General features: G+C 37.5%; 1 protein-coding gene and 2 pseudogenes across 1 annotated transcript; all 3 read left to right on the top strand.

Annotated features, from left to right (window-relative positions):
- The first annotated feature begins 37,495 nt into the window (after positions 1–37,495).
- Positions 37,496–85,799, top strand: LOC100807479 (uncharacterized; annotated as a pseudogene).
- Positions 85,800–109,972: 24,173 nt separating this feature from the next.
- On the top strand, positions 109,973–112,065 carry LOC100806947 (F-box/FBD/LRR-repeat protein At1g13570). Its single transcript, XM_003517855.5, has 4 exons — positions 109,973–110,320; positions 110,476–111,301; positions 111,415–111,573; positions 111,733–112,065. Exons 2-4 carry the CDS (start codon positions 110,489–110,491, stop codon positions 112,024–112,026), a joined length of 1,266 nt encoding a protein of 421 aa, XP_003517903.1. The 5' UTR covers positions 109,973–110,320; positions 110,476–110,488; the 3' UTR covers positions 112,027–112,065.
- A 21,404-nt stretch (positions 112,066–133,469) lies between these two features.
- Positions 133,470–134,346, top strand: LOC106799500 (guanylate kinase 3, chloroplastic-like; annotated as a pseudogene).
- Positions 134,347–144,179: the final 9,833 nt, after the last annotated feature.

Below are 144,179 nucleotides of genomic sequence, written 5' to 3'. Positions count from 1 at the left end.
AAGACAATACTTCAAGATTACAAGTCACAACATCAAGATGATCACTAGAATATTAGGAAGGGAATTCCTAATTGAATTAGCAAAGGTTTGGCCAAGTGATTTATATTAAAAAGTGTTTCTCAAAGGTTTTACTCTCTGGTAATCGATTACCAGAGGATGTAATCGATTACCAGTGGCCAAATACGTTTTATAACAGCTACAAAAATTTGAATTCGAAATTTTAGACTGTGTAATCGATTACACAATTTTGGTAATCGATTACCAGCAGTTAGTAAACGTTTTAATTCAAATTTTAAAAGCTGTAATCGATTACACAATTACTGTAATCGATTACCAGACAGGATTTTCAGAAAAATAATTTCAAGAGTCACAACTTTTCAAAGGCTTTACTCATGACCACCAATGGTCTATATATATGTGACTTAAACACGAAATTGCTCAGAGATTTTCAGAACAACAAAGTGTTTATCCTCTCAAAGAGCAAATTCATTTTATCCTCTTAAGAATTCCTTGGCCAATTCAATTGCAATTCATTAAGGAATTATTTGAGTGCTCAATCTGTAAAATCCATCTCTTTCTAGAGAGATTTGTTCTTCTTCTTCTTCTCATTCTCTAAGGGATTAAGAGACTGTGAGTCTCTTGTTGTAAAGGATCTCTAAACACAAAGGAAGGATTGTCCTTGTGTGTTTAGAACTTGTAAAAGGAATTTACAAGATAGTGGAACTCTCAAGCGGGTTGCTTGGGGACTGGACGTAGGCACAAGGGTGTGGCCGAACCAGTATAAAACTGAGTTTGCATTTTCTCTTCCCTTAATCTCCTTTATTTATTATTGCTTTATATTCATATTCAAATTGTTTCATTTAAATTAATATTTAAGAAGATTGTCATTAAGGGAATTCATAACTTGAGTAAAAAGTGAAATAGATTTTTAATTAGGGGAAACAGTTTGGAATATCTTAATTCAACCCCCCCCCCTTCTTAAGATATCTGAGGCCACTTTTCTAACAAGTGGTATCAGAGCTTCATTCTTGTACAAAGTTTAGAAGCTTCAAGAAAAAGATGGCCTCAGCAAATTCCTTATTTCCAGAAGGGAATTCTATCAATAGACCTCCAATCTTTAATGGAGAGGGTTACCACTACTGGAAAACCCGAATGCAAATTTTTATCGAGGCAATAGATCTAAATATCTGGGAAGCCATAGAAATAGGGCCTTATATACCCACCACAGTAGAAAGAGTTTCAATAGATGGTAGTTCATCAAGTGAAAGCATAACCATAGAAAAACCTAGAGATAGATGGTCTGAAGAGGATAGAAAACGAGTACAATACAACCTAAAAGCCAAAAACATAATAACATCTGCCCTAGGAATGGATGAATATTTCAGGGTTTCAAATTGTAAGAGTGCTAAGGAAATGTGGGACACTCTTCGATTAACACATGAAGGAACTACAGATGTTAAAAGATCTAGGATAAATGCACTAACTCATGAGTATGAATTATTTAGAATGAATGCAAATGAAAATATTCAGAGTATGCAAAAGAGATTTACACATATAGTAAATCATCTAGCAGCCTTAGGCAAAGAATTTCAAAATGAAGATCTTATAAACAAGGCGCTAAGATGTTTAAGTAGAGAATGGCAACCCAAAGTAACGGCTATTTCTGAATCAAGAGATATGTCTAACATGTCTCTTGCCACTTTATTTGGTAAGTTGCAGGAACACGAGATGGAACTATTGAGATTGCACCAAAATGAAGAAAATGACAAGAAAAAGAAAGGAATTGCTCTTAAAGCATCATCCTCAATTCAAGAAGAAAGTGATCAGGATAATGATCCAGATGATGATGATGATCTAAGTCTCTTTGTAAAAAGATTCAACAAGTTTCTTAAAGTAAGAGGAAATCAGAGGCGACCAAATTTTAAATCAAAGAGAAGGACAGAAAATTCATCCTCTACTCTAAAATGCTTTGAATGCAATCAACCTGGACATCTGAGGGTTGATTGTCCCATCTTCAAGAAAAAGATGGAAAAATCTGAAAAGAAAAATCATAGTGAGAAGAAACTAAAGAAAGCATACATCACATGGGATGAAAATGATTTGGAATCCTCTAAAGATTCTGAAAATGAAGAGATAAATCCTTGCCTTATGGCCAAAAGTTACGAAAGTGATGAAGAGGTAACATCTTCAAACAACTTATCTATTTCTTTTGATGAATTGCAAGATGCATTTGCTGATTTGCATAAAGAATCAATTAAACTTGCAAAATTAGTTTCATCATCAAAGAAAACAATTTCAAATTTAGAAAATGAAATTTCGAAATTAAACAAAGAATTAGATCTTCTTAGAAATGAAGTCTCAATCTCTAAAACAAATGAAAAAGTTAATATCTCCACTATTAATGACAAGAAAATAACAGATTCTTGTAGTTGTTGTGATAAATATGTAAAAGAAATTAAAGAGTTAAAAAATTCACTTGCAAAATTTTCATATAGTAGAAATAATTTAGATGTTATATTAAGTAAACAAAGATATGTGTCTAATAAAAATGGACTAGGGTATAAATCTGAAAAACTAAAAAAGGTTCATAAAAACTTTTTCACTTCCACACAAAAATGTAATTCTAATTCTATCACTTGTTTTTACTGTGGAAGAAGAGGACATGGCATATCAACTTGCTACTTCAAGAAAAATTATAGTAACATTAAAATGATATGGGTCCCAAAAGGATCCTCAGTTTATACTAACATGCAAGGACCCAATAAAATTTGGGTACCTAAGTCAAAAACTTGATTATGCAGGTATCTTTGAGAAAGAAGTGGTACATAGATAGCGGATGCTCAAAACATATGACTGGAGATGCATCAAATTTTACACATATATCTCCAAAGAAAAGCGGGCATGTAACATATGGTGACAACAACAAAGGTAGAATTCTTGGAGTGGGTAAAATAGGTACAAATTCTTCAAAATCCATTGAAAATGTTCTACTTGTTGAAGGCCTTAAGCACAGCCTGCTAAGCGTTAGTCAACTATGTGACAAAGGCTATCTAGTATCATTTGATTCTCAGAAATGTCTTATAGAACATAAGCATGACATTAATATAAAGCATGTAGGACATAGAGTCAATAATGTTTACATGATAGACTTAACCATAAAACAAGAAAACAATCATTGCTTTCTTAGTAAAGATGATGATCCATGGTTATGGCATAAAAGAATTGCTCACATAAACATGGATCACTTAAATAAATTAATTTCAAAAGATTTAGTAGTTGGTTTGCCTAAATTGAAATTTGAAAAAGATAAACTATGCGATGCATGTCAAAAGGGCAAACAAACAAGAGTCTCATTCAAATCTAAAAATGTTGTTTCAACCACTCGACCATTACAGTTATTGCATATGGATCTATTTGGTCCATCTAGAACCATGAGTTTTGGAGGAAATTACTATGCTTTAGTTATAGTTGATGATTTCTCTAGATATACTTGGACATTATTTATTACACATAAAAGTGATTCATTCCAAGCATTTAGGAAACTTGCTAAAGTCATAAAAAACAAGAAAAATCTCAAGATTGCATCCATTAGAAGTGATCATGGGGGTGAATTTGAAAATAAAGATTTTGAATTATTTTGTGATGAACATGGTATTGAACATAATTTTTCTGCACCAAGAACCCCTCAACAAAATGGAGTTGTTGAGAGGAAAAATAGGTCATTGGAAGAAATTGCAAGAACTTTATTAAATGATACTTCTCTTCCAAAGTATTTTTGGGCTGAAGCTGTCAATACTGCATGTTACATCATGAATAGAGCCTTGATAAGACCTATTTTAACGAAAACCCCATATGAGTTATTTAATGATAGAAAACCTAATATTTCTCATCTACATGTTTTTGGTTGCAAGTGCTTTGTACTTAATAATGGTAAAGATAATCTAGGAAAATTCGATGCAAAATCTGATGAAGGCATTTTTCTTGGATATTCATTACAAAGCAAAGCATATAGAATATATAATAAGAGAGCTATGAATATAGAGGAATCCATTCATGTTACCTTTGATGAATCTAATGCTATATTGTCAAGAAAGAATATGCTAGATGACATTGCAGATTCTTTAGAACATATGAACATTCATGAACAAGATTCCAAAGGAAATGACAAAGGAAACAATGAAGATCCTCCAGAAGAAGTCAAATCCAATGATGCACTCCCAAGAGAATGGAAAACTTCAAGAGATCATCCCCTCGACAACATTATTGGTGATATCTCAAAAGGGGTAACAACTAGACACTCTCTTAAAGATTTATGTAATAATATGGCTTTTGTATCCATGATTGAACCTAAAAATATAAAAGAAGCCATAATAGATGATAATTGGATCATTGCCATGCAAGAAGAATTAAACCAATTTGAAAGAAATAATGTGTGGAAATTAGTAGAAAAACCTGAAAATTATCCTATCATAGGAACAAAATGGGTTTTTAGAAATAAATTAGATGAACATGGTATAATTATTAGAAATAAAGCCAGGTTAGTAGCAAAAGGGTATAATCAAGAAGAAGGAATAGACTATGAAGAAACATATGCTCCTGTTGCAAGATTAGAAGCCATTAGAATGCTATTGGCATATGCATCCATAATGAATTTTAAACTTTATCAAATGGATGTTAAGAGTGCCTTTCTAAATGGCTTAATTCAAGAAGAGGTATATGTTGAACAACCCCCTGGTTTTGAAATTCCTGATAAACCAAACCATGTTTATAAATTACAAAAGGCTCTTTATGGTTTGAAACAAGCCCCTAGGGCATGGTATGAACGATTAAGCAATTTTCTTCTAAAAAAAGATTTCTCCAGAGGTAAAGTGGATACCACATTGTTCATAAAGAGAAAGCATAATGATATTTTGTTGGTTCAAATATATGTTGATGATATAATTTTTGGATCCACTAATGATTCATTGTGCAAGGAGTTTTCCCTTGATATGCAAAGTGAATTTGAAATGTCAATGATGGGAGAACTAAAGTACTTTCTGGGATTACAAATCAAGCAAACTCAAGAAGGTATATTCATCAATCAATCCAAATACTGCAAGGAATTGATCAAAAGATTTGGGATGGATAGTGCAAAACACATGTCTACACCGATGAGCACTAATTGTTACTTAGATAAAGATGAATCTGGTCAGTCTATAGACATAAAACAATATCGAGGTATGATCGGATCTCTTCTTTATTTATCTGCTAGTAGACCTGATATTATGTTTAGTGTATGCATGTGTGATAGGTTTCAATCCAACCCCAAACAATCACATTTAAGTGTAGTAAAGAGAATCATGAGATATCTATTAGGAACAATCAATTTAGGATTATGGTATCCTAAGAATTCAACATGTAACTTAATAGGATATTCTGATTCTGATTTTGCCAGATCTAAAACTGATAGAAAAAGTACAAGTGGAACTTGTCAATTTATTGGATCGGCTCTTGTCTCATGGCATAGTAAGAAACAAAACAGTGTTGCTTTATCTACTGCTGAAGCGGAGTATATCTCTGCCGGTAGTTGTTGTGCACAAATTTTATGGATGAAGCAACAATTATCTGACTATGGCATCATTCTTGATTGCATACCTATTAAGTGTGATAATACTAGTGCCATAAATCTATCCAAAAACCCAGTTCAACATTCAAGAACTAAACATATAGAGATTAGACACCACTTTCTTAGAGATCATGTTTTAAAGGGAGATTGTGTATTAGAATTTGTTGATACTAAGGATCAACTTGCTGATATTTTCACTAAACCTCTCCCCAAGGAAGTGTTCTTCTCTATTAGAAGAGAATTAGGTCTCTTAGATGTAAGAGATTTAGAAAAATAGGGATTGATTGGTTGATTGATTGGTTGATTTACTTTTACCTTTTGATTGTAGATTATTTTGTTTGATCTTGTTTGAATTCTTGTTTTTATGATAGAATTTATGATTTCTTGTGTATATAATAATTGAATGATTGAATTTAGTGTATTAATAGTGAAAATTAGTCATATAGGATGTATTTGAGCATAAATATAGATATTCTCTTAAGAAACTAGCCTAGGATAGGCTCTGGTAATCGATTACCATCCAGTGTAATCGATTACACATGAACAGGCAGCCTGTAATCGATTACAACATCCTGTAATCGATTACCAGAAGGCTTATTGGGCCTGTAATCGATTACCAATACCTGTAATCGATTACAATGCGTCATCTTCTAAAAATACTCACGAAGTCAAAGCTGCTGCGCAGCCAAAGCATCCTCCACGTTTTCCTCCATACCTAGAACTTCAAACCTTCGATTCTCACTCAATTCTTCACCAAATCACGTCCCGTAAAGCCCAATCTTCCTCTTTTTCACTCCTCTTTCACTTCCACCGATCAAAATCCAAAAAAACTTCATCAAATGGCAGAGCCATCAAAGAAGAGAAAGGGATCATCCTCCACCGCTACCGCTGCTGCCCATCGCCGTCACGGCCCATCCGGAGCACCCACAACTCCTATTCCTCCTTCTTTGTCATCTCCAAGATCATCAACACTGTTTTCATCCGATGATCAACGTCTACGGTACCTTTCTCAGTTTTCTTCTAGAATAATCTTAGATCCTAAGTACCTAGATGTAGAGTTCTTTAATGATGAAACGTTTGATTGCTATCAAGTGTTTCAAAACTCTGGTCTTGTTGATTTCATGTCATTAAAATTGCCGTATTATCCTGAACTTGTTAAGGTATTCTACTACAATTTAAAAATTCAGGATGGTATTATTATGTCTGAGGTGCATGGTACTTCTATGGTCATTGATCAGTCACTTTTCTTTTCTTTGACTCATTTACCCAGTCAAGGTGCACCTTTTGAGGGCACCATTGTTGATGACTGGAAATTCGATTATTCAAGTCATGATGCTCGTCGCATGGTCTGCAATGATCAAACTAAAATGACCGGTAGATTGCTGGCCGGGTCATTAACTTTTGATAATCGCATCATGCATTATATCATTGTTAGAATTTTGCTTCCTCGGTCTTCAAATTTAGCACAAGCCTCTAAGGAGGATTTGATTCTTATGTGGGCTTTTCTTACCGGTCGTCAGATCGACTGGGCCCATTTGGTTCGGTACCGAATGCATAAGGCATTACGGGCCAATGCACCTCTTCCTTATCCACATTTGATTACTCTGTTTTTGCGTCATTTTCAAATTCCGCTTGATGATGAACCCTTTGTTCAAGTCAAGCGTTCCTTTGCAATTGGTGCTGGTGCAGTGACCTCCTTTGGGTATCGTAAAGATCGGAATGGACAATGGCTGAAGAAGGATGCACTCCCTCCTCAAGATGAACGTACTCCTTCACCTCCCCCTCAACGTGAAGATTCCGCACTCATGAATGAAGTCCTCTCCGAATTATGGGGTCTTCGTTCTTATGTTGGTGACCACTTCGATTCGTTAGATTCACGCTTTGCCGGTATGGACATTCGCCTTACACAGCTTGAAGAGGATGTCAGATACATTCGTCAGAGTTTTGATCTTCCTCCACCACCTCCATCTTCTTAGATTTTAGTTTCTGACTATATGTCTTTTTATAAGCCGTGTATTTTGGCTTTTAGTTTCTTAGAATTTACATTATTATGCTAAGTACTTTGCTTATTTATCTTTTGGTTTTTAAATTTCAGTCTTGGATATTTTGTGGTTGTTGACATTTTATGTTATTTGAATTCTAGTTTGATTATTTCTTGTTTGTGAGTTTGGCTTATTGTGTTTAATACTCTGATATTTATATCTTGCTAACTCCATTGTTATATCTGTGTTGATTTCCGAGTTCTTTGGCTTTTTGATGTTGCCAAAGGGGGAGAAAAGGTTGCTTAACAAACTTAGAAATCTAGTGATCATGTATTCCGAAATATAGGGGGAGTAAACGCATGCACATTTTATTTATATACAATTGTTTGTTGCTTGCTTGAATCTTGATTTCAGGTATTGTATTGTCATCATCAAAAAAGGGGAGATTGTAGATGCAATTGGCTTTGATGTTTTGATGATGATCATGATGATGTGTTGCAATTGATGCAAATGGGCTTTTCAAGATTAAAATTCAAGACAATACTTCAAGATTACAAGTCACAACATCAAGATGATCACTAGAATATTAGGAAGGGAATTCCTAATTGAATTAGCAAAGGTTTGGCCAAGTGATTTATATTAAAAAGTGTTTCTCAAAGGTTTTACTCTCTGGTAATCGATTACCAGAGGATGTAATCGATTACCAGTGGCCAAATACGTTTTATAACAGCTACAAAAATTTGAATTCGAAATTTTAGACTGTGTAATCGATTACACAATTTTGGTAATCGATTACCAGCAGTTAGTAAACGTTTTAATTCAAATTTTAAAAGCTGTAATCGATTACACAATTACTGTAATCGATTACCAGACAGGATTTTCAGAAAAATAATTTCAAGAGTCACAACTTTTCAAAGGCTTTACTCATGACCACCAATGGTCTATATATATGTCACTTAAACACGAAATTGCAAAGAGATTTTCAGAACAACAAAGTGTTTATCCTCTCAAAGAGCAAATTCATTTTATCCTCTTAAGAATTCCTTGGCCAATTCAATTGCAATTCATTAAGGAATTATTTGAGTGCTCAATCTGTAAAATCCATCTCTTTCTAGAGAGATTTGTTCTTCTTCTTCTTCTCATTCTCTAAGGGATTAAGAGACTGTGAGTCTCTTGTTGTAAAGGATCTCTAAACACAAAGGAAGGATTGTCCTTGTGTGTTTAGAACTTGTAAAAGGAATTTACAAGATAGTGGAACTCTCAAGCGGGTTGCTTGGGGACTGGACGTAGGCACAAGGGTGTGGCCGAACCAGTATAAAACTGAGTTTGCATTTTCTCTTCCCTTAATCTCCTTTATTTATTATTGCTTTATATTCATATTCAAATTGTTTCATTTAAATTAATATTTAAGAAGATTGTCATTAAGGGAATTCATAACTTGAGTAAAAAGTGAAATAGATTTTTAATTAGGGGAAACAGTTTGGAATATCTTAATTCAACCCCCCCCCCCCCTTCTTAAGATATCTGAGGCCACTTGTCTAACACTTTTTCCATATCAAGGTAAAAAGAACTAATATTTATCTTGCTAATCATATAACTATCATCAATAATCTTTTAGGTCACCTACCTTACGCAAGAACACTCACTCTTGAATCCTTCTATGCTTAACAATTAATGTCTTACTAAGTACTTTACTCTCTTCTTAAGGTTCCACATTAAACCTCTTAACTATACTTCATAACTTTTCCAACTACACTATGTTCTCCAACAACTCTACACTAGATATTTCCCTTGAACTATGGTTACAAGTTTCTATGAGTACTACACTTATAAGATTCTCAATCTTGCACTTAGGTGGTAACTAAGCATATCCTCAAGGAATACAGGTACACGTCTTACTAAGTTTGACTTTCTTCTATAGGTAACAATGATCATGTCTACTCAAGTATTTCCTCTCAAAACATCTTAACGTGATTGTCAAAGGTGAAGTCTCTCTTTATTCGTATTAGAAGTAATAACAAGAAAGATTATCAAGCATTTTAACTAGACATGATTGGAAGATGAGCAGCCAATAATAAGATGAACACTCGATTGATTAGGAGACAATAATTTTAAATCAAGAAGGATCACTCATCTAGAATCAACAGTAGATACTCCAAATGAATTTTAGAAATGAAAACATAATCACAGTGTATGCACATATGGAGACACCAACTATCACTTGATTGTGACAGAAACATCAATAATCCAATTGTTTGATGTAGGCTCATAACACAAACAATGAATTATACTCAAGCTTGCAAGTGAAATCGAATTACTCAACTTAAGTACGCAACACAAAGAATAGTTTACACTAGAATCAGAAGGTATGGTCAAAAAAGTATTCTATATGAAATATATCTCGATACGAGTCCTCGAACTATAGAGTATCAACATTGCTAAGAACAAGAAATCACGAACAACCATACTATCTATGCAATTAAGGCAAAACACCATACTACTAACATACCCAGAATTATAAGGTTCTTATAATAAGTATACAACGTACATATAAGAAGTAAGAATTTAATAGTTAATAAGGATGTATTAAAGAATCACAAACTTCAACTACTACATTCACGACTACACACAAAATAAAGTGAGTTAAGTAGTCATGCGTTTACACATCAAGAAAGACATACTCATCCAAGACATAAATATGGTTCAAAATGTTTTCACAACACTAATCCACACATCAAAATAGAAATAAGTTTATTAACAACATACACGCAAGAAGATAAGAGCTCATTAAAGCATTATCCATCAGTATCAAGGCTTCTTGCATCACCTAATGGCTTGCCATAATGTCGAACCGCACTTCACAAATTATAGAGATGACCAGTCTCATAACTCATGACTCAACAGTGGATTTATGGTATAGCAAACATTAAGGATGCAAGGCACATACAACTATTTTTTTTAAGTCTCATTCGATCACGCAAAGGAAAATAAATTAATAATTCAAGCATGTTCATCAAAACTAGTCATAAGTAACCTTACAGAGTGCACACCAGAATATGGTAAGCACATAAACCACTGGCCGAAAGGTTCGACCTGCTCTGATCAGTCGTGTCTTCTTGTGTTTGTTTGTTCATTTCAAATTGTCATTAGCGTCTCCTATGATATTATTATACTCCAAATAGTATGTCATTCACATTCTATTATCATTGAGATGTTACTCTTGCGACACAACTTAACTCATGAAAAACTATCATTGAGGGAATGAGGATCATCAGATTTATCGTCAAGTGTAGAAAACTCTTATGATCGAAGTCACAGATAAGTGTTTCAACAAAGCACACAACTTGATATTGAAAACTATATGTGTAATATCTTTTTCTCGATCTTTCGGCAAAGTTTCGGGGACGAAACTTCTTTTAAGAGGGGTGGAATTGTAACATCCCAATTTTTGTAATCTAGATTAAAAAGGATTGTATTTTTTAAATAAATAAAGTACCCTTTTTATTTTCTCTCAAATCATTATTTTAATTGATAATTATATCTCCTTATTTATTTATTTATAAAATCTCATCATTTTTCTAAAACTTTATTTATTTAAAAAATACAATCCTTTTTAATCTAGATTACAAAAATTGGGATGTTACAGCTTCTTCTTCTTCGCGACCGTGAGTACAGGTTCTTCAGCTTCTTTGTACAGCTTCTTTGCGACCGTGACACATAGCCATGTTACCTAGGTACAACTTCTTTTTCTTCTTGGCGACCTTAGTCTTTGTTGTCTTCTTCTTCTTCTTCTTGTTCTTTTTCTTTGTTTGTTTGTTTGGGGAACTTGTGCTCACTGCAAGGATGTTTGTTTGTGTGTGTTGCAAGGACAAGTTTGTGGAAGTCGTGCTCGCTCGAAGGATTAGGTTTGTGGTCATTACCGTGGGCTGTTTGGGGTGTTGACTTTGCATTCCGTTCGGGGTGCTCACTCGTGCTCGCGTGGTGTCATTTTGAGTGAGGTAAACTATTTTGTTGAAGTTTAGGACTTTGCTGTGTGACTTTGAAGTTTAGGACTGAGTTTTGTGCTTGGTATTTTGTTGAAGTTGCATTGGTGTGCCCTGTGTCCAGGAAATAACTTAATAAAATTCATTCATGAGACAAAACTTGTAAATACAAGTCGTTGCTGTTGGAAGTAGTTTTCTGCAACATGTGTTTTTAGTTTAGGCCAGACAAAACCCTTTTGAATGTTTAGGCTATTGGTAGGGATCCCAATCAGTGAGACAACCCTTTGGAAAACAGTTTTGGTCCATATGGCTTGCCTATACTACTACGCCCTTGCATGTAATATGTGATGAGTTCAAGCTTCTATGGTACATTCTGCTTATTAGTAACTAGTAGTTTAAATTGATATATAGAGTAATAATATAGTATCTATAGCGATACCTTGTATTCCCAAAATTGCTTTACATAAATTTTCTTGAAACAATTTGGCGTCGAGAGAGTTTAGTTACTTTTCATATATATTGCTTTCAGTTTATCTGAAACTGATGAACACCAGCACAAAATATTTTGATAATTAAGTCAGAAATCATAGGATAGAGATATAACATTAAGAAGAAAATTATTTAAATAGCATAATGAATATGCTTCATGCTTCGCTTAGCTTAATTATATTTCCATCATAGCATCATTGTTAATGCTCTGCTAATATGTGAAGATGTGTAGATGCCTCTTATTAGTCACTTCCCCTTGGAATTAGTTTATCATCAGAAAGACCTTGTTGATATTCTTTAAGTGATTATTTCTGTAGTAGAATCTGAATATTTGGTTCTATATACATTACTTTTGTTTCATTTGTTTGTTCATTGTTTTAGCAGAATGTGTTGTATGTGCTTGTTATATATGGTAGTATAAAGCATACGATTCTTATATATGGTTGTCTATTCTTCACTTTCTTAATCTTGTTCCATCTCTACAGTCAAAGTAGGATCATGTCCTTCATTCTTATGCAAATCATCATTCAACTTCTCAATTAATCCTACTGCACTGAAGTTAACAGTTTTTAGGTCCACTATAACTTTATTTCCCTGACTATAACAATATACACAGGATAAACTACATCACCAAGATCATCATCCAAACCCAAAGCCCTCTCCTCCTCACTGTCTCCAAAGTATACATGACTTGCTTCATCTCGTATGCTACATATATAACATATGTATTTATTTTATATTATAAAATAGTAATAGTAAAATAGGAATAGTAAAACCAATAGTTGTGTGAGTATGTAGCTCTACCACCTCTTTGGCTTGGATCAGTTGTTCCTAGTTGCTAGTCCCCACCTTACTGTTTTCTCAAAATGAGCACACTGCATATAATTGTTAATATCTCTGGTGTTCATGTTTTCTCTTCACTTGGTCTCTATAGACTATATATATCGTGCATGTTTCTGAACACATAATTCAAATCATCACATTGAAAAATCAATTATTATTTTTATACCTTATTTTGTGTTTTAGTTACATTTTAATTCTCTTATCACAAAATTAATTGCTATATGATAATGTTCCTCCACAAGGTTTCTCTAACTGGTTGACACTATTTATGAATACCAGTTTTATTAGCAGGAAGCGTCCAAATTAAAAAGACAAATCATAGACATTTAGAATCCAAACAAATAAATGTTCCATTCTATAAAAAATATTATTCAGCAGACTTCTCCATTGAAATGAAAAAATTCAATGTGATTTTTTGCATTCCAGGCACATCCTTGGTGAAGCTCTTAGCTCTCTCAGTCTAAAGGAATTAAAGAACCTGGAGAGTAGACTGCAGAAAGGTTTAAGCAAAGTTAGATCTAGAAAGGTATTATACTATCTGAAGCATCTTAAGCTTCTAAATAAATAGGCATTGTGAATTTATGTAGATATGCAATAAGTTTAGTTGATTTTGTTATATTTGTTCATTAGTTAATTACAATGTTAGTTAGAACTAGAAATTGTAGGGGTTGGACATTTTAATTCCTTCAATTTTAAAATGTCTTTCTAGTAGTTGATACTTTGTTTTGCAAAGCACATTATACGTTCAAAAAACATACATTTTAATTCCTTCAACAATTTTCTACTTCAACATAGGGCAAACTTTATCTTCTCTTTTTCCCTTTGAATCAGAAAAATATTATCATCAGAAATGGATATAACAATCATATAGAACTAATTGAAGGTTGTATTCAATCCTTTTGTAAAGCAAACATTAAAGGGGTCCCTTCTCTGCCATAGGTTTAAAGGCAAATTCAAGTTCAATCCTCCACATCCATATAACTTTTTTTTGTTAATATTTGAAAAATAAAATATAAAACTGAATTAACTAAAAGGTACACTGCACTTTGGGAGCTAAATGGCCCTAATGCACACGTGTTTGATGTGTCATGACTCATTTGCACTTTCTTTGTCGTCATCGTTCAATACACTTCAAACATAAACATATAGTGCTAATTAATAATTGCCTTTGTAGGACTGCTTGGTATTAAATCCCACACAAGTGAGAATCTTTGGCCTTTAAGAAAACTTTGCTCCAAGCAATTCTAAAAACTCTTCCTTCCTTTTCCCAATTCTTTCTTTCAAAACTTAAAGAAACTTCAATTACTCTCCTTCTATTGTTCCTCATGGCACTGCTTCATGACAACAACAATCCTTGAAATGAGATCTGCTGCTTGCTGTCTCACCTTTGAACTCTTGTTGGTCAATCGCCACTTTATAGTACCACAAATATGAGGAAGATATGGCTTCACTCTCTGCCCAAGTGAGTTTACGACTACGTGTTCGAACCCGGCAAGTGCACCGGATCGCGCAAGTAGTATAAAACGATAAGAACCGAGTATCAAACTCTCGGGGAACTTGTGTTACTTGGTAAAGCTATATTCAATGTATAGGTGTCTAGTATGAAAAGAGATGTGTCAACTATGCACAAATATATAAACTAACTATTAAAAGGAAAATCACGTGAGTAAAGGTGTGTAAAGACAAGTAGACAACACGTTGGTCTTCCTATTAGGTGCCTGATGTTAAAAGGATATTCTCTACTTAACAATGCTCATGTGTTCTATGGTGTCTCCTGAAATGCTAAACCCCAATTCCTCATGATAGTCTAGCCTAATACTGATCAAGCATCATCTTTAGATTCCTCTTGTTGGACTAAACTCCACCAGAAATGCATTAAGACAAACATACAAACAACTAGGTTACTGGACCCCGATCCCTTATGATAATACGATAAACTAGCCCTGTCCTATCAAGTTCTAAGAATCAGACCAGTTTCCACTATTGAATGATCCTAACAAAGCATGCATCTACATGGTCAAGGCAAAAGCACACTGAAATGAAGTACTGATAGCACAGAGAACACATAAAACATCATTAAATAGATATACAAGTATTTACATCAAGTACCTACAAGGAAGAACCAACAGAGGATTTAACTCTCCATATCTAGGAAGCTTCCTTTACAACAAAGAGAAGAGAAAAATGAAGGATTGAAGAAATACAAGTAGTAGGGATGTCTCCTCCACCTCTAGAACCTCACAATCACTCACAGACTTAGCTCAAGCTCTTAGGACGACTTCCTCTTCAAGCTCTGTTCTCTACAGGTCTTTGCACAGCAAAATCTCTCAAACTCTCTGGATTCAGACCCTTCTCTCTCTAGAATCTCTCATATGCAGAAGCTCTTCGAGAAAATGGCCAAAATCCTCTCCAAAATCTGATTTTAGGCTTAAATAGGTGGCTTTGTTTGTGCTAGCGCGCTTAGCGCGACTATGGATTGCTCAGCGCGCATCAGTGGATTTCGACTTAGCGCGTGCTTTTCTCGCTCAGTGGATGGACTAAAGCGGTGCGCTTAGAGGGATGACCCTTCACTCAGCATAAATGCACAGCTCATCCTTCTTCCGTATTCTTCCTCGCGCTCAGCCGAGGAGTGTTGCGCTTAGCGGATGGCTCACTAAGTTAGAAGATTGGCTTAGCGAGCGGATGAAAATTATCACTTCACAAACTTGCCTAATTAACCTGAAATTGAGAGGAAATGGTTATTAAACACACAAAATAGGAGTACTAAGTATTTATTACCTATCTTTAACAAAAAGTAATTACAACACTACAAAATAACCATAAATTGGAGGAGTTTGATACAATTTACAGATGTTTTATACACAAAAGTTAGTCGTATTCATCGACTAACACTACACCAAACCCGTTAAGCATCACATTAGCATCGATTATGGTCTGCTCTTGGAAGGCATAAAGAATACCATCAATCAGAAGCTCTTCCAGCTATGCATCAATATCAGATGCCCCCAGGTTAGTAACCACCTTCTCAATAGTCTCCATAACCATACGCCCAGGTTAGTAACCACCTTCTTGATTTTTGTCTTGAAAATGACTTGTGTAAAGGTTTTGTTTTGTATGTATTGAATGGTGACAATGATTGAATGATAATAAATTTCTATATGGTTTTAGAGTTGCTTTCTAATCAAAATTGATATTTCACTGGCTAAATTTTGTTTTTTAACATGATTTTTATTCTATACCAAAGATTCAAGATTTATTATGAACTAAATTTTATTATTTTAACAAATGAAAGCTTCATCTACATCAATTTATTCTCTTGGCATATAATATAATATAGGCACATATTACATGAAAGATCTCAAACATCTGAAGAAAGATGCCAACGCAAAGGGAAAACTACTTTGCCATTATTATTCTGCTTCATCAACAATGATGATGAGTTCCCAATGTCTTGGAGTGGTGATCGTTTTAGGGCTAAGAATCCACCTCCTCTACGACAACCATGTCCTTTTCTTTCCCCACTCCTTAAAAAATCATTTTTTTCCTTTGAGTTACAAACCACTATTCGCTTCTCCAACTCATTCGTGTGTCCATGGGAATTGATAAACATTTGGTCCCTTTTGCTACATTCTGTTCCTTCCTCAATCTTTCAAGATCATCATGGAGTACTGAGAGTTCTGCTTCAACCTCATTTGTTTTATTTTCAGATGAAAGAGTTTTTTCTTTCCATTCTTGCACCTGTGAAACAAAAAACAAGTTTAAGAGACCAAATGCAAGCCAAGGACATGTTTTGAGCATCACCAAATCTCATGTTTTTCATCTTTTCTTTTTTTTCTTTCTATGAGAACCTTACATAATGCCAAAGTGATTCACTAGAAATGCCATCAACCACATTTTAAACACTGTCAGGTGCACTAATGCTGAGCTAACACAAGTCAAATGAATTAACAAGTTGCTTATTTATGGTAGTTTATGCTTTCCACCAGCTGGTCTGAATGCCCAATATTTTCTCCTTCAAATTTTAATTCAAAGAGGAAACATTGAGCATAAAATCCAAACATTTAAATTTCAAGTCTATATGTTAGCAAAGAAGTTAAAAAACAAAAAGATATGGTGCTCACTGAAGTATCTGAACAATGTAATTGGTGAGCCATGAAAGCAAAGAAAGTTATTTTAGAATGGTTGTGAAGATTACAAGTAGTATTGCATAAGAAACAAGAACTTAAAAGGAAAACTAAGAAATGAAAGAAATAGAACAAGTGGAAACAATGAACTGTATCTTACAGCATTGTGTAGGGATTGGATTTGAAAATCAGAGTGTCGTGCCCGATCTTCCCAAAAATCTCGAGAAGCCTGCAATTCCTCCATCTCTTCCCTCACATTACCTAGCATCTCCTGCATTTGGGACCATTGCTCAGTTTCTGTTCTAATATGTAGGCATATATGTATGTACTTGAAAAAAAATACGATTTCCTACATATATGATTGTCGCAACATGCCCTTTTGCGGGCGAGCAAGGCGAGGCTCACAGGTGCGCTTTCCAAAGGAGGAAAAGATGCGCAGAGTCGCCACCAACGTTTATTTGTGGGAAACGTTGGAAAAACCGGAGGAAACCGGTCAAAATGAAAATTCTAAGTTCAGGAGTTGTATTTACGCTTGAGGAAGGTATTAACACCTCTCACGTTTGTCTCAAAGGACAACAACCTATTTTTTAGAATTGTGGAAATTGTATTACCTTAACTTTATTTCTTTTTATTTTTTGAGGTCGACAAAAGCGGGGCTTTTGCTCCTACGTACCCTCCTTTGGAGAGGAAATCAGACCTACGTAGTTCTTTCTTCAGAGTGAATCAAGCGATTCTTTTTACTTGAATTGTGATTATTTTTAAGGCGTTGGACCTTAAAAATGATCGTTTTTACTTGGTAAGAAACTGAAATGATAAACTCTCAAACCCTATTTTTTTGTGGACGAGCTTGACTAGGCGAGTTGATTTTAGCCTTAGATTCACTTTAGTTATTAGTCAATCCAATTAAGAATGAGAAATCCCAAAGAGAAAACGTCCGATTGATTTTTTCGCTTCATTTTACTAAAAGATATTTTTTATTATTATATTATTATTTTACCTCTTTTTTGATTTCCAACGTGGTTACGGCACGACCGAACGGTCGGAATTCATTTTAACCGAAATTAACGGATGATACAATTCAAATGATCGGTGGAAATTTATTTTAGTTTTTGGTTAGGCGAGAAATGACTTAAATAAATGACTGAAGCACGTCAAAAGGGGGTATAGAAAGTGAATGAAAACGAGAATAAAAATACATGAAACAAAATGTGGACCACCACGGGTACATAGAATGAATTGAAAAGCTCGGTTTGGGGTACTTACCAGTTTAAGACTGAAGAAAACGAAGAACGAATGATGAATGTCGAAGAACGGTTGAAAATCTTCGCGTAATTACTCACGAAAACATTACGGAAGCGCCTCGGCTTGGATTTTCTTCACAGAAACAATTTTCCTCAGCAATTTCGAGAGAATAAGAAGTGCCAAGAAGGCTGAACCCCTTCCATCTTCACTCCTCCCCCTATTTATAGCGAAATAGGGGAGGAGCTTGCCACCCAGCTCGCCCAGGCGAGCAAGGTTGCTTCCTCCAGAAGCAACAACCTTCTAGCCTTCTGGAGGAAGAATGTGGAAGGCCCAAGTGGGCCTGATTGCTATTTGTACCCCCCTTTTTTACTTAATGCACCCCCTTACCTTTTTTGGTAATTCTTTTTCCGTAACGTTACGAAACTTTACGAATTTCGTAACGATACTTATTTTCCTTCCGCAAGGTTACGAATCCATATGGATTATGTATTTACTCTTTTTTAGCTTTCGAAGAAGTTACGAAAACTCACGGATTGCGAAAAACACCTCCTTTCGATTTCCGTCACATTACGGAATTTTCATGGATCACGTAAGCCTGCTTCCTTTTGATTTTCGGCACGTCTCGGGACTTCACATATTGTGCAACAAAGGGTGCCAAGTATCTCGAAGCGGCCAATCAAAGGTTTTATATCATCAAATAATAATCCCCGGACGAAATTAGGGTATGACAGTTGCCCCTTTTTACTTACCTCTCATCGGAGATAAGAGGAAAGCAAAGATAAGACACTGATTTCGTCCGTCCTGCCCTTTCCATGATGACGACTCTCATCTCTACTCCTTCTTTTTTTTCTGCACAACACAAAACAAAATACAAACAACAACAAGAACAACGAATATAATATACATATACACATATACACATGTTTGGCGAAGGAACCGATCCAGAAAATAACAGAAAAACATATTTCCCAGTCACCAGAGGCTCCGCGCTTGATAACGGAGGACACATGAACAGCGCTAGGCAATGAATTCATGGGTCTCCAAATAAGATTGGAGAATGGAGAATTGGCGAACAGCGCTAGGCAATCAATTCGCGGGGCTCCAGACTCGATGGTGGAGGACACATGAACAGTGCTAGGCAATGAATTTATGGGTCTCCAAATAAAAGTGGAGAATGGAGAATTGGCGAACATCGCTAGGCAATGAATTTGCGGGGCTCCAGACTCGATGGTGGAGGACACATGAACAACGCAAGGCAACAAATTCACGGGGCTCCGAAAAAAGTGGAGAATGGAGAATTGGTAAACAGCGCTATGCAATAACTTCGCGGGGCTCCAGACTCGAAGGTGGAGGACACATGAACAGCGCTAGGCAATAAATTCATGGGGCTCCGAAAAAAGTGGAGAATGGAGAATTGGCGAACAGCGCTACGCAATAACTTCGCGGGGTTCCAGACTCGAAGGTGGAGGACACATGAACAGCGCTAGGTAATAAATTCACGGGGCTCCGAAAAAAGTGGAGAATGGAGAATTGGCGAACAGCGCTACGCAGTAACTTCGCGGGGCTCCAGACTCGAAGGTGGAGGACACATGAACAGCGCTAGGCAATAAATTCATGGGGCTCCGAAAAAAGTGGAGAATGGAGAATTAGCGAACAGCGCTACGCAATAACTTCGCGGGGCTCCAGACTCGAAGGTGGAGGACACATGAACAGCGCTAGGCAATAAATTCATGGGGCTCCGAAAAAAATGGAGAATGGAGAATTGGCGAACAGCGCTACACAATAACTTCGCGGGGCTCCAGACTCGATGGTGGAGGACACATGAACAGCGCTAGGCAATAAATTCATGGGTCTCCGAAAAAAGTGGAGAATGGAGAATTGGCGAACAGCGCTACGCAATAACTTCGCGGGGCTCCAGACTCGAAGGTGGAGGACACATGAACAACGCTAGGCAATAAATTCATGGGGCTCCGAAAAAAGTGGAGAATGGAGAATTGGCGAACAGCGCTACGCAATAACTTCGCGGGGCTCCAGACTCGAAGGTGGAGGACACATGAACAACGCTAGGCAATAAATTCATGGGGCTCCATGAATGGTAATCTTCCTTGTAACCGTTAATGAAGGGCAGGATGTCAACATTTAGCTTTTAAATGAACATGCAGGGGAAACATCGGGCTAAGCTGAAAATCAATCACTCATAGTGTATAAAACTCACACAGGCAAGTGTTTCACCCTATTCCCAAACCATAACTGCACCATGACTTTTTTGCACACGATTTCCTATCGAATCAGAGATCACACGTACGATCACGGATCAATAGGATTTTCTCGAGGGTAGTGTTTTCGGAGAGGACGCTGGGTGTTTCGGTCTTTTCCTCTTTGTTCATGTGGGGTGGGATATTGCCAGTCGAGAACGACCTTGAATGGCAATCTGAAGGGAAGAGACACCAAAAATTGGTTTTCCTTTGCCGACAGTCACTTACCTTGCTGAAAATTTATCTGGTCTGAAGATCTTCTGTTCTCTTTCTTTCTTTGATCGAGAATTGCCTCTTTTCCCTTTTTACTTCCTTTCGATCTTTGATCGGGAATCCTTCCTTTTCTTACTTTTGTTCTTTTCTTTATTTTCATCTTTTTCTTTTTCTTTCTTTCCATTTCTTCCTTTTCTTTCTTTTCACTTCTCCTTCCCCATCCCTTTCTTTGGGAAATTGGGTTTTAGCATTCTATTCGCTCTCCCTTGAGGAAATTCCGCTGTCCTTTGCTTTGGGGAAGGAATGAGGATTCTTTTTTATAGGCCAAGGTTCAAAAAGGTCTAAGGTTGTGTTTCAATGGGGTCTTTTATCGTGGGAACCCAATCTTGATATCTGGGGCGAAACAAATTTGGGTGTCAAGGTGTCGATTTCGGGCCGAACTTCCATATTATTCCATAAGGCACGCGTGACAATGATGATTTGAAAACAACGTGCAAAATTAGTCATGGCTACAGCCAGGTGGGCACTCAAGCATCCCGTTTATGGCATTGTGATACTACGGTTGGGAATTTACACAAACATACCCAATGTTTCCAAATTATGTTCTCCCATCAGTTCAATGAATTCATCCATTCTCATCTCGGTTTATTCCAGAAAATAAACTCTTAGCATCAGTCCCTTGTTTCCAGAAGATATGTTTGCTCTTTACGAATGATTTATACTTCTTAACTATAACATGTCGACCTTTGCGGTTTTTCTTTCTTTTTCCTTTTTGTTTCATTTTTATATATTCACAAAATTATACACCTATGGTCCTCTATGAAGAAATTCTCTTTGTATATCTACACTCTTATGCATGGCAAACTCTTTCAGTATATGCATTGGAACTCTCTCTCTTCACGTCACACGGTCAAACCCTATTTACATTCAAAGATCTGTTTCGTTTTTCTCCAACGCACACTTATGGTTCATACAAAAGTTTCTTCATATATACTCGTTCACACACACAAGAATCCCTCTACACGTATTTTTTATAAAAACCCTTCAATGCATATTTTCCTTTTTCTTTATATACACAGACATTTTATTCACTACACTTCTCTCTTTTTTATCATGATTTTGGTTCATTTTATTTTTAGGACGACGTTCCTAAATGAAAAAATTCTACGCGATTCCAGAATTTCTACAAACACTATTGACAACAACGAAACAAGTACTGACGTAACAACTCAAACGATATGTATGTACAAAACAAAAGTCAATAAACACGAAACAAACGTTAGTCCCTTAGTCAAATAAAAATAAGATGATATGTAACAGGAAAAAAAATGGAAGCAAAAAAGAAATACGGATCAAGGGATCTCCAATCATGTGGCTCCTCTCCCTCCTAAGAAATCAAGTAAATTGGTCATCTCCTCGTCCTTGTGGGCCTCATCTGCCTCGTCGGGAGCCTCTGCTGGTGCCTCTCCTGCTCGGGCCTCAGGCCAATCTCCGGGCCATGCGACCTCTGCCCTGAACTGATCCGAAGTAGGGCACAGAAAAAAAGTAAAACCCTGGCTCTGCAGGCTGAGGCTCAACTGGTAAAGACAATCATGGGTCTGTACATGCGCCCGGTGGTTGGCCGCCTGCTGGCGAACCAAATGCCACAAATACTGCTCTGTATCAAATGATCCAGCTGGGCCAGCCTGATGAGGTGGCGGCGCGTCTGCGGCCTGCGAAGCATCCCCCTGGGCCTGTCTCTGCGTGCAATACTTCTCAATAAAAGCTCGGGTGATGGGCGGCCGAATCACCTTGCTAGGTGCAACGGGGACTCCGAACGACTGGCAGAGTCTTGTGATCAAAGCAGGAAATCCCAGGGCCCTGTTGGACTTATCCGGGTCCAGAGGGTGCCTGGTAGGCGCCATACCTGCAAATAGATAGATGGCATCAACGATTAACTGAGCCACGTGAATGCTCATCTGTGTCAGGATGGCGTACACCAGCTGACACTTCGGCAGGGGGAGGTTGGAATTATGATCGCAGGGCTGGATGTTGTTGAGCAGCAAAGTCATCTAGATCTGAGTCAGGGTGGTCATGTTGGTGCGCATGATCCGCACCCGTCTTCCAGCAACAGTCCGGGCAAAATCCTGCCCCGGTATACATAGCAACTGGGTGATGGCCTCCTCATCAAACCTGTCGGACCGGTTCCTCCTCTGGCCATACTCGCATTCCTGGCCCTCCTCCAGCACTAAAGGGTATCCCAGGAACTGGCTGAGAGCATCCGCATCGAACGGGATCCACTGACCCCTCACCCAGGATCGCATATCTCACACGCCCTCCTCTGTAGGCCAAGCATTGGCATAAAATTCGAGGACTATGTCTGGGTCGAACTTGGCCATGGGGGTAACCAGTGATGCCCACCACCGGCGAACTATCTCCTCCTGGAAGTCGGTATACTCGTCGTCCCTGAGCTGGACGCGTCGCTCCCGGAGAAATGACCATCCCTTGATGGCCTCGAAGCGCTGCTGGTGCTCAGCGCTCCTAAAACGGTGGCTGTCATATTCGAGAGCGGAACTGGTCCCTTCAGCCACTTTATCCTTCCTGGATCTCTTTGAGGCAAGCTTCCTTGGGGCCATTTCCTGCGAAAGCAAACATTTGGAAGTTAGTTTTACAAGATAATGCTTATTTTACCACAAAAATGAGATGCTAATCCCTCTGGTTTAGAACGAACTCATGCGCACGTTTAACGTAACACATTTATGCACATGCATACGTAAAAATATCCTACTATTTATGTCAACATACAAGGACACCCAACACATTCTAATTGCCATACATCTATGTGCATCTTGAAAAGAGCACACATTCTCATGCTCAAGGCGTTGCGTCAAACTTTACACCTAATTATATCCTAAATATTTGCTATTTACAAACTACTTACACATATTTGAAATATATATCATACAAATTTTATTGTTTCACTCACATTTATTTATATGCATATTGGAAAACTAATTATATCCTGCACACACACTTGCATTCAAAAGGGAATTCCACGCTATCATGTGTTTATTTAGGAAGATAATCCCTCACATTTTGCTAGGAATTTCCATGCCCCTTATATTTACATATATATGCACACTCTTGCAAGGTGTTTTCCATACTACCTCTATGCAAAGTATCAAACATGGGGCAGCCCCAAATTCAAATAAAAACTCTCACAAGCAAGTCCTAATTTTAATGCTTTTCTAATTCTAAAACCAAATTTTGGATTCTTAGCCATGAGTATGTCTTCTTGCATTGAAGCTAAAAAGTTTGGGTTCCTAAGCTTGAAATTGCATTTGGGCACCTATTTTGACTCTCCTATGCTGTCTCTACATATATAAAATAGTCCCACCATCCCAATTTTGCAAAATCATATCCATATATCATTGGGGCATTTCACCGAACACTTGGTGTGTGCACGTTTGAACATAAATTGCAAGAGAATGTGGGCAATGTGGCATGCCCCATTGCTTCAGAATACAACATAGGCCTAATGTCGTCTCACACAAACCCTCCACTCAACAAAACAAGCATGGATTCAGATGCGAATTGCTTCACGAATTTTGCAAAAAATGAGCAACTAAAGCACCAAAACACATCGATGGAGAGCCAAATAACCAAGGGAAATTGCACTTACTTGTGGGGAGTGAATTAAAGCGTGAAAAGGGAAGCAAAAACTCAACAATGGAAGCTTGGGGGCTGCTGTTCTCGTAGTTCCCATGAGCTTGGGTTTTTTTGAAGTGAGGGGGAAGAGTTTTGGGTGAAGAAAACGTTCCCCCTCCACCCCTTTATATTTTCGTACAGGGGTTGCTCGCCCAGGCGAGCTAACCTGTACTCTTTTTTTTTTTTGGGGAGACATTTACCATGCCTCCCCCCCTTACGGGTTAGCGTTCGCCTACTCGAACCTACTTAAGTTAGAATCAGGCGTCGATTACTTTATTTAAAACAAATAATAGTAATAAATACTGTGAATTCAAAGGATACTGGGCTGCCACGCAGCGACGATCTCTGCTTGCCTGGCACCGGGAAGGGACCACGATCGGTCAGGGTGGTCACCCTATCCCCCACTTGCATCCGTCCCTTTGTACCTGCAAGTAGGAAACAAACAATGTGCGGCCAATCGCGACCGGGTCATTGTCTTACCTTGGTTGATTTCTGCCGTCAACTTGTCTCGACTTCTGACCGTGGTCTAAGATAATTTTGCCCCTGTTACCACAAGATATGCATGTGTATGTGCATGTATGAATGTTCCTAATGCGATGATTTTATTAGTGAAGGCTGGTTAGATTCAATTTTAAATAAGCGTTTGGGGCACCCCATGAACCGAGCGAAGAGGGCTCAGGTTATAACAAAACTAAAACACAACGTTTGAAACCAAAGGGAGGACTGAAACCTCGCCCATCTTTTCTTCTTAAAGAAACGAGACAAATACAGTGAATGAGAATCCCTAGAGGAAACCAAAAAGAACGAAAAAACTCAGAAATAAAAACAACATGCAACGGTCCTCTCGATTGCCCCAGACTTCAAGCGTAATATCGTTTAACTACATCGGAGTTCACGGGCGAGGGCAACTCCTTGCCATCCATGTGGGTGAGTATTAGAGCACCCCCAGAAAAAGCTCTTTTCACTACGAAAGGTCCTTCATAATTCGGGGCCCACTTGCCTCAATTATCCTTAACATCGTGGGACATCTTCTTCAGCACGAGGTCCCCCTCGTTGAACTTGCGCGAGCGTACCTTGTCGAATGCGTTCTTTATCCTTCGTTGATATAGACGCCCATGGCTCATGGCTGTTAAATGCTTACCTTCAATAAGATTGAGTTGGTCGTAGCGTGCTTGAGCCCACTCTAGCTCTTCTAGGCCTGACTCCGCTATTATCCTCTGAGAAGGAACCTCTACCTCAAATGGGAGCACTGCTTCCATCCCATAAACCAAGGAATACGGCGTTGCCCCAGTAGAAGTTCGTACCGAGGTTCTATATCCGTGCAGGGCGAAAGACAACATCTCATGCCAATCTTTGTATGACACTATCATCTTCTGAACAATCTTGTTAATATTTTTATTCGCAGCCTCTACAGCCCCATTCATCTTTGGCCGATAAGGGGTGGAGTTATGATGCTGGATCTTGAAATCCTCGCACATTTCCTGCATCATCTTGTTGTTCAGATTGGTGCCATTGTCAGTAATGATCTTCCTGGGGAGTCCGTATCGACAAATCAACTCCTTCTTTATGAATCTGACTACCACACTTCTCGTGACATTAGTATAAGAAGCCCCTTCGACCCATTTGGTGAAGTAATCTATCGCCACAAGAATGAAGCGGTGACCATTCGACGCTTTGGGTTCGATGGCTCCAATGACATCTATTCCCCACATGGAAAAAGGCCAAGGAGCGGACATAACATTCAGAGGATGTGGCGGAACATTGACATTGTCCGCGTACGCCTGACATTTATGACACTTCCTTACATGAGCGCAGCAATCGCTTTCCATAGTGAGCCAGTAATATCCGGCCCTAAGAATCTTTCTGGCCATAGCATGCCCATTGGCATGTGTCCCAAATGAACCCTCATGGATCTCCTCAACCATGAAGTTCGCCTCTTTGGCATCTATGCATCATAGGAGGGTCATGTCGTGGTTTCGTTTGTACAAGATGGTACCACTTACAAAGAAACCAGTAGCCAATCTCCTCAACGTCCTTTTGTCATTGTCAGAAATCCCTGGTGGGTATTCTTTGTTCTCGACATATTGTTTGATGTCGAAATACCACGGTTTCCCATCCCGCTCTTCCTCGATTGCATAACAATATGCCGGCCTGCCCTGAGATTTGAATTCGATGTACGGCAGATCCTCGTGTGGGGAAAGTTGAAACATGGATGCCAGGGTGGCTACTGCATCAGCCATTTGATTCTCTTCCCGAGGTATGTGGTGGAAAGAAATGTCGTCAAAGTACTTGGCTAACCTCAAGATGTGAGTTTGATAGGGTATCAACTTCGGATCCCTAGTTTCCCATTCTCCTTTCAACTGGCGTATCACCAAAGCTGAGTCTCCATACACCTTGAGTAGTTTTACATCAAAATCAATGGCCGCCTGAACCCTGAGGGCGCATGCTTCGTACTCGGCCATATTGTTGGTACAATCAAAACCTAGCCTAGCCGTGAAAGGAATACACTGATCATCCGGGGATACCAGAACTGCCCCTACTCCGTGGCCCAAAGCATTAGATGCCCCATCGAAGCAAACAATCCATTTGTCTATGTCCTCGTGCGTCCACTTCTCTTCGAACAGGGCCATGATATCTTCATCTGGGAACTCGGGGTGCATCGGCCGATAATCCTGGAGGGGTTGCTGAGCCAAATAATCCGCCAAGGCGCTTCCCTTTACCGCCTTTTGGGTGACGTAAACAATATCGAATTCAGATAATAGTACCTGCCACCTAGCGATTCGTCCTGTGAGGGCCGGTTTCTCAAAGATGTATTTCACGGGATCCATTTTGGAGATAAGCCACGTGGTATGGCTGAGCATGTACTGCCTAAGCCGATGTGATGCCCATACTAGAGCACAACGCGTCCTTTCCAGCATTGAGTAATTCATCTCACATGCGGTAAACTTCTTGCTTAGATAGTAGATGGCTTGCTCCTTTTTCCCAGAATCATCGTGCTGACCCAACACGCACCCCATAGACTCATCTAACACGGTCATGTACAGGAAAAGAGGTCTTCCTGTTACAGGTGGCATGAGCACCGGGGGGTTCGCGAGACTCTGTTTGATCTTCTCGAAGGCCTCTTGGCAGTCACTGTTCCACAGGACTGCCTGGTTCTTACGTAATAGCTTGAAAATGGGCTCACAGGTAGGGGTGAGTTGCGAGATAAATCTCGCGATATAATTTAACCTGCCCAAGAACCCCCGAACCTGCTTCTCCGTGTGTGGTTCCAGCATTTCAAGGATGGCCTTTACTTTCTCGGGATCTATCTCTATCCCTTTCTGACTTACGATAAATCCTAGCAACTTCCCCGACTTTACCCCGAAGGTGCATTTGGTTGGGTTTAGTTTTAGTTGGTATTTCCGCAACCTTCCAAACAGCTTACGCAGATTGACAAGGTGTTCGTCCTCAGTCCGAGACTTGGCAATCATGTCATCTACGTAGACCTCTATTTCCTTATGCATCATGTCATGGAACAACGCCACCATGGCACGCTGATAGGTTGCCCCAGCATTTTTCAGCCCGAAGGCCATCACTTTATAGTAGAACGTCCCCCATAAAGTGACGAAAGTGGTCTTCTCTACATCTTCGGGTGCCATCTTTATTTGATTATACCCCGAGAAACCATCCATAAATGAGAAAAGGGCGAACTTGGCTGTATTATCTACCAATATATCAATGTGTGGCAGGGGAAAATTGTCTTTAGGACTGGCTCGGTTCAAGTCCCGGTAGTCTACACACATTCGAACCTTGCCGTCCTTTTTCGGGACTGGGACAATGTTGGCCACCCACTCTGGGTACCGAGCTACAGCTAAGAACCCTGCATCAAATTGCTTCCTTACTTCTTCTTTAATTTTTAAAGACATCTCGGGTCTCATTCTTCATAACTTTTGCTTAACCGGGGAAGACCCAGGATTCAAAGGCAACTTATGCTGCACAATGTCGGAATCCAGACCGGGCATGTCTTGATATGACCATGCAAAGACATCTTGATACTCTTCAAGAAGGGTTATCAAGCCTTGTCGGATAGGCGCGGTCATACCGGTTCCTACCTTTACTTCTTTCTTTTCCTCCGTGGTCCCCAAGTTTACTAATTCGGTTTTTTCTTGGTGAGGCTTCATTTCACGTTCTTCCTGAGCGATCAACCTCTCCAACTCCGGTGAAAGGACATCCTCTTCCTCTTCTTCGTTCATCATTTGGCTTACATCTCGGTCGAAATCGATTGTCAAACCCTCGTTGTTAGGATCCTCAAAGAATCGACCCTCATATCTATACCAAACAAGACAAAAGAAACAAAAACATGCAAAATGATATGAGAAAAGGTGGAATTGCAAGACCAGATGAAACAAGATCTCTTTGTTTTATTTAATAAGGTAGGTTTCACAAAACAAAAGAGAAAGGAAATCTATAGGCTCTAATTACATTGAATCAGCGGTATAGACTTCCGACTGGCTTATCACGCGCCAGTTCCCCACTTGAGAATTGGGATGGCATGGTTGCACAAAACTTGGCGGGTCTTGAGGGAACTCCTCTTCTATTGCAGCCACTTCTTCCTCGGACCCCATTCCGGCACTGGTAAAACACTGGCTAATACGGCCGGGCCATACCCTATCCGCCCGAAGTCTTGACGGCACATTCCTCCTCCCCGGCATCCCGGGTTCATACCCTAATCCATATTTGTATGGATTTCTCTTGATATCGACCACGTCGGCATTCCCGAGGCCGTCCTTGCCTAGACCTATTCCGGGCTCAAATCCGTGCTTGAGCATAACACGTGCCACCATTATGGCCGCGTTGGAGAGAGAAGGTAGCAACGGACTTGGTTCCACAGAGGCGCAGCTCACCACCTCGAAGGATTGGAAAGCCGTTTCCAATGATTCTTCCGCCGCTTCTACGTATGGTGCGGAGGAGGGGCAGCTCACTAACATATACTCTTCACCCGACACTATCACTAAAAGTCCACCCACTGCGAACTTCAATTTCTGGTGAAGCGTTGAAGGGACCACTCCCAGGGCATGAATCCAAGGTCTTCCCAAGAGGCAGCTATAGGCGGGATTTATATCCATTACTTGAAACACCACATTGCAAGTGTGGGGGCCTATCTGAATGGGAATGTCGATTTCCCCCATCACTTCCCGCCGAGTACCATCAAAGGCTCGCACCACCATCGAGCTCGGTTTTAAACGTGACGCACTAAAAGGAAGCTTTTCCAAAGTGGTCTTCAGCATTACATTTAAACTCGATCCATTGTCGATAAGCACCTTTGCGACAACATGGTCCATACACTTTACCGACACATGAAGAGCCTTGTTGTGTCCTCTCCCCTCTACGAGAATCTCTTCTTCCGCAAACACGATATAATTGTTGGTGGTTATATGATTAACGATGCCTTCAAAACCCTCCACTGAGATATCGTGGGCTACATGGGCATCATTGAGGACTTTTATTAACAGCGTACAATCTCAGAGTTTATGAGCAGTTCAAGCAACGAGATCCTTGCTGGAGTTTTATTCAGTTGCTCGACTACCTTAAACTCGCTTTGTTGGATGAGGCGAAGGAACTCATGGGCCTCTTCCAAAGTCACCGTCTTTCCTTGAAGACCTTCTTTCTTTTTAGCCCCTCTTACCACTGGAGGATCTACTTCTTTTGAGGGGGTGGCTACGTCTGTGGGCTCTTGGACCATGGGCACTTTCCCCTTGGAGGGCAACTCCGCTGGGTGAGGGAAGCGAACACCCGACCACTGCCGGTTATGCCACTGAGGCCGGTGATGTTGGTCACCTTGGATGACAGGGAGTCAACTTCGGTTGCAACTCTTTCGCTGAATGCGGGAGGGGTATACTTCCACGGAATGGCCTTATTACTTTGATATGCAAATGACGTTGGCTTGGGCATTGTCCGGGGGTATATGGGTGTGGAGCCGGTCCCTTTCCTAGTAAAACATATCACTAGGGCCTTGGGGGTTAGAGGAACCTTCTTCTCTTCCGACTGCATGCAAATTTGTGGTTCTTCCCTCCCTCCTATGGACACTTCAAGCTGCCCGCAATCCATGAGCCGCTGAAGCAATTCTTCTACCGCGGGACAGGTTTCCATGTCGTGCGACTCCCCGAGGTGAAACAAACATTTGTCCCTTTCGCCTCCACCACGGGAGACCATACATGCCGCTTGCAGCGATTGGTAGATAAAACGTCTGGAAGTAGCCACCTCTCCTAACCTCTTTGCCCGCGATGGCCCACCCTCTTGGATGGCGTTTACGCTAGCCTTTCCATGACTAGCTAGCGGGTTAGTTTTAACATTTGGGCCTTCCTCTTGAAACGATAGCCAGCCGGCACTGATTAGGTGCTACACTTTATACTTGAACGGGCGGCAGGAGTCAATGCTGTGTCCGGGAGCTCCACTATGGTACTCACATTTGGCACCCGGGTCATACCACTTGGGGTAGGGTGGCTGGAAGACCCTCCCGGGTATGGCTACCACCAAATGATTCTCCAATAATGAAGGCCATAATTCGGAGTATGCCATGGGAATAGGAGAGAAGTTATCTTTCGGGAGTGGGCTCTGTGCATTATTATAGCTCGTGCCGGGGGCCATATTGTTGACTGGCCGGGGCATGGCTGGAGCTGTGCATTGGGCCGGTGTTCTCTCTGCCGTGGGCGGTCCTTTTACTTGAGTCGGGAGGGAACTCCCAGCTCGGATTGAAAAATTTGGGGGATTGGGCTGGTATGAGCTTTGGATATTTTGGGGTGCCTTCATCCACGTCGGGGCGGTGGTGACCGCGTAGGCGTCTCCTTCCTTTTTCCTCGCGCCCACTACTGGGGCTCTTCTGTTGTTGTTGGGGGCCACATTGGAAGCATATTCGAACTTTCCTTTTCGTAGTCCGGATTCAATCCGTTCTCCGGCGAAGACGAGATCCGCAAAGTTAGCTGGCATGTAGCCTATCAGCTTTTCATAGTAGAACGTGGGTAACGTATCTACCATAATTGTGATCATCTCCCTCTTCGTCATGGGCGGTACGACTTGGGCTGCGAGATCTCTCCATCTTTGGGCATATTCCTTAATGGACTCATGCTCTCGCTTAGTCATACTCTGAAGTTGGTTCCGATCGGGAGCCATATCCGTATTGTACTAGTACGACCTAATGAAGACAATTGCCAAGTCCTTCAATGATTGGATCTGGGAAGCTTCCAGATTGGTATACCATGCTACAGCTGCTCCGGCCAAGCTGTCTTGAAAGAAATGGACCAACAACTTTTCGTCCGCAGAATACGCCCCCATCTTTCGGCAATACATCCGGAGATGCCTTTTGGACATGTCGTCCCTTTGTACTTATCAAAGTCTGGTACTTTGAACTTGGGAGGGATGACGATGTTGGGCACGAGACATAAATCCGCTAAATCAGAGAATGGGTAATTGCCGAGGCCCTCGACTGCTCTTAACCTTTCTTCAAGCGCCTCAATCTTTCCCTTATCTTCCGCGAAGGGAACAGATTCTTTTACGGGTGTGGGTGAAGCCGGGATATGGCGGACTATGTTCAGTTGGGGTAGTTCATGGGGGGACGGATCTTTGAGGTGGAGCTGGGGGCCGAGATGGGTATCTCCTTCCTCATCGTCTTGCACGGGATAGTCGTCATAAGGTGGGAGTTGCCCCTCGAAGGTAGGAGCTTGGCTTAAATCTTCCGGAGCAGCACGGGGAGCGAAGTCCGGAGGCAAGCCATAGGGGTAAGCTTGCGGGCTATACCTTCGACCAAACACTGCTGCCGTGTTTCTGTCTCGGCCCAGATTTAAGGCGGGCTGTAGCACCGGCTCCGCTTCCCTAAATGTACTGGAGGCGGTTGTCGTGGCTTTATCCTCTATAGTTTTCTGGAGTTTTAACATGACCTCCGAGATGGAAGCCATTTGATCTTTTAAGGCCGATAGATCGGCCTTCATCTGTTCCTGCATGCCCTCTTCATTATCCATTTTTCTGGATCGAGTGTTATAGGGGTGCCTTTGTGCTTTCTTAGTTATGATGAATTTCCTAAAGAAATAAACAACGGTGAGTATGCCACCAAAACATGAATATGCAAACGAATGATCGGAGCACTTGGATCCACCCCAAGGGTTTTTTAGATAACGTGATGAGTTCAGAACTTCTCATTTTATAAAAAGAACAAAGCTTTCATCTAGCCAAGATTATACAAAGGTGTTACAAGAGAACCTAACGGTTTCTAATTATATGGGCCATCAAATCTATCATGTGTTGACAGTAATTGATTAGCCCATGAATCTCCTTGGGGGCCGTACACACTTCGGCCATGGCTTTTGCTTTGGCTAATAGACGCGGGAGGTCTTGACTTCCATTCAAGGTCAAGGCGAACCTATCCATCCACATAGTCGCTTCTTGATGCAATGCATCAATCACCCTCCCTCTTGCTTCTTTTTCGGCGTACACTTGTGCAAAATCATCCGCTAGCTTTTGTTCATGGGACACAGACTGGTTCAATTCTTCCTTGTACTGCCCTATGATAGCTAGCATGCTTTGCTCCGTGGCTTCCAAGTGTTGAGCCAAACTCCTTTTGGACCTTGCGCAAGCAGCTAACTCTTCTTTTAAGATCATGCCATGCACCCGTGACCAGTCTCTTTCCTCTCTTCGAAGCTTGAGCTCATTTTTGCTACCCCACAATGCTCCTCGGAATTTCTCTCGGCCATATTCCTCCTTGCGGGCCCTTTTGGTTTCTTGTTCAAGGGCTCTTGCAGTGGCCGCGTTTTCCTCTTGTAACTCGGTATACTCTTTCCGGATGTGTGTAGCGGCTGATTTGAACTTCTCCTTGGCGAGTCTTGCCTTCCCTAGCTCTAATTTAGAGCTTGGACTTCTTCATCTTCCTCCGGAGCTTCGAAGTTCTCCTCATTGATAACTTTCAATTTGGAGAGCCAATCTAACCCTCGCGTGTGAACTCTTAGCCATCCATGATAACCACCGATGACGCCATTTCGGATGCCTCTAAGCTCCTTGTCTTTCCTCAACGGACTTCTCCATGCCTTGTGGACTCTTTGTATCACCTTGAGACTTTGCGCGCCTAGATCCCTCACAAGGAAAGGCGAGAGACTTTCTTCTGTTGGCACTCCCCTCATGGGGTACCCTAGCTGTCTTATGGAGAGTGCGGGATTATAATTAACACAACCCCTAGTCCCTATCAATGGAACATTAGGGTAGTCCCCACACGAGAAAAGAACTCCTTCCTTGCCTTCCTTCCAACGAGGAAACCAATTGATTGTGTTGCCTCCTATCCCAGCCAAATGTTGGTCCCAATCGACTCTTCCTTTTTCGGCGCATGAGCGATAACTTTGAAGTGGACACGGGTGTCTTGTGTCTTGTTGGAATAGGTGTGAAACCAACCACACACAGAGAGCGGGTAAACAACAGACAATCCGTGCACTGTTTTTCTCACACCTCCGATCAAAGGTGTCAAACAAATCTGCCAAGATAGCCACCACTGGACTCTCCTTGCTATGGTGATATGCGAGGAAAGCATCAATGGCGGCTAAGTCCGCCAAACCGTCAACGTTCGGAAAGAGGACAACCTCAAAAATTAACAAAGCTAATATATCCGCAAACGGGCCCCACTTCTCTTGGCTCGCCCTATCCCTTGCCTTGCCTTCCAAGTATTTCCGAGGCAGGCCCACTACGCCGTTCCGAGTTTGCTTCATGCAATCCATCTCTTTTGCCGAATCTCCAACCACAGCTGCAATCTTGCTCAAGGAGGGAAGAAACCCGGAGAAAAGAAACCCGGAGAAAAGATACGGTTTTCTCCCCCCAAGAGGGCATCCTAATATTTCCTCAAACTCTTCAATAGTCGGTACCATTTGGAAGACCCCAAACGTGAAACACCTCAACGGCTGGTCATAGTATTGGGCGAGGGATACGACAACTTCCATAAATACCTCCGCTGCGGTCAAATCTAGAATCTTCCCATACACTTTGCGGAAGGCTTGCCTTTGGAGAGGTCCCATCAATCGTCCCAATTCCTTGAGGCTGGTGACATCTAGACTTTTAACCTTGACTTGATAAAACCTTTTGCCGTTTTGATTTGTCCCCATCATTTACCTAAAAAAAGGGTGGATCAAGACTCCGACATGAATGATGCAATGCGTATGCATGAAACGGAAAGAAAACAACACAAACGGGTAATTCACACATACGAGACCGCAGAGATCCAATTTTAATGCTACGTTTAGGGCATGATGGCGCCTCAACGTAGTATTAAAAAGGTTACGCATTACTCTGAAGAAACCAAACATCACTAGCAAAACTATAAACTAGTGCTATTTATCAAAAGATGCATGAGAACAAATGGCACGGAGCGTGTTTGCTCTTTGCCCCTATTTTGGGAACCTATAGGACAATATCTAGAGGTCTCTAATAACTACTCCCCAACAATTCATAACTCACACGGTTGTTTTCTAGAGGTATCATCACTCAAGATAATAATATTGTGGTGGTATGGAATACCAGCGACAACACATTATAAAGAGAGAAAGCTCTAGACGAGGTTTCACTATTATCAAGCAAGTCGGAGACCTAGCATGATGATAGATTCACCTCCACTCCCTAAATTCCCATGAACCCGGGTGTAGGCCCCCCTTTTTTACTCAAACCCGTGGGTGCTTAGAATGCAGTGTAAAGAATGCGAAATAGACAACAGTTATTTACACAGTTCAACAAATGCACACACGAAGTTTCACAAATCCATAATTCCTTAAAATAGGCCTAACTCACAAAAATAGTCCCCAGTGGAGTCACCAACTATCACAACATGCCCTTTTGCGAGCGAGCGAGGCGAGGCTCACGGGTGCGCTTTCCAAAGGAGGAAAAGATGCGCGGAGTCGCCACCAACGTTTATTTGTGGGAAACGTCCGAAAAACCGGAGGAAACCGGTCAAAATGAAAATTCTAAGTTCGGGAGTTGTATTTACGCTTGAGGAAGGTATTAGCACCTCTCACGTTTGTCTCAAAGGACAACAACCTATTTTTTAGAATTGTGGAAATTGTATTACCTTAACTTTATTTCTTTTTATTTTTTGAGGTCGACAAAAGCGGGGCTTTTGCTCCTACGTACCCTCCTTTGGAGAGGAAATCAGACCTACGTAGTTCTTTCTTCAGAGTGAATCAAGCGATTCTTTTTACTTGAATTGTGATTATTTTTAAGGCGTTGGACCTTAAAAATGATCCTTTTTACTTGGTAAGAAACTGAAATGATAAACTTTCAAACCCTATTTTTTGTGGACGAGCTTGACTAGGCGAGTTGATTTTAGCCTTAGTTTCACTTTAGTTATTAGTCAATCCAATTAAGAATGAGAAATCCCAAAGAGAAAACGTCCAATTAATTTTTTCGCTTCATTTTACTAAAAGATATTTTTTATTATTATATTATTATTTTACCTCTTTTTTGATTTCCAACGTGGTTACGGCACGACCGAACGGTTGGAATTCATTTTAACCGAAATTAACGGATGATACAATTCAAATGATCGGTGGAAATTTATTTTATTTTTTGATTAGGCGAGAAATGACTTAAATAAATGACTGAAGCACGTCAAAAGGGGGTATAGAAAGCGAATGAAAACGAGAATAAAAATACATGAAACAAAATGTGGACCACCACGGGTACATAGAATGAATTGAAAAGCTCGGTTTGGGGTACCTACTAGTTGAAGACTGAAGAAAACGAAGAACGAACGATGAATGTCGAAGAACGGTTGAAAATCTTCGCGTAATTACTCACAGAAACGTTACGGAAGCGCCTCGGCTTGGATTTTCTTCACGGAAACAATTTTCCTCAGCAATTTCGAGAGAATAAGAAGTGCCAAGAAGGCTGAACCCCTTCCCTCTTCACTCCTCCCCCTATTTATAGCAAAATAGGGGAGGAGCTTGCCACCCAGCTCGCCCAGGCAAGCAAGGTTGCTTCCTCCAGAAGCAACAGCCTTCTGGAGGAAGAATCTGGAAGGCCCAAGTGGGCCTGATTGCTATTTGTACCCCCCTTTTTACTAAATGCACCTCCCTTACCTTTTTTGGTAATTCTTTTTCCGTAACGTTACGAAACTTTACGAATTTCGTAACGATACTTATTTTTCTTCCGCAAGGTTACGAATCCTTGCGGATTATGTATTTACTCTTTTTTAGCTTTCGAAGAAGTTACGAAAACTCACGGATTGCAAAAAACACCTCCTTTCGATTTCCGTCACATTACGGAATTTTCACGGATCGCGTAAGCCTGCTTCCTTTTGATTTTCGGCACGTCTCGGGACTTCACATATTGTGCAAAAAAGGGTGCCAAGTATCTCGAAGCGGCCAATCAAAGGTTGTATATCATCAAATAATAATTCCTGGACGAAATTAGGGTATGACAATGATAATTATAATATAATACTAATTTGAAATAAAAGCTTGAAACATGTATAAATACTTAACGTGATGATTATATATGCATAAGTATATCAAACTGAAACCACATATGCATCCAAGGAACCTTAAACACATATTGAATTCAAGGAACACGTGGATATCAAATTGAAATAGCTACAGGCACACATAAAAGCGATTTGGCTAATTGAAATAGGATTTTAACTAAACCCTTTTAATTATGATATACATAATTAAAACTATTTGACCAAAATCCAAGGTATATAATAAAAGAGAAGGCCAATGAAATCCCTAAAACTATTTGACATGTGACACTTTTGCTGGGTTTTTGGTAATTTTACCCCTCCAGCTTTGGGCTTAGTCTTCTGCCACCTGGCTTGTTGTGTTGTCTTTGTTTTCTGTTGGTTGCTCCACATGCTGAACCTAGAGGCACATTTGCGTTAATGCTTCCTGGTTGCTCCACCACTTCTCTTTTTTCCTCTCATTTGCGTTAATGCTTCCTGTGTCTAGATCAATTCATGCTTTAATTCTTTAACTACTAATTTGTTTCCTCTGTTTTCCTTATTTTGCTTCATCGGTTTGCTTTCTTCTTTCTTAATTTTTCCTGTTTTTAGTTCTAGTTGAGTTTTCCAGCTACTATGGTTTTCCATTTTTATGCATGGTTTGTATCAGTTGATTGCTTCCTCGTTTCTGTTCCCTCAGTTCTTCACTTGCTTCTTCTCAAGGTGTGATTCTGTGGCTTTTGTGCTTCTTTCCTATATATGTTTTTCTTCAGCTGTTTGGCGCTTGGCTGAGTTTGCTGGGTTTTTTTCCAGGTTGTTCTCCTTTGTTTTTGGGTTTCTTTTGTTGCATGCTTGCATTCATGTTTTGTGGTTCCTTGTTGTGTCCTTTTATTTCCTTTGTTTTGTGTTTTATTATGTGTGTTTTTGGATTTTTCCTTACTTTGCTTTTCTATTTAAGGTCGTTTCCGTTTGTTTTGCAGTTTAGTTTGGTACGGTGTTCTCTTTGGTTGTGGGGAGTGAAGGAAATACCTTCTCACATAGGCATCAACTTTGGTATGGCCTTCCTTTTGGTTGTAAAATTTTGGGAAATAAATCCCCTGTTTTCTGTCTAACTTTTGAGGCGGTTGACGCTTGGTAGAGCTTCTTTAGCTTAAGTATTTTTTTTTGTGTTTTTTTTCGTTGGTGTTTTCCTGAGATTTTTTTCTTTTTGTGAATGCATGGTTGGATTTTTTGTATCATTGTGTTTCAAACAGTTTCTGCTGGGGTTTGCTTCCGAAAAATTGTGGGTGTGTTTTGATTATAAACTGATACATTGACGATTGTTTGTTTCTATATTTTTTCTGTGTGATGTTGACACTTGCATGTCTATTATGCACTTGTGCCCGCAGGTTGGCTGATTCCTATGGATGTTTGCTTTTTCTTATGCATGTCTATTATACACTGTCTTGCACTCTGTAGGATGATTATTGGTTGCAGTTCTTAGACTACTTGAATAAGGCTGATAATGATGTTGGAACTGGCTTGCTGGCTTCCTTTTGTTTTTTGCCATGTACATTGTTGGTGAAATGGGTTCTAAGTTATGTGTTTGGTCAAATGCCTCAATGAAGTTTTAGTTTTTAATCTTAAAAAATTCATGTGTATGCTGGTTTTGGGATACCTTCGTGTTTATGATTTCTGAACGAATATAGTTGATGTGGGCTTCATTGTGGTCATGATTTGATATATGAAAGAAAAGAAACTATTAAAACTTTGATATCAAAGCTAAAACTATGGTCACGGATCCAAGGTATATAATAAAAGAGGAGCCCAATGAAATCCCTAAAATGTCCATGGCTGAGAGCTTGACATGTGGCACTTTTGCTGGATTTTTGGTAATTTTACCGTTGTGTTTCCTTTGTTTTCTGTTGGTTGCTCCACGTGAAAAATTTTGTTTTCCTTATTTTGCTTCCTTGGTTTGCTTTCTTTTTTCTTAATTTTTCCTGTTTTCAGTTCCAGTTGAGTTTGCCAGCTGCTACGGTCTTCCATTTTTAAGCACGGTTGAGCCAATGGTCAGGTTGGTAAGATATTGCCCCCGTGGTTCAATTATATTTAATATCTATGCATTTATGGTTATTTTGTTTGGTCAGGATAAAAAAAAAGTTACAATCAATAATGAAATGTTGTTTTTGTTTCCTTATGATCTTATTTGTGAACTTTTGTGGTTGTTTATGTTGGCATTTGAACAGGATCAAGAAAATTGGAAGATAGGTAACATGTGGCCATGCCTGGTATGTTTTCTAATATCTCTCCATGTCTGCTATGTGTTGGTTGTAATTTAACCAGGTTAGGACAATCAAAAAATAGGTAAGATGTTATTCCATTGCTTAAATGTTAGTTCACATTTATGTGTGTTTGGTTATTGATTGTTCTTTTGTGATTCTGCTCTATCTGATGTTAAAAGAGAAGCCCAATGGAATCTCTAAAATTCCCATGGCTGAGAGCTTGACATGTGGCACTTTTGCTGGTTTTTTTGGTAATTTTATCCTTCCAACTTTGGCCTTAGTCTTTTGCCATTTGGCTTGCTGTGTTGGGTTTGTTTTCTGCCATGTGGCACTTTTGCTGTGTTGCCTTGGTTTTCTTTCCAGGTGCATTTGTTGTTGTGCCCCTCCACTGTGCTACATTGCCTCACTCTTTTGTTTCTTCTTCAGTTTTTTGGTTTGTATCAGTTGATTGCTTTTTTGTTTCTGTTCCCTTAGCTCTTCACTTGCTTCTTCGTTCGGTTCCTCCTGATTCTTCACTTTCTCTTTGCCTTCTTCCTCCACTCAAGGTGTGCTTCTGTGGCTTTTGTGCTTCTTTCCTATATATGTTTTTTTTCGCCTGTTTGGTGCTTGGCTGACTTTGCTGGGTTTCTTTTCTAGGTTGTTCTCCTTTTTTTTCGATTTCTTTTACTGCATGCTTGCATTCATATTTTGTGCTTCTTTGATGTACTTCTTAGATGATTATCACAGTCCAAACCACATTACTGTGTCGTTGTCCAATGCGGAATTTAGGGAAGGTCGGTGTATATTGTCATATAGAGATTATTGTTTTCCCTATTTACCCCATGGAGCTGATGCTTTTCTTTCTGATTGGTACAGGATCCTACCCATACTTAACTGGCAATTCCTTGAAGTCAATTATGAGATTAACTACCTTTTTGGGGTAAATCTGTTATCTATGTTTGCTATTTGTTAAGTTCAATGCAAACCTATTATTAACTCATATCAGAGTGCTATGCTCACTTCCCCCACTAATAATTTCTGTAACTATCAGCACCATTGATAGGATTGGTTTGGATAACAATTAATTCTATTTTTTATTGCTGCTGCTAAAAATATTGGAAACTTTAGAATGATGCCTGCTTGATTAAATCAGATTAACTTTATGTGTGTTTAACACTCCTGATACTTTTAATTCTTAAGTTTAAACTAATTGACCACTTTTTTAATCAAATATGTAATATCAGACTTGCATTTCCTTTTATATTTTTCCAGGTTTTGTTTCATGCATTTGGCAAATTTGCTTCTATTTTACTGTTGCATTGTACTTCCAATTCTAATTTTTTCCAAGCTTCTTTGTTGTTTTCCCTATTTATCACATTGACCTGATGCTTCTATTTCTCATTGGTATAGGATGTTGCCCATCATTAGCCAGCAATTCTTTTGAATCAATTATGTTAAAGGATGCATTTCTTTCAGAAGCTCAGTCTAAGAGTGTTTGTTGAGATTGATTGCATTCCTGTGGTAAACCTGCTATTTATGTTTCATCTTTATTTTGTTCAATGGAGAATCTAACCAAAAGTACTGGCAACTCAACTTTATTAGCTAAAATCATAGTGCTGCTATTTATTAGCTTCCTCTAATCATAGTTTGTGTAACTATTAGCACCATTAATACAATTGTTATGGATGACCGTTGATCCTGTTTTTTACTTGTACTACTGGAATATTCCATCCTTTTGAATGGTGCTTATTTTTAAATTTAGACAAACTTTAGTTGTCTTGAACGTTGCTGATACTTTTAATTGTTAAGCTTTAACTAATGTGACAATTTTAAAATCATATATTTATTTACTCTAACCCAAAAATATCAGATATGGTATGCCTAATATGCATTTCCTTTTATATGTGATTAGATTTCATGCCATGCTTTACACAAAATTGCTTTTATTTGACACATTAGATTCTAGAAACAATTGCCATAATCCTCTTTGGTGTAATATCTGCTTTGATCTATCTACATACATGTTCTGCATTCATCTATACCAAAATTTCAAATTTGCTTATCAAAAAATAACTTCCGATGTCATATGATTTTCATCCAATGATCATGCATGAGGTAAACTTCCAATTATATTTCTAGTTGCGCAAAAATTAGAATGTTGTTATCCTCTGCTCTGCATTTTAACACAAGTTTGATCATGTCTACATACATGCTCTGCATTCATCTATCTACATACATGCTCTGCATTCATCTATGCCAAAATTTCAAATCAGCCCAAGTTTATTAAATTAGCAACCCAAGTGGCAAACCTCAGTCTGCATTGTTTGATCATGTTGTTGGCCCAATTATCAGATTCAGTTGACCCACAAAATGTGTAGTATTAAAAGCATTTATAATATAATTATTTACTATGCACAAATAACCGTTCAGTTGCTTGCACACCTGTGTAGCTTGCCAATGATTCTAATGCCCCTACAACCTTGACTCTTTAGAAACAGTGATTGAGACTGCACACTTGCCAACCAAATGAACCTGCCATTAATTCAAACTTTGGGAAAATGCAATAATTTAATTCATGCAATTTGCTACTTCAGCTTCTAGTGACATTCCAAAGGACCGCTTATATACCAAAGGACGCAGAAGCTTCACAACATTCCTGGATTTTCATGTCTTAGTGTTTTTCCGGAAGAACCATTAACTTCTGACCATCCCAAAGATGAGCATAACATCACCAACACCGTCAAGCAGCATAAGCCGCCTAAACAACTTTAATTTTCTTAGCTTTTGTTTTCAGTAAACTGCTTCTCTCCACACCAAATGATTGTTGTCACTGCAATTATCATGCCTGTGTTATTGCATATGAGGAATCCCATTATGAGGTGGCACTGCATGTTACAATTTATTGCCGCATTCCACAACGACAAGGTGATATTCAACTTCTCTTTTACTCATATTGTTTTTTCCCCTGATTCTTTTTACCTAATACATAACACTTACCATTACCACATTTTCTAGGCAGGACTATATAAAAATATCAACATTCTATCTTGAACAGTGGGCACCGTACTACCCCGATTTTGCCCGCTTTGACTATGACGGAGCCTCATACTAGATACGACTCAGACAACATCGAGGAAAATTGTTCTTTATTGATGGCCTCAAACACTTGAGAAAACACTTAGACATCTACGAGTCAATAACCATCAACTTTATGGTGTGTGAACACAGACGGATTTTCAACCTCCATTTCACTCCTCCGCTGGAACAACAAGCATGCAGCAAACCCCTACTGGCAGCTAGAATGCATGTCTGGACTCTTGAACTCACACAGGCCCTGCTTGGTGATCCTAAACCACTAGTAATCTATATTTACTACTTTTACATTATTATCAAATTTTTACCCGAAAAAATTAACTCAGTTTAATTTTTCGTTCAGATGCTTCCACCTCTTGCAGCAATACATCTTCCTTCTTGCGGTTTTCATATGACAATTTTAAGAAGGTTCGGCCCTCCATTGCAATGGCCTATCCTTCCGGTTGGCCTTGGCTTTCATGGCAAGCATCCAACCATGGTACCGGTTTCTTGCTAAAGGTGATTTTGTTCATGGAGACGAGCTTTCATTCTACTACAGGCCTTGTGACAATATTTGGGAAGTAGTTATTAGAAAACAAAGAAATTAGGATGGCAATGATAGTGACTGAATTTTAATTTCTACTTTGTTAGTTTACAAAACATGTTTACTTAATTTTGATGCTGAATGATATCTGAATTTAAAATATTCATCTTCTTAGTGTTATCCATGTAGTTGTTCTAAACAATATTTATATATTAAAGATATTATGTTTTTTAAGCTTGAATACTTAATCCTATTATACAAACTACATAGTTGGAAAAGTACCGTATTAATATTTATCTTCTTAAATATTACATTAGGTGGCCAAGATCAATGTGACAACCTGAAATATCACTATTAGTTAGACTGCAAACATGGATCACAGCTAACAAAATTAAAATCTTACCAACACAAAAAAATTATCACTCTCGTTGATCTTATTCATGTTATTTATTATTAACAATAAAGCATGCATGGAAAAAAATAGATGTCACACAATTTTTTTGGAGCGCATGCTTAATTTTTTCCTTGAAGGGATTTTGTTTGGTAATGCATGCACAAAAGGAAAAGGGAAAAAGCTTTCCTAAATCAATGATACACCACCAACAAATTAAATGCACAATCGGTCCATTTTAGCAAATCTTATAAATAACAAGCCATATGAAATTCATGTTATACCCAAGCTTGATATATTAACACATGTTACATTTGGTGGGTTTTTTTAGCATTTCCGTATCACACTTCCAGTTCTCTTGCTTAGTCCACGTGCCTTCTTTTCCAACCTTGATAATGATTATATTGCCTCTGCAAAGTAATCATATTCAAATTTAAATGCATTAAATTATCAAATATATAGAAGAAACCCCAAACCAAAATTAAATCATAAGACAAAGTGAAAAAAAATACGTGTCGCTTCCTGATTGGCAGATTTAAACCCCCCATTTAATTCTACTTAATTCGAGAACTTTCTTCTCTCTCCTGCGTTTTTGTTGTGTTTTCTCCTTCAATCTTCTCTTTCTCTATCTTTCTCTTTCTCAGTTCTTCTCTTTTCTTCCCCACTTTTTGTTTCTCCTCTGTTTTTTTTTTTTTGGTTTTTTTTTGGAAATTATCTTTTGTTTTAGCTGAGCAATCAGATTTGGAAAATATTAGCAACTAGAAAGAAACATCCTGATGCAAGCTCCATTGGAGCTTGTAGGCCTAGGATCTTCTTCATCAATTGATTCCTTTGCTTCTTGGAAGATGAATGGCAGCGGAATGGAGAAGGAAGAGAGAGAGGAGACGCCACTTCAAGGAGAAGATGAGTCTAGAAGAAGCTCACCACCATAGGAGGCCATGGATAAGAGCTTGGAGGAAGAAGGAGATGAATGAAGGGAGAGGGAGAGAAGAGCACGAAATTTTGTGCTCCAAATGAGCTTTGAAATCTGAAGTTTAATATTCAAATCATCAAAGTTCAAAAAATGCACACACATGACCTCTATTTATAGCCTAAGTGTCACACAAAATTGGAGGGAAATTCAAATTTCACTTGAATTTGAAATTGAATTTGTGGAGCCAAACTTTGGAGCCAAAATTTCACTAATTATGATTAGTGAATTTTAGTTATGGTTCAGCCCACTAATCCAAGATCAATTCCAAGATTCTCCACTAAGTGTGCTTAGGTGTCATGAGGCATGAAAAGCATGAAGGACATGCACAAAGTGTGACTATATGATGTGGCAATGGGGTGTAGTAAGCAAATGCTCACCTCCCCCTCTAAAATTTAATTGCATTGGGATTCTACCAATTCAATTAAATTTATTTCCAACCACACACATCAAATATCCACTTAGTGCATGTGAAATTACAAAACTAACCCTAATACAAAAACTAGTCTAGGTGCCCTAAAATACAAGGGCTGAAAAATCCTATATTTCTAGGGTACCCTACCTACATTATGGAGCCCTAAATACAAGGCCCAAAACTAATGAAACCTTAGTCTAATATTTACAAAGATAAGTGGGCTCGTACTTAGCCCATGGGCCTGAAATCTACCCTAAGGCTCATAAGAACCCTAGGGCCTTCTTTTGCATCTCTGGCCCAATCTACTTGGAGTTTTTCTATCCAATGCCCTTGCGGGGTAGGATTGCATCATTCCCTCCCCCTTGAAAAGGATTTGACCTCAAATCCCGAGGTTCTTGAAACTCTGGGCTTTTTTCCTCAACACCTGCAAAAAGAACAAAAACATATGTATTAGTGGTGTTTAGTTTGTTGAAGTAAGGTAAGGTCTGAAAACTCATTTCCTGGGCATCTTCCCATGGAGGAACATGGTTCCTCACCAACTCAATGAGTGGTGCTACAAGTATAGAAAAATATGGGGCAAACCTTTTGTGAAAGTTTGTTAAGTCTTGGAAGCCCCAAATTTTTCTTACACTTGGTGGAGCGGGCCACTCAGGAATGACCTTTATTCTCTTAGGATTCATGGGAAACCCTTGATCACAATTTAAAAAATTAAGAAAAGTAAAGCAATAGAACATACCTTTTTCTATATTTTCATGTTGATTATTCCTACCAAAAAGTATGACAAACCTAAGGTGTCCCATATGAGTACCTAAGTTTGTATTGAAACTAAAAATAAGAACAAACCTACCTAATGAGTCCCTATGTACACAAATCATGAAGATGTTGGGTGCACGAGTGATTTTACAAAAGAGTGTTGCACCACCCAAAGCATTCATCATACCACCTATTTTAGGGATTTGGTGCCTAATAATACCTATTTTGGGCACCAACAAAGCACAAGGATTTAAGCTCTTGCGAACCAAACCCTCATCCAACAACTCCTTTACTTGAGGAATGAAATCAAGCCTAAGAGGTGTGGCAATGCTAACAAGTGTCTTTTTACAAAGGAGAAAATGTGGAGGTTGTTTAAGAGGGGAAATTTCTTTAATATTTGTCTTTATTTCAAAATGTCTTTCCTTCTTAGTTAACCTCTTGGAGGAGACACTTACCTCCTTACACTCCTCCTTAACCATTAAAGGTTGTCCTTCTTTTTGGGGGTAGATCTCTTCACTAGATTCTTCCCCTTTTGCTTCTTCACTTTTACTAGAGGAAGGTGAAGTAGTAGCCTCATCTTGGCTACTATAAATGTCTTGGCCCCTCATAATCATGGTTTTCTTGGTGGGGCATTGAGAAGTAATGTGTCCTCTTCCAAGACATTTAAAGTGTTGGACCTTGTGGCCTTAATAATCTTAAGAGGGATAGGCTTAGAATGCAGAAGAAGCAACAACAATCAATTTAATAATGTTCTATAAACATGCAAGGCAAAATTGATTGCATTAACATAAATGAGATAAGGGAAGAGAGAATGCAAACACAGTTTTATACTGGTTCGGCCACAACCCGTGCCTACGTCCAGTACTCAAGCAACCCACTTGAGATTTCCACTATCTTTGTAAAATCCATTACAAAGTCTGAACCACACAGGGACAACCCATCCCTTGTGTTCAGGAATCCTTTACAACAAGAGACTGACAGTCTCTTAACCAATCTCATTGAATAAGAAGAATGGAAGAAGAATTCTCTCTTCAAGAGAAGAATATTACAATGAAGATCATGTAAGAATCCTTATAGATTTTGCAAGTGTTTGATCAAGGATTTCTTGAGAGAGCATTTGACAATGAAGTTTTTTTTGGAATCTCTCTCATTGTCTTTTGAGAGGATAAGACATTTTTTCCAAGCAAAACTCTCTTTTCAATTTCGTCCCAAGTCACACATATATATAGGCCTTTGATGGCCATTCAAAATTCAAATGATAAGATGTGATTGTTGGCGATATTCCTTAAAAATCCTCTCTGGTAATCAATTACAGAATTAGTGTAATCGATTACATAGTTGTTTTTCTTGAACAGTTGTGACCCTTCATTTAAAATTTGAATTCCCAACATTCAGAGTCTCTGGTAATCGATTACATATGATGTGTAATCGATTACACACTTTCAAACCATTGGTAATCGATTACATGTATTGGTAATCGATTACATGTGCCTTGAATGACTTGAAACCTTTCATTGTGAGGCAAGGCTTGATCTTGAAGAAATCTTGAATCAAGGCTTTGTTTGTTGAAACAATCTTGTATTAATCTTGAAGCAAAATGAGCCTTGTTTGATTCTTCTTTTGACATCATCAAAATCATGTATACATACATTCACATTCTCCCCCTTTTTGATGATGACAGCCACCTGTAGGTTAGGAGCAACAACAAAGAAAAAATATCTATTTGCATATAGTTTACTCCCCCTTGGTTTTGCAATGATTGCTTATATGAGACAGTTGAAGATTTCATATTTTTCTTATGTAAACAAATTGTCTCATAAACAATAGATAATTTTTCTTACTATTTTATCTTTTATCTTTCTCTCCCCCTTTGTCAACATCAAAAACAAATCATGAATAGAAAGGAGAAAGATGTTACCACTTGTTGCAATGTATGAGAATCAAGTGATACCAAAAGGCATTAAAACAATCATTCAATATTAATCAAGCAAAAACAAGTACAATAACACATCAATCAAACACAATCAATCATCAAATATTTCAAATCAAATTAATTAAATTAACAATCAACTAACTATACACAATAATTTCTATTATTAAAAAAAATTCAAAATTCAAATTTCAAATTTCAAATTTCAAATTTTTAAAATTTAAATTTTAAATTTTAAATTCCAACTTCCAATTTCAACTTTTAGTAACTTCCCCTTCCAACTTCCAACCTCCATTTTCAACTTTCAACTTCCAATAACTTTCATTTCCAACTTCCAACTTCCAGTAACTTCCACTTCCAACTTCCAACTTCCATTTTTAACTTTCAACTTCCAATAACTACTTCCAACTTCCAAATTTTAATTTCAAATTTCAAATTTTAATTTTCAATTTTCAAATTTAACTTTTCAAATTTCAATTTCAAAATTTCCTTTTCTAAATTAAATAGTTTTCTTAAAACATGAAACTAATTTGAAAAGTTTAATAGATTCTTTAAAAACAATCAAAAACTCAATCAGGAACAAACATCAAAGACAATACAATCAAACACACAATATAAAATAATCACAATCATCATGAACAGTCTAAACTCAAGTAGAAAACAAGCATCAAAAGTAATCAATCAAAGACAAGTGACCTGTTGGTATCATTTGATATTACTTGTTGGGGTTGTTGATCAAGTGGCCTTTTTTTGTTGTCTCCATATATCGCATATTCACTTTTCTTGGGGAGAAATATGACCTTCGTTTGCTGTCTCCATAAATCACATATTCATTTATCTTGGAGAGAAATATGAATAAACTTTGATGCATGCCATGTGTTTGGAGAAATTGCTATCAATGTATCAACTTTGCTCTTCTCCATTTTCATAGTCTTTCATCATGATATCCAGACTTATGATTTTCTTCTCTGAATCACTTGAATAATTTATGACATTATCTTCGCAAGTGATATATCCTTTCTTTTCTTTCTTTTTGAAATTCATCTTGTAGGATTTTTCCATTCTTCTTTTAAACACAGGACAATTGAATCTCATGTGCCCAAGTTGATCGCACTTAGCATTTTGGGGCTAAAGAGGAATCTTCTTCTTTCTTCTTTCTTCTTTCATCATCATCTTCTTTCTTCTCTAGTTTTTTTTTTTTTATATAGTTGCATTTCTCTCTACCATTGTAACATAAAGCACTTCATGGAGCTAGTCTTCTCTTGCATACTAGCCTTAAGGGGTTGCTTTTCTATTGTCTTCCCCTTATCATCTTTGGGCTTAGAAGGTCTCACCCCTAAGATTCCTTGACCTTGGTCTTTCTTTGGATAAGAGTGAGAGCCATAAGATTTTGAAGTAGACTTCCTTTTAAGTTGTTGCTCTACCCTTATTTCCCAATCTAAATTAGCCTCTACATTGTCCTTTCCATGGAAGTATGAGAGTTTAATGTTAGCCTCTTGAGGCTTTCTTTCCTTTTCTCTTCTATGGGAGTGAGGTCTAAGATGTGACCTATGCCTTCCTTCGTAGTAGTCACGAAGTTCTTCACTTAGGCTTTTGCAAGAGTTATGACTACTATAGGAGGCATGTTTTTCTCTTTTCATTTCTTTCATTATTTTTCTTCTTTCTTCCTCTCTTATTTTCTTTCTTTCATCTTGACTTATTTCTTCCACTCTTTTTTTTCCTTTTTCTTTCCATAACTTGAGGGAACTCAACTCATCTAAGATTCTAGATAAAGGGTCTTTATGACTAGTACCCTTGCCATTAACACTAGATGAATGATGACTCATGTTGGTTCCTAAGTTGTGGTTCTTTCTTGTTGGAGGTTTGAAAACAAAAGGTAAAAGAAACTATGGTTGAAACTAGCCAAATAAACACTAAAAGAGGTGTGAAAGATAAGGTAAAAAACTAATTGGTAAAAGGAAAACTATCTAGGTGGTTTGACAATGGAAGGTAAAGGAAATAAGCTATGAAAGTAAGCAAGAAATGTAAACTAGGCGAATCCTAAGAGTGTTTGGATGACCACATTCAAGGTTCCCAACAAAACACTCACTATCCTAAGGAAAAATTGCCTAAAATTATTACACACAAATGGAAGTTTGGTAACTTATTAGAGGCTCCCAACACACTTCCAATGAAAGGCCTTTTTGTTACAAAACTTGAAAGCAATAAAGGTAAGTAAATTGCAAATTACAAAATTACAAAACGGTCCTCAATTTTGGTGGTTTTTCTCTCTTTGGTGATTCACTCAATTTGGAGTGCTTCTTAGTCCAATAGCTCTTAAGGTGGTTGGCCCCTTGCTTCTGGACTCAAATTCTTCAAGGGATGGCACCAATCCTCCTTCCAATTCCCTATATGGCAACCCAAAAACAAGGAAACAAAGAGACAAGCAATAACCAAAGACCAAAAAAAATGAAATGAAAGCTAAACCAATGGAGTTTTAACAAGACAATTTTTCAAGAATTATTCAACAATCAAAGCAATGAAAAGGACATAGAAGCAAGCTAGGACTTGTCTTCACACTAATTTTCAATTGAAATTTCCAATTATAGAATAAATTTTGAGCCAAAACAACAAGCACACTTCCCTTTCACCTTTTTTTTTTCTGGATACTGATTTTCCTGCCAACTTGTGTGATTTTTCGTATTTTTTCCTTTTATCCAAATCACTTGTTTCCTTTTTTATAACTTTTTTCCAGATGTCTAGAAAATTCAGTAAAAATTTCAGCTCAAAATTCGAAGTAACCAATTCTCAATAATTTTTACAAGTTTGTATGTCCAAGCTGCCAGCACCAGCGATTTGTTTCTTTAAGCATGGTATATTGATTGCCTTGGGCTTACTTTCAACCTTCCTATGTATGTTGAACTCACTAGGATTGTTTACCACTGTTTTAGGAGTTCAATATTCACTTAGGATCAACATTTCAGCCAGCAATTCCATCACCAAAACTCAAATTCACAATAGACACAATCATAAGGAAACCTAAAAGTTCAAGAAAAGGTTCACAATCAAAGACTCTCTAAGAATTTTGCATGAACATGTTAAGGACTAATTAACATGAAAGATTTTACTCAAATCAAATAATAGGCTAAAAGAATTTCATACACTCATGAACAAATGAGTTAGACAAAGAAACAAGAAAATAAAATTCAGCACAACATAAGAAATCTTATGTGACAAGTTTCATGACTAGACATGACTTCTACGACAAAACTACAATAGGTGAACAAGTCACTCTAGATTTTTGAGGTTTTCTTCTATTTTAATATTTTTGTAAGAATTTTATGGTTTAGGTTTCAGCCACAAAAAATAACAAGACAAAACTCAAAGGAACCTAAACTCAACACAATTCATGGTTCAAGAACAAGAACAAGAAATTTGAACCATAGAAAATCAAATCTAGTTTCTATAGCAAGTTTAATCGTTGGAAACTCTAAAGAATCATGTTAACAACATTTAGAAAAAGACATGTGAGGAGATACATGGAGAAAAATGAAGAAACAACAATGGAAGAGAAGGTAAAGAAAAAAATTAATGGAGGTTTAAGGAGCACCTACTTGAAGCTCTTGTGCTCTGATTACCACTTGATGCAAGCTCCATTGGAGCTTGTAGGCCTAGGATCTTCTTCATCAATGGATTCCTTTGCTTCTTGGAATGGCAGCGGAATGGAGAAGGAAGAGAGAGAGGAGACGCCACTTCAAGGAGAAGATGAGTCTAGAAGCAGCTCACCACCATAGGAGGCCATGGATAAGAGCTTGGAGGAAGAAGGAGATGAATGAAGGGAGAGGGAGAGAAGAACACGAAATTTTTTGCTCCAAATGAGCTTTGAAATCTGAAGTTTAATATTCAAATCATCAAAGTTCAAAAAAATGCACACACATGAACTCTATTTATAGCCTAAGTGTCACACAAAATTGGAGGGAAATTCAAATTTCACTTGAATTTGAAATTGAATTTGTGGAGCCAAACTTTGGAGCCAAAATTTCACTAATTATGATTAGTGAATTTTAGTTATGGTTCAGCCCACTAATCCAAGATCAATTCCAAGATTCTCCACTAAGTGTGCTTAGGTGTCATGAGGCATGAAAAGCATGAAGGACATGCACAAAGTGTGACTATATGATGTGGCAATGGGGTGTAGTAAGCAAATGCTCATCTCCCCCTCTAAAATTTAATTGGATTGGGCTTCTACCAATTCAATTAAATTTATTTCCAACCACACACATCAAATATCCACTTAGTGAATGTGAAATTACAAAACTACCCCTAATACAAAAACTAGTCTAGGTGCCCTAAAATACAAGGGCTGAAAAATCCTATATTTCTAGGGTACCCTACCTACATTATGGAGCCCTAAATACAAGGCCCAAAAATAATGAAACCTTAGTCTAATATTTACAAAGATAAGTGGGCTCGTACTTAGCCCATGGGCCTGAAATCTACCCTAAGGCTCATAAGAACCCTAGGGCCTTCTTTTGCATCTTTGGCCCAATCTACTTGGAGTTTTTCTATCAAATGCCCTTGCGGGGTAGGATTGCTTCACATCCAACTCCTGTCATCACAACATAAAAAAAGATCTTTAACTAGAGCCTCCATAATAATAATAATAATAATCATATTATACCCATGCTTGATATATTAACACATGGTACATTTGGTGGATTTTTTAGCATTTCCGCATCACACTTCCAGTTCTCTTGCTTAGTCCACGTGTCTTCTTTTCCAACCTTGATAATGATTATATTGCCTCTGCAAAGTATTCATATTCAAATTCAAATGCATTAAATTATCAAATATATAGAAGATAAACCCCAAATCAAAATTAAACCATAAGACAAAGTGGGAAAAAATAAACATGGAAAAAAACACTTTTTTAAAGCTGAGCAATTAAATTTGGAAAAAATTATCAATTAGAGAGAAACATCCAACTCCTGACATCATAACATAAAAAAAATCTTTAACTAGAGCCTCCATAATAATAATAATAATAATAAACTAATAATGATAATAATAATTATAATAATAATTTTAAATAATAATAACAACACAAAACTTATATAGAACTTTTTGATTTAAAATCTAAAATTATAGTATGATATAAACAGTATAAATAGCATCATACTTTTGAAAACTCCATTAATTGTATCCTCAATTTTCCTATCATTGCCTTTAGCTGCTCCAGATAATGTTCTGCACAGTACACAAAATAATTTAAAAGATTATAATAATAATAATAATAATAATAATAATAATAATAATACTAATAATGATATTGATAATTATTGTAATAATAATAATTATTATAATTCTAATTATCATAATACTAATTATCATAATAATCATAATCATAATAATAATAATAAAAGTAGCCACCAGCGTCATGTTCTTATCAATTGTTGCTACCTCTATTTGCGTGATATCCTCACGAAGTTTGTTTTGTTTCTTCGTTCTTAATTGTTGTTGCCCATCTCTTTCGTTGCCTGTTCTTGCTTTTGTTTCTGTTTGAATTTTTCACTTCCTCATTGGTTTTGTTGCTGTCAATTTTTCTTTCGCCAAACAATGCTTTGCTTTTCTTTCTCTGTGGATTAATATATGATGCTATATGTTTATAGCTTCAATTAATTATTTCCAACTTTGGGTTTAGTTTTCTGCCACTTGGTTTGCTGTGTTGCTTTTTTTTTTTTACCATGTGACACTTTTGTTGTGTTGGTTTGGTCTTCTTTCTATGTCCATTTGTTCCACTATATCTTACGTTGCCTTGTTGTTTTGTTTCTTCTTCAGTTTTTTGGTTTGTGAACCAAGCATTGATTTTTTCAGGTTCTTCTCCTTTGTTTTTCACTTTCTTTTGCTGCATGCTTGCGTTCATGTTTTGTCTTCCTTATGGTTGTAAATTTTTGGAAAATAAATCCCCTGTTTTCTGTCTAACTTTTGAGTCCATTTCAGTTTGTTTTGCAGTTTGGTTTGCTGCGGTGTTCTCTTTGGTTGCGGGGAATGAAGGGTAGCATTGATTTTTTCAGGTTCTTCTCCTTTGTTTTTCCGTTTCTTTTGCTGCATGCTTGCGTTCATGTTTGGTCTTCCTTTTGGTTGTAAACTTTTGGAAAATAAATCCCCTGTTTTCTGCAGTTTGATTTGTTGCGTTGTTCTCTTTGGTTGTGGGGAGTGAAGGTAATGCTTTGGTCTTCCTTTTGGTTGTAAATTTTTGGAAATTAAATCTCCTCTTTTGTGTCTAAATTTTTAGCCGGTTGACGTTTGGTTGAGCTTCTTTAGCTTAAGTATTTTTTTTTGGTTTTTTTTGTTGGTGTTTTCCTGAGATTTTTTGCCTTTTGTCAATGCATGGTTGGATTTTTTGTATCATTGTGTTTCAGTCAGTTTGTGCTGAGCTTTGTTTGTGAAAAATTGTGGTTGTGTTTTGATTATAAATTGATACATTGACCATTGTTTGTTTCTATATTTTTTTTTTATGTCATGCTGATACTTGCATGTCTACTACACAATTGTGCCAGCAGGTTGGCTGATTCCTATGCATGTCTATTATATACTTTCTTGCACCCTATAGGATAATTATTGGTTGCAGTTCTTAGAGTACTTGAATGAGGCTAAAAATTATGTTCGAATGTGTTTTGCCTGTTATGTATCTTTAGTTCTTCATTTAATGTTTTGTGCTTCTTTCTGATATATTTTTTTCATCTCATGCTGAGACTTGCATGTCTATTATGCACTTGTGTCCGTAGCTTGCCTCATTCTTATGCATGTTTGTTTTTCCTTTGTTGGTCATTGTTACCACATTTCCAACTTCATGTTTTGTTTCTGACTGATCAATTAACTTTTCGGTTTGTCGTGGCCATGCTTGGCCATTTCTTGGATCATTTATTGGATGTGTAAGTAACAAAAGCAGGCCATTGAAATGCCTATTTGACCCCTCCCGTTTTGCCCTTAGTTTTTTGCCAGCTACCTTGCTCGCTTGCCTTTGTTTTCTGCCATATGTCTTGCTGCCTTGCTGCACCTTCTTTGATTCTCCCATGTGCATTTCTATTCAAAGTTTATCGATCATGTTGTTGTTGCAGAATTATGGCACGTGCTCCAGATAACATCAAGTCTATTAATGGATCAAAAGAGACACTTAAGCTTGCTGTAAGAATTATTGATCTTTGGTTTCTTGGGACTCCCAACAGGTCTAAACAAGCGGAAATGGTCATAATTGATTCTCATGTATGGTTTTCTCTGTTTCTCATGTATGGTTTTCTTTGTCTTTTTGTTTGGTTCATTATTAACCATTCAACCAGTTACTTATATACTTTGTCTATTACAGGGAGATGCAATCTATGTTGTCTGCAAACAAGATCAGCTAAAGTCTTGGAAGGCTGATTTGATGGAAAATTGTACTTATGTAATGCATAATTTTAAAGTTGTGAAGAATAATGGTCAATTTAGAATTTGTGATCACCAGTATAAATTAGTTTTCACTGGAGTTACTATTGTGAGGCAATCCGATTTGGAAGATCTTCCCTTTAAGAAATATAAATTTGCTGATTTCACCAATGTCATTGTTGGGCTCTTCCAACCTAAGTTGTTGGTTGGTAAGTTCAGTTGCAATTTGTTCAATTAGTTTGTTCACAAAATTTATAGCTCTTTTGATGACATTTTTTATTTTTTGATTTCTTGAGACATTATTGGCGTCATGGATGAGGTGGTCTATCGCCATGTGGGATCAAAGAGTACAAGGGTTGTTTTCAAACTCAAGGATTTGAGGTTATATTGTGCAATTGACCTTTTGACAAATTATGTTTTTAAAATTATTATATGTTGTTACTCTAATCATTGTTTGTTTGGTATGGTGTCCAATTGCTATTTGTATTTGATCATTATAAGCTGATGCATTAACCATTGTTTATTTGCCATAGTGGCCAAATCCTGTCTTGCACTCTGTGGGATAGTTATTGCTTGCAGTTCTTAGACTACTTGAATGAGTCTGAAAATGATGTCCTCATCATTATTATATTGACCCATGCGCAAATCAAAGAAGGCCAGGGTACAACATGATGTCAAATTTATGAATTCTTGAGCTTATTAAATAACATCTTATGTGTTCTTTTTGTCACAAATAAATACAAGATCTTATGCACCCTTAGTCAGTAATTCGTTGAGGGCCTCCAAATTATTGATCAATGAAGTTGTGTTTGAAATTCAAGAATTCAGGGAGAGGTTTGTTGGTCATGGCCTTGGTCCTGTATTTATAAACTTTCTTAATTACATGTGTGGATTATTTTTTCTAGCAGTTTTGGTTTATTCTATGTTTATAGGCTTTCTGATTTAGGCATTCAGGTCTGGTCAATTTTGACACCTGGTGGCCAAGGGAGTTCGCAGGTTTCAGGTTCAAGCCAAATATCGTCAAAGGATGCATTTCTTTCAAAAGCTGAAGCAAAGACAATCTCTGAGGTTAACAAAATTTCTGAGGTAAAATTGTTATTTATCTTAACTATTAATTCAGTTCAATGGAAAACCTGATGAAAAGTCCCGGTGATCAAAGTCTATGAACTGTAATGAAAGTCCTGCTATTTATTCAATGGCTGTACCAGTTGGTTTGGAATGTGACGCCTATGTTTTTTTTCCAGGAAATTGTTTGTGTTACTGTCAACACCATTAATAGAATTGTTATGGATAACCATTCAAGGTGTTATTCAGTTTGCAGTTACAGCTACAAAAAAACTGATGTTGAGACAACCGCATTCACATGCGCATGTGGCAAACATAATGATGGAAGCTTGCTTGCGGGGCTTCTATGGAGGCTGGATCTTTGAGCTTCAATGAGGTCCTTTAATGGTCATTTTCCACCATGGAGATGCAGCGGAAGACAAAGGAGAAGAGGTGAGAGGAAGCGCCATCCATTAGGGAATAAGCCATGGAAGAAGGAGCTTCACCACCAAGATGAGCCTTGGATAAGAAGCTTGGAGAGGATGCTTCAATGGAGGAAAAGAAAGAGGGAGAGAAACAGAGAGGGGGGAGCACAAAATTGAAGGAGGAAAAAAGGGAGAGAAGTTGAACTTTGAGTTGTGTCTCACAAGACTCTCAGTCATCAAAGTTACAACAAGTGTTACACATGCTTCTATTTATAGACTAGGTAGCTTCCTTGAGAAGCTTTCTTGAGAAAACTTCTTTGAGAAACTTCTTTGAGAAAACTTCCTTGGGAAGCTAGAGCTTAGCTACATACACCCCTCTCATAACTAAGCTCACCTCCTTGAGAAGCTTCCTTGAGAAGATTCCTAAAGAAGCTAGAGCTTAGCTACACACACCTTTTTAATAGCTAAGCTCACCTCCTTGAGATGAGAAGCTAGAGCTTAGCTACACACCCCCTATAATAGCTAAGCTCACCTCCATGACAAAATACATGAAATTACAAAAAAGTACCTACTACAAAGACTACTCAAAATGCCTCGAAATACAAGGCTAAAACCCTATACTACTAGAATGGCCAAAATACAAGGCCCAAACGAAGGAAAAACCTATTCTAATATTTACAAAGATAAGCGGGCTCATACTTAGCCCATGGGCTCAAAATCTACCCTAAGACTCATGAGAACCCTAGGGCCTTCCCTTGGATCTTTGGCTCAATCTACTTGGAGTCTTTTATCCAATGCCCTTGCGGGGTAGGATTGCATCATTCCCTCCACCTTCGAAAGGATTTGACCTCAAATCTTGAGGTTCTTCATACTCTGGGCTCCTTTCCTCAACACCTGTAAAAAGAACAAAAACATATGTATTAGTGGTGTTTGGTATGTTGAAGTAAGGTAAGGTCTGAAAATCCATTTCCTGGGCATCTTCCCATGAAGGAACATGGTTCCTCACCAACTCAATGAGTGGTGGTACAAGTATAGAAAAATATGGGACAAACCTTTTGTAAAAGTTTTTTAAGTCATGGAAGCCCCAAATTTTTCTTATACTTGGTGGAGTGGGCCACTCAAGAATGACCTTTATTCTCTTAGGGTTCATGGGAACCCCTTGATCACTATTTGAAAAATTAAGAAAAGTAACGCAATAAAACATACATTTTTTTGTATTTTCATATTGATTATTCCTACCAAAAAGTATGACAAACCTAAGTTGTCCCATATGAGTACCTAAGTTTGTATTGAAACTAAAAATAAGAACAAACCTACCTAATGGGTCCCTATGTACACACACCATGAAGATGTTAGGTGCACGAGTGATTTTACAAAAGAGGGTTGCACCACTCAAAACATTCATCATACCACCTATTTTAGGGACTTGGTGCCTAATAATACCTATTTTGGGCGCCAACAAAGCACAAGGATTTAAGCTCTTACTAACCAAACCCTCATCCAACAACTTCTTTACTTGAGGAATAAACTCAAGCCCAAGAGGTGTGGCAATGCTAGCAAGTGTCTTTTTAGAAAAGAGAAAATGTGGAGGTTGTCTAAGAGGGAAAGTTTCTTTAATGTTTGTCTTTATTGTAAAATGAGTTTCCTTCTTAGCTAACCTCTTGGAGGAAACACTTACCTCCTTACACTTCTCTTTAACCACTAATGGTTGTCCTTCTTCTTAGGGGTAGATTTCTTCACTAGATTCTTCCCCTTTTGCTTCTTCACTTTCACTAGAGGAAGGTGAAGTATTAGCCTTATCTTGGCTACTATAGATGTCTTGGCCCCACATAATCATGGTTTTTGTGGTGGGGCATTGAGAAGTAATGTGTCCTCTTCCAAGACATTTAAAGCACTTTATAGAGCTAGTTTTCTCTTGCATACTAGCCTTAGGGGCTTGCTTTTCTATTGTCTTTCCCTTATCATCTTTGGGCTTAGAAGGTGTCACCCCTAAGATGCCTTGACCTTGGTCTTTCTTTGGATAAGAGTGAGAGCCATAAGATTTTGACGTAGACTTCTTTTTAAGTTATTGCTCTACCCTTATTTCCCAAACTAAGTTAGCCTCTACATTATCCTTCCCATGGAAGTATGGGAGGTTAATGTTAGCCTCTTGAAGCTTTCTTTCCTTTTCTCTTCTATGGGAGTGAGGTCTAAGATGTGACCTATGCCTTTCTTCGTAATAGTCACGAAGTTCTTCACTTAGGCTCTTGCAAGAGTTATGACTACTATAGGAGGCATGTTTTTCTCTTTTCATTTCTTTCATTATTTTTCTTCTTTCTTCCTCTCTTATTTTCTTTCTTTCATCTTGACTTATTTTTTCCACTCTTTTTTTCCTTTTTCTTTTCTCTCTTGTTTTTCTTTCCATAACTTGAGGGAACTCAACTCATCTAAGATTATAGATAAAGGGTCTTTATGACTAGTACCCTTGCCATTAAGACTAGATGAATGATGACTCATGTTGGTTCCTAAGTTGTGGTTCTTTCTTGTTGGAGGTTTGAAAATAAAAGGTAAAAGAAACTATGGTGGAAACTAGCCAAAATAAGCACTAAAAGAGGCGTGAAAGATAAGGTCAAAAACTAATTGGTAAAAGGAAAGCTATCTAGGTGGTTTGACAATGGAAGGTAAAGGAAATAAGCTATGAAAGTAAGCAAGAAATGTAAACTAGGAGAATCCTAAGATTGTTTGGATGACCACATTCAAGGTTCCCAACAAAACACTCACTATCCTAAGGAAAAATTGCCTAAAATTATTACACACAAATGGAAGTTTGGTAACCTATTGGAGGCTCCCAACACACTTCCAATGAAAGGCCATTTTGTTACAAAACTTGAAAGCAATAAAGGTAAGGAAATTGCAAATTACAAAATTACAAAACGGTCCTCAAATTTGGTGGTTGTCTCTCTTTGGTGATTCACTCAATTTGGAGTGCTTCTTAGTCCAATAGCTCTTAAGGTGGTTGGCCCCTTTCTTCTTGACTCAAATTCTTTAAGGGATAACACCAATCCTCCTTCCAATTTCCTATATGGCAACCCACAAACAAGGAAACAAAGAGACAAGCAATAACCAAAGACCAAAAAAAATTAAATGAAAGCTAAATCAATGGAGTTTTAACAAGACAATTTTTCAAGGATTATTCAACAATTAAAGCAATGAAAAGGACATAGAAGCAAGCTAGGACTCAAAGAGAAACTTATAATGGCTCTAGAGTAGAGTAAAAAAAGTAAAAAAAAAAAAAAAAAAAGACTCAACAAACCTCTAGCTTTGGCACTTGTTTTCACAGTAATTTTTCATTGAAATTTAAGAACTAAGATTGTATAACATAGGCACCAATTATAGAATAAATTTTGAGCCAAAATAACAAGCACACTTCCCTTTCACTTTTTTTCCTGGATATTGATTTTTCTGCCAACTTGTGTGATTTTTAGTATTTTTTCCTTTTATCCAAATCACTTGGTTTTTTTTTATTACTTTTTTCCAGATGTATAAAAAATTCACTAAAAATTGCAGCTCAAAATTATAAGTAACCAATTCTCAGTAATTTTTACAAGTTTGCATGTCCAAGCTGCTAGCACCAGCGATTTCAGACTTCGAAATGTTTTTTTTAGCATGGAATATTGATTGCCTTGGGCTTACATTCAACCTTCCTATGTATGTTGAACTCACTAGGCTTGATTACCACAGTTTTAGTAGTTCAATATTCACTTAGGATCAAAATTTCATCCAGCAATTCAATCACCAAAACTCAAATTCACAATAGGCACACTCATAGGGAAAACCTAAAAGTTCAAGAAAAGGTTCACAATCAAAGACTCTCTAAGAATTTTGCATGAACATGTTAAGGACTAATTAATGTGGCGTCCCCAAAATAATGATTGGTTTAATAGTAATGATTTAATTAACAAAAACCATGGTAAATTTTTTTTTCTTCTTTTTCTTTTTCATTTCTTTCTCTTTTCACCAAAACAAGGTTTAGAAGGAAAATCCTCACTATAGAGTCCTGAATGGCCAGTTCACAACTCTATTCGGAGTCAATTCTTTCTTACCGTTCATAATCTCTAAAACTAAATTGTTGTTTCAAAAGGAAGAATGTACCAGCCATTACTGTAGGTCGTCACGTGAAAATAAAAGAATAAAATACGGTCGATAAACTCTTTTACAAATAAAGTTGTTAATGCTTTCTTTTCAAATAACAAGATCGATCATAAATGCATTCATCATTTAAAGCTGTTCAAAATATGGGAGTTTTACAAAATACAGTGTCATCCAGAGCAAAGGTGTCCATAGTGGTGGCTTCAGCCACATGTATACAATCATCAAATTCCTATACATCAGGTCTACCCATACAAAAACAAAAGAGTAAACCTAACAGTCAGTCTTAGATACACCCACCCTCAAAAATATATAAAACTAATCCAAAAAAGCTGTCCACTCCACCGTGCGCTGAAGCATCCGTGCAGGTTCATCTGGATGCACCAAAGAAGTAGCCGTGAATCGAATGGTGCCCCGAAATCGGCACCTCGTGTTGCCTTCGAGGGTCTCCCAAGCTCCCTCTAGGCACTCCATCTTTACTCGATCATGGATTAGCTGCGCCGCCATCACAATCTACAAGAAAGAAAAGAAAGGGGTAGACTCTTTCACGAGAATCTAACTATGCCGCTGCACAATGCGTCTCATAAACACTACATGCAATTAAAAGGGGTATCTTAAGGCTTTTCATCTCTGGTAATCGATTACACAGACTTGGTAATCGATTACCAGAGGCTAAACTCGAATTACACAGCCTCAGAACATGGAATATGCAAAAATGCACTGTGTAATCGATTACACATACCTGGTAATCGATTACCAGTGACCCATCCCTCTGTGTAATCGATTACACAGGCTGGTAATCGATTACCAAAGGCTCCCTTAATTTCCTAACTTCGTTTTCAAGCCTGGTAATCGATTACACCCCCTTGGTAATCGATTACCAGAGACCATCTCAGCCTCCTGTCTTCATTTTTAAGCCTTGTAATCGATTACCCACCCTTGGTAATCGATTACCAGAGGCCATAATCCACATATCACACAAAATTCACAGCTGGCCAGCCACCACAAGCCTCCTTGCTTTGTGGTGTTTGTTCCTTTTATCTGTTGACTGCCAGGAGCTCGCCTGCTTAGGTACATCACAGGTTCTCACTGACCGACTATGCCCGGGTTGGGTCGGGATTGGTCAAGCTTGGTTTTGGGCAATAGCACCCCACTTGACGTCCCCAAGGTCTCCTGACCCCCGCGACATATCTCCAGGTACCACTCTGTGGTCAACAATAAAAGCAAAAAGTTTCACCCTTCAACACTTCCTCATCTCAAGCTTGTAGGATTATGGGGTACCCATCACATGTGGTACTAGGTGGCGGTCGGGCGATGGTGCACAACAAGTTTTCCACATCCACAATGCGCGCATAAACCCACCATCCCCTGTTGCCCACCTCCATCTGAGCTCACGTACTCCCACATAGCCCATATCCTCGTTTCTCTCAACACCGGGTCCCCATCAATCCTCCCAAGCTTCCACAACATCCAAGCAAAACAACATTCAAACAGCACAAGCTATCACAGCCAAGCAAAACAGGGCAAAGGCAGAAAACTCTGCTCAACACACCAACCAAAATCACAGCTTTTCTCACTTAAAGACCCCAATAACAATTCGTTAACCGTTGGATCGACTCCAAAATTTTACTGGAAGTCTATAGTACATAAGCCTACATTGTGACCGTTGGGATCTACTAGCAAACATCCAGAACTCATTCTGCACTAGGCTTTCCACAGCCAACCACACACAAGCATTTTTCTGCACAAAGCCAAAATCCTGCTGCACCTATTTTGACAGCAAAATTCTGCATAAGTGCAGATTTCGAAAATCACACTTCCTCTCATCCAATCTTGCCCGAATCAATTCCTACAAGTCCCAAATCATGTATCAATCATGTCTAACCCAAAATCAAGCTTTACAGCACAGCCACACAGAATCTAGGTGTCCAACACCCCTCGATTCAATGGGTTTTCTAGGTTTGAAAAGTGAAATTTAGAATGAGGTAAATTTGAAGCAAACTCTCACCTCACACAAGTCCATAACATCAATCTAAACTTGCTCAAACTGAATTTACACCTACAATTCCACCGAATCAAAATTTGACTCTTCAACACCCAAATTTTCCCTAGAAATGGCTCTTTGTTCACTTTGGTCATTTGTTTTTCTCTTTAGCACAGCCTAACCTTTCTCACATGTTCTAAATGGCATTTCAAGCTAAGATTAACTCACTTTAACCTCCATTTACCACAGAATCCAGATTTAACCTTCCAACTCTCAAAGCCTCCCCCTTTTTCCACTCACAACACCACATTCTCACTTTCTAACCCTAGGTTAACTCTACCCTTCATCTCTAACAGTTTTCCATAAGCAATTTCAGCACATGAACATCACAAGCATCATCATAAAAACCCTAAAACAGAATGGGTATGTTTAACTCATCCAAACATGGCAATCTCGACAAACTTTCAACAAATTTCTTCACAAATAATCATCATACAGCAGAAACCTAGCAAGACTACCCATCATATCTCCCAAAACCCCATACCCGCGAAAATCAAAGGAGAAAGAAGTCCACCCAAACCTGAATTTTCGAAGTCCCACTCGTAGCCACGCACCTCACGACCCCGAAAATGCTCTCCTTTCGCGATTTGGGGCAGAAATGATGGCCAAAGGTTGAAGCTTTGCTTGGAGCTTCAATGGAGAATGAAGAAGAAGAAAATGGCAACGTGAGGGAGAGAGAGAGCTGTCTGAAAAAGTGTGGGGGCTGTGTAAATAAAAGGGTTTTTCTCTTTTTCTATTATTTTATTTAAGCAATGCCACATGTCTCCATTTGAGTGGAGCAAGAAGGGCCCACTTTCTCTTTTTGACTGTGACCCACACTCAGTCACAAAAGTGAGGAAAATCTGACCTTTGAAACGCTAAAAATCCTGCCTCGGTTTGCGTGCCGTTTCTCTGGTTCCAGTTTCTCACGTTTCTCTGCGTCCGTCGGGGCCAGTTTTCGAAAGTAAGCAATATATATATATCAAAACGCTCATAATAGAACCCCGAGCGTGGTTCAGGGGTTGGTTTCGTTAAATTCTAAGTCGCACGCAAAACGATGATTTTTAAACTAATTAATTAAGAATTAACCCATAACCTCCCAGTTATGGATTTCTCTTCCTTAATTAGCCTAACCCGCGTATCTTGCCCCCACTACTCCTACTTCTACCAAGAACACATATGCATATACACTGAATAAAACTTATATATATATATATATATATATATATATATATATATATATATATATAATCATTCAAAATACATCGTTTCCGAAAACTCCGGGTAGAAATTTCTAGGATGTTACAATACTCCCACCCTTTTAGGAATTTCGTCCCCGAAATTAACTACTCGATGAACAAGCTTGGGTACAATTCTCTCATCCTATCCTCCAACTCCCATGTAGAATCACCCTCATCGTTTCCCCACTGCACCTTTACCAACGCGATCTCTTTTCCTCTGAAAGACTTCATTCTTCAGTCAGTGATCTTCTGAGATAGTGCTTTGTATGTGAGGTTATCCTTCACCTGTACCTCGTCCACTGCAAGTATATGTGATGGATCTGGGTTGTACCGTCTCAGTTGAGAGACATGAAACACAGGATGCAAATTCGATAAACTCGGAGGTAAGGCGATATGATAAGCTACAGGCCCAATCTTCTTCAAAATCTGATACGGACCTAGATACTTGGGTGTCAACTTCCTAGCCTTGAGAGCTCTTCCGACCCCGGTTACGGGAGAAACCTTCAAAAACACATGTTCTCCTTCCTGAAAATCTAGTGGTTTCCTCCTTCTATCGTAATAGCTCTTCTGCCTATCCTGAGATGCTTTTATCTTCTCTCGAATCAACTTCACTTGTTCGTTAATCTGTTGTAGCATTTCAGGTCCAAGAAGTACTGCTTCTCCATCATCATACCGACAAATAGGAGTTTTGCACTTTCGTCCATATAAAGCTTCAAAAGAAGCCATACCAATGCTGGCTTGGTAACTATTGTTGTAAGTAAACTCAATCAATGGCAAACAATCCATCCAGCTACCTTGTTGCTCTATAATACACGCCCGAAGTAGATCCTCTAGAGTCTGAATGGTTCGTTCAGTCTGACCATCCGTTTGAGGATGATAAGCTAAACTAAGCTTTAGCTTTTTCCCCAAGGCCTCATGTAGACTCGTCCAAAATCGTGAAGTGAACCTCGGATCCCTGTCAGATACAATACTAGAAGGAATTCCATGCAACTCCATTCTATACTTCATATTCACTGGGATAAAATGAGCAGATTTGGTGAGTCGATCTACTATGACCCACACAGCATCATGTCCACGACTAGTCTTGGGTAAACTAGATACAAAATCCATAGATATGCTCTCCCATTTCCATTCCGGAATTTCCAATGGCTTCAATTCTCCTGATGGTCGCTGGTGCTCAACCTTAGCCTTTTGACATGTCAAACACCTTGCTACATATTCAGCTACATCTTTCTTCATACCATGCCACCAAAAGCTTCTCTTCAAATCTTGGTACATCTTAGTCATCCCTGGGTGGAAACTAAGACGACTTTTATGCGCTTCTTCCAAGATCTTAACTTTCAAATCATCTAAAGATGGCACACATATCCTCCCCTTGAACCTAATTAACCCGGTTGTGTCCTTCTCAAACTCCACACCCTTATCCCCCATTACATCTAACACCTTGCCTTGCAAAAACGGGTCATTCTCTTGAGCCTCGCGTATGTGATCTACGAATTCATTGGTAATCTGCAACGCTCCTACAAATAAGCTCTTTGGTCGTATCTCGATTGCTAGATTCAAATCTCGGAACTCCTCTATCAACCTCTGCTCCAAACTCATCATAGTCGCAACATGTAAGGATTTCCGGCTTAGCGCATCGGCTACTACATTAGCCTTTCCTGGATGGTAGGAAAGTCCAAAATCATAGTCCTTGAGGAACTCCATCCATCTTCGTTGTCTCATATTGAGTTCCTTCTGATCGAACAAGTATTTGAGACTCTTGTGATCACTGAAAACTTCAAAACGAGTATCGTACAAATAATGCCTCCAAATCTTTAAGGCGAAGACCACCGCTGCTAGTTCCAAGTCATGGGTCGGGTAGTTAACTTCATGAGGACGTAATTGACGTGAAGCATAAGCCACTACTCTTCCCTCTTGCATCAACACACACCCCAAGCCTTGCCCGCTTGCATCACAATACACTTCAAATGTCCTCTTAGGGTCGGGCAAAATTAAAACTGGAGCTGTCGTCAACCGCCTCTTCAACTCTTGGAAACTTTGATCACACTTCTCATTCCAAACAAACTTCTCATTCTTACGAGTCAACTTAGTTAGGGGCAATGCCAATTTAGAAAATCCCTCAATGAATTTTCTATAATAGCCAACCAACCCCAAGAAGCTTCGAACCTCCGTTGGAGTTGTCGGTTGTTGCCACTCCATAACCGACTCCACCTTGTTCGGATCTACCGCAACCCCGTCTTTAGAAATCACGTGCCCTAAGAACTGCACTTTCTCCAACCAAAAGTCACATTTCGACAATTTGGCGAACAACTTCCTATCTCTCAGGATATGCAACACAATCCTCAAGTGCTTCTCATGCTCCTCCTTATTCCTTGAATACACTAGGATATCATCAATAAACACAACCACAAACTGATCCAAGTAATCATGAAATATACGGTTCATATAATCCATGAAAATAGCCGGAGCATTAGTCACTCCAAATGGCATGACTAAATACTCGTAGTGCCCATACCGAGTCCGAAACGCAGTCTTTGGGATATCTTCCTTCTTAACTTGAATTTGATGATACCCCGATCGCAAATCGATCTTTGAAAATACTGTTGCTCCCCTCAATTGGTCAATCAAATCATCTATCCTTGGTAGAGGATATTTGTTCTTGATAGTGACCTTGTTTAACTGCCGGTAGTCTACACACATCCTCATACTTCCATCCTTCTTTTTAACCAACAAGACCGGCGCTCCCCACGGTGATGCGCTTGGACGAACAAATTGTTTGCTCAAAAGGTCCTGCACTTGTGCCTTCACCTCTGCTAGTTCTACCGGAGACATCCTATAAGGCGCGATCGACACTGGATTTGCCCCAGGCACCAAGTCAATAATGAATTCCACTTCTCTCTCAGGTGGCAATTCACAAATGTCGTCAGGAAAAACTTCCGGGAATTCCGACACCACCGGTATACTATTAACTTCAACGTCCTCTTCCACATACATAGAGAACAACACCATGTAAGTTCGAACATCCTCCGTTCCTTCGTTGGCTGCATCCTCTTTCAATGGTTCACTTGGAACTACCTCTCCACCAAACACTAGCATCTTCTCCTTACAGTCTAGAAAGATATGGTTAGTAGATAACCAATCCATCCCCAAGATCACATCTAGATGAGCTAAAGGTAGGCATATCAAATCCGCCATAAAAGATTGACCCTCAACAATTATGGGACACTTCAAACACACCCGAGAGGTGGTTACAGGCTCGCTCGTCGGAGTAGACACCACCATATCATATGGCAACTCCGTCGCACATAACCCCAACCTCTCCACACATGCATGAGATATGAAAGAATGCGTGGCACCTGAATCATAAAGTACATCTAGTAGTTTATCAGTAATCAAACACTTACCCCGTATCAAATCGTCGGAGGCAGCCGCTTCTGAACCACTCATAGCAAATACCCGAGAGGGTACTTTTGGTCTTCCACCACTAGTGTTGTTGTTGCTAACATTACCGCTCCTTGTGGAATTAGTGGGTCCACGATTGACGGTGTTGGAATTGGCAGTCACCGTCGGTCTCCCGGTCACCCTACACTCTCGAGCATAATGGCCCACCTTGCCATACACATAACAACGATTCTCCTGTGTCTGCTGGAGCTGTGGGCAATTTCTCTTAATATGCGGCCCTCCACACTGAAAGCATTGTACCCCAGTCCCCCTTGACTGGCTCATGTTGGAGGTAGCCATAGGTTGCTTCCCCTTGTTGCTAGCATACGGCTTCATCCTCTTGTTACCATTTCCTCTGAAAGGATGGTTTCTCTGAGGTCCTCCAACTCCTCTAGCTTGCCTCTCCTTCATCTTATCTTCAAAAATTCTGCACTTTGTCACCAACTGATTAAAATCCGTGATCTGCATATAACTAACCGCCTGTTGGATCTCCAACCGAAGCCCATTCTCAAACTGAGCACATAAATCTTCCTCATTCCGAGCATCTTGGTATTGAGGCCAATACTGCAGAAGCTCATTAAACTTAGCCGTGTACTCCCCAACAGACATGTTTCCCTGCTTCAAGTCCAGAAATTCCCACGCCTTCCGCTTCCTGAGATCTCGCGGAAAGTAATTCTCCAGGAACTTGTCCTTGAAGGCATTCCAAGGAATTACGCCTCCAGGTGCGACAAACGAAGGCTTCACGAACTTCCACCAATTCTCGGCCTCCCCTTGGAGCATAAATGTCGCATAAAGAACCTTATGCTCCTCAAGGCAACCCATTGCCTCGAAAATCTTCTCCGTCTCAGCTAACCACAACCTAGCACCTTCCGGATCATAGTCTCCACTGAACTTTGGCGGGTGGTTCTTACGGAAAGCCATGAGTCCCCGATACTCCGCCGGCTCCACATCACGTTCCTGCACTAGAGTTTCCAGCACAGCTGTGATGCGGTCAAGGACATCACGGTTCTGATCCCTACCACGTCCTGCCATACCTATCCTGTAGGGAGACTATTAGTACCCAAGAAATCCTAATGAGAGAGTGTACCACACAGGCTATGATAGTTATAACAACATCCTTCTCTTTATACATACTTATACACACACAATCCTATGAATCATTTCCACATCCATGCTCAAGACAAGAAGGCAAAAATACACACAATGTGTGACTTAACTTCACTCCCCGAAACCTACTCCCAAGTTTCAGAGATACACAGCATTCACACAGCAAGACCATAACAGGTTCACTAGAATCCAACTTTTGCTCTGATACCACCAATTGTGGCGTCCCCAAAATAATGATTGGTTTAATAGTAATGATTTAATTAACAAAAACCATGGTAAATTTTTTTTTCTTCTTTTTCTTTTTCATTTCTTTCTCCTTTCACCAAAACAAGGTTTAGAAGGAAAATCCTCACTATAGAGTCCTGAATGGCCAGTTCACAACTCTATTCGGAGTCAATTCTTTCTTACCGTTCATAATCTTTAAAACTAAATTGTTGTTTCAAAAGAAAGAATGTATCAGCCATTACTTTAGGTCGGCACGTGAAAATAAAAGAATAAAGTACGGTCGATAAACTCTTTTACAAATAAAGTTGTTAATGCTTTCTTTTCAAACAACAAGATCGATCATAAATGCATTCATCATTTAAAGCTGTTCAAAATATGGGAGTTTTACAAAATACAGTGTCATCCAGAGCAAAGGTGTCCATAGTGGTGGCTTCAGCCACATGTATACAATCATCAAATTCCTATACATCAGGTCTACCCATACAAAAACAAAAGAGTAAACCTAACAGTCAGTCTTAGATACACCCACCCTAAAAAATATATAAAACTAATCCAAAAAAGTTGTCCACTCCACCGTGCGCTGAAGCGTCCGTGCAGGTTCATCTGGATGCACCAAAGAAGTAGTCGTGAATCGAATGGTGCCCCGAAATCGGCACCTCGTGTTGCCTTCGAGGGTCTCCCAGGCTCCCTCTAGGCACTCCATCTCTACTCGATCATGGATTAGCTGCGCCGCCATCACGATCTACAAGAAAGAAAAGAAAGGGGTAGACTCTTTCACGAGACTCTAACTATGCCGCTGCACAATGTGTCTCATAAACACTACATGCAATTAAAAGGGGTATCTTAAGGCTTTTCATCTCTGGTAATCGATTACACAGACTTGGTAATCGATTACCAGAGGCTAAACTCGAATTACATAGCCTCAGAACATGGAATATGCAAAAATGCACTGTGTAATCGATTACACATACCTGGTAATCGATTACCAGTGACCCATCCCTCTGTGTAATCGATTACACAGGCTGGTAATCGATTACCAGAGGCTCCCTTAATTTCCTGACTTCGTTTTCAAGCCTGGTAATCGATTACACCCCCTTGGTAATCGATTACCAGAGACCATCTCAACCTCCTGTCTTCTTTTTTAAGCCTTGTAATCGATTACCCACCCTTGGTAATCGATTACCAGAGGCCATAATCCACATATCACACAAAATTCACAGCTGGCCAGCCACCACAAGCCTCCTTGCTTTGTGGTCTTTATTCCTTTTATCTGTTGACTGTCAGGAGCTCGCCTGCTTAGGTACATCACAGGTTCTCACTGACCGACTATGCCCGGGTTGGGTCGGGATTGGTCAAGCTTGGTTTTGGGCAATAGCACCCCACCTGACGTCCCCAAGGTCTCCTGACCCCCGCGACATATCTCCAGGTACCACTCTGTGGTCAACAATAAAAGCAGGAAGTTTCACCCTTCAACACTTCCTCATCTCAAGCTTGTAGGATTATGGGGTACCCATCACATGTGGTACTAGGTGGCGGTCGGGCGATGGTGCACAACAAGTTTTCCACATCCACAATGCGCGCATAAACCCACCATCCCCTATTGCCCACCTCCATCTGAGCTCACGTACTCCCACGTAGCCCATATCCTCGTTTCTCTCAACACCGGGTCCCCATCAATCCTCCCAAGCTTCCACAACATCCAAGCAAAACAACATTCAAACAGCACAAGCTATCACAGCCAAGCAAAACAGGGCAAAGGCAGAAAACTCTGCTCAACACACCAACCAAAATCACAGCTTTTCTCACTTAAAGACCCCAGTAACAATTCCTTCGATCCAATTCGTTAACCGTTGGATCGACTCCAAAATTTTACTGGAAGTCTATAGTACATAAGCCTACATTGTGACCGTTGGGATCTACTGGCAAACATCCAGAACGCATTCTGCACTAGGCTTTCCACAGCCAACCACACATAAGCATTTTTCTGCACAAAGCCAAAATCCTGCAGCACTTATTTTGACAGCAAAATTCTGCATAAGTGCAGATTTCGAAAATCACACTTCCTCTCATCCAATCTTGCCCAAATCAATTCCTACATGTCCCAAATCATGTATCAATCATGTCTAACCCAAAATCAAGCTTTACAGCACAGCAACACAGAATCTAGGTGTCCAACACCCCTCAATTCAATGGGTTTTCTAGGTTTGAAAAGTGAAATTTAGAATGAGGTAAATTTGAAGCAAACTCTCACCTCACACAAGTCCATAACATCAATCTAAACTTGCTCAAACTGAATTTACACCTACAATTCCACCGAATCAAAATTTGACTCTTCAACACCCAAATTTGCCCTAGAAATGGCTCTTTGTTCACTTTGGTCATTTGTTTTTCTCTTTAGCACATGTAACATCCTAGAAATTTCTACCCGGAATTTTTGGAAACGATGTATTTTGAATGATTATATATATAAGTATTATTCAGTGTATATGCATATATGTTCTTGGTTAGAGTAGGAATAGCGGGGGCAAGATACGCGGGTTAGGCTAATTAAGGAAGATAACTCCATAACTGGGAAGTTACGGGTTGATTCTTAATTAATTAGTCTAAAAATCATTGTTTTGCGTGCAACTTAAAATTTAACGAAACCAACCTCTGAACCACGCTCGGGGTTTTATTCTGAGCGTTTTGATATATATATTGATTACTTTCGAAAACTGGCCCCGACGGACGCAGAGAAACGCGAGAAACTGGAATCAGAGAAACGACACGCAAACCGAGGCAGGATTTTAGCGTTTCAAAGGTCAGATTTTTCTCACTTTTGTGGCTGAGTGTGGGTCACGGTAAAAAGGGAAAGTGGGCCCTTTTGGCTCCACTCAAATAGGGACATGTGGCAGAGCTTGAATAAAATAATGGAAAAAGGGAAAACCCTTTTTATTTAAGACCAAAAAGCTTTTCTCTCTCCTCACTCAGCAAAACAGAAAATTTCAGACAGCTCTCTCTCTCCCTCACGTTGCCATTCTCCATTGAAACCCCAACAAAGCTCCAACCTTTGGTGCTCATTTCTGCTCCAAATCGCGAAAGGAGGGCATTTTCGAGGTCGTGAAGTGCGTGGCTACGAGTGGGACTTCGAAAATTCAGGTTTGGGTGGACTTCTTTCTCTCTTAAATTTCGTGGGTATGGGGTTTTGGGAGATATGATGGGTAGTCTTGCTAGGTTTCTGCTGTGTGATGATTATTTGTGAAGACACTTGTTGAAAGCATGTTGAAATTGCCATGTTTGGATGAGTTAAACATACCCATTCTGTTTTAGGGTTTTTATGATGATGCTTGTGATGTTCATGTGCTGAAATTGCTTATGGAAACTGTTAGAGATGAAGGGTAGAGTTAACTTGGGGTTAGAAAGTGAGAATGTGGTGTTGTGAATGGAAAAAGAGTGAGGCTTTGAGAGTTGGAAGGTTAAATCTGGATTCTGTGGTAAATGGAGGTTAAAGTGAGTTAATCTTAGCTTGAAATGCCATTTAGGACTTATGAGAAAGCTTGGACTGTGCTAGAGAGAAAAACAAATGACCAAAGTGAACCAAGAGCCATTTCTAGGGCAAAATTGGGTGTTGAGGAGTCAAATTTTGATTCGGTGGAAATTTAGGTGTAAATCCAGTTTGAGCAAGTTTAGATTGATGTTATAGACTTGTGTGAGGTGAGAGTTTGCTCCAAATTAACCTCATTCTCAATTTCACTTTTCAAACCTTGAAAATCCATTAAAATGAGGGGTTTTGGACACCTAGATTTTGTGTTGCTGTGGTTTGAAGCTTGACTTTGATTTAGACATGATTGATACATGATTTGGGACTTGTAGGAATTGATTTGGGCAAGATTGGATGAGGGAAAGTGGGATTTTCGAAATCTGCACTTATGCAGAATTTTGCTGTCAAAATAGGTGCAGCAGGATTTTGGCTTGTGCAGAAAAAATGCTTGTGGGCGGTTGGCTGTGGAAAGAGCCGTGCAGAATGAGTTCTGGATGTTTGCTAGTAGATCCCAACGGTCAAAATGTAGGCTTATGTACTAAAGACTTCCAGTAAAATTTTCAAGTCGATCCAACGGTTAATGAACCGGAACGAAGGAATTGTTACTGGGGTCTTTAAGTGAGAAAAGCTGTGTTTTGGTTGGTGTTTTGGCAAAGTTTTCTGCCTTTACTCTGTTTTGCTTGGCTGTGATAGCTTGTGCTGTTTGAATGTTGTTTTGCTTGGATGTTGTGGAAGCTTGGGAGGATTGATGGGGACCCGGTGTTGAGAGAAACGAGGATATGGGCTACGTGGGAGTATGTGAGCTCAGTTGGAGGTGAGCAACAAGGGATGGTGGGTTTATGCGCGCATTGTGGATGTGGAAAACTTGTTGTGCACCATCGCTCGACCGCCACCTAGTACCACATGTGATGGGTACCCCATAATCCTACAAGCTTGAGATGAGGAAGTGTTGAAGGGTGAAACTTCCTGCTTTTATTGTTGACCACAGAGTGGTACCTGGAGATATGTCGCGGGGGTCAGGAGACCTTGGGGACGTCAGGTGGGGTGCTATTGCCCAAAACCAAGCTTGACCAATCCCGACCCAACCCGTGCATAGTCGGTCAGTGAGAACCTGTGATGTACCTAAACAGGCGAGCTCCTGGCAGTCAACAGATAAAAGGAACAAAGACCACAAAGCAAGGAGGCTTGTGGTGGCTGGCCAGCTGTGAATTTTGTGTGATATGTGGATTATGGCCTCTGGTAATCGATTACCAAGGGTGGGTAATCGATTACAAGGCTTAAAAATGAAGACAGGAGGCTAAGATGGTCTCTGGTAATCGATTACCACGGGGTGTAATCGATTACCAGGCTTGAAAACGAGGTCAGGAAGCTAGGGAAGCCTCTGGTAATCGATTACCAAGGGGTGTAATCGATTACCAGGCTTAAAAAGGGAACTGGAACATTGTGAAGGCCTCTGGTAATCGATTACCAGTTTGTGTAATCGATTACACAGAGGGATGGGTCACTGGTAATCGATTACCAGGTATGTGTAATCGATTACACAGTGCATTTTTGCATATTTCATGTCCTGAGGCTGTGTAATTCAAGTTTAGCCTCTGGTAATCGATTACCAAGGCTGTGTAATCGATTACCAGAGATGGAAAGCCTTAAAATACCCCTTTTACTTGCATGTAGTGGTTATGAGACAAATGGTGTGCAGTGCAGTTAGATTCTTGTGAAAGAGTCTACCCCTTTCTTTTCTTTCTTGTATATCGTGATGGCGGCGCAGCTAATCCGTGATCGAGTAGAGATGGAGTGCCTAGAGGGAGCTTGGGAGACCCTCGAAGGCAACACGAGGTGCCGATTTCGGGGCACCATTCGATTCACGGCTACTTCTTTGGTGCATCCAGATGAACCTGCACGGACGCTTCAGCGCACGGTGGAGTGGACAGCTCCTTGGATTAGTTTTGTGTATTTTTGAGGGTGGGTGTATCTAGGATTGACTGTTAGGTTTACTCTTTTGTTTTGTATGGGTAGACTTGATGTATAGGAATTTGATTATTGTATACTTGTGGTTGAAGCCACCACTATGGACACCTTTGCTCTGGATGACACTATATATTTTGTAAAACTCCCATATTTTGGACAGCTTTAAATGATGAATGCATTTATGATCGATCTTGTTATTTGAAAAGAAAGCGTTAGCAACTTTATTTGTAAAATAGTTTATCGACCGTATTTTATTCTTTTATTTTCACGTGACGAGCTAAAGTAATGGCTGGTACATTCTTTCTTTTGAAAAAGCAAAATAGTTTAGAGATTATGAGCGGTGAGAAAGAAATGACTCCGAATAGAGTTGTGAACTGGCCATTCAGGACTCTATAGTGAGGATTTTCCTTCGAAACCTTGTTTTGGTGAAAAGAGAAAGAAATGAAAAAGAAAAAGAAAAAAAAAATTTACCATGGTTTTTGTTAATTAAATCATTACTATTAAACCAGTCATTATTTTGGGGACGCCACAGCACAGCCTAACCTTTCTCACATGTTCTAAATGGCATTTCAAGCTAAGATTAACTCACTTTAACCTCCATTTACCACAGAATCCAGATTTAACCTTCCAACTCTCAAAGCCTCCCCCTTTTTCCACTCACAACACCACATTCTCACTTTCTAACCCTAGGTTAACTCTACCCTTCATCTCTAACAGTTTTCCATAAGCAATTTCAGCACATGAACATCACAAGCATCATCATAAAAACCCTAAAACAGAATGGGTATGTTTAACTCATCCAAACATGGCAATCTCGACAAACTTTCAACAAATTTCTTCACAAATAATCATCATACAGCAGAAACCTAGCAAGACTACCCATCATATCTCCCAAAACCCCATACCCACGAAAATCAAAGGAGAAAGAAGTCCACCCAAACCTGAATTTTCGAAGTCCCACTCGTAGCCATGCACCTCACGACCCCGAAAATGCTCTCCTTTCGCGATTTGGGGCAGAAATGATGGCCAAAGGTTGAAGCTTTGCTTGGAGCTTCAATGGAGAATGAAGAAGAAGAAAATGGCAACGTGAGGGAGAGAGAGAGCTGTCTGAAAAAGTGTGGGGGCTGAGTGAAGAGAGAGAAAAGCTTTTTGGTTTTAAATAAAAGGGTTTTTCTCTTTTTCTATTATTTTATTTAAGCAATGCCACATGTCTCCATTTGAGTGGAGCAAGAAGGGCCCACTTTCTCTTTTTGACTGTGACCCACACTCAGTCACAAAAGTGAGGAAAATCTAACCTTTGAAACGCTAAAAATCCTGCCTCGGTTTGTGTGCCGTTTCTCTGGTTCCAGTTTCTCGCGTTTCTCTGCGTCCGTCGGGGCCAGTTTTCGAAAGTAAGCAATATATATATCAAAACGCTCATAATAGAACCCTGAGCGTGGTTCAGAGGTTGGTTTCGTTAAATTCTAAGTCGCACACAAAACGATGATTTTTAAACTAATTAATTAAGAATTAACCCATAACCTCCCAGTTATGGATTTCTCTTCCTTAATTAGCCTAACCCGCGTATCTTGCCCCCACTACTCCTACTTCTACCAAGAACACATATGCATATACACTGAATAAAACTTATATATATATATATATATATATATATATATATATATATATATATATATATATAATCATTCAAAATACATCGTTTCCAAAAACTCCGGGTAGAAATTTCTAGGATGTTACAATTAACATGAAAGATTTGACTCAAATCAAATAATAGGATAAAAGAGTTTTATACACTCATGAACAAATGAGTTAGAGAAAGAAACAAGAAAAATAAAATTCAGCACAACATAAGAAATCTTATGTGACAAGTTTCATGACTAGACATGAGTTTTATGACAAAACTACAATTGGTGAACAAGTCACTCTAGATTTTTGAGGTTTTATTCTACTTTATTTTGTAAGAATTTTATGGTTTAGGGTTCAGCCACAAAAAATAGCAAGACAAAACTCAAAGGAACCTAAACTCAACACAACTCATGGTTCAAGAACATGAACAAGAAATTTGAACCATAGAAAATGAAATCTAGCTTCTATAGCAAGATCAATCGGTGGAAATTCTAAAGAATCATGTTAACAACATTTAGCCCAAGACATGCGAGAAGATACATGGAGAAAAATGAAGAAACAACAATGGAGGAGAAGGTAAAACTAAAAATCAATGGAGGTTTAAGGAGCACCTACTTGAAGCTCTTATGCTCTGATTACCACTTGATGGAAGCTTGCTTGTGGGGCTTCTATGGAGGCTGGATCTTTGAACTTCAATGAGGTCCTTTAATGGTGATTTTCCACCATGGAGATGCAGCGGAAGACAAAGGAGAAGAGGTGAGAGGAGGCGCCATCCACTAGGGAATAAGCCATGGAAGAAGGAGCTTCACCACCAAGATGAGCCTTGGATAAGAAGCTTGGAGAGGATGCTTCAATGGAGGAAAAGAAAGAGGGAGAGAAACAAAGAGGGGGGAGCATGAAATTGAAGGAAGAAAAAAGGGAGAGAAGTTGAACTTTGAGTTGTGTCTCACAAGACTATCATTCATCAAAGTTACAATAAGTGTTACATATGCTTCTATTTATAGACTAGGTAGCTTCCTTGAGAAGCTTTCTTGAGAAAACTTCCTTGAGAAGCTTCTTTGAGAAAACTTCCTTGGGAAGCTAAAGCTTAGCTACACACACCCCTCTCATAACTAAGCTCACCTCCTTGAGAAGCTTCCTTGAGAAGATTCCTAAAGAAGCTAGAGCTTAGCTACACACACCTTTCTAATAGCTAAGCTCACCTCTTCGAGATGAGAAGCTAGAGCTTAGCTACACACCCCCTATAATAGCTAAGCTCACCCCCATGACAAAATACATGAAAATACAAAAAAGTTCCTATTACAAAGACTACACAAAATGCCTTGAAATACAAGGCTAAAACCCTATACTACTAGAATGGCCAAAATACAAGGCCCAAACAAAGGAAAAACCTATTCTAATATTTACAAAGATAAGCGGGCTCATACTTAGCCCATGGGCTCGAAATCTACCCTAAGGCTCATGAGAACCCTAGGGCCTTCCCTTGGATCTTTGGCCCAATCTACTTGGAGTCTTTTATCCAATGCCTTTGCGGGGTAGGATTGCATCACATAATGATCAACCTGTGTTGAGGTTATTGCACTCGTGTTTCATTGTTGTCATCTTCATTTATCACTCTTTTTTACACTCTTATGTACATTGGCAGGTATAGACTTGAGGTGATGGTCAACTACAAGGAGGAAAGCACAAATTTTTTGCTCTGGGACTGTGAATGCACTGAGCTAATTGGACAATCAGCTAATGAAGTTAACAAGCTGAAAATAGAAGTACCTAACCAAATTATCATATGATGGTTTTTAACATTTGAATGATGTTTTATTAGTTTACTATCGAATTTGATTACAGGTATTAATTATGGAATTTTTTTCTTTGGTCAAGGAGGGTGATGTTGATTTAAATGTTTCTCCTCAAGCCCTTGATAAGTTGATGGGTTATGTCCTTGCATTTAAAGTCAAAGTTCAACCCAAGTTTAACAATGTTGTTGTTCTTAGATACTCAAATGACATAGAATTGATCAATGTTGTGGTGGACATGCTGCCTAATGCTGAGGTAATGTTTTGTAAAGCATGTTGCAGCCATTATTGTCATATCTGTTAGCCTGAACTTATATCTTATACAGGCATGTTCCAAGGTTCATGCTCCTATTCTTGACTCTGATGATCCTTCCCAACTTGAATCTGTAAGTTGACACTGTGATAGTGTTTTCCAGATTTTATGTATGTTGGCATAATCTTATTTAAAAACTCCACCGCCTCTAATTCCAAATTTAGTTTATTGATCAGTGTAAGTGTTATGCAACAATCTGTGTCTGTCACAGCAAATCACGATCCACTTCTAGGTCTTTCATTGACACCCACAAAACGGATTACATCTGTTGACTGTGATGATGAACCGAAAAGCTCTTAGATTTCACCCGCCCAGCTTTCATCTAACAAATTAGCAAGGCATTATCAAATTGAATGAATGTAGTTACTTGCTTTTTATTTGCATTGTATGGACTCTATTATTTGCAAGACGTGAAATTGTAGAAACATTGATGTTCTTTTCCTGTACTGTCCATGTTTAACATTTTGTTAGGGTGGACATATCTTATAGATTCCTAATGTGGAAGCAGGAATTAACTTTTGGTTGTTTAGATATCTTTTGTGTTAACATTGTCCAATTTGAATTATATTTTTTATCAGTTCTGAAACCGATTACTAAATCATTATTAACAAATTGTAGTTTATTTCAGCATGACCATTACTAATATTAATTAACACAATTAAATTAGGACAATGAATTATTACACCCTTTTTCCTTTAAAGAAAATATCTTTTCCATGATACAGTAGCTTCTTGCTTCCAGTTCTCCATTATCTCTTGCTTAAAACTCTATATATGTGTTAACTTAGCACTGGAACCTGTTGTGCATTTGCAGTGTGGAGCCAAAAGTTTTTTTCCCCAAGCTTAATTTCATGTGTTGATATTATCCAATTTAAATTGTATTCTCAATCATCTGTAAAATCAAATATGACAAATTATTACCATACTATTATAGAAACCATATCATGCAAAATATTGGATTCGATTGTTAACTGCTTCTAACACAAATAGCATTAATCGCTCATTCGAGCAATGGCACATGATCCGATAAAACCAGAATAAATATGATACACTTTTTTATCATAATGTCAAATAAAGCAAGGGGATTTTTTTGGAGTTCACCAAAATTCATTCTCCCTACTTCTGTACACAGAAGATCTTTGATATTAGATTTTGTCCAAGTGTCAGCAAGCCATGCCTCTATATATACAACTATTATCATTCCTGTATCTCCAATTTTCGCAGCTGTCAATGTTGAACCATACACTTAGCCCCTCAGCTAGCCATTTCTATTATTTTCAAGATTTATTTCATTTTTTTAAATTAATTTGTATCTTGGTAAAGTACAACAATTGCCATTAAGAATGTGAAAATTTTCAATATAGAAACAAGTCTGATTCAGCAATAAATACAATCTTAATTGCTCAAATTTATGAAAAGTTGTTTTGGTTTGGGATTGCCTTAAGCTGTTTGTGCCCTATTTTGTTCTGCATCATCCGAAGAAAAAAAAAACATACATCAAGTTGAATGATATATGCTATACATGTGATTACAAAAAATCCACAACATCTTTCATATTAGCTTTCCCATCAGTCTCACCAACCGATGCTTCTACACGCAAGTGTCATCATTCCTATATGCATATTTTCCCAGCTGTTAATGTTGAACTATAGTTCTTGGCCTTCATCTGTCCATTTCTCTTATTTTCAAAATGTCTTGCATGCATTCCAGATTTAGTTTACTATTTCTTAGTTGATCTCAATCTCCATTTTCTCATTAATTTATAACTCGACCAAGTCAACAATTGCCATTAACACCATGGAAAAGTACCAATTCACGGACAAGTCTAATTCAGCGAAAGCCAAAATGAAAAGAAAATGTATCATAGATAAAAAAAAACGACAACCTCAGGCTCAGGCCCCTCCACAGCCAATTACGGACTATACTTCACAATCTAGGAATTATCACAGTAAGAAACTATACGAACCATCTTGCATGAAAAATATATTGCTTTCAATTAATTGATTCCATTTAACTTTGATTTATCTCTATCTATAAGCAATTGAATCTAATTCATCAGAGGATCTAAGTTCTGAATCAACACAAGGTACCATGCAAACAAACTCCTTTATCCAAGATTTTTTCATCCCTGAAATCTAATAACCATATGTAATTGTAATTCTTGCAGGATCTGATTTAAATTTTTCCCCTGGAAATGACCCTGCAATTAACACTGAAGGTGAGAATTATGATTCTGAGTCATTGACAACCATATCAGTTGACATATTTTTTTATCCATCTTATCAATTGTTACCATCATCTTTGCGTATGTCATTAAACAATTTCAGGCTATTCTGATCTTGGTGACCAACTAATGCAGTGTAGACACTGTAATGCAAAAATGTGGTATAATGAAAGAATATCAAAACATAAAAACAGTAGAAACCCGAGGTTTAGCTTATGTTGTAGAGACGGCAAAGTTGAACTTCCATTATTACAAAATCCAACCCAATATCTCCACCGACTTCTCTTTGATCATAATTCAGCTGATGGTAGAAATTATCAACAAAACATACACACATATAACATGATGTTTGCATTTACTTCTGCTGGTATTAAGCTAGACAAATCAATTAATCATTCAAGAGGACCTCCTACAATTAGAATTTAGGGTCAACCATGTCACTGCATAGGCAGTTTATTACCAATGTCTGGAAAAGAACCCAAATCTACACAATTATATATCTTTGACACAGATAATGAAGTTCAAAATAGAATTAATGTCATCAGGCACTGATTCTTTCATTTCTATAATTATAAAAATCATACATTGATGATAGATTTTCTTTCAATTACATATTAGTTCTAACATTACTTTTTTCAACCAGCATGATGGAATTCAACCGCAAATTGTTTCAAGTTTAGGTGAAATGCTGGATGAACACAATGCACATGCTAAAATTTTTTGGATGGCTAGAGATAGATTGGCAAATAGTGATGTGGATAATGTCAGATTAAGATTGATAGCTACTTGTGAAAAGGATGGTCATACATACAATGTTCCAACTGTTTCAGAAGTTGCTGCACTTATTGTAGGTGATTTTAATCCCAACTCAAGAAGAGATATTATTGTTGAGACTAAAAATGGACAGTTACATAGAATAAATGAATTGCACTCTAGTTATCTAGGCCTACAATTCCCTCTGCTTTTCCCTTATGGTGAAGATGGATATAGGCTTGACATACTTCACCGTGCAACACTTGACAGCAAAAAAAGAAAGAGAAATCGTCTCACTATGAGAAAGTGGTTTGCTTATAGACTTCAGTCCATACCAAATGAAGCTCAAACTTTATTGCATTCTAGAAGACTATTTCAACAATTCATTGCTGAAGCATATACCATGGTTGATTCAGAAAGACTTAACTACATCTGGAACAACCAAAAGAAACTCAGAGTTGACAAGTATTGTAGCTTACAAAATTCACTGGATGCTGGGACAAGCCAAGGTTTTGTTAGACAAATGGCCTCAGCTATCTAAAGAAGGGGGGTTGAATTAAGATACAAAGACTATTCCCCAATTAAAATTTCACTCTCTCTTTTTGGATTAACAATACACCCTTAACATGAATTACTCAAAAGACAATTCAAAATAAACTTCTTTAAAGCAAAAGATAAATAACAATAAATAAAAGAAGTTTAAGGGAAGAGAGAAATGCAAACTTGATTTATACTGGTTCGGCCACTTCCTGTGCCTATGTCCAGTCCTCAAGCAACCCACTTGAGATTTTTCACTCTCTTTGCAAAACTCCTTTTCACTTCCCTTGTGTTCAGGAACCCTTTACAATAAGAGACCCTCAGTCTCTTAATCCCTTTTCAAAAGTAAGAAGAAGAAAAGAAGAAATCTCTTTTGAAAGAGAAAGATATTACAATTGAAGATCAATCAAGATTCCTTATTGAATATAAAAGTGTTTGACCAAAGAATCCTTTTTGAAATGATAAGACGTTTCAGTTCAGAAAAACTCTCTTAATCTTTTGAGAGGATAAGACTTTTTGGGCAATAAAAACTCTCTAGAATTTTCGTATCCCAAGTCACTTACATATAGGCCTTTGATGTCCATTCAAAAACATTTGAAAATATGTGATTGTTGGGAGTTATATTTGAAAATCCTCATTGGTAATCGATTACAATAATGGTGTAATCGATTACACAATTACTTATGAAGAGTTATGACTCTTCTCATTTGAAATTTGAATATTTAAACACGGGTAATCGATTACCAACTTACTACAATCGATTACACAACTTTGAAATTTAAATTCAAATTTTTTATGGCTGTTTTAAAACGTTCCAAACCTCTGGTAATCGATTACAAACCATGTGTAATTGATTACATGCTTTCTAAAATATTTAAAACCTTTTCAGAAAGCATATTGGCCACTGGTAATCGATTACATGCTCTGGTAATCAATTACCAGAGAGTAAATCTCAATTTAAAATGATTTAGATAAAATTCTTTGGCCAAACCTTTTGCTTTTTCAATTTGGAAATTTCTTCCTAAGATTCTAGAGATCAACTTGATCATATATCTTGATTTTCTTGGATTCTTCAATTCTTGTCTTGAATAAAATTTGAGAAGCACTTGATCCTTTAGCATCATCAAAATATCTTGCTTCTACAGGTTTAAATAAAGGCAAGAGAGTAATTTTGCCTTCTACCTTTGTTGGCAGCCCCCGTTACATGGATTAGTTATATTTTGATGGTATGGCGATATGCAGCCACGTTGGTTTCCCAAATCTTTTTATCACTTTAACATGTAATCCAAATTAGCCAGAAATCCATAGATTACTTGCACCATTGTATTTTGAAACCAGCAGATAGACCAGACATTATCTCACGAGTTTTCAAGTTTAAATATGAAGAAATGCTTTCAGACCTAACAAAGAATCACCTACTCAGAAACGTTGTGGCATGTAAGTTGACAGCAACTTTTTCTATTAAACTTAGAATTCAATTTATTATTTTTCACTTTTGCTGATCCTATAACATAATTGTTAAATATTTATATGTTATTGTTTTCCTGCTAATACTATAATTTAACAATCACATATACGCATACAATAGAATTCCAAAAACGAGGACTTCCTCATGTCCATTTATTGTTGTTTTTGCACCCAGACAATAAATATCCAACTTCAGATGAAATTGACCAGATTATATCAGCAGAGATACCTTCAAAGGAAGATTACCCAGAACTCTATACATTGGTGCAAAATCATATGGTTCATGGCCCATGTGGAATTATACGCTCTGAATCTCCATGTATGAAAGAAGGAAAGTGTAGCAGATTTTATCCTAAAATGTTCCAACCTCGCACTCTTTTAGATGCAAATGGTTATCCAGTATATCATAGGAGAAATGATGGTCGTATAATTTCAAAGAATAGTGTTATCATTGATAATAGACACAACGTACCTTATAATCCAAAATTACTAAAAAAATACCAAGCGCATGTCAATATTGAATGGTGTAATCAAAGTGCTTCAATCAAATATTTATTCAAGTACATAAACAAAGGGTATGACAGAGTCATTGCTGTTATGCTTTATGATGGCAATGATGAGATCCAAAATGCTACCAACCAGAAAGATGAGATTAAAGAATATATAGACGGCAAGTAGCATTAATTTAACATGTGTAATTAATATGCCCATTATTGTTTTACTAAATTAATGTTTATGTCAGATACATTTCTCCATGTGAAGCTGCTTGGAGAATTTTTGATTTTCCAATACATGCTAGGAAGCCTGCTGTTGAAAGATTATATTTCCATCTTCCAGGCCAACACAATGTTCTTTATGAGGAACATGATGATATTGATGATGTCTTATCCAACCCAAGCATTTCAGATTCCAAATTTTTAGCTTGGATGAACGCCAACAAATGTTCTTCAGAAGGAAGAACTCTGACTTATTCAGAATTTGTTTCAAAGTTTGTATATAATCAAAAGACTAGATCATGGCACCTTAGAAAGAAAGGATACACTATTGGAAAACTTATATGGGTCCCACCAACGACAGGAGAATTGTTTTATTTGAGGATGATGCTTACTGCCTGCAAAGGAGCAACTTCATTTGAGGATATTAGAACTATTACAAATATTCAATACCCTACATATAGAGAAGCATGCTTTGCCATGGGGTTTTTACAAGATGACATTACAAGATGACAAAGAATTCATTGAAGCAATCAAAGAGGCAAAGGACTAGGGCACAACTAATTATTTGAGGAAATTATTTGTGTTGATGCTTTTAACGAGTGCCATCATTAAACCTGAAGAAGTTTGGAACCAAACTTGGCATTGGCTAGCTGATGATATTGCATATCATTATAGAAAATCAACAATAAATACAGGTTAGTTTTGATTAACTTTTACATCAGATCGCATCAACCATAATCATAATTTGACTGATAACGTCTAATGTGTTAGAATTACATATCGATGATAATCATTTGAGTAATTTGGCATTGCTCGAGATTGAACAACTGCTGCACATAAACCAAAAATCACTTAAAGATTATCCTTCAATGCCATATCCTGAGGATGTTGATTGCACGTCCTATCTAGACAATAGCCTGATATTAACAGAACTAAATTACAACAATGATGAGACCAGATCAGAATTTCTGCAACTTTTTTCATCCATGACACGTACCATACCTTTCCAATTTAAATTTAAATTGTTCTTCTTTTGCATCTAACATAAACTAATACATATTTGTAGATGAACAGACATCAATTTATAACCAAATCGTTGAAGCCTTCAACAAAAATCAAGGTGGCATGTTTTTCCTATATGGATTTGGAGGTACAGGAAAAACCTTCATATGGAGAACATTGACAACTTCATTGAGAGCAAACAATCAAATTGTTATTATAGTTGCTTCCAGCAGCATAGCTTCTCTATTGTTGCTAGGCAACAGGACTGCACATTCAAAATTCAAAATACTTGTACCCATTTTTGAAGATTCAACATGCAACATTCATTAAGGAAGTGAATTAGTTGAATTGCAAAATCAAACAAGCCTAATTATTTGGGATGAAGCACCAATGGCTCACAAATTTTGTTTTGAAGCGCTTGACCAAAGTTTAAGAGATATAATTAAAACTAAACCCAGTTCAAATCAAATATTTGGAGGTAAAGTCATCATATTTGGTGGAGCTTCTGACAAATACTGCCAGTCATTCCAAGGGGAAGTCGCTCAAACATTGTTAACGAAACAATCAATTCCTCTTATTTATGGGATTGTTGTCAGGTCTTAAGACTGACAAAAAACATTCGTTTGCAGAATAATGAACAATCACCAGATGAACAAGAAACTGCCGCATTTGCTAAGTGGATCCTAGACATTGGAAATGGAATTATTGGACATGAAAATGATGGCTATTCCACAATTGAAATCCCTGAGGACCTGTTGATAACTCAATATGATGATCCAATCCATGCCATAGTTAACTCAACATTCCCATATTTAACTAAGCATCATAATGATGCTCAGTACTTCAACAGCAGGGCAATATTAGCTTCAACCAACGAAACAGTCGAACAGGTCAATGATTATATACTATCATTAATCCTAGGTAATCATAGAATCACTAATGTAATTCATATTACATCTATCTAAATTAGCCCTGCTTAATTACCAATTTTTAAATATTATCTATTTTATGTTTCTGTTGTTTTGGAGAGATCTTTAACTTTACAACTGCCATACTAATTACAAAAATTATCATAGGTGAACACATGGAATACCTAAGTTCTGACTCTATAGACAAATCAGAAACCATTGAAAGCTGTCATTTTCAAACAATAACTACTGAATTCCTTTATTCATTGATGACATCTGGTCTGCCAAATCATTGTATCAAGCTTAAAATAGGAACTCCTATAATGCTTTTAAGGAACTTAGACCAAACTCAAGGCCTGTGTAATGGCACTAGATTAATAATTACAAGACTGGCGAAGCATGTAATTGCGGCTGAAATCATTTCTGGCAAAAATTCAGGCCATATGGATTACATTCCAAGAATGTCCATGTCCCCTTCACAATCACCATGGCCTTTTAAACTTTTAAGAAGACAATTTCCAATCATGTTGTCTTATGCAATGACAATTAACAAATCTCAGGGACAGTCACTGTCCATAGTTGGACTTTATTTGCCAAAACCAGTTTTTAGCCATGGTCAATTATATGTTGCATTATCAAGGGTCAAAACAAATAAAGGCTTAAAAATTTTGATCCATGATAAAGACCAGAAAAATATAACTTCTACCACCAATGTAGTTTTCAAAGAAGTCTTCAATAATCTAACAATGTTAATATAATTTCTGCCCTAATGCAATTGTTAGTTTTATTCCTAATAATACTTTATTTAACAATTACTCAAAAACGCTCTGATATGCAGCTAAATACAAGATCATATCAGCCACCGTCAAAGGTTCTATTATAAGGTACATAATATAATCTTCTACATTAAAATCTTTCTATTGCAATTTATACTACTGAATTCAATTTATGAATTGCATCTATTATGCTTGATTTTAAAATTATTATTATTATTATTATTATTATTATTATTATTATTATTATTATTATTATTATTATTATTATCATTATGTCTACTATGCAGAGTATCGTCTCAGACAACTCAAGGCAAAAATAGTAAAACTAAGGTCACAATTATTGGAGCCTCAAAAAGTATGTTGCTATTTATATTGTCTATTTTTTGGTTTCTACTTCCAAATTTAGTTTCTCTACTGAGCTTTTGTATGAATTTTGTAAGAGACCAAGGTTTTGAAGTTTTTAGGATTTATATGGAATCATCATTCATGGGTCATGGAAGTTGCAGCAATCATGGTGTTTATTATTATTATTATTATTATTATTATTATTATTATTATTATTATTATTATTATTATTATTATTATTATTATCATTATACTAAACAAAAAGAACCCTTTTATTTTTTTTTCGAAAAGAAAATCGATCTATTTGTTTGCCCCAGAAATTTGAAAATCCATCTTATTCTTGATTATGTTGTGAGCTTGTGACAAACCTATTCAAAGGTAAATGTCTGGAACATCCAAAATTGTACCTGCTCTCCACTCTATCAAATGATATTACACCTTACGCTTCAAATAAGGTACTTTTGGCTACGAATTTATTATTATTATTATTATTATTATTATTATTATTATTATTATTATTATTATTATTATGTGTTGTTGATTTAACTTTAGCAACTGTTTTTATTTTTTATTTTATTAATTTGCCAACTTATTATATATCCTTTTTAATGTTTTATTTTTTTTCTCATACATATACAAACGCCAATGGCCTATTTTCTCAATCTACTTAGTACGCTCACACATCATGATCAAGTCAAAAAGTTTGATTAGTTTCGAATTTTAATGGACATTCTAATTCATTATTTACAAATCATTGATTTATGTAGATTAAAATGTCAAAAGAGAAATGCTTAATAATAATAATAATAATAATAATAATAATAATAATAATGTTGCCTCTAATCCATAAAATTAATGCCCATCTTTAATACTAATTTGTTCATTTTAACTAACACTAATTAGTTTTATGTTTTGCCACTAACATGACAGTAATATTTTTAAACAATGATATACATACATACATACATACATACATATATATATATATATATATATATATATATATATATATATATATATAGTTAAACAATCAACTAATTTTGTAAAAAAACTTTTGATTATTCATGAAAAAAATTTCTTCTGAAATTATATATTTAGAACATGTATAATTGCTCTGCTGAGACCATTAATGTTGAATATATGTTCTGCCAAATACATAATTATGATGATTTGTTGTGATCAATTTTTCCCCTGCATTTTTATAAATATCAATATTGGTTGTGACATTCAGCAACCAAAAACAACACTTCAACTGTCTGCAACACCAGAGATACATTCATGATGATTCAGATCACTCTCTACGTCTAATCTTCTGAGCCAGCATTCAATGCTCTATAATTTCCAAATTCATTCATATGCCACCAGCTACACGTTTTCACCAACCACTGCATCAGTCCCACAGTTCTTCTCCAAACAGCCTTTCTTCTTCAGTCATCCACTCTTCCTTCGTTTCCAAAAAAACCAATACTCAGACGACTGCCAGCATGAGTTCAGACTCATCCTCCACTTCAACCGGGACAACCATGAGTTTAGACTCATCATCTGTTTTAAGCAAGTCAAGTCTCAAATTATTTAGAATATATATTGAAATTCCGTTAACTATATTTTATTTTGTTTTGTTAAAATTTTAACTTCGCCGACTCTCTCAAGGATTTGGTAAGGACCAATGAAACAAGGAATAAGTTTTCTTGACTTCAATGCCCAACCAAACCTAGTCCAAGGAGTGACTTTCAAGAATACATGATCACCTTCCTGAAACTTAAGGTCTTTTCTCCTCTTATGATAACTTTTTTGCCTACTCTAAGCTTCTCTCATCCTTTCTTGGATCAACTTGACCTTTTTGATAGTTTGTCACACTACTTTAGGTCTTAAGACAAGGCTCTCACCAGTTTCTAGTCAACACAAAGGTGTCCTACATCTTCTCCCACACAAGGCTTCAAAGGGTGTCATCCCAATACTAAAATGAAAGATATTGTTATAGGTATGCTTTATCAAAGGCAAAAAAACTATCCCAACTACCCCCTTGTTCTAACACACAAGCTCTAAGAAGATCCTCTAAGGATTGGATAGTTCTCTTAGTCTGGCCATTTGTTTAAGGATGATAAGTTAAACTCAACCTAAGCTTGGTTCCCAAGGCTTTATGCAAACTTTCCCAAAATTTAGAGGTTAACCTATGATCTCTATAAGAAATTATGCTAGGCGGCAGACCATGCAACCTAACAATCTCACTGATATACAAGTGAGCAAATTTGGTTAACATGTTCACTATAACCCAAATTGAGTCTAACCCTTTGGGGGTTCTAGGAAAACTCGTCACAAAATTCATAGAAGTACTATCCCACTTCCACACAGGAACACTCAAAGGTTGCAACAAACCTGAAGGCTTTTGATGTTCTATCTTAGCTTTTTGATACACAAACTTATCTACTTTTTTCTTCATAATAGGCCACTAGAACATCTTCTTAAGATCTTGATACATCTTGGTGGCACCTGTGTGAATACTCAAGCTACTCCTATGGCCTTCCTCTAAGATCATCTTCTTAAGCTCATAAAGGTTAGGTAGACAAATCCTATCTTGGAGTCTCAAAACTCCATCACCTCCCAAGGTAAAACTACTCTTCTTACCTTGAGCTATGGACTCTAACTACGTGAACAGGAAAGGGTCAAACTTATGACCATTTCTAATCTTCTTTGCCAACCCACTGGTTACTTTCAACATACCCAACCTCACACTCTTAGGGATAACTTCACAAACTAAGTTCATATCTCTAAAATGCTCCAAGAGATCCAACTTCCTAACCATTAATGCAAAACTAAGCAAATATTTCCTACTCAAGGCAACAACCACTACCTTGGCTTTACCTGGGTGGTCCATGAGGTCGTCTATCCTAGACAAATGATACAAGATTTTAGTTATCACCTTGTCCAACTGACAGTAATCCACACACAACCTCATGCTCCCATCTTTCTTTTTCACGACACTCCCCAGGATGACACATTAAATTTAACATACCATTTCCCTAATAAATCCTCTAACCATTCCTGTCGTAACCTACCCTTCGGCAGGAGGGCGACGCGTGACTCACGGGTGCGTCTTCCAAGAAAGGGATGAGCGCGGAGTCGCCACCAATGTTTATTTGAGGAAAACGTCACAAAAACCGGAAAAGACGTGGTCTACGAACTTTAAATGAAAGGTTCGGGAGTTGTATTTACGCACGGGGAAGGTATTAGCACCACACACGTCCGCACAAGGGACGACAGCCTTTAATCAAATGTGCAAATATGACTTCAATTTATGTTATTTTCCCTTTTTACGTTCTTATGTCTTTTTATGCCTTTTTATATTTTTATCTTTATATGGTTGACAAGGGTGTTTCCCTTTGCTCCTACGTATTCCTCAATTGTGATAAGGAAATCAGACCTACGTAGTTCTTTGAGAACAAAATGTTTGGTTAAGTTGTTTTTATCCTTTTTTGCAAAATATGTTTTTGATTGAATGAAAGGTCATTTAAGGCGTTGGACCATTAATGATCTCTTTATTTTTGAAAGAGGTAATAAAACTACGTGTTGATTTTAGGCCTTTTTTAGAAATCTATGTTTAAACAATAAAGGTGGAAAAGACCATTTTAAGGCGTTGGACCTTAAAAATGACTTTTTAGATGATTTATGAATTGATTTTAGCCTTAGTTTCACTTTGGTTATTAGTCAATTCGATTAAGAAAGAAAAATCTCAAAGAAAAAACGTCCGATTGATTTTTTTTTATTTAACTAAAAGATATTTTTGATTATTATATTATTATTTAGCCTCTTTTTTGGTTTTAAACATGTTTACGGCATGACCGAACAGTCGGAATTCATTTTAACAGAAATTAAAGGATGTTACAATATGAATGATCGGTGGAAATTTATTTTATTTTTGATTAGGCGAAAAAATGACTTAAATAAATGACTAAAGCACATCAAAAGGGGGTACGGAAAGTAAATGAAATGAAAATAAAAGCACGCGAAACAAATGAGGACCACTAAGGGTACATAGAATGAATTGAAAAGTTCGATTTCAGGAACTTACCTGTTGAAGACCGAAGAACGAAGAAGAACGAACGACGAAGAACGATTGAAAATCTTTGCGAAATCACCCACGGAAATGTCACGGAAGCGTTACGGAAGTGCCTCAGCTTGGATTTTCTTCACAGAAACAATATTTCTCACTAATTTTAAGTGAATCTCAGATACCAGGAGGGTTGAACATTTTTGTTCTTCCCTCCTTTCCCTATTTATAGGAAAAGGAAGGAGGAGCTTGCTACCCTGCTCGCCCAGGCGAGCTCAGCTCGCCCAAGCAGGCTAGGTTGCTTCCTCCAGAAGCAACCGCCTTCTGGAGGAACATCCTGGAAGGCCCAAGTCGGCCTGGTTGCTATTTGCACCTCCCTGTTTACTAAATACACCCCCCTGCCTTTTTTTTGTTGATTCTTTTTTCGTAACGTTACGGAAATTTATGAATTTCGTAACGATACTTGTTTTCTTTCTGTAATGTTACGGAACCTTACAAATTACGTAATCATCCCTTTTTTGCCTTCCGGAATGTTACGGGACTCTACGGATTGCGCACTAACACTTCCTTTTAATTTTCGGCATGTCACGGAACTTCACGGATTGTGCTACAATGCTTTCTTTTGACTTCGGGCATGTCTTGGAACTTCACGAATTGCCTAATGATGGGTGCCATGTACCTCGAAGTGGTCAAACGAGGGTGGCACCCCAAAATGGATGGTCCCCGGACGAAATTAGGGTATGACAGTTGTCCCTCTTTACTTGTCTTTTATTGGAGATAAAAGGGAAGTAAAGATAAGACACTAATTTCGTTCGAGCGAAACACCATTCGGCCGGTGAATCTCCCTGTCAGCGGAACCTGCAAAAATTCGAAAATGATCAGTATCGACACATCATCCTGATACTGTCGAATTCGTTCCTCCTGGTTGACACAAGGCGCAAAATGACCATACTTTGTCTTTGCGTGTCTTTGGACGCGATTGAGCCTGGGCGGCAAGGCGCAGAACGACCATAATTTGTCTCTGCGTGCCACCGGACATGATCGCCTCTGGATGGCGAAAAGGTGTACGGTATGACCATAATTGGTCTCTGCCCCCCTCTCGACTTACTTTCACTGAATGACAAAGGGCGCAAAATGACCATAATTTGTCTATGTTCATTTATCACTCGACTTGCGAAATCTGAATGACAAAAGGCGCAGAATTTGTCTCTGCGCATTTATCACTCGACTCGCTGCTCCTGAACGACAAAGGGCGCAAAAGACGTTGTTAGTCTCTATGCGTTTATCACTCATCGAGCGTGCGGATGACCGTAATTGGTCTCCACATGTCATTGGGCCCGCCGCCTCTGGATGACAAAAGGCGCAGAAGACGACGTTATTCTCTGCGTGCTATCATGCTTTGAGTCTTAGAGATAGCAAAAGAAAGTTTAAAAGTGCGGGACCAAATGGTTCTCGCATGTCATCGGGCCCGTCGCCTCTGGATGACAAAAGGCGCAGAAGATGACGTTAGTCTCTGCGTGCTATCATGCTTTAAGTCTTAGAGATAGCAAAAGAAAGTTTAAAAGTTCGGGACCAAATGGTTCCCACATGTCATCGGGCCCGCCGCCTCTGGACGACAAAAGGCGCAGAAGACGACGTTAGTCTCTGCGTGCTATCATGCTTTGAGTCTTAGAGATAGCAAAAGAAAGTTTAAAAGTGCAGGACCAAATGGTTCCCGTATGTCATCGGGCCCGCCGCCTCTGGATGACAAAAGGCGCAGAAGACGATGTTAGTCTCTGCGTGCTATCATGCTTTGAGTCTTAAAGATAGCAAAAGAAAGGTTTATACGGATAACCGCTTGGGTATTTCCGCCTGTCACATGACTCCAGGGTCAGTATGACAGAGATTGTGGGGCGGCCGACAAAAGCGAGGCTCTCGCTCCTACGTATCCTCAATGAGGAACTCAGACCTACGTAGTTCTGGATAACTTGTGAGACTAAAAATAGTCTCGGTGTTTTCTTCACTAAAATGCGAACATGTTTTAGTAAAGAGACAAAACTTCCAACTAATCAGAGCAACATATGTTTTTCCGATGAAAAACAATGTGTCTACCAGGGAAGGGGAGTATGCTGATGAAATCTTCTCATAACCATAAATGAGATTTTGGATGTTAGCATTTCGTTTCTAAATGACCATTTAGAGGAAACACTGGGTTCAACAAAAATAGAAGAAAATCACTCAAAGTGTATCAATCTCCAACAGGTAAGTGTTTCATCCTAATTCCGAACCACAGATATGCCATTACTTGATTTTGCAAATTATTTCCTATCAAATCAAAGATTACATGCGTGATCATGGATCAATAGGACTTTTTCTTGGGAATGGTGTTTTTTGGTGGGAACTTTGGCTTTAAGTGTTCTTGCCTTTTCCTTTTCTATTTTTGTTTAGTGCGGGGCGAGAAAGTCGCTAGCGCATAGGATTTTTGGTTGGCAATCAAAGGGAGAAGACCACTTTATGTCGTGGTTTCCTTTCTTTTTTTTTTCTTTGGTGACAATTTTGTATTGTTCAGATATTGTCTGGTCCAAAGACCTTTCTGCATGTTTCTTCTATTTTCTTCCGATCTTTGATTGGGAATTTTCTTTCTTTTTTTTCGCTTTCTCCCACTCTTCGATTGGGAATTTTCTCTTTTTGTTTTCTCCCGCTCTTTTGATTGGGAATTTCCTTTCTTTTTGTTATCTTCTAAGGGCAAGGATTGACATTCTCACCCTGGGTCAAGGTTTATGGTAAATTGGGATTTTGGCTCAAGGCTTGTAGCACGGCTGGACATGATATATGTCAGGGTTTGGTTCGATTCAAGGATAAAAGGGGATGTCCCACATTATTTCCATGACACAAATGCAACAATGATGATTTGGAAATTTTATGCAAAACTAGTCGTGCATGCACCTATGTGGACACTCAAGTGTCAAAAAAATTTGGTCATGTGATGCTAGGGCTCATAATTCATTCTCTCTACTTTAGTCAACCCAGTGTTTCCAAAATATGTTCTTTTATCAATTTGTGCATTCATCCGGGTCTATTTTGGGTGTTTGAAAAAACTTTCACAGCATTTAACCTTCAGGTGTATACACATTTTTTTCAAAAACTTGTTATGACCAGTGAATTTTTTCAAAGAAAAGTTGGAAGTTATCTCTTTTCAAAAGCATGTTGTTTTTTAGCTAGACAACTTTTTATTATTTTTTTTCTTTTTTCTCTCTTTTTCTTTTTCCATGAGGTATTTTGCTACCTAAACATATGTATATTTTTTGTGAGGTATTTTGCTATATACATGCGTGTCCAAGGTATCTTGCTACCTAAACATACATATATATGTTTTGTGAGATATTTTTGCTATATACATGCATATCCAAGGTATCTTGCTACCTACACATACATATATATATTTTGTTTCTCACGTGCATACTTACCTATGTCACGATGTCATGACCTTTCTGTGGGGACGGGCACCCTATAGGACTGACACAAGCCCGTAACCAGAGCTGAAAGCCCCAGGGCCCTGTCGGACTGCTTCGGGTCCACTAGGTGCCTTGTGGGCACGATCCCTGCAAATAGTGGATGGCATCAGAAATCAGTTTAGCCACATGCATACTTACCTATGTCGGAACGGCACAGACCAACTGATACTTCCGCAGGGGGAGATCGGTATTGCGGTCGCTGGACGGAATGTTGCTAAGTAGCAACGTCATCCATATCTGTGTAAGAGTGGTCATGTTGGTGCGCATGATTCGCACTCGTCCCTTTGCAGCGGCACGGGTGAAATCTTGCCCCGGTATGCATAGTAGCTGCGTGATAGCCTCCCTCTCTGGTTGTATTCGCACAGTTGGCGCCCTCCAATATCAAGGGGTGGCCCAAGAACTGATAAAAGGAAACTAATGGCCCATTAACCGGGAGTGCAAGTCTCGGTTAAGCATTTAAGGGCAGAGAACCTTAAATTCTCTTAAGGTGCAGATGTGGAGTCCTCTGAAAGCGAGGACGCGTAGCCCTCTAAAGGTGAGGGAGTGTGCTGCCCTCCGAAGGCGAGGACGTGTTGCCCTCTAAAGGCGAGGGCGTGTTGCCCTCCGAAGGCGAGGACGTGTAGTCCTCTCAAGGGGAAGACATATAGTCCTCTGAAGATGAGGGTGTGTAACCCTCTGAAGGTGAGGACGTGAAGCCCTCTGGAGGCAAGGACGTGCAATCCTCTGAAGGCGAGGACGTGCAGTCCTCTAATGGCGAGGACATGTAGTCCTTTAAAGGCGAGGGCGTGTAGCCCTCCGAACGCGAGGGCATGCAGCCCTCTGAAGGTGAGGACGTGCAGTCCTCTGAAGGAGAGGGTGCTAGTACCCAAGGGTCCACCCTTATGAGAAAGCATGAGATTGACTCATTTGAGAGGGCCGGTCATCCTAAATTCAAAAGATTTAGACATTAGATGTGGGAAATCTATGCAGTTAACATGATTTTTAGGGATGCAGATGCATGCAACCTTTTGTCGTGAAATTTGGTAAATGCGGACTTCATATGAAATAATGCAACGTAATGGAAAGTTGTACAATGTTCATGACATTCTTTCCCTATTTTGTGATTTTCATTTTGATTTAATTAATTTTTTTTTTTGGAAAACACAGATTGACTGTCCTTTTGAAATAGGTGATAATTCACACAACCTTATCCTATATTTTGCTAATCTCTCCGGAAACTCCCTCAGAGTGTATGTCCTATTTGATTTAGTCACTTGACCATTTGGGAGTGACGGTAATGGAGTCGTTTGATGTTCAATCAATCCATTGAAATCCCAGGATTTGCCCCCCATTTTTTGTTTAAAAACATCGACGAGTGAGAACTTTTGATATGCCCCTATGTTCACTTGAGGCTCATGCACAATGCCCCTCATTGCCCCAGTGTAAGGCTTTGAGGTACCAATTGTTATCTTTCGTCATGACCTTGTACCTGGGAACCTATTGGGTGAGAACTTCTAATATGCCCCTAGGTTCACTTGAGGTTCACGCACGATGCCCCTCATTGCCCCAGTGTAGGGCTCTGAGGTATCCATCTTTGTTTTCACAACCTAGTAGCAAGGAAGAATGAAAGAAGCAGTTGATTCTTGCAAAAAGAATTTTCCAAGGACGATAAATAGTTGAAGGATTTTTTCAATCGACGAATTAAGTCAAATGACTCCTATTCTTGATAACTCACTTCTCTCTAAAAAGACAAAATTTCTGAAATGATAAAATGAGGTCACATGAATGTCTATATTTTTACTTGAAAACACAGTCAATCAAATGCTTTCTTTTTCTTTTTGAACTTTTCTGATTTACTCGTTGTTTACGGCACCCCACCAACGTGCAGAACGAGTAATCTCTGATTGAATGGTCTTGGAAGTCAACACTCAGGAGCGCAGGTCGCTTTGAGCAAACAAACCAAAGGCTTACACTCACATTCCGGTGGAAGTTGAATAAGCAAAGATGTGTTTGTGAAAGGATGAGAGAGACAAGGATGTCAAATTCATCCATTTTAGCATTGTAACTGTGATTTACAATAATGGCATAAACTTGGAAATCCTGATGAGTCATTAGAGACGCCTAACAACAGCTTTCAAAATTGCCCCATATGTGGTGTCGCTTGTCAATGTCAGGACTCATACGCGATTCTCCTCAAATTTCAGTCAGCCCGCATCAATTAGACTTTTCACCCTATGCTTCAGGGTCATACAATGCTCAATAGAATGCCCCGGGGCTCCTCCATGATAAGCACACATTGCGTTCGAGTCGTATCCTCAGAAAATGGAGGTTGAGGAAACCTAGCAGGGGTTATGGCTACCATTGCAGTATCAAGTAGATAATGGAGCAAGTTAGCATAGGATACCAGAATTGGGGTGAATTCTACAGGCTTTTTACTGCAAAATTCCTTCCTTGGTTGGTGTTTTGGTTTGTGCTAAAGGTGGTGTTTAGCATTGGTTGTGTGGAAGGTGGGTTTTGTGGTTTATTTAGGGATGGCATTTATGGATAAATGGGTGGTAGGTAAGGAGAAGGGTTGTTATTGGCTAAGTAATGACATCGTTGGGTTGGTGGGAAACTTGGCCGTATAGGAATGGCAGTCACAGCATGGGTTTCTCCCTCATCCTCACCCTCTTCATTTGCCCCAGTTTTCTCATTCATCCAAGCAAGATGATTAAATTTGCCTCTTTTCAGACCCGCTTCGATCCTTTCGCTGGCGAAGACCAAATCTGTAAAACTTGAAGGTGTGTAACCCACCATTTTTCATAGTAGAACACCGGTAACATGTCTACTATCATTGTGATAATCTCTTTCTCTATTATTGGGGGCGCTACTTGAGCTGCCAGATCTCTCCACCTTTGGGCATATTCCTTGAAGGATTCATGCTCTTTTTTGCACATGTTCTATAGTTGCATCCTATCCGAAGCCATATCAGAATTGTACTGATACTGCTTAACGAAGGCAACCATTAAGTCCCTCCAAGAATGGACTCGGGAAGGTTCCAAGTTAGCGTACCAGGTAAAAGCTACCCCAGTAAGACTTTCTTGGAAGAAATGTATTAGTAGTTCCTCATCTTTTGCATATGCCCCCATCTTCTGACAATACATCTTTGGATGGTTCTTGGGGCAAGTAGTCCCCTTGTACTTGTCAAAGTCCGGCACCTTGAACTTGGGAATGACCATGTTTGGGTACTAGGAACAACTCTTCTAGGTTAGCAAAGGCATAATCTTTGCCTCCTTCAATGTCCTTGAGCCTTTCCTCTATATGATCCAACTTTCCCTTCTCAGCCATAGCATGAGGGTTTTTACTTGTTGTGGAATGCAAGAGGTGTGGTTGTGGGTGATACTGAGGGCCCTCCAAAGTGTTTTGCAGGGGTATACCACCAACTGCTTGCCCTTCAGTGGCATATCCAAGGCAAGGCTCGAAGTCGGCTAGATTGTGGTGGGGAATTTCATGTGTCTCCCCCATGGTTTGAGAGACATGTGCCTGATCAGATTGAGGTTATTGGCTCTCAATGAGTATCGGAGTGGAGTTATTGACATTCTCATTGGGAGTGTACGCCACATTGGGTGGTGTATAGTTGGAAGGCAAGCCATATGGCGTGAAGGCGTGCTTGTTTTGAATTTGCACATAATGAGGGCCGCTCGTACTTCCCAAATCTTTGCCCACCATATCTGAGGTTGGATGATTCATTTGGTTGAGATCAGATGGGGGCATCGGGTTCACCTTAGCAACAGTGCTAGTAGCGGCAACTGCAACTGCATTGGCTTCCATTATCTTCTTCATGCTCATTATGGCCTCCATCATTGTGGCCATTTGTTCTTTCATGGCCTCCATGTCGGCCTTCATCTGCTCTTGCACCTCCTCTACTTCACCCATTACTCTAGCTCTAGCACAGGTTCGGTAAGGGCATCGTAAAGCGTGTTCTTTTCTTTTTGATAACAATGATTAAGTTCCTTTTTTTTCAAGGAAAGAATGCAACGAGCAATGCAACCAATCAAAAGCACGGATGTATGCGAATGATGCACAGTATTGTGAATTTTTATGCAGGACATGGGGTTGAATCAATTTAGATTTTCAACATGGTCCATGACATCTTTGCCAAGGTGAAACTGGAAGTAACAAGGACATCAACAATCCTAAATGTGTTTGGCAGTAGACGAAGCAGTGATGTAACTCGATCCATCTTTTGCCCCAATTTTTGCAAGATGGTTACTTCCATATTTCAACTTGACTTGATGAACCTTTTCGTAAAAGCATGAGCTTGGTTCAACCCTATAATCCAAGGAATGGCAATTCTGATCGCCAATACTTCAACAACATTTCATAGGGATGAATGACCCGGGCATACTTTAAGCTATGCATGGAAAATGTAATTATGAAATTGAGATTCCCGAAGAAACATCATTTCCTAGTTAACCATGCATTACGTACCATGTTCAATCATTTTGTTTTTAAGTGAAACGGGTTTATGATCCCAACAAGGTTGGCTCATGGTACCGAATATATGCAACTAAGCATGCATCATGAATTTTCATGCTTTCCTTTTGTTTTTTGCAGAGGAAAATGCAAGGATCATGCATGAGCGAACATGAAAACAAAAGGTATGCAGTTTGTAGAACAAAAAGTATGTTGAACGCATATGCATGATGATGCAATGACTTATGCAAAATGTGATGCCGGAATATGATAACGGACAAATGCAGGAACGATATGTTCATTATGATGCCATGAAGAGATGCTTATGTGATGCATGATATGAATGCATGCTAGAGATAAAATGCGAGAGTGATTTGATTTGCACTGATCTTTGGAGTAAAAACGCGGGATAAACTCATTTCATTCAGAAAGTTTATAACTAGTCAAGATCTGAGTGACAATACAAACTTTCCTAGCAGTTTCTAATTATATGGGCCATTAAATCTATCATATGCTGACCATAGCTGAGAAGTCCGTGGATCTCCTCGGGGGCGGAGTAGGTGTCCGCCATCACTTTGGCCTTGGCTAGCAATCGGGGAAGTTCTTGACTCCCGTTCAAGGTAAGAGCAAATCAGTCCATCCACATTGTTGCCTCTTGATGTAACGAGTCAATCACCCTTCCTCTAGCCTCCTTTTCCGCGTACAATCGGGCATACTCGTCCGCCACTTTATGCTCGTGGGCCGTGGCTAGATTTAGCTATTCTTGGTATTTGTTGACAATAGCTAACATGTTGGTCCCTGTCTCGCATAACCGCTGAGGTAGGTTTCTTTTGGACCTTGAGCAAGCCTTCAACTCATCTTTCAAGATCAGACTGTCTACTCGTGATTGGTCCCTTTCCTCTCTCCGGAGCTTAAGCTCGCTGTTGCTGCCCCACAGAGCCCCTCGGAACTTGTTCCGGCCGTGCTCTTCCCTACGAGCCCTCTTGGTCTCTTGTTCCAAGGCCTTGGTGGTAGCTATATTTATATCTCTCAGTTCGGCATTCTCCTTTCGGATCTTCAGAGCTGCTGATTTGAACCTTTCTTTGACTGTTTGAGCTTGCTCGAGTTCTGTCCTAAGGGCCTGCACCTCTTCGTCTTCCTCCGGTGCCTCAACTTCCTCCCTTTTAGCGGTTCTCAAACTCAGAAGCCAATCCAAACCTTGCACGTGGGCTCTCAACCACTTATGGTAGCCACCGAGGGCCCATTGTTACTGCCCCTGAGTTCTTTGTCCTTCTTTCGCAACACCTCCCATGCCTTACGGACCTTCTGAAGCCTCTCCATGTTGGTCTTATTGAAACCTCTTGAAATGACAGGTGCAATCTCTTCCTCTAGTGGTGTCCCTCTCATAGGGTAGCCAAGTTGTCTTATAGCAAGAACGGGATTGTAACTGATGCAACCCCTCGTCCCTATCAAGGGAACATTCGGAAATCCTCCGCACGAAATAAGAACTCCGACTCCCCCTTCTTTCCATCGAGGGAACCAGTTGATAGACACTCCTTCTTTGTTTTCTAAGAGTTGGCCCAATTTGCGCCTCCTTTCTCTGTGCATGAACGGTGACTTTCTAGCAGGCAAGCATGCCTTACCTCTTGGCGAAAAAGGTGCGAAACCAACCATACATAAAGAGCTGGAGTACAGCAAACAATCCTCGTACTGCTCTTCTCACACCTTCGGTCGAAGGTGTCATATAGGTCGGCTAGCATAGCGGCAACCGGGCTTTCCTTATGGTCATGATAGGCGAGAAAAGCATCGATCGCTGCTAGGTCCACCAACCCATCCACATTCGGAAAAAGGAATCCTCCGAAGATCAACAGTGTGAGAATGTCTATGAACGGGGCCCATTCGCCTTTACCAGCCAAGATTATTGCTTTTGCCTCCAAATATTTTCTCGGTATTCCAACCACCCCATTTTTGACTTGCTTTCTGTGGTCTAATTCCTGTGCCGAGATTTGGACTATCTTAGAAATTCTACCTAATGAGGGATAGAACCCATAGAAGAGGTATGGTCTCCTTCCCCATAGAGGACATCCTAGGATCTCTTCAAATTCTTCTACCATGGGTGATAGCTGGAAGTCCCCAAAGGTGAAGCACCTCAATGGCTGATCATAATACTGGGTGAGGGAAGCAATGGCCTCTGTGGAGACTTCTACCATGGCTAGGTCCCAGATTTTACCATAAGCTTTGCGAAAAGCTTGCCGCTGGAGCTGACCCATAAACTGCCCTAACTCTTTTAGACTGGTGATTCCTAGGCTCTTGACCTTGACTTGATAAAACTTTTTGCCAGTTTGATTTGTTCCCATGTTTACTAAAGTGAAAAAAAATCGGTGCGAATCAAAACTTCGACATCTATCATGGGTGGAATGGATGAATGCATGAAGAAATGCATATGACACAGATGCAATTTATGAATACGGGAGCCCGAGAAATTGTTTCCTTCTTAGATATAGTGCCCGACGCATGTATTTAAGAAGGTGACACGGACCCTCCGTTGGTTTGCCAAAGAGAGGGGATCAAGACAGAACCTGTGTGTGATGCATATGTGAAAGGCACAACACGGGGATGTACATAGTACAACAATATTCACAAACAAATATAATCAAAGGGGTACACGACATTTGACTACATGCATGGCAGTGTGAAAAATGGCACGCAGCATGTTTGCTCCGTGCCCCTATTTTAGGGACCTACAAGGGAGGGAGCTAAAAGGGCTTTTAGTGATAATTCCCAAGGTGGTCATATCTCTCTTGATGGTCTCTAGAGGTATCATTCCCTTTGAAGGACATATTGCAGTAGTAGGGACTACTAGCAACAATATGTTTATCAAAGAGAAAAACTCTAGATGAGGGTTCACTGTAATCAAGCAAGTCGGAGACCTAGCATGATCACAGATTCACCTCCACTCCTTATGTTCCTACGAACCCGGGTATAGGGCCCTTTTTCAACTCACCGTGTGTGCAAATAGTGTTGGTGTTTGTATGCATCAAATGGATAAATATTTACCTCATGCATACATTTTAAAACGCACTAAAAGCATCAAAGAGTTATATATACAAGAACATAAGAAAGGGAAACCAACAAAGGAGAAAGTCATGATAAAACATTGCACAAGATTAAATGGCCTAACTCTCTAAAAACAGTCCCTAGTGGAGTCGCCAATTGTCGCAACCTACCCTTCGGCGGGAGGGCGACGCGTGACTCGCGGGTGCATCTTCCAAGAAAGGGATACGCACGGAGTCGCCACCAACGTTTATTTGAGGAAAACGTCGGAAAAACCGGAAAAGACGTGGTCTACGAACTTTAAATGAAAGGTTCGAGAGTTGTATTTACGCACGGGGAAGGTATTAACACCCCACACGTCCGTCACAAGGGACGACAACCTTTAATCAAATGTGCAAATATGACTTCAATTTATGTTATTTTCCCTTTTTACGTTCTTATGTCTTTTTATGCCTTTTTATATTTTTATCTTTTTGTGGTTGACAAGGGTGTTTCCCTTTGCTCCTACGTATTCCTCAATTGTGATAAGGAAATTAGACCTACGTAGTTCTTTGAGAACAAAGTGTTTGGTTAAGTTGTTTTTATCCTTTTTTGCAAAATATGTTTTTGATTGAATGAAAGGTCATTTAAGGCGTTGGACCATTAATGATCTCTTTATTTTTGAAAGAGGTAATAAAACTATGTGTTGATTTTAGGCCTTTTTTAGAAATCTATGTTTAAACAATAAAGGTGGAAAAGACCATTTTAAGGCGTTGGACCTTAAAAATGGCTTTTTAGGTGATGACAAAAGTTTGATTTATGAATTGATTTTAGCCTTAGTTTCACTTTGGTTATTAGTCAATTTGATTAAGAAAGAAAAATCCCAAAGAAAAAACGTCTAATTGATTTTTTCTTTGATTTATTTTACTAAAAGATATTTTTGATTATTATATTATTATTTTGTCTCTTTTTTGGTTTTAAACATGGTTACGGCATGACCGAACGGTCGAAATTCATTTTAACAGAAATTAAAGGATGTTACAATATGAATGATCAGTGGAAATTTATTTTATTTTTTATTAGGCGAAAAAATGACTTAAATAAATGACTAAAGCACGTTAAAAGGGGGTACGGAAAATAAATGAAATGAAAATAAAAGCACGCGAAACAAATGAAGACCACTAAGGATACATAAAATGAATTGAAAAGTTCGATTTCGGGAACTTACCGGTTGAAGACCGAAGAACGAACGACGAACGACGAACGACGAAGAACGGTTGAAAATCTTCGTGAAATCACCCACGGAAACGTCACGGAAGCGTTACGGAAGCGCCTCGGCTTGGATTTTCTTCACGGAAACAATTTTTCTCACTAATTTTAAGTGAATCTCAGATACCAGGAGTGTTGAACATTTTTGTTCTTCCCTCCTTCCCCTATTTATAGGAAAAGGAAGGAGGAGCTTGCCACCTAGCTCGCCCAGGCGAGCTAGGTTGCTTCCTCTAGAAGCAACCGCCTTCTGGAGGAACATCCTGGAAGGTCCAAGTGGGCCTGGTTGCTATTTGCACCCCCTATTTACTAAATACACCCCCTGCCTTTTTTTTGTTGATTCTTTTTCCGTAACGTTACGGAAATTTACGAATTTCGTAACGATAATTGTTTTCTTTCCGTAATGTTACGGAACCTTACGGATTATGTAATCATCCCTTTTTTGCCTTCCAGAATATTACGGAACTTTACGGATTGCGCACTAACACTTCCTTTTAATTTCCGGCATGTCACGGAACTTCACGGATTGTGCTACAATGCTTTCTTTTGACTTCGGGCACGTCTCAGAACTTCACGAATTGCCTAACAATGGGTGCCAAGTTACTCGAAGTGGTCAAACGAGGGTTGCATCCCAACAATGGATGATCCCCGGACGAAATTAGGGTATGACAGTTCCTCAAGCTTAGCTAACTCTAAGGGAGACATCCTATAATGTGCTATAGATATGGGTCATGTTCCAGGTACCGAGTTTATGGAAAACTCAATCTCATGCTCGGTTGGTAGACTAGTAACTTTTATTTAAAACACCTTAGGAAAATCTCTCACTATAGGTACATCACTCACTGTTACACCACTCTCAAGTTTCAAGCTAGCTATCATCATGTATACTTGGGAGTTCTCTTTCATGGATTCCTTCACTTAGTTGGCAATGATAAATCTCGCATCCATACCCTCACACGAATTTGTAAACATAATAGACTTATGAAAACAATTCAACAGGACATGATTGAAAGATAACCAGTCCATGCCAAGAATAACATCCAATTGACTAAGAGGCAAACATATCAAAAATCATCACATGACAATTTAAGCAAACATCAAAAGTAGTAACAGGACCACTAGTTGGCATGTCAACAACCAAATCAAACTTTAAGGAAGACACATGCAAGTTTAACTTCTGAACACATGCACGCAACACAAAAGAATGAGTTGCACTCAAATAAAAAAGCACAACTAAAGGAGTTCCACCTATGGACATGTACCTTGGATTGGGTCATCAAACACTGAGGCTTCAACACCACTAAGAGCAAAGACTCTTTCAGTGGCTTTTGGTCAATTGGCTTGGAAACTTTGTCCTCCATTCCTTATCTCCTTCTTAGCACTAGGACAATCTCTTCCAATGAGCCCTTGTTTTCCACAGTTGAAACAAGTCATCTTTTTATCCTTGCAGTCCCAAGTAGCATGATTTGTCACTTCCACCCAAACCTCTTATCCTTCACTGGGCCCACATTCTTATAATGTCAGTTCATGCCCTGCTATCCTCATATGAATCCTGCACATGATCACCAATATAAGAATCTGACATATCCCCTGGTGGTTAATGACATACTTGATCACAGGTAGTAATCCATTGATAAACTAACACGCTTTGAGCTTTCTCCACCCACACCATTGTAGTAGGGAGAATACCTCGACAAATCCTTAAACTTGACTACATAGTCATGTTCCATTGCTTAAGTTCTAAGAACTCCATCTCCTTCTTGTTCCTAATATACTCGGGAAAGTACTTCTCCAAGAAAATCTCTTTGAAGACGTCCCAAGTAACTAGTCTAGCCTCCGCCACTAAGCATTGATGGGTACTCTCCCACCAATACTTAGTGTCTTTAGTGAGCATGTAGGTACCAAGAGTCACCTTTTGATCATCAAGGCAAGCCATAGCCCTAAAAATTTTCTTGATTTCTTGTGGAGGATGGACATACAAAGACCCTTTCCAAAAGCCCCAGGACAGGTCACACTATTATTGGTCGCCATTGATCATTTCACTAAGAGGATTGAGGCAAGGCCATTGCAAGAAATTTTAGCCAACGAGGTAGAGAAGTTCACCTATTAACACCTCATCTGTAGATATGGTCTTCCTTACGTCATTTCCACTGACAACAACACTTAATTCAAACCCAAGGTCCACCGTTGGTGAGCCTCGATAAATCTCTAAAGGCTCGTCAAACACAAGGTCTGCCTTTGGTAAAACCCAAGGTTCGTCCTTGGTAAGCCTTAGCGAATCTCCAAAGCCTCGTCAAACCCAAGGTCCGCCCTTGGTGAGCCTCGATGAATCTCCAAAGCCTCGTCAAACCCAAGGCCCACCCTTGAAAAGCCTCAACAGATTTCCAAAGGCTCGTCAAACTTAAGGTTCACCCTTGGTGAGCCTCGACGAATCTCCAAAGCATCAAACCCAAGGTCCGCCATTCGTGAGCCTTGATGAATCTCCAAACACTCATCAAACCCAAGGTCTATCCTTGGTGAGCCTTGATGAATCTCCAAGGCTCTTCAAACCCAAGATCCCCCATTGGTGAGCCTTGACAAATCTCCAAAGCTCGTCAAACCCAAGATCCGTCCTTGGTGAGCCTTCCACCCTTGGTACAAAACCTCAAGTAGATCCCTACGGCCTGGGGTAAGAAACTCCGCAAAGCAAAAAGGGAAATCATCAGGTTGATTGGCAGAACCTTCAACCTAGTTGAAATCAAAGTAAGACCTTACTGGCCTCAAGTGAGAAGCTCCACAAAACGAATGGGGCATCACTAGGATGATTAACAAGACCTTCAATCAGGTTGAAATCAAACCCGAGATGATCATAGGTCATCTAAATCTCTATTTCGTATAAATCCATTGAGGTCTTGTTGCCCATTCCGCCAAGATCTCACACAATCATCAAGATAGGCAGCCTATCCTTACCTTACTACCACAAGCAACGAAGCATTGTATAAACAAGAGATAACATCATGAAAAATCAATAACATAGCAAGTTCCATCAGTAGACAAAAGCAAGTGCATTGAAACAAGAAAAACATTGTCAAATTTACAAAGCCAAAATGACAATAAAATTAAAAATACAGAAAGTACGACCTAAACATTGGCCCCATCATCTTGCTCTTCATTGGTGTCCTCCTCTACAACAACCATTTCTTCTTCATCAAGCAGTTCACTGTCATTCACATCCTTAAATGGGTCAAAAAGACTTAAATCAAGACCTTTAGTGAAGACCCCAACCGGCCTAACAGCCTTGTAAAATCCCTTCTAGTGCTGCTCCACAACCTTCTTCTTGAATGCCAACAGCTGCTCTTCAAACTCTTTGTTTGTATCCCTCTCCTTTTCTGACTCAAGCTTAGACTTCTTTAGCTTGGACTTTGATTCTTGTAGTCGGGCTTGGAGGTCAATGATTACCTTAGCAAACTTGGCCACTGTCGCAACAGGCTCTTCTTTCTCTTCAGCTGCATGTTCCACCTTACTTGCAAAGTTATTCCTCTCTTCTAGCAAGTCTTTATAGCATTCAAACACTTCGTCACCATCCATTCTTGTGCGTAATAACTTAGCAAGAACATCACCGACCCTGGATGATAGTTAGTGGTTGGACTTGACAGCCTCAGCAAGGGCGACAGTAGCACTAGCCACCTTGGGACGCTCCACTCTTCATACAGTTCGAGCAATGGCCCTCTATTTGGAAACCTCAGCCTCCAAAGATGCAACTTTGTTAAGAGCTTCCTTGTTCCTTTATTTGTTCTCCACCAAAATGGCCAGACTCCTCAAGAGAAAAACCTTCACAAACTCCTCTGCTCTGATCTATAATTCATGCTCCACATTGAGTTTTTGTCCTAAGAAGTGTAAACATGGTCCAATGAGACACTCGGACAAGAAAAATAGGCAGGCATTGTCGACAGATGAACAATCAAAGCTGGCATTGGTTGGGCTGAGGAAGAAGAAGGCAAGTCCGTTGAAACACTGGTGGTCGCCATCCTGACACTAAGCAAAGGCATAACAATAGGGGAAGGAGGAGTAGTAGTAAGAGCGACCAAAGGAACTGACACAGCCGCCACCGTGGAAGGAAAGGCAGAAACCTCTTGGGTAGGCAGAGAAGGAGGTGTCAAAGAACTAGAAACAACAACGACAATAACAGTAGACTGGACAGTTAAAGAAACTAAAGATGGATCCTGGGAGCTAGCAAAGGAAAGGTGGTGCAAACCGAACATCAACCCAATCTTTTGTTTAAAGGCTCGAAGACTAAACGGGGCATTCAACTTCTTGCGACCAGACACCCTAACTCCTTCATCATGTTTCCTTTTGGTCAAAACAACAGGAGGAACATTAAGAGTAACCTCGACGACTTCATCATCAGTAGGGTCGACCCCGACATCAGGATGACTTCTTCCCCCTATAGAAGGCTCGATAGCAGAAGGAGGCACGTCACTTACAGCAGGTCCAACCTACTTCACCAAGGGCCTCCATGCAAAACCGACCATTATACCTACAAAACAAATGAAAACATAATAACTTAGACAGAGTCATGCCAAAATAAAAGCAAAAAAAGAGGAAGGTAAAATGCTTTAACATCCAGAACAGTAAGAGGGTCACTTGCCGAAAGAAGAGACGGGATGGCCTAGGTGTCCAATGAGGTGGGCAACTGCTCCAAAATGGCCTTGTTCGCCCTCTCCGCAAGGGTCATTAGATCCTCATCAAAGGATTTGAACTTGGAAGGGTCCAACTACCAGTAAAAAGGGAAACGAGGTTCCCTGTCTCAGTTGAACATCAATGACAACCCATCAGCAATGACATTGGTCGCCTTAACCTTGAAGAAATGATCATGAAACCTGTGAAACACATTCGATTCAAACTTAAACATCTTCTTAGATACACTATTAAGTGACACCCATTATATCTTCTCTATCAGCTTCATCTGGAAGAAGTAAAGGAACACAGGCATGCTGGGTCAAATGTTGAAAAAAGGACACAAGACCTCAAAGGCCCTCACCATTGCCCAACTGTTAGGATGAAGCTGGGAGGGCACCATGTTTAGGCACTCCAGCAAGGCACATTGGAATGAGTTCAGCAGGAGAGTCAAATTCATAACCTCAAACAACAATGGTAAACATAGAAGAAGAGTGGACCACCCTGCGCTACCCGTATGAACGGAAACTTATCTTTCCCACAAGCTTGGATAGTCATCTTGTGGGAATCTTTTGGTTTGGCTAACTCCAATTGGTGCCACATAGTCCTGACGCTCACAAAAGATGTTATTGAAGAGCAATACTTTAGGACGTTGTCCTTTACCCACTCGTAACCAACGATGAAGGTCTTCCCTGCAACGGCCGAAGGAGAAGAAGGAAGGATTGTCGTGACGAGAGTGGGTTCCTCGTCCAGAGGAGCGGCAGAGGGTGGAACCCTCTCACGGGGCTGAGAACTACCCTCACCGACATGGTGTAGGTCCAGCAACCTCTCAAAAAGGAAGACTCACTATTGGAAGTTCCATGGCGTGCCTCCTCTAACGAGGAATCGCTGATTGGAGCGACCTTCCGTTCCACAAGGGTTATTGGATCGAACCCCCAAAATCGTTGTCGCCCATGCCCATAGTAGAATTAGAAACAAAAGACATGGTGGAAAAGGGAAATGTACCTTGGAGTGAGGAAGGCGATCGAAGGAAAGAAGAAAATTGAAGGCAAAACCAAGAGTTGCATACACAACAAATAGGATGCAGAGAAATCACAAAAAGGAAGACGAAGAATGGCAGTGACTGAAACCTAACGTACACCTCATTTAAGTGAAGACGGGACCCTCAAGTAATTGGTTGGAGTTGAAATGACATCCTAAAAATATGTGCCGTGACGCGATTCCACCAACCCACATAATGCGTCTTTAAGACATGCCCATCCATAGAGTGACACATATATGAAAGCAACACACGTGTACAACACGCGCCCACTTTGAAGAAAAATGAAATGCTTTTCTTTAATACACCCTCTAACGGTCAGAAAAGGCAAAATGTAAAAAACAAAGACCTCTCATATGACACGGCTGACTTTGTCTGTAGAATGAAAAACATGAGCACCCTCGACAACCTAGCAAAAACAACTTGGACAATGTTTATCTAGGCTGTGGGGCTTGACAAGCCGTAACCTGTCAAGGCTACCACCCCCAACACCGACCAATCTCTTTCACTAACAAGTTGGCTCAAAGCTTGGGGGGCTTATGTATTGTCCGGGGTCCACACAATTGACGTGGTTAGTGACGTGGTTAGTGACGTGGTGTTAAAATTTACACGTCAACCCTCCTCGTTAGCCCTACTACAGGAGTAGCCGGACTATTGGGCCAATAAACTGACAATATATATCTATATATATTTGAATTCTAATGATAATGTTATCATTCCCTTATCAAGTTGCAGGTACTTACTTATCTACTGGCAACAAATTATCTATAAGCAATGAATTGTCTACAAGGGTTATTATGCCATCGTAAACAGCCCTCTCCAGCGCTACAAATATCAAGTTTTATCTCCCCCTTTCGATTTATTTTCAACTCACTCACGTACTTACTTAAGCATCTAAGCCTTTTGTTTTGCAGGTCTCCCCTCTTACTCTCCTAGTGAAAGGTACCCGTAGTCCGATGCAGGAGATTGTGAAACCCATGTTGGCTACGTCGACCCTAGCGTCAGTTAGCTCTAGGTTTCGGTAAGTACAAGTTTAATATCTAGGTTTGAATGGAAAAATATTTATTAAGAGAGATCAATCTCATAAATAAATTTTAGTAATATGAAGAATAATCTTTGACTTTGAGTGATCGCATTGATTTCACGTTCACCCCAAAATATATCAGCCCACAAATAATATTTTTAATATACTTTTAATTTCTAGTTAAATGTACATTTTTAAAATTAGATTTTTGCATTTCATAATGTAATAAGGGTGTTAGAGAGGTGCAAGAAGCAACTCTATTTTCATGGAATTATACAATGGTGGTCAGTTAGAGGCCATGCATATAGAGGCTGGGCCGCATATCTTGCTCATAACAAAAACTACGAGGGTTTTTTTTGCGCACCCATCAAATTGCTGGTACACCCAGCACAACATTCGTAAATCCAATTTTACCATTTCGTAAAAATGATACGGATTATGAATCCGTAAGTCCAATACAAATTGACAATCCGTTGGTTAGAATGTCGTGCTAATAACGCAAAAGTCACATATTCGATTCCTGCTTAGGCCATTAATTTTAAATTAATTCATAAAACATATTTTTGAATTTTTTTTAAAAAAAATCATATGGGCCACTTACGGATTGGTTATCTGTAAGCCCAATATGGATTGACAATGTCAATCCGTATAAGGCTTATGGATTGTCAATCCGTATTGGACTTATGGATTCACAATCGGTATTAGTTTTATGGAAGGACAAAATTGGATTTATGCATGTTGTGCTTGGTGTACCAGCAATTTGCTGGGTGCGCAAAGAAAAACCCAAACTACGACCGACTTTGCTTCTCATGCTATTCGGCATTCACTTCTACGGTGACAATGTTTGTCCGTGTACGCAACTTTTTACTCTCAATTTATTTCTTCCAATCCCAATGATCCCGCCGAACAGAAAAAGAGAAGGTGAGAGAATTGTTGCTCTAATAAAGTTTCGTTAAACTGCCTGTAATTCTCTTCCTCTTTCAATCCCCTTTCTCAACACAATCAAAATTTCTTCTGGTTTCTTCGAATCCGAGATCCGCTTCCAATCTCGTTAATGGGTCCATTTTATTTTGGAACATTTTAATGGGTTCTTTCGCATTGCAAACAATTTAGTCCTCAAAAGGGTGTTGTTTCAGATCCTAGGTTTTTCTACATTTCTTCACATCCCAACAATTTATTAACCAGGTTAGTGATATAGACTAAGTAAAAGGTTGTACTTTTTTTTCTTTAATGGGTTATTTGATTTGTGTATAATTGTGTACAAATTGAGTTTTTTTTTTTTTTTTTGGGGGGGGGGGGGTGTTTCTGTCTCGGTTCCTTATGCTGTTGTTGTGAATTAGGTGAAGCATAAGAATGGATGATGCGATGGGTCCTGACTTGATCAGTGATCTTCCTCAAAGCATTATAGAGAGCATTCTGGTACAGCTTCCAATTAGAGATGCTGTGAGAACTAGCATCTTGTCTAGTAAATGGAGGTATAAATGGGCTTCAATTACTCGACTTGTGTTTGATGACAAATGTGTGCCCTTTAGTAATGATAGGGAGGTTGTTGAGAAGAGTGTTGTCAAGTTCATCACCAGGGTGTTGTTTCTTCGCCAAGGGCCAATTCATAAGTTCCAAATCACGAATTCGAAGTTGCAGAGTTGTCCTGAAATTGATCAGTGGATTCTTTTCCTTTCGAGGAATGATATCAAGGAGTTGGTTATGGAATTGGGAGAAGGGGAGTTTTTTAGAATACCTTCAAGCCTTTTCAATTGTGGGAAGTTGACCCGGTTGGACCTATCGCGGTGCGAGTTCGATCCGCCACATAGTTTTAAGGGGTTTGTGTGCTTAAGGAGCCTCAACCTCCATCAAGTTTTGATATCCCCTGATGCAATTGAGAGCCTCATTTCTAGATGTCCTCTCTTGGAGAGTTTGTCACTTTCTTACTTTGATAATTTGGCTCTTACTATCTGTGCCCCGAATCTTAAGTACTTGTATCTTGAAGGTGAATTCAAGGATATATGTCTTGAAGATACCCCACTTTTGGTTGAAATAACCATTGCTATGTATATGACTGATGACATTGCTGAGCACTTTGAGCAAATCTCAAACTGCAATTTTGTCAAGTTTCTTGGTGGCGTGCCTAATCTTGAGAAGCTTGTTGGACTTATCTACTTCACAAAGGTAGCATTTTGTTCTCGTCTGTTTATTGTGTTAATTCATCCTCAAAGGAAGGGTGCCTTGATGTTATGTATGGCCAACTTCTTTATTTTATTCGTTTCTGCACTTTCTTGAAGTATTTGAGCATAGGTATTGACTTTGTGCATCCTCCAATGATGTACAACAATTTGGAGACTATTGAATTGTATCAAGTAAATTTTGAGGATATGGTAGAGATACTTGTCATCCTTCGCTTGATTACAAGCTCTCCCAATCTAAAAGAACTACAAATTTCTGTAAGTCCCCCGGTCCTTACTGATTGTAAGTAGAGATTTTTAGTTTTTGCGAAGTGATAGTGAATGATTTTATTATAAATTATTAATTTATACAAATCAGGCCCTTAATTATATACTTAAGATTTACTTCTGCATGTTTTATGCAATTGATTTTGGCAGGGTTCTTCAAACATACCAGTTTCTGTAGATACCCCAGACTTGGATTTTTGGGAAAAAGAATGCCTTTCAGATTCTACACTTAACAAGCTTAAAACCGTGAAGTTGTCAGAAATGGGTGGTTGGCTACATGAGATTGAAATTATCAAATATTTGCTTGGCCATTCTCCTGTTCTTGAGACATTGAGTATCATTCCTTGTGTATTTGATGTGGAGAATAATTTGAAAATGTTGATTGAATTGGTGAAATGTCAAAGAGCTTCTACTAGAGCGGAAGTTATTTTCACCCGCCAGTGAAATTGTGGACTGTATTATAAAATGCATTCTTTTATACCATTTCCAATGCTATTTCTCCCTGGTTTATGCATAAAATACAAATATTTACCAATGAGAAAACTTGTAATTGTAACTAAATTCTGAAACAAAAGTTTGAATTTTACATAGGTGGGTTGAAGACACGTGTGGCATATAAGTTAGAGTCCATTTTACTGACAGAAAACCCAAGCATCTGGAAAGTCAAAAACATGGAGCTCAAGCTCATTAATGACAACCATTAGCTACTATTAGGAATTTTAGCTGAAAATTTGCATTTACAATAGTATTTTTTAAACCCTGTTGTCAAGGCTGCTTTTCCTTGTGGTCTTTGCTCATCTGAACTTTGATGATATGCTGTATTGTATCATAGCATATTATATAGCAAACTCATTTCCCTCAACTACTTGCTAGCAGTAGTTGCAGTAACTTTACTCCACCAAAGACTTCTATATCATATTGTGGTTGTGGGCGTGTGATTGAGATTGCAAATTCATGCCACCACTCCTATTCTACTATTTTTTTGTGCCCTTAGATCCATAAGCATTGCTCAAAATTCTAATTCCTCAGCCGGAATGTAATCTCCTAACTCCCTCATTCACACTAGTTTCCTATCTAAAGAATTTATTTTCTTTTTTAAATTCAACAATTGATTTAACTCTCATTATAGTCGTTGCCCACATTCTCAGAATCTTGTGAAATATGTTGAGTTGCCGGTATATCACAGTCAACGGCTATTATAGGGCAAATTATTGTTGACTTTTGGGAGCTTTCACTGCAATATACATTTGCCACGCATGTGGTGTGGTTTTATGATGCATAAGCAAGATTGAGAGATTTTGAGCCTTTCTATTATTAAGTATCATATCATGCCAATGTTATTTAACTTCTCAAAAATAATGGCTTTAGAAGTAGTATGGCTACTGTTAATTTGCCCTGGTGACTTTGTTTCAGGAGCCTATTCCACCAAAAAACAATTGGGCTATTCTACCACTTAATGATTTATGCATTAAGACTTTATTTAGCATAAAATAAGAATGGTAATACTGACACAAAGTCAGTATTTCAGTGTACAACAATAAATATAATATGGTGTCTTTGTAAATCAATCTTTGTTTTTCAGTGTACCTTTGCCTTTCATTTATTCAATTCTCAGGCTACTGATAATAAAAATAAATTCTGAGCCTACCATTTTATCTGCAATCTACTGTCCTTCAGGCATTTGAACCGCTTCTTACATCTTGAGGAACTTGTTGAGTACATGAAATAGATACTTGCAAGATTTCAGCAAGCTCAATACTGTTAATTGGTTTTCAGGTCCTTGTGTTGACAAAGCAAATTTCTTGATTGATTTTTGTCGCCAGCATTTGTAGCCTGACTCAGTGAATACAGTTTGTTAAAGCAAAGCAACATACAAATAATTTAATGATAAATGAATTCTGTTTGGCTCACCCATGCCAGTGTGAATTCTCCATGGTTTGCTTCTTTCCCAAAATCAACAGCTTTTCGGCTAGGAATAAATTCCAGTAGAAAGATTCCAAACGCAAACACGTGTTTTCTCAGAGGACTGGCCTGTTAAGTAACATTCTGGAGCTATATGCCCTATGTTGCATTGGAGCCCCTCAGTTATTGTTGTCACATGCAAGGCCTTGGGATCCAACTTTACCAACCCCAAATCACCAACCACAGCCTCACAATAATCATCAAGTAACAGATTATTCTGGCCTTGGGATCATGCAAATACAGCAAACCTCTTGCAGCTCTTAAAGCTATCTCTTCCTTGCAGGCCTGTACAGAATAAGTTTGGTTGTGTCAAAAAGTATTGTGTAAATTTAACCAAGATTTTTTTTTTTTTTTGTAATTTATGCATCCAATAAATGTGCGGAGATTTAAAGAGTTAGTGAATCAATAGATACTCTTGGGAAAATCCGCATGCAACAAGAATCGAAGATGGAAATATACAAAAAATATGCCATGAAGAGAATAATATAACACAAAAATTACATAAAACTTGAGACGTCTTTCAAGCAAATGTGTTATTGTCCGGTGCTAGTTGCATATATATATATATATATATATATATATATATATATATATATATATATATATATATATATACACTAGAGTTTTGCCTGTGCGACGCCCGAGTTCACACTCCTTTTTGAATATTACTAATATATGTGCAAAGTTCAATAACGATGTTTATTTGTATGATAATAATGTTGAACTATGTTTAGAAAAAAACAATATAAAGTAAGAATACAAACAAACCTAATGCTATTGTAAATTGTTGGATGATGTTGATGTAGCAATGAAAGAGAGGCTGCACAATAAAGAGAGATAAATGAGTTCATTAGATTTTTGGATACAATTATTGATCATTTAATAATCAGAAGAATAATGATAATCTTTTTCACTTCCCATGATCATCTTTTGTATCTCAGCAAACATTTAGTCTATTAATTCATATATATACTCTAATAATCTACTTAGTATATTAAGTACTAACCTTTTACGGTTTTTGTTCCTCATCCATATTTATTGTTGATCAGTATAATGATAATTTTTTTCATATATTCACGAACAAACAATTATAATAAAAAAAAAGTATGAGGTCCCTTTATTGTTGATCAGTATAATGATAATTTTTTTCATATATTCACGAACAAACAATTAAAAAAAACGTATGAGAGGTCCCATGACGTCAACATGGAAAGTAATATGTTTGTCCCGTGGGTCATCCATATTTATTGCTTATCATATAATGATTATCTTTTCACTTCCCATGATAATCTTTTGCACCTCAGTAAACATTTAGTCTATTAATCCATATATATACTTTAATAATCTACTTAATATATTAAGTGCTAACCTTTTACGATTTTCGTTCTTCATCCATATTTATTGCTTATTAGTATAATGATAATCTTTTCTATATATTCACGAACAAACAATGATAAAAAAAAATGTATGAGAGGTCCCATGACGTCAACATGAAAAGTAATATGTTTGTTCCGTGGGTCATCCATATTTATTGTTGATCATATAATGATAATCTTTTTCATTTCCCATGATAATCCTTTGCACCTCAACAAACATTTAATCTATTAATTCATATATATACTCTAATAATCTACTTAGTATATTAAGCGTTAATCTTTTACGATTTTCGTGCGTCATCCATATTTATTACTGATCAATATAATGAATGGAGAGGAATGAAAATGGAAGATGGAGAGGATGCAAATGTAAGCGTATCACGAAAACCCTTCAAATTCACTCAGTTCAGAATAATTCATCGTCTAAGTTATGATTATTTCCATATCCTAAAAGAAATGCTTATTAATTTGAAAATTATAATTATTTTTATATCCTAACAGAATATTTAAAATTGATTATTAAGTACCTATTAATTTGAAATGAAAATTAACAAAAATATGAATAAAATATGCTTATTAATTAAATGTCAATAAATTGACAATGATTGCGGCAAAAATAAATACAAAATTGATGTTGGTTTTAATAATAGGTTAAAATTGATACTGTAATATTTAAAATTAATTGTTAAGTACCTACTAATTAAGAATAACTCATAGTCTAAGTTATGATTATTTCTATATCCTAAAAGAAATGCTTATTAATTTTAAAATTATGATTATTTCTATATCCTAACAGAATATTTAAAATTGATTGTTATGTACCTATTAATTTGAAATGACAATTAACAAAAATATGAATAAAATATGCTTATTAATTAAATGTCAATAAATTAACAATGATTACGGCAAAAATAAATATAAAATTGAAGTTGTTTTAATAATATGTTAAAGTTGATAATGTAATATTTAAAATTAATTGTTAAGTACATACTAATTTGAAATAAAATTTAACAAAAATACGAATAAAATATGTTTATTAATTAAACGTTAATAAATTTATAATGATTACGGCAAAAACAAATACAAAATTGATGTTGGTTTTAATAATATGTTAAAATTGATACTGTAATATTTAAAATTGATTGTTAAGTATCTACTAATTAAGAATAACTCATTGTCGTCTAAGTTATGATTATTTCCATATCCTTAAAGAAATGCTTATTAATTTTAAAATTATGATTATTTCTATTTCTTAACAGAATATTTAAAATTGATTGTTAAGTACCTATTAATTTGAAATGAAAATTAACAAAAATATGAATAAAATATGCTTATTAATTTAATGTCAATAAATTGACAATGATTACGGCAAAAATAAATATAAAATTGAAGTTGTTTTAATAATATATTAAAATTGATACTGTAATAATTAAAATTGATTGTTAAGTGCCTACTAATTAGGAATAAATCATCGTCTAAATTATGATTATTTCCATATCCTAACAAAATATGGTTATTAATTTCAAAATTATGATTATTTCTATATCCTAACATAATATTTAAAATTGATTCTTAAGTACCTATTAATTTGAAATGAAAATTAACAAAAATATGAATAAAATATGCTTATTAATTAAACGTCAATAAAATATGTAACTAATTGTTAACGAAATTGTCACTTTCAAACAGAGAAGTGAAGATAGACACAAATGAATTTTAAATTGACTATTAAATCTAACAAATTGATTTTAAATTTGAAATTTGAAGATAGAAATTTGAAATTGTGACTTTTATATCCACAGAATATTTTAAATTGACTATTCAACCAAACGAATTGATTTTATTATCCATAAATTAATTTTCATGACTGGTCCAAAATTATGTGACCCCGGTATAAACAACACCACACTGTAAAGCTGAGTGAAATAGAAATGGAACTATTTCCTAAGTATGAAGCTAATTAATTTTTTGTAATAGAGCAATCACGCATATTTCCATTAACAATAAATGGGAAAAACAAAACAAAAAAATGACAAATTGATATATAGAACGATATAAATATAATAAAAATCACAGTTTTGATGTAAAAAATATGATATCGTTGTCATGGAATCTGAGATAAAAATCACAGTTTTGATGTAAAAAATCATAGCTTTAGATGTAAAAAAACGCAGAAAAAACGGGGAGAATGAAAAAATGAAAAGAAGGAACAGAGAAGGGGGAGATAGCAATTGGGGAGAGAGAAATGAGAGAAAGTGAAAATGGTAAAAAAAAAATGGCGCTTAGGATTTCTGAAGGAAGAGAGAAGCAAAAGGTCTGCAACAATAAATGAAAATTACAAAATGCTTGCCACAATAAATGCTTGACATTTTGGTTATCCAAGCACATCGGGAGAAGGAAAACGTATTGGAAATGCTTTAGAAACGTATTGGAGAAGCTTGGGCACGTATTGCAAAGGCTTGGAATGGGAAACGTATTGGTGCACTGTAGTAGAGGTGACATTTTTGGGCGGAAAATTGAGTTAACCACAACACGACACGTAGGCATCTAGGATCATGTTTGTATAATGATATATATATATATATATATATATATATATATATATATATATATATATATATATATATATAAACTAGAGGGATGAATATGGATTAAGGAGACCCTGATTATAAATTTGTGAAAACAACTTACGTGGAAATTGATAGTTTTGAATAGTATTTAGATTTTAGAAGTTAACTGCACAAGTCCTGATCTTGAAATAAAAAAAAATCATTGCACGAGTTGATAATAAAAAATTAAACACTCCTCTAACTGAAAAAAATAATAATATAACTGCATATAAAAGTAAAATATATGTTGATGGAAAAATAAGATTAGATATTTTTTCTAATTAAAGTAATTCCTAAGACTCACATGACATAAGACATAGATGAGACTCTTTCAATATTTTCATTAAAAGATGAAATTTAAATACGGCATAATATATAAATAAGATTAATTATTACGATGTTTTCATTAAAAGATGAAATTTAATTAAAGCAGAAAATAACATTATTTCCTCAATTAATAACGTGTTATAATGATAATGGTTATGTTTGGTAAGGTATTTTAGTAAGTTTTTAGTATTTTTTATTAGCTAAAATATTTGTTTGAGTATTCGGTAAATAAATTTTTTTAGTAGTTTCTAGTGTTTTTTTTAAACCCTACTTGAAGTAGTATTTTTTTAAAATGTTAACTTCTAACTTTTAGTTTTTTATATTTTCTTTCATGTTTATTTTCAATATATTTATCCAATTTTTTAGTTACACTTTTTAAATAAATCATTATTTTATTTTATTTTTTGTCATTTTATATTTTTCAGCTACTTCAATCATTAATTTTATCAAATACTTATAATTTAATAAACTAAATTTTCAGTTTTTAAGTATTATCTAGCTTTTAAGCCTTTTAACTTTGAGCTAGTTTTACCAAACATAACGAGTAAATAGGTATTTTGGTCTCTGACTTTTGACCCCTTTTGCAAATTAGTCTCTATCTTTTTGAAATGTAAAAAATAGTCCATATTTTTGCATTAGTTTTGCAAAATAGTCATTTCCGTTAAATTTAAAAGTAATGCCGTTAGTGAGGTGCATTGTTGACAATTTTAGTGTCACATAGATTATCCAACGTGACAAATTGTCCCAAATTGTGACACGTAAATTGGACTTTGAAGCAAAATTTAAAAAGTTGTCAAATATTTTCTTCTTCACTTGCTTCTTCTTCCTCAAATTAGGGTTTTTAAAGCTTCTCTCCTCTCAATTCCAACATGGTGGAGATCACAAAATCTTAGTACTAGTGCACTGCAGATCACAAAATCTAATCTCTGGATACAAAAGCACAAGTAAATAATAATCAGACACTTGCAAGCTTTCAAAATCACAAAAGTAAAATTGATGAAAAAGAAAAAAAAAACTTTGTCCTAATACAACATCTGCAAGAAAAAGGATATATCATATATTTTAAACAAAAAAAAAAATTAAAATCAGATTTTTCATTTGAAAATACAACATGAGCAAGTATTGTCATCCAATAAAGATTGGGGGGAGGAAAAAAAATGCCAATGATTAGAAAACAGCGTCAAATTAAATGATGAAATTGCATAATTTTCAAACCCAGTAGTGAAATTAGATAAAGTAGCTTTCTTTACCCTAATTAGGAGCGGCCGTGAACCTGATAACAAGTTCTGGTGATAGATTGATGCAGGGTTGGGAAAAGGGTGTGAATTTATAAGAGCAGAGCAATGAAATTAGGGCATCGCATGGAAACTCACCCAGACTGTAGTTGGGTCCGCGAGAAAGATCAATGGTAGATAAGGTTTTGATGGAAATTCAATGATCAAATTTGAGAACACGTGTTTTGCGTATTTTGGTGACGAAGAAGAGAGAACCTTTAAAAACCTTAATTTGAGGAAGAAGAAGCAAGTGAAGAAGAAAATATTTGACAACTTTTTAAATTTTGCATCAAAGTCCAGTTTACGTGTCACAATCTGGGATAATTTGTCACGTGAGATAGTCTATGTGACACTAAAATTGCTAGCAATGCACCTCACTAACGGCGTTACTTTTAAATTTAACGACAAAGACTATTTTGCAAAACTTATGCAAAGATAAAGACTAATTTGCAAAAGGAATCAAAAGTCAGGAACCAAAATACCTATTTACTCCAAACATAACCCATATAAATGTTACTATTGTTTGTTGTCTTTAGAACACAACAGGCGTGATTGTAAGGATAGGTATGAGTGTTTCTCTTCAGCCATGGCACAAAATAGGCGCATGAGTGAGTGAGTGTGCCTCTTCAGCCATGTCGCAAAATACGCACATCCCGTTGGGTAACATTACTAACTTTGTTTAATTTGGATAATTAAAATTAAGACTCGCACATCTTCTATTATATTGTCTTTTTCCTTTTTCAATAGATTCTAAAATTTGTAGGGAATTCATTTATTTTTCACCATTAGATTAAATGATTAATATTTCTTTTTATTAATAAAACTTGCACGCCTTGTCTTTTCCCTTTTTTTTTTAACTTTAACACGGTAGGAAATTTAATTTTTCATCATTAGATTAAATGATTAATTTGTCTTTTTCCTTTGGTTTTTCAATTTTGGTTTTTCTTCGTCGCCCACCCACAGACATAATTTCCCCTTGTCCCTCCATTCTCACTAAACCCAACTTGATATTTAAGAGACCGACCACAAGTCTTGTTTTGAATCTTTAATCCATGCTCTCATTTGTATGTATCCGTGTGTGTACTTCAGGCTCAACACCACCAACAACAACAACAACCTGCACCCAAATATGCTTGGAGTACTTCAAAATATTTTTGGAATAATTCTGAAGGACAATGAGAGCGGCATGAAGAGGAGTGGGAGTCTCGGTCGAGGAGTGAAGAGGAGCTGAAGAATACCAAAGAGACACAGAAGGAAAGTGAAGGGCAGAAGCGTCCGAATAAGAGATTGTGACCAAATTCTCTTATTAGTTAATTAATTAGTTAAGTGTACGATTTTCTTATTAGGTTTTCATTCTAATAATACCAGCTTGTGGGGGGCTTACTTGTTTCTCTTATTACTTCATTTAGTTAACGACTCAAGTGTTAGTTTTGTCAGGCTTTCATGCTAGTAGTTTCCATACTTTTGTTTCCTATAAATACTGACAATCAATACTATGAGATATTTTATGGAACTCCCCTCATGTTCTTCGATACAAATATTGTGGTATTCAATTAATAAGATTATTTTTTATATTTATGGAACTAGTGCAGCATGCCAAATTACTTTCTAGTGTATATTACACAATGACCACAATGTCTTATCCTTACCATGCACCGAAAATCTGTTAGAATGCAACGCCAAAAACAGAAGCAAATTAAGCAATGAGTCATAAGTGAAAACTCTCAAATCCCAAAATACTATTATTGACAGTTCAAGTGCAATCTATTTATATGAACGTTATTCTTCTAACAAGTGGAAGGAGCCAGAAGGACATTTCCCACAAAAATCTTCGCCCTATCTAACCAACTTAGTGTCACAATGACTTTGCGAATCATCTTGGTCCAGAAAGTTCCATTGCTTGGGCTAGTAATGAAGAGTCATCAATGAGATCAGAGTAGCGCTCTGAAGATGAGAGTTCATTGCCTCTACTTCTTGTGGATTCAGCTCTCTGTGAGGCCTCCCATTTCTCTGCAAGACCATCTCCTTCAAGCATCCTAACTACTTCAACATCTTTGGTCTGTAGCTTGGAAGGTATTGAGTACATTGAAGAGCCACTTGAACTATTTCATCAAGCTCAATCCTATCATAGTTGTTTTTCAGGTACTTGTCGACAAACAAGTCAATTTTCTTCTCTTAGATGGATTTTCTTCACCTGCAATAAGCTTAACTGTGAAACTTATTGAAATCAGATTTTTCTATAAGAAAAGACAAAACTTTCTTTGACAATTTTATCTGGCATTTTTGTTTTCATTAGTTAAGCAAGCAATTGAAATAGATATAAATAAATGTTTAAATATGCTTTCAATCCATCTAAATATGTGGAACTTTAGTTTTATTATCTGAAAAGCTTTTTGGTCAGTTATAGTCCTGAGAAATATAATTTTCTTAAAATGATTACTATCGTAGTTTAGTGATAACATGGTCATGACATGTGTCTAGACATGTCTCATTAGCTATCACTCTAAGATGGCATGCTTCACTATAGATCTAGATGCATGTTACGTCATCAATAAATGGTGATAAAGATTTTTTACAAGACTTTTAAAATTTATAAGAATCAAAACCAAAAAAAGAAATTTACCTAAACTAAACCAAAAATTCACCATATATTTGTAGGGATTTAGAAATATATTAAACCATAAAAAAATGTATTTTGTTTATAAAGACTTCACCTTATATTACAAAGTACTATATTATTTTCATTTTAACAATTAATATGATTACTAAATAATTTTTTTATCCTTAAAATTAAGACTTCTAATTAATCACATTGATATACTATTATTTGTCATGTTAGCTTATTTGTTTTTGTGTCAATTCCCAAGGAATTCTACCTTCTATTTACCCTCTATTAAACCTCTAGTATACTGAATCCTCTACCCAATCTATCCATCATTGCTAGTTTACACCTAAATTAACCTATTTGAGGTTGTATTTCTTCTCCGCTCCGCTTTTGTTAACATCGCCACATTAATATCAGTTTTTCAAAAACTTGAAAGAAGGATACAAGTTTCCTTGTAGCCAACTTATAGTACCTAGGGTGCGCTGCACTCTACTCAGTTAAATTTGTCCAAACACTCAAGGAGACTATTTAGGCAAGATCAGGTTTTTACCTCGTTTACAGGCCCATATTTAGATTGATGACTGACAGTGTGCACTGATCGTAATCATGACTAGATAAAATAAGCTTTTGGCAAAACCAAAACTGTTAATTCAGAAAGCAGTTACCCTCACTATAGTCTCAACTCTTAATTCCCCTATGTTCTCACTCATTTTAAAACCAAGTAAATTAAACAACAAATTGTCACCAAATCCACCCCCCCCCCCTCATCCATATCAGGTTAGAATAGAAATGCACAACAGTCCAAAAAGTAGATGACTCACAGGTTTGATTGTATCAAGTAAGTACTTTGATGACTTCTCAGAAACATAATTTTGATACTTGGATGAAACAAAAATCAAACCAAACCTCAGCATCTGTGAGCTACTTGTTCATCATTCATGCAACTTTCATGTTATTCACATGGTTTGAAAGATGAGTAACTTACGATATATCATCAGTATTGCTATTTAGACAGTGACGTATCCTCTGAAAATTAAAGAAATATTTGTCTTATTAAGAATGGAAGGTAAGAAAACATTCAGATTTCATACACAACCCATTGAACCACACTATTGTGATGGGCAATGCCATACTACATACAATATGCTGAATTACTTACTATAGATTCATTTCAAGAAACATAATTAATATTTACTTAATTGATAATTGGGAAACTACGATCAAGACCATAGTACGTATCATCACATTGATATAAAGGAATTTGTGCCAATAAGACTCTTGGATGAACCACATCATTTGGTAAAGCACAAAAGAAGTAAGGTGATGTGATCCTTACTAGGAGCGGATCGCTTGATATAGGTCACAAAGTTTTTGGATGACGCCACTTCCAGAGAGGGAAGATAAGTCAAGGTACACGCCACAAGGATTATCTTGATAAGTCTGAGATTGGTTCAACAAGGAACCCAGAGAGAAGTTCTCACCAAATTTTTTATCAAAGTCCCTCTGTTGAAACAATTAATTAAGAGCGATTCTCTTATTTATTAGCTGGTGGAGATATTAAACAATTCTTTAATATAGTGCAAACTTTAACACCTTAACAAATATTATCTTTTGCATTCTTATATTATTAAATTTTGTAAATTTAAAACATAAGATATTAGAATTAACTACGCGAAAACTAAAACTTAAGCACATATAATATAAACAAGTTTAAAATAAAGCTCTTGACACTTATGTACCTTACAAAATAGAAGTAAGGTACATACAAGATGAACCAAGTTCGCATACATTTGGAGTTACAAAAATACTATAATCTTCCTCCAAGCAAGTAGCTCCAAGCTTCAAGCTTCTCCGAAGAGGTATTCATCTACTAACCTATAAAATAAACATGAAAACTAGAAGAGATGAGACATAACATCTCAATGAGTGCTCTAAGGACTCTAGGTTACTCTCCATTCTAAACATCTTTTTCTTAACTTTCATGGTTTCTCCTTTCCTTTTCTCAAGTACTCTATCTCACAACTATTATCTCATCAATCATTGTTATAAATATCTCATGAGACCATAGCTTAAACTTTAGTTAGGCACCTAGAGTTAATCATCTTGGCTAACTCTAAAGCCACCAGTGTCATATGACACATAAACATCATTCTCTTATTTTTAACAACTCACTAGAATCTCACTTCATTATTTCATTGAATGGAAAATATGTACAACCTCTTCTTTTTCTAACTACCCAATTAGGCTCGTATCACCTCTCTATTAAGCATATTTCCTTTCTACAAGTCAATTGCATAATAACCCTAAGTTAGACTCATCCATATGCATAACATAAGCAAATTCCAATCAAGGAAAAACGAAATAAAGCTAGGTTTTATATACCTAAAAAATAAGACATAAAAACCAACAGTTTATAATCCAACTCATTTCATAAAAAGTTATCTTATACATGTACATCAATATATACTAACAGACCGTAACATCATAGATTAATCGTCAGACATCGCCATGTGAATTCAAACATCAACTATCAAAAGTTTTCATCAGCATCCAATCATCAGAATTCATCATAACATCTTACTTAAACAACATCATCAACAATTGACATACTTTTATCAACATAATCACATATCAATCCTCAAATTTCTTATTAGGCTCAAACATCACAATTGTCACACACCAACAACCAACTAGACCATTGTCATCACAACTAACATACACTAGCAGCCAACTAGGCTACCTCAAACTCAAACTCTGAGCTTTTCAACACAATATGAGCGGTCTCCAATGAGCTTCATCCCCTAACATGGTACTCACACTCTGACCATCCGAGAGTCTCTTAGACCTTACGGAGGAGGTGTGGTTTTATCGAATATAGACAAGTGCGGGTATTGGCTTACCTCTGTAGGTTTGCAAAACCATACATCTATATGGATTTTCCCATTCGTCTATTCTGTAGGCTCATTCTCGTTAGCCACCATGATAACCTCTAGTGTAACACCCTGAAATATTTATAGTTATAAATTGATGTTTAATTGTATTTATCTTGTTATTTGACTATATGGTTGACTTGAATGATTTGAGGTATGAATTGAGTTAGTCGTGTATGAATTTATTGATGTGGATGCTGAGTTTGTGGAGTTTTGTTGAACTAAGTTGAAATTATGAGATTTTAGAATTTTCCCAAACCTATCTTAGTAAAATCACGATCCCAGATTCGTTAACCGTTGGATCATTTTAAAATTTTGTCTGAAGCTTTCTAAGACATGTTTCCACAGTCTGACCGTTGGTATTTGGAAAATAACAACTTTTGTTGTCTCGCTAAGCGAGAAGGGCGCACTAAGCGCAATTCCAACCAGAGAGGGAATTGCACTGAGTGAGCAGGGGCGCGCTAAGCGAGCCATAGTGCAGTGGAAGTTGCGCTAAGCGTGAATTCTCATGATACGCGTGAAAAGTGGACTCCAGCTTAGCGAGATGAGCTTGCTAAGCGAGATCTATAGGTTATAAATACATTCTCAGCATGAAAAACATGATTTTTTACTCTCTTTTTCTCCAAAACACCACCCAAACCCTAAAACCTCATTTTCCATCACCCAAGACCACCGATGGCTGCCGTGAGCCACCGTTGCTTGCCATTGAACCCCCACACTAAGAGGAACACTTTAATTGGAGCGGAATCCTCAGAATCCTCCTCAAGGATTCGGTGGAGAAAATCCCCTAATCCTCAATTTCATAGTTTCTCTAAGGTAATCTTGATTTCTAAACCTTTCTCCTAGTTAGTTTGAGTTCCTCTTAGTGTCTCTTGTATGCTGGGTACTGTAATAGAGTGTTTTTACACTTCCTTTGAAAAACCCTAGAGAATGAGACATTGTAAAAGTTATCTTTTATGACATTGATGTTATTTTTGTGACTTTCACCGAACCTCGGTCACATTGGCGTGATCAAAATTTCAAAATGATGTTTCCTTTTAGTAAAATCTGAAACACCCTTCAGCCCTTATGTTTTGATAGGGGTATTTGACTCTGAACGTTGTTATTAACCTTGTTCCTAAAATCTATACTAAATTTCCTTCAATTTGGTATATAAAACCTCGCGTTTGGACTGACGAGCGTGAACGAGGGGAACTTTTGAGCAATGCACAGAGGAACTGAAGGAGAGCTCACAATAAGTGAGGGGAGTTCATTATAGTTACAGTTTTTAATGCCATAGTTAGGGGTCAGGGAAGCTAACTATGGGGATGTATGCCTGTCCCTGTTGCATGCTGGTTTTCAAGAAAAATAATGTTTTCGACTAATGGGATGTGACATATCTATCATTGCTTAATAACCTTAGTGTTAGACTTGTGTGGTCTGAAGACCTGGGAAGTGTGAATCTCAGGCATGAACTATAGATGTATGTATAAGTGGAATGTGACTTACTGTTGATGTTGATATGATGTCATGAATTGATATGAGGTGATGATGATGTTTGTGATGATGTTATAGATGAATTGTGTCACTATGAGTTGATGATGTTATTGATGATTATGTTAATATGAGAAGATGTTGTTGTTATTGATAATGCCATTGAGAATGAAATAACGTTCATGTTGAGAGTGATGCCGAGACGAGATGTTGATGATGTTGAAATTACATTGTGATGATGCAAGTTGTGTATGTACATGGAGGTGAATTAACCTTGTCGGATGTCCCTAGTGGGGGGAAATAGAGTGGTTAGAGAGTCTACGAATCTCTTGAGGGGGATGGCTTAGGATCTTTAATCTATCCATGGTTAGTGTACTTGATGATGCCATGTTTCATACGTTGCATGTTGTGTATGTACATGGGGGGTGCATTGACCTTGTCGGATGTCCCTAGTGGGGAAAATAGAGTGGTTAGAGAGTCTAAGCATCTCTTGAGGGGGATGGCTTAGGATCTTTAATCTATCCATGGTCAGTGTACTTGATGATGCCATGTTTCATACGTTGAATGTTGTGTACGTTCATCGGGGGGTGCTTTGACCTTGTCAGATGTCCCTAGTGGGGGAAATAGAGCGGTTAAATAGTCTAAGCATCTCTTGAGGGGGATGGCTTAGGATCTTTAGTTTATCCATGGTCATTGCACTTGATGGTGCCCATGTTTCGTACCTCATTTGACACGGAAATAGTGTAACTTGGCCAGCAAGTACTTGTAGTTTCTCGTGAGGAGAAATACTTGTACTAGGGGGTGTGTCACTCGATTTGGAACTCCCTTGAGACTCAGGCTGATCACCGTGGGGGGGGGGGGGGGAAGTTGCCTGTGCACAGTAGGGTGGCCTTGACAATTACTGCCTAGTTTTTTCCTAAGTGGGAGTGTCGTGTGGACACGCTTAGGCTATTTCCTTGGGGATGGTACCACATTGCATCTGAGAGTTGAGGTCAGGTGCATGCATCATACTGAGCATGATTGTTTGGAACGATGGACTGATGATGATTGTTGTTGGGTATGTGTTGGACTAGTAAATGTTTGTGTGCGCTTATGATATTTGTTAATGTTTTCTGTTTATAATGAAATCACCCTTGCATTTTGTACCTTGTGGTTGGTACCTGTGATGATCACGAATCCTTGTTTGTGGGAGCAGAATGACAACAGTAGAGGACGAGGAGTGAGTTTCTTTTGTGGAGCCGCCGAGTCGACGTGATGACGTTGGGATTATTTTGGGAGAGAGTTGTGTTTTGTTAATAAACTCCTTCATAGTTGGTTCTGTAATTCTTTTGTTGATATGAGGATGTAAATCACAAATTTATTTATATGTACGAACAAATTTACCTTTAATTTTGTGAATGATGTGCATTGCACTACTATACTCATGTGTATGTATTTGGTTAAGTAATGGTGCGTTGTCTAAGAGTGTGTATGTATGTATATATATTGTGGAGTTCAGATTTACTATAATATTTTTTATATAAGCAAATTAACGAAGTTTTCATTAAAAATCTAAAATTTTCTCGCATTTTTGAGTGATGATATTGTGATGACGAGGCGGGTCATTACATCCAGCACTAGGTTGAGAGCCCATCTAGCACCCTTAACTTACATTCCTACTTATATGTCTGTGCACCAACTGTGCATATGTCGTATACCAACAACAATAGTATATTTTTGTTCACCCACCGTGTATTAGCGGTAACTAGTACATTTCTGTGCACTAACCATGCATCCACCATGTACTAATGACAACAACAGAACATTTTTGTGGACACACATATACCAACGACAACGACAACAACAACAACAACTCATTCAATATATCTATGGTCAATTCTAATATCAAGTCCACACTCACATCATACGTATCATCATCTCATTAATAACATACTACTTTTAAATAATTCATTCAAGTTATTCTTCTCAAGATATAACATTTCACTAATCATCTAAACATCTCAACAATAAAGTACTTATTATATTATTGATAATTCTACTATATTTATTTCAATATTTATAAGATTCATAATTATCCACATTCATCTTTGAAAGGTAATATCTAAAACAAAAGAACAATTCTCATAAAAGTAACTTTACTTCTTCTATATAGTTCATAAAACAATTATATGTCTATTTAAAATTAGTTTGGAAACTCTCCAAAAAGTACTCAAGGTAAATAACATTATCTTTAAAAAAATTGGCTTAGCAACAAATTTCTACTTAGCCAAATTTCTCCATACTTTCATTTTGCCACAAATTTGGCTTAGCCACAAATAGTTGATTGGGAAAATTTCTTTAGACTTCAATTCTGCCACAAATTTCACTTAGCTACAAATTTTCGCTTAGCCAAATTTCTCTAGAATTCTTTTCAGCCACAAATTTGGCTTAACCACAAATTGTTGCTTAACCAAATTTCTCCAAACTTCTTTTTTGCCAAAAATTTAGCTTAGCCATAAATTGTCTCTTAGCCAAACTATGTTTCCAGCAACTCGTGAATCCAAGCTTCCAACACCATTAATGGCTACCTAACCTTCCAAAATCACAATAAACACACAAATAATCATCCTTAATGCTTCATAACATTGAACCCCAACATAAAAACTCCTTATCTAAGTAAAAATAACTCTAACTCATCAGCTTCCCTAAATCCCATGAGTAGTGTATGAAAATGAAAAGAGTAAGGATCAAGGAAAACTATCAATGAAATACTCAAGGGAAAGGGAAAAGCACTCACCTCTAGGAACATGTTGAAATGAGCTCTTGGCAGTGAGTCTCTAGATCTATGCTTCTCTTTCTTTTCTTTCTCCCTCTAACTATCCTTTCTCCTCTTAAACATGTGTGTGTGTGGTGGGGGGAGGGAGGGGGGGGGGGGGGGGCGCTTTGTGGGCCTTGACTCCTGATTTGGGTTATGTTATCCTATTCTCATCAATTCCAAATATGAGACAATTGTTGGATCGAGTGGCCTTAGAATAATTAAGAAGGGGGGTTGAATTAATTATTCCTAAACCTTTACTAATTAAAAATTTACTCTTCTAAGGCTTTTACTTATGTTGTTAAGAGAATAAGTAGTAGAAGAGAAACTTAACCAAAAGTAAAAGCGGAAATTAAAATGCACAGCGGAAAGTAAAAGAGTAGGGAAGAAGGAGACAAACACACAAGAGTTTTTATACTGGTTCGACAACAACCCGTGCCTACATCCAGTCCCCAAGCTACCTGCGGTCCTTGAGATTTCTTTTCAACCTTGTAAAAATCCTTTTACAAGCAAAGATCCACAAGGGATGTACCCTCCCTTGTTCTCTTTGAACCTAGTGGATGTACCCTCCACTAGAACTGATCCACAAGAGATGTACCCTCTCTTGTTCTCAGTCAACAACCCAAGTAGATGTACCCTCTACTTGTACCACAAAGGATGTACCCTCCAATGTGTTAAGACAAAGATCTTAGGCGGTTAAACCTTTGATACTTTGTGAATGGGGATACAAAAGAATTCTCGGGCGGTTAGTCCTTTGAACACTTTTGTATAAGGGAAAGGGAAGAATCAAAAGAATTCTCAGACTGTGTCGTTTTGAATTCTTTGACAAGGGAGAAGGGAGACACAAAAGAATTCAGGCGGTTAGTCCTTCGTTCTTTTGGAAAAGGGAGAAGAGAGACACAAAAAGAATTCAGGCGGTTAGTCCTTGGCGAATTCTTTTTGGCAAAGGGAGAAGAGATGAAAAGAAAGAATAGCACAAGTTTTCAAGGTTTAGAAAAACCAGAAAACTTTGGAAAGCTTTTGGCACAAAGAAGAAGAAGAAGTTCAAAGAGATTCAAGGCTTGTAAAGGATTGTAATGAATTGATTGGATAGAAAGATTCTTTGAAAGATTGAATGAATAATTGAATCCAAAACAAAGCCTTGCTTTTATAGACTCTTCATGTTTGGTCAAGAGGACCATGTCTGGTCAAAAGGACCATTTTGAAGAGTTATAACTTTTAGAAAAACTTAAAACCAATTTGAAAAAGTTAAAACCCATTTGAAGAGTTACATCTTTTGATTTATTCAGAAACAATCATTGGTAATCGATTACCAAAACAGTGTAATTGATTACACAAAGCTTTTATGTGAAAGGATGTGACTCTTCACATTTGAATTTGAATTTCAACGTTCAAAGGCACTGGTAATCGATTACCAAAACATTGTAATTGATTACAGCTTTTTGAAATCAATTGGAACGTTGTAAATTCAGTTGAAATTTTTTTCAAATCCATTTTGCTACTGGTAATCGATTACAACAATCTGGTAATCGATTACCAGAGAGTAAAAACTCTTTGGTAAACATGTTTTGAGAAAAATCCATGTGCTACTCAATTTTTGAGAAAACCTTTTCATACTTATCTTGATTAAGCCTTCTCTTGATTCTTGAATCTTGAGTCTTGAATCTTGATCTCTTGAATCTTGAGTCTTGAAATCTTGATCTATTGAATCTTGATTCTTGAAATCAACTTTCCTCTTGAATCTTGAAGTGTTCTTGATTCTATCTTGAATATCTTGAACTCATTCTTTGATTGACCTTTGAGCTTTTTGTCATCACCTTTGTCATCATCTTTTGTTATCATCTTTGTTATCATCAAAACATCTTTGAATCACTCTTGATTCATCATGAAGCTTTGCTTCTACACTAAAGGGTTTCCTTTTACAATTAAATATAAAGACTATCCCATAAAGGTGTCTATTTTATATATCACTAATGTCCATAAATTAGGGATGTTACACTGCGGACAAAAAAGTATATTAATAAGAAAAAATGATTGATAAATAGTTATATGAAATGGTAAAAAAATTACTATGAATATATTCACATTAAAGTATCAAATTCCTTGAAAGGAAAATTCAAGTTATATAAATGATTTCTTTTAATATTATAGTTAAAACTCCCGTGCATTGCACGGGTTTTAATTAAGTTCTTGAACATTTTTTAAAAAAAATTTTCCCTGAACATAAAAATTAATTCATAATTTCTTAAAAATATATAACAAAATTTTAAGCAAACCACAAATTAACTCTAATTTTTTAGGAAACTAAAAGTCAGGATCAAAGACACACAACTTCTGGAAAAACCTAATATTGAAAATTTAAGTTTTTTTTTTTAAAAAATTCAGAATTAAATTCTTACACTAGTTTGTGGAAGCAATGCCTTCCAAGGTTATTTTGATGATGTCGAAGAATCAAGAGTTAAGCAAATTCCGAAGATTCAAGAATCAAGTTTCAAGAATCAAGATTCAAGAATAATCAAGATCAAGATTCAAGAATCAAGAGAATACTTAATCAAGATAAGTACTAAAAAAGTTTTTCAAAATATTGAGTAGCACAAGAAGTTTTCACAAAATCATTACCAAAGAGTTTTACTCTCTGGTAATCGATTACCAGAAGGTAGTAATCAATTACCAGTAGCCAACATTGTTTTCAAAACTGATTTACAAAGTTGTAATCGATTACCATGAGCATGTAATCGATTACCAGTGTATTAAAATTTTAGATTTCAAATTTCAAGAGTCACAACTTGTGTTTAAACATTTTCAAATCATTTTAAACTTGTGTAATCGATTACACAATACTTGTAATCGATTACCAGTGTTTCTAAACGTTTTGATTTTCAAATTTAAACATGAAGAGTCACATCTGTTGATGTGTAAGCGATTACACCTTGATGATAATCAATTACCAGTGACTGATTTCGAAAAATAAATTTCCAAAAGTCACAATTCTTCAAGTGACTTGTTTCTGAAATTTTTTTCAAAAGTCACAACTTTTTAAGTGACTAGTTTTCAAAAGAGTCACAATTTTTAAAGGGTGACTAGTTTTAAAGAAATTGCTAATAGTCACAAACTTTAACTTGAGTCATCAAGAGATTATAAATATGTGACCATGTCATGAATTTCATAACATCTTTCAATCAATCTTTCAACGCTTTGTACAGAACTTTCTAACTCATTTCTCTTCATCTTTCAACAAGTTTTTTTTTACAGAAATTGTTGATTCATTTCTCAATTTCTTTCTAAGAGTTTTTGTTCAATAATTTCTCTTTCAAGAAAAGTTCATTGTTCAAAAACTTGTGTTATTCATCTTTTTCATTCTCTTCTCCCTTTGCCAAAAGAATAGAAGGACTAACTGCCTGAATTCTTTTGTGTCTCTCGTCTCTCTTTGCCAAAAGATTCAAAGGACTAACCGCCTGAGAATTCTTTTGATTCTTCCCCTTCCGCTTAAACAAAAGATTTCAAAGGACTAACTGCCTGAGATATCTTTTGTTTCCCCTTACAAAGATTTAAAGGACTAACCGCCTCAGCATTCTTTGTGCCAACACATTGGAGGGTACATCCTTTGTGGTACAAGTAGAGGGTATATCTACTTGGGGATTGTTATACTGAGAACAAGAGAGGGTACATCTCTTGTGGATCAGTTCAAGTGGAGGGTACATCCACTTGATTATTCAAAGAGAACAAGGGAGGGTACATCCCTTGTGGATCTTTGGCTTGTAAAGGATTTTACAAGATTGAAAGAAATCTCAAGAACCGGTTGGTTGCTTGGGGACTGGACGTAGGCACGGGTTATGGCCGAACCAGTATAAATCTTGTGTTTGTGCTCTTTTTCCCTACACTCTTTAATTTCCGCTGTGTACTTTTAATTGTCGCTTTTACTTTTGGTTAAGTTTCTATTTCTGTTCTTTACTTTCTTAACTTAGTAGTAAAAGCCTAATTGAATCTAGTAACATCAAGAAGGATAGATTTTTAATTAGTCAAGACACGTTAATAATTAATTCAACCCCCCCTTCTTAATTATTCCGAGGCCACTTGATCCAACATAGTTGCTACTTAGAAAGACCATTTAAAAGTCGTAAAACACAACATGACATTCGTATTGAAGTCGTATCTATGAAACACAACTTATCCTTGACCAGATAATTTTTTAAAATTTGCTAGCCTTTGGTAATTTTAAAAAACAATTTACCCCCATTTAGTTAAAAAAAATCCTTAAACTAATGCACAAAAGCCCTCAATTTCCAAATGATAATAAAAAGAACACTCATCCATATGACAAAAAATAAATATAACAACATAAAAATAAAACATATGTTGATGGGAAAATACACTACTAAAAAACTTGGCTTATACAACGTACATTCTAAGACGGTAATGCGGAATCGTCTTAGAATGTCACGTGGTGACAATTTTTTAAATAACAAGAGTTGTACGATGACCGTTTTATAAAAACCGTCTTAGAAATTAAGTGTTCAAAGATGGTTTTATTAAAATTGTCTTAAAAATCTAGTATTCAAAGACGATTTTCTTAGAATATATTCTTTGAAATTTGTCTCCTCATTCTCGCGCACCTTCTCCTTATTCTGATGCTCAATCTTCCATTCTCTTTGTACACCCTATCTTTGCGACCTTACTAAAAAAAAAAAATCTCCTTCTTCTCTTCCAAAATGGGGGACGCTCGAAAAACGCTCCATCCCAATCCCTACTTTGGAAAAATCAAAACGCTCCAATCTCCTCCTCCACACCCTATAAGCTTCCATAGGCTCCCATTTCAGCTTAGAGCCTCTCTCTCCAAACCCTAACCCTCTAATCATCGTCATCAGTGACCTCAACGGTGTCGATAAGGACGCCTTCTTTGCGCGCCTCCGTGACTCCTATTGCACCCTCCATTTCCTTGTCACCACTACCACGCGCCCCGCTACCCTATCGAGGTTGATGGGAAGGACTACATCTTCATCTCCAAGGAGGAGTTTCTTGGGATGGTGGAGTGGGAGGAGCTGCTGGAGTACGCTCTGGTCTACGGTGACTACAAGGGCATGCTGAAGTAGAAGATTCGGGAGTGTCTCGCAAAAGGCTGTGACGTCATTTTGAGGGTTGACATTCAGGGGGCTGTGACGTTGAAGAAGGTGCTCGGGAAGTCGGCGGTGTTTGTGTTTGTGGCGGCGTAGAGCGAGATGGCACTAGTTGAGAGGCTCGTGGACCAAAAGACGAAGACTATGTAGTCGTTGTTGGTGAGGATTAGTACTACCAGGGAGGAGATGAAGCATGTCTAGCATTTTGATTATGTTGTGGTTAATGCAAAAGGGAAGCCTTATAATGCACTCAGGTTGATGGAGTCAATTATTGATGCCAAGAAAGCTAGGGTTTCTTAGAGGACTCCCTTCTTATAATGGACACTCAACACGACAATTTTTTCTTATCTTTTTCTGGGTTTGTTATTAAGGGCTCATGTTTTATGTGAAATTTTCATGCTCAATTGAATGGATTTGTTTGCACTTGAATGATTTGATTTATTGGTGAGGTCATTGAAGATGAAATTGTCTAATGTGTGTTTCATTGTGGAAAGGATTGGTGTTTCTGCAACCTGTGAATCCATTCTTTGTGAAACAAATTTTGAGTAACATGTCAATGTCCTTCACATCATACTAACTCTGGATTAACATGTTAAGTTGTTAATATTAATCCCAAGATGCAGTTTGTGCTAAAAAATGATTTGTGTTGAGATTGACATACTGGAGGATATACTATGCAGCAAATCCTTCAATTTACCTGTTATGTTTGAATGAAATAGAGATGTGAATGCAAGTTCGATAGTTGTTGAAAGGTTACCTAATGAGATGAATGGTATGAAAATAAGGGATGAAAGGGTAAAGATAAAATGTCTATTTTATCTTGGTCTGTTTGCCTTTCAGTTTGTATCACGCCATCAATCATTTGAGCAACTTCCTGGTAAATATGTTGTGTACTTATGTTGTAACTTGTTAAACTAAAGGCAAGAAATAGAAGCAACTATGGTAGATGGAAAAGGACGAGCTTTATCTTAATTTGGTACTTGAGTTTGTTCCTGAGATTGACCACCAAGTTATCAGACATTACAACAAAATGAGTCAAAGAATGCCTTTGATATATATGAAACTCTATTTTTACCAGGTATATTTCTAAGTACTATATTACAATTTATTTTCTTCTTTCTTGTGAGTTTTACTATTAAGGCAATTGTCTATATCACTTTGTTGGTTCTCATGTCTTCTATTTCTTATTTTTTTTAGATATGTAGAGCACTAGCTTATATTCACAACTGTATTGGAGTGTCTCACAGGGACATAAAAGATGTTGTTATGCTTGCTTTCTTCTTGAAAATTAACAAACATCAGCATAGAAAAGGGGAAAAGAAAAAAGGAAATGTGAATTATACCATTGTCATGAATAAACTATCCTAAAAGCTTAAGCTATTTAGCAAAAACATGTGAATGATTTTTATACTACGGGGGCTTTTATCTCTTAAATAAGAAACACAAAACTACAAATTGTGGCTCCAAGACTTGGAGTATGAGATGTCCAGTATACAACCTTTGTAGAAAGCAACATTGTGGGACTAAATAATTCTTAGGATCAGTTTATCATTGATAAAGAGAGAGGGAATGAATGGAATTTGCACACAATTTTACTCAATAATGACAATTTTTTAAAACTTTTTTGACATTGTTTGTAACTGAATAATGGCATGTCACATGACAGGGTTCTATAAAGACATTAATTTTATTCACACATTAATTTTTCCATGTAACTTTTATTACTACTTTTAGAAAATTAGTAACTCTCAGCTTTGACAGGGGCATAGCAGAACACGAATGTTATACCATATCTCTTGCCATTTTATTTCCCTTAGATAACATTTTATTTTCTTTCATATCATGCAGTCTGAAGCATTGGCTTTTAGCAATTATCTAATACATTATCCACTCGCCTTGGTATGCTTGTTTGTTTTCTTTAATAACACTTTTAAGTATTATCTAATAATATGTTTTGTATCAATTGTATGACTGAATAAAATTAGTAAAACAATTTTTTTTCAAAAAAAGAAAGGTAGTAACATGTTCATGTGCAAAATTGTGGATATCATATCATAGCAAAATGACCAACAGAGGGATGCAGATGCTCTTTCTTGCAAAATAAAACTATCAACTTCAGTTTTTTCTTCAAAAGGCTTCCTCTGTGGAGGAATTTATTGTTCCTTTTCAGTTTTATAAATAATGTCAGTTTGCTATCACTGATTCACTCACAATATCTTACTAATGGCAATTTGTTTCTTTTACTTTGAATAATTTAAAAATCCAAGTGCTCTTTACTTGTGTGGTTTGTTATCATTGTGTGAACTTATTTTTTTTTTGTATACTGCTTATTGTAGTGTCGTGTCCAATATCTATGGCCATGCAACATCAAATCTTATGGCACGAAGTAATTTAGAAACAACTATTAAAATTTTTTTAGAAATGGGGTGAGGAAATTAGGATCAGGATATTGTTACACACACTCTTCGTATGCATGTGTCATCTATTACTTACTAACTTGTGTTGGATTAGAGACTCCTAGCATCCTGTAATTTACTCAACTACTCTATCTTTAGTCAATTATGCTATCTTATGCCAGTACAATTTTAATGATATATCTATATATACCGATATACATATGCCTTTAGCATCTTAGGTGGAAATATTTGGGAATAGAAGAATTTGAAGATAATAAGATTAAAACCATGTCATTTGTAGATGATTATTTAATTTTTGATTGCCAAACATTGAAACATATGACTTTTGTGTTATGGAAACAAATGACTCGAACCATGGTTGCTATTTTATAAATAGAAAAACCCTACTTGGAGAGAGAAAATTATGTTTGTACCTGTTGGGTGATTTTTGCATAAAAAATTATATGATTTGAAATAACTAATTTGATTGTGTCACACTACTACAAAAGGCACATACAACGACAGTTGTATAAGACAATCAAAGATGATTTTGAATCGTCTTTGTAGCTAACGTCGTTGAAAGTCAAAACTTTTGACGACAGTTCCAACAAAAACCGTATTAGAAAAGAGTATCTTTCTAAGACGGTTGTTATATAAGAACCGTCTTAGAAGGATACCATTCTAAGATTGTTCTTATATAAGAACAGTCTTAGAATGGTATCCTTCTAAGAAGGTTTTTTAAAAAAACCAAAAAAATCATCTTAGAATGTGTTTTTTTAATTAAAATAATAAAAACAATATCTTAGAGCTTTGCCAATATGCATTGCTTTTTATAATGCATATACATTTACATATTTAAACTTGCTCAAATATGTAATGGATTCACAACAGTATCATGATTGTATTCAATTTCATATTCAATTTTATCTATGAATATCATATTCAATTTCCTTTCAAATCAAAACAATAAAAGAAAACAAGAAACTAGGAAGTAAAAAATTAAATAATTCCCAACATAAAAAAGAATTCAACAAGCTACAATATATGGTCAAGCAAATTTATGTTAAATTATAAAACAAATAATTTATAAAATTTATAATTTTTGCTACAATAAAAATTTAAAAGCAAAATAAATGCACAACCAAACATACCATATACAAATTAAGATGCTTGATTGATTGAATGATTGTTGAAAGCATGCACATTTTTACACTATTAAAAACTAAGTAGATCATTCTGCCTTTGGATTGAACAACACACATTTAACATCAAAACATTATATAGATTTGATTATTAAGAAATTTCTAATACAAACTATACTATTAAAAAATGAAATAGGATCAACTAATATATAATTAGGCACGACCAATAAAAAATAATATAGAAACCAGTAAGTTGGTACATGATCATGAAACATTTGCTCAAATGGATTAAAGCCATTGTTGCCTCCAAAACCATTGGTCCTTTCTTGGTTTACATATGCATCATGGCGAACCTGCATATCCATTTTAAACTAAATCAAATAAAAGATATTGATGGTAAATATGACAAAATAACAATGAAGTAAAAAAAAAAAAGTGTCATTGTTCTCCAACCCCTACCCTCCACTTTTTCTTTCATCTCAATATCTCTTCTTCAATCTCCATAAAACAGAGGTCCTCTGGTTAAGTCCTACTATTATTTCTTTGTTATGCTCTTATCATCTATAGTTTAGGTATCTAGTGCATAGAATCAGTTACCTATTATAAAAATTTAACCCAATACAGTATAACAGCAAAATGTTCAACAAAGGAGCAAAAAAAAACATACCTAGAAAGACATAAGACCTTATCATACCGTTGACATTTTTTCCTCATCCTTCAAAATCTACAATGCAGATATTCAAATGAGGGAAAAGTCAAGAAGAAACTAGAAGCCAGTTCAATCATCACATAACAGTTTCAAGTAGAGTTATAGGTATTAACAAGCACAACAACAACAGTACACCTCATATGCCATTGAAGCTTCTTGAAAATTCTTTTCGGCCTCAAGATCATCTTTGTTTGTGTCTAGATGGAGCTTCTTTGCATGCTAGAGAACATGGAGAAAAAAGACAGTACAAAAGGAAAATAGAAAGAATTATTTCAGACAAATAAATCACTTGGGAATAAGTGATTGCATATGTAAGAGCACCATTATATAAAACAAACTCTTCCTTATCCAATTCAAACAATTATTTTTAATCTCCCACACTTGGGAAATGACTACAATATCCTCATACAAGAAGGAAAAAGGGAAGTTTGCTAAGCATATGGGGAAGACTTGAAATTTAAAAACAATGCGGGAATGTGAACATTTGATCCCTTGTAACCATAAAACATATAAGAAATTGAAAAGGTTTACCAAGAAATAAGTCAGATATTTACCTAAAAAGTTTTTTTAAAAAATTGTTTCTTGACAAGTGGACCCAATCCCATATGAGAAAATGAACTTACATGTGGCAAATTTACTGTAGGGGGCTTCTTTTAAAAACTATTTACCAAACAGGGTTTGTTTTTAAACAATTTGCAAGGAGGGTCTGTTATGGCCATGGATGCCGCCAGTCCTACTGGCGTGAAGCTTGTAACGCCATAAGCAATGGCGAGAAAGACGATGCCGCCATTGACAACAGCGAGACATGCTGTGACTCACTGCCCATGCCGCCATTCATACTGGCGGGACATGCTGACTAGGAAAGATGAGCATCTCGCCAGTCCTTCCTGCGAGACACGAGCCCATGCCGCCATTGGTACTGGCGGGACATGCCAACGTGGACAGTCCCGCCATTGGCTCCTACGAGACACGTTCACGCCATGCTTAAGTCTGAAGATGCCACTGTTGATGATGAGACTGAAGCATTGTGATGCAGGCTAGGGCTCAAAGGCTAGGGCTGTGGTTCACATGCATTATATGCAGAGGCTGAAGCATTTTTTTCGTGATGCAGGCTAGGGCTAGAGTTGTAGTTCACATGCATTCTGTGCAAGTATCACATGCATACAGTGTAGCTTGTAGAGGCATGCTTTAATAATGGCCAGTGTGACTTTCGGGAGCATGCTTTAATAATGGCCAGTGTGTGTAGTTTTTGTTTAAATAGAGCATCATGTAACTTAAAATTTCACAACATTCTGAAGCAAGAGAGAAGAAAGAAAGAAACTAGTTTGAAGAGAGAAAGAAAAGGCTGAAACACGTTTGAAGTTTGTTTTTGTTTGAAGTTAGTTCATTTCATCTTCAACTTCAAAGTTCTATTGAAAGTAAGGATTTTTTTAATTTATTTTAAGGAACAAAATTTTTTTCATGTTGTTTCAACTTTATTTTTTTGTTAGAAGCATTATTTCATGCTGTTTGAACTTAATTTTTTTAATAATTTGTATCATTTACAAATTTTTTATTTTGAAGTAATAAATTTTGTGGTTAAAATAAAATTTGAAGCTGAAATTTAAGTGTAGTAATTTTTTGAATTAGATTTTGAATTTGAAAATTATTACCACTAATTATTTGAAATAGGTTTTGTGTCTAAATTTTTTTAAAATGTAACTCTTCCATGTATAAGCCTTTGTTGAAGGTATTTCAGCCTTAAGAATATTTATATGTGATAGTCACAGATTTTGAAGTTGAGGAATTTTTCAAAAACTATTTAATTAGTGTAATAATTTTTTTTAGAATAAAGTATGAATGTCTAGTTTAAGTTTTATAGAGCAAGCAAATAAATATTTTTATTTTTATGATTGAAAAAATATTAGTTGAAGTAATAAATTTTATTGTTAGACTAAAAATTGAAGGTAAAGTTTAAGTGTAATAATTTTTGGAATTAGAATTGTTATTTTAAAATTATTATCAGTAATTATTTGAAAGCGTCTTTGTTTATGGTTTTTGTGGCTTAGAAATTTGTAAGCATCTTTAGTTGCTATTTCTAACTTAAAAATATTTAGAGGTGAGTTGTTTTGGAAGTTAAGGAAATTTTTTTGAATTATTTAATTCGAGTAATAATTTTTTTTGCTAGAATGAAGTATCAATGTATAGTTTAAGTTTAATAGTGCAAGCAAATACATTTATTTATTTTTATCATTCAAAAATATTTAATTGAAGTAATAATTGTTTTTTTAGACGTATTAATTTATTTAGACGTATTAATTTTTATCAGTAATTATTTATTTTTAGACAAAAAATTAATACGTGAAGTTTAAGCGTATTAATTTTTGTAATTAGGTTTTTTAGTTTGAAGTTAATTTTTATAATGTTTAATTATTTACAAGCATTTGTTCATGGGTGGACAGGTGTTACTAATAATTACATGATTCCCTTCTAGTTTTTTGAAGTTAGAATGAAATTTTAATCAATAGTTTAAGTTTAAGTTAGTAGATGAAGCAAGCAAATACACTTATTTATTTTAAAAAGACTGTTGTTATGATTAATTAATTTTAATTTTGTTGATGTAGGTATATCATGAATTCAATTATTACAGTGTTGTATTTCAACGGAAGAGTATATGAAGACAATGATGGTGTAATATTTGAAGGCAGTAAAAAGGCGATTCAGATTAAACGCGGAATTAGTTTCAATGCTTTGAAAAAAAAAATTGGAGATAAGGTAAAGTTAGAAAATAATGAAATTATTTCTACTATAAGTTGTAGATTTTTAGTTTCAGGAAAATATGTCGCGTTGCAAATTTGTGATGACGAAGATGTTGAAACTATGATCGAAAGTTTTCAACAACAACAACAAATGTCATTTCTAGAATTGTACGTAGAAAAGGATGTTGCTGGTGGTTCTATGTTTCATGCTGCAAATTCTGTTACGTCATGTTGACGTAATGTATCTCATCATGAGTCGGAACTGCCAATAAATATAAGCAATTTACATGATGATGATGATGATTATCTTGCATCTAACTCATACGTTGAAGAGTCTTTCGATGAAGATGATAGTGATGATGGAATATCTGATACAGATGATGAAGTCACTGACATCGTTGAACCAGTTTCAAATGTTCACCCAACCGAAGGTAAATGTTTGTGAAATACAAAATTACTTGAATACATCTATCTTTTTATGAGAATTGTATTTAACGGTAACTAAATAGGAGTAGTTTGTTGACGTGATTTTTTTTATAAATTATTAGGTGTACCAGAAATTGAAAATCCATTTTGGAATGATGCTATGCATTATAATAATATCAATTGGAGTCATCCGGTCGAGGAGGACATTTGTGGTCTGGACATGCCAACGACTTTTAATGTTGGAGAAGAATTATATGTTGGCATGGATTTTGACAGTAAAGATGCGGTCAAAAATGCACTGAAACAATATGTGATGAAGGTGCATCAAAGTTTTAAGGTTGTTGAAACGAAATCACACAAATATATCGTTTGTTGCCCCAACAACACCGCAGAGTCTCCTTGCCCTTTTTATATGAGGGCAATTTTATCCAAAAAAACTGATGCATGGAAAGTGACATAATGGGGTGGACCGCACACATGTCTAAATATGACTATGACACAAGACCATGAGAAGCTTGATTCAAATTTAATTGCGACTTGCGTAGTAGGTACGTTTTTGATGTTCATATTATCCTACTTTTGTGTTATTTGTTATTTTAATTTGTAATTTTATTTTATTATTTGAATTACAGGCATGATCAGAAAAGATCCATCAATAAAAATTTCTTTGATTCAAGAAAGGATAAATAGTGAGTTTTCCTATAAGGTTTCATACAGAAAAGCATGGATGGCCAAACAAAAGGCGATTGCAATTGAATATGGCGATTGGGAAGAGTCGTATGTGAAACTCTCGTCATGGCTAACACACATGCAAAATCATTCTCCTGGCTCTTACTTTCAAATACTACATGACGATTTTATTGTTGGTAATAGGGTGAGTCGCGAACATCGTCAGTTTCATAGAGTATTTTTGACATTTGGTCAATGCAAAGAGGCTTTTAAGTACTGTAAGCCAATCATACAAGTTGACGGCACACATTTATACGACAAATACCGTGGGACCCTGTTAATGGCCACATCGCAAGATGGAAATGGTGGTATTCTTCCTCTAGCATTCGCCGTGGTCGAAGGCGAGTCGCTAATAGCATGGTCATGGTTTTTGGCCCACTTGCGTGAACACGTCACAGATAAGAATGGAATTTGTCTAATATCTGATCATCACGCGAGTATAAAGTCTGTTGTCGCTAACGAAGCACTTGGTTGGCAACCTCCCCACGGTTATCATGTGTACTGCGTCCGACACATAGCCAACAATTTCAATTGCAAATTCAACAACGTGAAACAAAAAGAGATGTTCAAGAAATTGGGTAAGGTTTATTTTATACATTAATTTAATTTGAGTTTCATGTCTACGTACAACTTTTGATGATAACAAATTTGATGCAGCGTACACTCCTTGCAAGCATGTGTTTGATCAAAACTTAGAAAAATTTCGTCAATTAAGTCCAGCCATAGCAAGATGGATTGATCGCATTTCAAAGGAAAAATGGAGCATGGCTTACGATACATCTGGACAACGATATGGTCACATGACAACCAACTTATCAGAATGTGTGAATAAGGTATTGAAAGATTGTCGCAGCATTCCAATAACAGCGTTGGCCAAGTCAACATATAGTAGGTGCCGAAAGTACTTTGTTGATTGTGGTCGCCAAGCCCAAAGACAATTAAGAGAAGGCCAAGTTTATTGTTCTAAGCTTGTTACAGAACTTAGGAAAAATCAAGAACAAGCTTGTTCGCACATCGTTCGCGTGTATGATATCCACTCGACAAGGTTTGAAGTAGAGGAGACCTTTAATCCTATAATGCAACGTGGCGGACAAAAGTGGGCAGTTAACTTGAATGGCCATTATTGTCAATGCGGAAGGTATTCTGCGTTTCACTATCCATGTTCACACATTATTGCAGCTTGTGGTTACGTGAGCATGAACTACTACCAATATATAGATGTTGTTTACACCAATGAGCACATCTTAAAAGCATACTTCGCATAGTGGTGGCCTCTTGGGAATGAAGCGGCAATTCCTCCTTCTGATGAGGCATGGACACTAATCCCTGACCCAACTACAACTTGTGCGAAAGGTCGGCCAAAATCAACAAGGATAAGGAATGAGATGGATTGGGTCGAACCATCTGACCACCGACAAAAATGTAGTAGATGTGGAGCAGAAGGGCACAATAGGCGCCGATGTCAAATGCAATCTGACCGTGGGAGTAATTCATTTAATTGATTTATGTATGTTAGATGAGTGACTTGTATTGCTTTAGGTTTTGTTTAATGTATTTACTTTTTGGTCTTCAATGAAATCGTCAGTTACTTATTTTTGAATGTGTACTTCTAATGAAATAAAATTACATTTAGAAGTTGAAATAAATGGAGTGGATCAATCGAGGTTGAGTGACATTGGTGTTGATCGTTAGTTAGAAACGTTAGTTATTTTCTTTTCTCTACCTTAGTTTTTTTTAACTATCTACAATGACAAACTATGGACATAGTCATTATAGTTTAGTGTCTAAGTATTCTGGTTTAGTGTTTAGGGTCTAAGCCTTAGGTTTTAGGGTTTAGAATTTAGGATTTAAGGGTTTAGGGTTAAGGGGTTTGGGTTTAGGGTTTAAAATTTAGTGTTTAGGGTTTGGGGTTTAGAATTTAGTATTTAGGGTTTATGGTTTAATTTTTATATTTTATGGTTTAGGGTTTAGATTTTATATTTTAGGGTTAAGG

The sequence above is a fragment of the Glycine max genome, chromosome 1 (assembly GCF_000004515.6).
Source record: "Glycine max cultivar Williams 82 chromosome 1, Glycine_max_v4.0, whole genome shotgun sequence".
Lineage (NCBI taxonomy): Eukaryota > Viridiplantae > Streptophyta > Magnoliopsida > Fabales > Fabaceae > Glycine > Glycine max.
Note: the sequence above shows the minus strand (reverse complement) of the source record. Positions and strands in the feature narration are given on the sequence as shown.

Bases quoted from the DNA above. Each gene is read 5' to 3' on its own strand.
- LOC100806947 (XM_003517855.5), top strand. From the start codon at position 110,489: ATGGATGATGCGATGGGTCCTGACTTGATCAGTGATCTTCCTCAAAGC. The intron at 111,302-111,414 runs GTAGCATTTTGT...ACTTTCTTGAAG, and splicing joins GACTTATCTACTTCACAAAG to TATTTGAGCATAGGTATTGA. The intron at 111,574-111,732 runs GTAAGTCCCCCG...TGATTTTGGCAG, and splicing joins TAAAAGAACTACAAATTTCT to GGTTCTTCAAACATACCAGT.